Source organism: Carassius auratus, linkage group LG28B (genome assembly GCF_003368295.1).
Source record: "Carassius auratus strain Wakin linkage group LG28B, ASM336829v1, whole genome shotgun sequence".
NCBI lineage: Eukaryota > Metazoa > Chordata > Actinopteri > Cypriniformes > Cyprinidae > Carassius > Carassius auratus.
This window is the reverse complement of record NC_039293.1, coordinates 5,199,619-5,343,797: the sequence shown is the minus strand read 5'-3', so window position 1 is coordinate 5,343,797 and position 144,179 is coordinate 5,199,619. Positions and strand designations below refer to the sequence as shown.

The 144,179-nt window shown below is 37.0% G+C and overlaps 3 protein-coding genes across 12 annotated transcripts; all 3 read left to right on the top strand.

The window, feature by feature from the left end:
- Positions 1-55,803: 55,803 nt before the first annotated feature.
- Positions 55,804-91,557, top strand: LOC113067559 (uncharacterized). The gene is made up of 16 exons (XM_026239931.1): positions 55,804-56,134; positions 56,811-57,137; positions 57,409-57,426; positions 57,851-57,937; positions 58,849-58,941; positions 59,159-59,233; positions 60,378-60,491; positions 60,950-61,084; positions 61,245-61,325; positions 62,953-63,051; positions 71,799-71,897; positions 72,024-72,116; positions 72,536-72,634; positions 81,819-81,853; positions 88,766-88,825; positions 88,935-91,557. The coding sequence occupies exons 1-16, from the start codon at positions 55,804-55,806 to the stop codon at positions 88,995-88,997; spliced, it is 1,809 nt and encodes a 602-aa protein (XP_026095716.1). The 3' UTR covers positions 88,998-91,557.
- A 2,295-nt stretch (positions 91,558-93,852) lies between these two features.
- Positions 93,853-104,676, top strand: LOC113067838 (dual specificity mitogen-activated protein kinase kinase 4-like). 9 transcript variants are annotated; one of them, XM_026240319.1, is made up of 14 exons: positions 93,853-94,081; positions 95,553-95,588; positions 97,162-97,194; positions 98,932-98,949; positions 99,414-99,516; positions 99,598-99,772; positions 99,901-100,020; positions 100,109-100,228; positions 100,315-100,366; positions 100,456-100,583; positions 102,745-102,822; positions 102,897-103,045; positions 103,273-103,318; positions 104,068-104,676. In XM_026240319.1, the coding sequence occupies exons 1-14, from the start codon at positions 93,979-93,981 to the stop codon at positions 104,179-104,181; spliced, it is 1,275 nt and encodes a 424-aa protein (XP_026096104.1). In that variant the 5' UTR covers positions 93,853-93,978; the 3' UTR covers positions 104,182-104,676. The 9 variants fall into 9 exon arrangements, with proteins under 9 accessions (XP_026096104.1, XP_026096106.1, XP_026096105.1 ...); XM_026240321.1 differs by lacking the exon at positions 95,553-95,588; XM_026240320.1 differs by lacking the exon at positions 98,932-98,949.
- A 1,276-nt stretch (positions 104,677-105,952) lies between these two features.
- On the top strand, positions 105,953-123,008 carry LOC113067837 (zinc phosphodiesterase ELAC protein 2-like). 2 transcript variants are annotated; one of them, XM_026240318.1, is made up of 24 exons: positions 105,953-106,344; positions 110,302-110,352; positions 110,473-110,543; positions 110,748-110,812; positions 110,925-110,982; positions 111,988-112,056; positions 112,202-112,315; positions 113,303-113,358; positions 113,480-113,538; positions 113,631-113,703; positions 113,772-113,884; positions 113,958-114,056; positions 114,135-114,273; positions 115,116-115,201; positions 115,439-115,560; positions 115,896-115,986; positions 116,529-116,667; positions 117,223-117,261; positions 117,353-117,462; positions 117,593-117,692; positions 118,231-118,351; positions 119,743-119,821; positions 120,950-121,094; positions 122,155-123,008. In XM_026240318.1, exons 1-24 carry the CDS (start codon positions 106,091-106,093, stop codon positions 122,395-122,397), a joined length of 2,496 nt encoding a protein of 831 aa, XP_026096103.1. In that variant the 5' UTR covers positions 105,953-106,090; the 3' UTR covers positions 122,398-123,008. The 2 variants fall into 2 exon arrangements, with proteins under 2 accessions (XP_026096103.1, XP_026096102.1); XM_026240317.1 differs by having other exon boundaries at positions 112,199-112,315.
- The last annotated feature ends 21,171 nt before the right edge of the window (positions 123,009-144,179 follow it).

The following is a 144,179-nucleotide window of genomic DNA, read 5'->3' as shown; positions in this document are numbered from 1 at the left end:
AACGGGTGTTTTTTGCAAGATGCTAAAACGATTGATATCAAGTAACGTTTTCTGTCTGTGAACGTTTTGTCTGCCTGCCACCTGTTCTTTTTTATATGTTTTCTTTTTCTTCATTAGTTGCTTTGTTCTTTGTGTGTTTATTTGTTCTTCAAAGAATGTGATTCGTTCAGTTTTTTATTTTTATTTATTTTTTTATTTAGGTAAAGGTGATCGTTCAGTTGGAGATCTTAGAGTCTTGGTCTTTTCCTCCGAATTCCTATTTGTTTTGTCTCTGCTGATTTTACTAATATTTGAACCCTGTGAGTACAAACTGAACATTATTACGGCTGACGACAATGAGATTAATTGCATTTACAGTATTTCTAATCTTGTGTTTTTGGTGTCTATTGAAGTGACCCCTTTAAAAAAAAAAAAAAACACATACAGTACAGCATGTGATCAATTATCTGTCTGACCTGATATTTGAAGGTCAAATAATAATAAGGATGTTAAAAACTTAGTTAAATCCAGAAATCATTTTTTATTGAGTCTGATATTTTAATTTTGATCAGATCAGCTTCCTAAATAATTATCTTCTCTGTCTCTGAACACACAGGTATCAAATCATGTCTGCAGTCACCTCGGGTGAGTGAAATATGTGTACACCTCATTGATTTGAGATTCACAGCTGACTTGCAATACAAGTATTTATATAAGACATTTTTCTTTCAGTATAGAACTTTGTAATAAAGAAATATATTACTGACTGCACTTTTTAAGCCCTCTAGTGGTTAAGAAAACAAAACTGCACAAGTCTTGTGAAAGTGAATTGTTTGTGATTCGGCTCTGAACGGAGCAGATGTATGAATAAATAAATCTGCCTTTTAGGGATGTTTCGATTTTTATGTTACACCGATCCAAGTCATTGAGTATCTGACGATACCGAGTCTTGATCCGATAGTTACATATTCCAAGTGTTTGGTGCGCAATTCAAGTATAATGAAGTTAATAAAGCCACTCCAGTGTATACAGAGTTGTGTATAGAGTAAAAGTAATTTAATATTATGTAATACAATATTATAAGATACACTCTCTCTATGCACACACTATAGAAAGAATTTGGTAGATGTAAACACGCACATTTATTCTTTCTGGTTTTAATGGCAACTGAGCAAGCACATTTGAGTGTCGTCTTTTCCTTTTAATGGTGATTGACAAACCCACTTAAAGGTGCATACCGTGACACCTACTGCACAACACTGACGTGACCGCTGATGTAAAATAAGGATCCGGCTTAGGCCTTGTCCACACTAATAGGTTTTCATTTGAGAATGCTTTTTCTCTCCATTTTGGCATTCCGTCCACACTGAGATCGCGTTTTTGCACTTTCACACTATTGTTACAGATGTGTTACTTTGTACACTCATATCACAGTCCTACAAAGATTTTTTTTTTGAGACTTTGAACATGTGGAGAATGCGAATTTAAGGTTTTCTGATGTTCAGTGTTGGTGAGACAAAGTCTGCAAAATGCATGAAAACGCTAGTGTGAACGGAGAGCTTTTTAAAATGAAAATGCCATTTTCAAATGCATCCGGATTAATGTAGACATAGCCTTAGGTGAGCTGATACCAATGAGTTAAAAAAAAAATTTGCCCCAATCCTGTTCCTTGAGATTGGCTCAGAACATTCCTAGTTTTTTTTTTTTTTTTTATACGTAGGTTAACATGTTACAAGTAACTAGTAAAGTAACTAATTACTTTTAAATGTATAAATAAGTAATGCAAGTTACTTTGCTTTCCAATTCACTGACACCTTTCACCATGTTGAGAGAAATTGGGAGTGAGGGGCAGATCATATGTTTCTTCAGCATGAGGCTTATTAATTCACTTTTGGCCGGAAAGGGCCTTTACAGTTGCCAGAAAGATTTGATATTAAAAATAAAATAGATCTAAGCAAGCCCAGTCCAAGAGACAAAAAGAACTGTAAAACGAATGTAATGCATTACTTTCCATAAAAAGTAACTGAGTAACATACAGAAGAGGATTAGGGCCAAGCAATAATAAAAAAATAAAACCATCTCGAGATTAAAGTCATTATATTGTGAGATTAAACTCATTACATTTCGAGGAAAAAAAGTCGAAATAAAATCTTGAGAATAAACTCATTAAATATCGATAATAAAGTTGTTGTATTTTGTGATTAAACTCGTTAAATTTCAAGAAAAAAGTCTAAATAAATTATTTTAGAATAAACTCACCACATTACACGCCATTAATGGTAATGGCGTACGGTTTTAATTTATCATAGCTGTCCATATGCCAGAGTGCATTTGGGTGAAGCCAGCGATAACCTTGCATTTGTCCACTGGTTGTCATTTCATGTTGGACAAAAGCGAGTAGCCTAAATCACGCAAATTGGACTGATGTTTTCTTCTAAAAAGACCTAGCCGCTTGCAAATGCATTTTAAAGTTTGTATGCTATTTACTATTCTGTCATAATTAGCTAAAGCTTATAGTATTTCATTGTTACTGAAAGAAAGTCTATAATATAGCCTGACTAAGTGATCCAACTCTTCCATGTCCTCTATCAGTAGGCTATGCAATGAATACTGATCGAATGCGTTATTCTCTACATTTCATTTCAACTTTTTTTCTCGAACTCAATGACTTTATTCTTGAAATTAAATGAGTTTATTCTCACGATTATTTCAAGTTTAATTTTGTAATATAATGACTTTAATCTCGAGATGGTTACATTTTTTTTTTATTATTGCTTGGCCCTAATCCTCTTCTGTAGTAACACAATAATATGCATTCGTTTAAAAAATAACTTTCCCTGACACTACCCACAGCCTAAGCTACTTTTCTCTATTTTACAAAGAAATCATATGTGTATGCTCAAATATGTATATACAAGCATATAAAATATTTATTTTTTCCCAACAGAATGCTGTGGAATTTAATGAAGTGATTTAATCCAGATCCTTAACACAGCAGAATCACATGAAATGATAACTCTTCTTAAGAGTGAAGATGACGCTGGTAAGAGTGACATGACGTAAACTCAGCTGGATTTGGTAGAATCACAAATATCATCAACATCAACAATGAGAGAAAACGGTCTCAGGTTACGTATGTAACCATAGTTCCCTGAGTAGGGAACGAGACACTGCGTCCTCTAGGGGGCGCTTTGGGGAACACCTCGTCGTGACCCGTGTCTGAAGCATACAATGAAAAAACACCAACTTGTTGGCCGTCGACAGCCTCCGACGTCACTACCGGCGCGACTATAAATCAGCACCGGGAGAGCACGTCATTATCTTCTTCGTCTGAAGCTTGCGTCCGAAGCATGGCAGAGAGCTAGAGGACGCAGTGTCTCGTTCCCTACTCAGGGAACTATGGTTACATACGTAACCTGAGACCGTTCCCTTTCGAGGGAACTTCGAACTGCGTCCTCTAGGGGGCGCTTTGGGGAACAGTATACCCATGCCGCCATGCTGAGGGGAATGCAGGCCAGAATCATAGCGAGCAATAAGTACCAACTCTACCATTACTATGGGAGTTGCCCCTGGGACGTTTAGACGGCTGTCTGTGACAGTACCCCTTATGGCCAAAAGGCCTAAGCTACATACCCAACTTAATTGTTAGGGCCTCGGCCCTGGGTAGAGCTGAAGGCTTGGAATCAGGAAAGATTCCTTTAAAGGGATACGGCTAAGAACCTAGCATTTGTACCAAGTCCTGCCTGTCACACAGGGGCTACCGCTAGCTTACGCATAAGCTTGCTGAAAGAGCTGTCTCAACAGTTCTCTAGTAGCAACACCCTGTTTAGATAGGTATCCGAGGATACATAGGTGGAGTGGCGCCCAAGATGAACGGGGCTTTTACCAACTCAAGAAAGGGCACGAAGCAACCGCGCGAAGCCCTCACCATATAGGATTTTAGAAAGAACGCAGAATACTAGCGTGCAAACTTACCACAGTGTGGATTTCAGAAAATGTGCAAAGACTACACGTGCACACTTACCATAGCATGGATTTTCAAATACTGTTCTAAGGAGGGGCTCTCGTGGCACTCTGATAGAGCAGCTCATAGATGGAATGTTGCATCTTAAAACAGTATGATTGAGAGTCATCAATTCGATCTATGGAAACAATACTGGAGCGCTCTGGAAAAAAAAAAAAAAAAAAAAAAAAAAAACAGAGAACTCCGTCTCGTACGAGAGGAGAACTCCGAGCTCAGAGTAGCGCACTCATAGGTGACCCATTTTTTGGAAAAAGGGGAGCGCTGCTAAATTACCACGAGAATCAATAGCCCCTCATGTTGAGAAAAGCGATGCTTGAGGTGTATAAACAAATACACACTGGCTGAATGGAGCCCAAGGAACCAGGGTCTAATCATCTCAAGAAAGGGAACGAAGCGTTACCCCTCATCGTACAAGATTTCAGAAAGTTTGCAGAGTCTTGCATGCAAACTTACCACTTGTGGATTTTTAGAAAGTGTGTTCACATACACACTGACCACCATGTGGTTTTGAGAAAGTACACAAAGCTTAGCGTGTGTACTTAAAGGTTCCTAAGCATCGTAGAGGAGCTGAATCTCACGGGAGAGGCAAGCTCAATTTTACAAACCTCGGGTGAGGGGAGCATCACCTGAGGCAGCATATACAAGAAGACTTCTGTAACTGCCACCTCCACTTCCCGGTAGATACGACAGCACCCTAAGCGGCCAGGAGACCCCTCGGGGTGACCTGGCCAGACATCCATGAAATTCCCTGCAGTGCTGTGCCAGGCCTGATGATCAAGGAGGCTCCCTCAGAAACCTGTGATCTCAGCCGCCTAATACCGGAACATGAAGCCGGATGGCTGCTGCTGACGAATGTTTAGTAAACACTGTAACTGAGCACTGCAAAGGAAACTCAGACAGAGTTTATTAGTAGACACGTAACCACCAGCAATTAAATACACATAAGTATATACAGAGAGGGTTACATGTACTCACTCACCCTCCTACGCCGGAGCCCCGCTCAAGGGGTACCTCCTTTTAACCTGGACCATCAGTTTCAGGTTGGTTGCTATGGACATAGAACCATAAAAAAAATATTATAGGTCCAGCATAGGAGACTGTAATGCGAGAGGTTTCCACCTAACCTCGATCAGGTGGAGAGCTGGTGGTTACAGGGGAATTAGGAAGGGGAGTATAAAAGCAGAAGTTAACCTTTCGAAGTCGATTAACGCATATACGCGTTTGTCTTTTCTTTTAGTAGATACCTCGGTATCATTCTGATTTGGACGAGAGCGCTGCCTCGTCTAGATCATACCTCTTAGGTTCTGCTTACCTCCTCATGACCCACGATTCCTCTAACCCCTGCCCGCAGGTGGGGGAGGAGCGCGAGTTGCGACACTAGCCTTCTGTGCCCATCTTTGATCCTCAGATCGAGACAGGCCAGGACCCCTATGTTGTTTGGGCTCAGACCTGGACCTTCGTGGGACGAAGGATCTGAAAGCAGCAGAGCGCGCCTTCGTCTCCCTGAACTTTTCAAATCGCCGCCTCAACGGAAATACCGAAAAGTTCAGAAGGCGAAACCTGAGCATCGGGCAGAAAGCATTTTCTTTCCTCCCGATGTCTGTTCATCCACAGATGTCTCTCCGCTGCCACCATGGCCGCCATAGTCCTGCCCCATGGCGGAGGCGGCCTGCTTGGTAGCATGGAGAGAGATCCATGGTGTGGCGCAGCTCAGCTACCAGATCGGAAAAAGGCCCCAGCCTCTATCCAGGTCTCTTAGCAGATCAGTCTGATATGCTTGAAGCACCAGCATTGTGTGTAATAAAGCCTCAGCCTGACCTGCTACTGCGTATGCCTTGCCATTTAAGCGAGATGATTTTCTGAAGGGGCTTAGATGGCAAGGAGGGAGAATAAGAGAGGAGGTTTCCCCTGCAGAAAGAAAACATTTTTCACATATAAAAATTTATAAATTATTTATAAAATTTTTAGCTCTTTCTACAGGGGCATTCCCTCCTAGCCGCTTTCACGCATCACCTCGATGTCGGCAGATTACTTTAATGCCGAAACCGATGGACGCAAAAAGAAAAACGGCATCTTTCATTTCTTTTTAATCTCTGTATGGAGATCATGCACAAATGAAAGGCTCACCTGAGCTGGAGGGTTATGGTCAAAAGGTAATTTTCGCTCAATAACCTCCAACAGCTCTACATACGCAGGGCAGGAGAATTGAGAAGGCTCAGCCTCAGCTTCTTCACCATCCTCAAATATCTCCTGCTTTTCCTGGGTAAAAACCCAGCAGAGCACTAACCTCAGTATGAGAAAGTGTTAAAGATATAACATCATCCTCCCAAGGCTCTCTCTCGTCCGCCGCCCCTTATTTTTTTGTTACGATCTCGAAAGGGAAAGTCCCTCTTTAAACCATTCAGACAGATCCATATGTATTCTCACGAGCTCATTTTCTTTCCTGCCTCAGCGTGGACAGATCCTGAACCGCGGGAAGCAGATGGCTTGCCTTTTTTTTTTTCTTTTTAGAAGAGAGACGAACGAGAGCGGAGCTTTTTCCATTGAAAAAACGCTCATAGTGCACGCAGATTGCCTCCTCAAAGACATCGCGTGCGTGCTCTTTACCCAAACAAATGACGCAAAGATCGCGTGTGTCATCGGGTGTCAAATAACGCCGACACGGATGCACACATCGTCTAAACGCTTGCTAGTTGTCGCCATGATAAACAGAGAAAGATCGCCCTTACCGGTTCTTTCAGATGCACGCTTCAAACAAAACAGTCAGTTGAAGATGAAGAAGATAATGACGTGCTCTCCCGGTGCTGATTTATAGTCGCGCCGGTAGTGACGTCGGAGGCTGTCGACGGCCAACAAGTTGGTGTTTTTTCATTGTATGCTTCAGACACGGGTCACGACGAGGTGTTCCCCAAAGCGCCCCCTAGAGGACGCAGTTCGAAGTTCCTTCGAAAGGGAAAGATGATTTAATCTAGAACACTGAGTGTTCGATTAAACTCAAACAGACCTCAGTGTTGTTTTGATTATCATGCAGAATTCTTTTTTTATTATTCTTAATATTCTTATTATTATTATTATTATTATTATTATTGTTTTACTGTGAACTGGCCAGGATTTATAAATTGCCTTAATTGTTTGAGTTTTGTCTTTTTCCTATAGGTATGCTCATACATCATATGTACACATTGGTCAAACTACTTTTCAGTCATTACCTTTAGAATGCATGAAAACAAAACCAAAACCTGGACATTTCTGGAAACTTGGAAATCCCCGCCAGAACATGTCTGGAAAAAGAGCATATATGGACATCCTAAGGCCGTCAGGCTGCTTCATATCATTTACCTATTTATCAAATGATGGGTGAAATGTTCAGATTTATGGTGCAATATTTATTTATTTATTTATTGAATTATTGATTTATACATGGGTGATTCTATAATTGGAGGTACATTTGGGGTTTCTGCTTTTATTTTAATTATTTTAATCATTTGCTACTCGTGGTTATGAATTTCAAGATGTTACAGTCCATAACAATATAATAATTTATCTAAAAAGTGTCTTAAAGACCTAAAAATCATGATTTCTTGTCCAAATGAGTCAGTGCATTTTTCCCCCATAATGAATCGTGTAATCAAAATATTTTCTTTTGGTAATATTTCATTCATTTTGTTTATTTGTACAACATTAAATTCTTTAAAAAATATATACAGTACAGACCAAACGTTTGGACACACCTTCTCATTCAAAGAGTTTTCTTTATTTTCATGACTATGAAAATTGTAGATTCACACTGAAGACATCAAAACTATGAATTAAAACATGTGGAATTATATATGGAATTATATACCTAACAAAAGGTTCTTCAAAGTGGCCACCTTTTGCTTTGATTACTGCTTTGCACACACTCGGCATTCTCTTGATGAGCTTCAAGAGGTAGTCACCTGAAATGGTCTTCCAACAGTCTTGAAGGAGTTCCCCGAGAGATGCTTAGCACTTGTTGGCCCTTTTGCCTTCTGTCTGCGGTCCAGCTCACCCCTAAACCATCTGGATTGGGTTCAAGTCCGGTGACTGTGGAGGCCAGGTCATCTGGCGCAGCACCCCATCACTCTCCTTCTGGGTCAAATAGCCCTTGATGCCTTCAGTGTGACTCTACAATTTTCATAGTCATGAAAATAAAGAAAACTCTTTGAATGAGAAGGTGTGTCCAAACTTTTGGTCTGTACTGTATATATGTATCTTTTTTCTTATAAAAGTTTGTGTCCATAAACAGGGGCCAGGATTTCATATTTGTGGTGGCAAAGAGGGGGTAAGAGCACAATGAGGGGTGGCAAATAGAGATCAGTGTTTGTACTCCCCATATATTCGATTCCCTAACACCAGTGTTGGGGAGTAACAGTTACAGGTGACTGAATCACGTAATTTAACTACAAAATAAATGTAAGTGCAATCTATTACAGTTACTAAGAATTTACTAATTTTTTATTACAAACCCAATTCCAAAAAAGTTGTGACACTGTACAAATTGTTAATAAAACAGAATGCAATGATGTGGAAGTTGGAAGTATCAATATTTTATTCAGAATACAACATAGATGACATATAAAATGTTTAAACTGAGAAGATGTATCATTTTAAAAGGTAAAATAAGTTGATTTTAAATTTCATGGCATCAACACATCTCAAAACAGTTGGGACAAGGCCATGTTTACCACTGTGTGGCATCCCCTCTTCTTTTTATAACAGTCTGCAAACGTCTGGGACTGAGGAGACAAGTTGATCAAGTTCAGGAATAGGAATGCTGTCCCATTCTTGTCTAGTACAGGCTTCTAGTTGCTCAACTGTCTTGGGTCTTCTTTGTCGCATCTTCCTCTTTATGATGTGCCAAATGTTTTCTATGGGTGAAAGATCTGGACTGCAGGTTGGCCATTTCATTACCTGGATCCTTCTTCTACGCAGCCATGATGTTGTAATTGATGCAGTATGTGGTCTGGCATTGTCATGTTGGAAAATGCAAGGTCTTCCCTGAAAGAGACGATGTCTGGATGGGAGCATATGTTGTTCTAGAACTTGGAATTCCCTTTCAGCATTGATGGTGCCTTTCCAGATGTGTAAGCTTCCCATGCCACACGCACTCATGCAACCCCATACCATCAGAGAAGCAGGCTTCTGAACTGAGCACTAAAATTTTGATTCGTCTGAGCACAGAACAGTTTTCCACTTCGCCACAGTCCATTTTAAATGAGCCTTGGCCCTGAGAAAACGCCTGCGCTTCTGGATAATGTTAAGATTTAGCTTCTTTTTTGACCTATAGAGTTTTAGCCGGCAACGGCGAATGGCACGGTGGATTGTGTTCACCATTGACTGTTTTCTGGAAGTATTCCTGAGCCCATGTTGTGATTTCCATTAGAGTAGCATTCCTGTATGTGATTCAGTGCCGTCTAAGGGCCCGAATTGTTTTCCGGCCTTGACCCTTATGCACAGAGATTGTTCCAGATTCTCTGAATCTTTGGATGATATTATGCACTGTAGATGATGATAACTTCAAACTCTTTGAAATTTTTAACTGAGAAACTCCTTTCTGTTATTGATCCATTATTTTTTGCCGCAACATTGGGGGAATTGGTTATCCTCTTCCCATCTTGACTTCTGAGAGACACTGCCACTCCGAGAGTCTCTTTTTATACCCAATCATGTTGCCAATTGACCTAATAAGTTGCAAATTGGTCCTCCAGCTGTTCCTCATATGTACATTTAACTTTTCTGGCCTCTTATTGCTACCTGTCCCAACATTTTTGTAATGTGTAGCTCATGAAATCTAAACTGAGCCAATATATGACATGACATTTCAAAATGTCTCCCTTTCAACATTTGATATGTTATTTATATTCTATTGTGAATAAAATATAAGTTTATGAGATTTGTGTATTATTCCATTCCTTTTTTACTCACAATTTTTACAGTGTCCCAACTTTTTTGGAATCGGGTTTGTAAATTAAAGTTACTTGTGAAAATGTTAACAGTTATAAAGGGGGTTACATATTATCAGTGGTGTCAAAAGTACTGGCATTCATTACTCAAGTAGAAGTATAGATACTAGGGTTTAAAAAGACTTTTGTAGAAGTTGAAGTATCAACTCAAGCTTTTTACTCAAGTAAAAGTGTAAAAGTACTGGTTTAAAAAACTACTTAAAGTATAAAAGTAAAAGTAATGTAAGGGGAAAAAAATGCCATTAAGAACAAAAGCTTAGGCCGCACCACAGGGGCCTATTGTACACTACCCCACCTTCTCAAAAAAACATTTTTCTAAAGGCCATAGGCCATAATGACTATAATGTTATATTAAAATGTTCATGTTGAAAAATTTGGGATGCACTAGGCTTCCTGTTTCAGCCGCATATATGAAAATACAAAAATGGTGTGCACATCCCAAACATCCAATTAGGACGCAGGTAGGGGTGTGCCGGTTTCAGAATTGGTGATGACGCTAACGTACATACGTCTGCTATGTCCAGTGTTGGGGGGTAACGAGTTACGAAGTTGGTATAGCCTACTTATCACAACATTGTCAATCGCATCGTCAATCGAAAACACTAATTTATTCAAACGTCTCGCTACCAAACTACCTACAGTAGCTTAATTTGTGGAGGACTAAGAAAAAGCACTCATTTGGTAAATGAGCCAGTGAGAAATAAAATCTTTTAAGTAGGGTCCAGTGCCTTTTTGATACTTTTAAAATGGTACCGGCTCCTAAACAGTGCCTGAACCGTTACTTTAAAAAAAGAACCACAAAAAAAAAACTATGGATAACTTTAAAGGTGCCATCTGTAATTTTTGGCAAAAAAAATCAAGTCATACTCCACATTCCATACCAGATGGGGGCAGTATGCCTCAATAAAGTGAATTGGTCTACTCTAGAATAACAAACGAGAAACGGCATAGTCTCTGTGCTCCCCCCTACTTTCACAACAACACTACAGCCATAGCCAAAGCCTAACTGTGCGTTCACACCGCCGGCGTCTAGAGCGTCAAAAATCGCTCTTGCCGCTCTGTCACGACGCTGCAGAAAGATTTGTGAGCGCTCAGACGCTCTAATGTAGATTGAATGCTTATTTTGTATTTAAAGTGGCCGCAAAGCAAACAAGCTTGTTGATCTCGTGCAGACTAACCACAAGGAGTTATAACCTCATTAAATATTGTTGTGGACGAAATATTAGGATCCTTTACTTAAAATGAACAATCTCAGACACCTTGGTCCACGTATCACTTTTAATTTATTTTTTTATGTCCCTGTAGGCAAACAGGGACACATCATAGATTAATACAAACGCTAAACAGCAATAATCAACCTGTCCTTTATTCTGCTTGAGAACTAATGTGCCAACTCTCAAGCATTCATCGTGAGACACACGCAATTGACTCTTTTCACACGATTTCACGCCACACATCAATTTTTTCACGCACAGAAAAACCACGAAGCAAAGAGGACACGGAGACCAACAGACTAGACAGAGCAGGTTAGTTATGATACATAGGGCTGTGCAAAAAATCGAATGCGATTTTCATGCACCTCTCATCAGTAAAGACGCTCCTTTAATTAGAAGTATATCTCCAGCATGTGCTTTTAGATCAGGGTTGCCAGGTTTTCGCAATAAATCCTGCCCAGTTGCTTCTTAAAACTAGTCCAAAACTAGCCCAATCGCGTTTCCGGGAGGTTCCCCGATAAAACTTGCTTCCCGGGGTTAAAATATAAATTTTGGGGAAGGGTTTCCCTGGTAAAATTAGCATTTTAGGGGCTAAATATCACGTTATTGGTATTGGGATTGCTTCAAACCGCGGACATGAAAAATAACCGCAGACTTGGCAACACTGCTTCAGGTGGAGCGGCAGTAACTGCACAGAGCCGTAGTCTACCGACAACTAACACAAAATCGCTTTCAAAATCGACAAAGAATCGCCTGCGATTTTAACATCGATGTTGTGTAGATTGTCAGTGAATTACGGCTCTGTGTAGTAAATGCCAACCAGTGTTGCCAAGTCTGTGGTGGTTGTTTTTCATGTCCGCTGGTCACAGCGACCCCAATATAAATAACGTGATATTTAGGCCCTTAAATGCGAATTTTACCAAGGCAACCCTGCTAAAAAAACTATATTTTAACCACGGGAAGCAATGTTTTATCGGGGAACCTTCTGGAAGCGAGATTGGGCTAGTTTTGAGAAGCAACTGGGCAGGATTTGTTGTGAAAACCTGGCAATCCTTATCTGAACACACGTGCTGAGATATACTCCTAATTACAGGAGCGTCTTTACTGATGAGATGTACATGAGTAAAGACATGCACAGCCCTATATAATAAAATGGGTAACGTTAAGTTATAGCTAGCTAATTATCAAACGCAGCTACGGTTAGCCATCGCTAACATTAGCACGTTTATCGAACAGCCTTCGATACATTTCTATGTTATAACTTCCCGAAAACAAATACACAAACATATAAAACAAACTTCTAGTGAAATACTAACAGCATCTAACTTGCAAGTTCGGAGTCGAACCTCATTTCTTTCAGGTCCATCAGTTGTCTCCAGCGATTAAAAGCATTGCCGATGTTTACTCTGGTATTCTTATCGGATTTGATTTGTGATTCCGAGCGCGGTTGTTTCCCTGTAGCGGGTGTTGGTCTCTTGCCAAGGGCTTCAGCTATCCTTCCGCTCTTTTCCCTGAAATGAACTAGTGGGCTGTACTTTCCACACGATTGACATCAGGTTCAAGTACACGCCCACAAGCCCTGCGAGTTATTCGTGTATTGCAGGTTGGCTGGTGGATATGTTGCCCGCATACCGCCTCCCACGGCCGAAACTGGTATTACAACACCTGTCGGGCCGGGGCTAGTAATGCTAATGCTAATTAAGGTTGATATCTCTGCAGCACTATAACTTGACATTTTTTTTATGACATCATCGCCCTTATTTCTTCTCATTCTTTTGATGCGTGTAGGTCATGTTATGGATATTTTTACATCAATTTCTGCATATGGCACCTTTAAAGAACATTAAAACTATTTAAAATAAATCCATAGCTTTTCAGCTTGGATGCTCTCATTTCCCAAGTTGTGCTTCCCTTAATCTAAGGCTAATAAATGTATTTCACAATCTGGGTCATTATTTAATACAAAACCACATATAATATTTCTACTGTATCTCTGTCAATCTCTCTGATATTTAGTTAAGATGAGTGCTTCATGTCACTGTCTTTCATCAGTTCTGTGAATTACTGTATGGTCATTCTTTATAAAGTAGCAACAATGTCGTTTTTAAAATACAGTACTGTGCAAAAGTCTTATGGAAAAATTTGTATTTTCACCCCAAAAAGGGTTTTAAGCCAGTTATTTATATCTTTTGCTGTAGTGTGTCAGTAGGAAATATCAGTTTGCCATTAATTTTAATAATAATCTAGTGCGGTTTTGAATGCACACGCAGTTTAACAACAGCAAAATTAATGTTTGGAAATGTAAACTGATATTTTATACTGACACTACAGCAAAATATATAAATAACTGGCCGAACACCATTCTTTTAAGTGAAAATACAAACGTGTCTAAGACTTTTGCACAGTAGTGTATGTATAAAGTATGTATGATTAAATTAAGTATATTTAAATAAGTGTAATTAAAGTATGTTTTCGTTCATATGTGTTAAGGGCTAGATTTTCGCTGGAGGAAACGGCTGTGGTGTGATGAGCGAAAACTTTACAGATGAGAAACCGACTGCTACCTCGTGACCTTTTGTAAACTGTATTTATGACAAAGAACTGCACAGATACGGATATTGAAAGATATTTTATACATATGGTAAAACAACGACTATTAAACCAGTATTCACACTAATACATTAAGCTGCAGGTAAATCTTACAAACCTTACATTAACCATGCTCTTGTCATCTAATAAGTTTAATTAATGTGCAGGCTAGATTCACTTATAATACTTCGTCATTAAAACACAACAGGGATTAACGAAATCATAACCACGAATTAACGTCGTAGTAATTAATAAAACTAGGTCACAAACTCTTAATTTGGCGGGAATTAATTACTAATTCATATGCAGTTCTCAATATGTAAACTTTGCACCGTTTAAACGTTATAAAATAAAACTTAATTAAATATCGGTACTCACCGTCTGATTGCTGTCCACGTCGTCCATCTTTAATTAGTGTTGATCCAGTACGGTAGGTGGTGCTGTCACAAAAATACTAGGGTCCTAAAGCTGCGGTCACAGAATTGCGTACCTGTAACTGCAGCCTCCGGTTGTGCAGGAATACCCTTCTCTGGGAACGAGGAGTGAGGCCAGGTGTAGTGATTGGAGATGAGCTACACCTGCGCCCCACCGCCAGTATCGAGTCCCACGTAGGAGATGGAAGGATATAAAACTGGAGCGACGACCGTGAAGGACGAGAGAGGACCAGGCCTGGGCCATTATTTTATGTTTTGGCTTTTATTTGTGCTCGTCAGTCGACGTGAGGGGCTGACGCGTTGTTTTGTTTATTTTTGAATATTAAAATTATGTTTTGATTGTGCGCTGGTTCCCGCCTCCTTCTTCCCTATGAATATGGAGATGTGTATATCCTTACACTATGCTTGAGCGCAGAATGCCTAGCCCATTATTACATTATATTAATCATTTAATATAACGTGTGTTGATTTAGAAAAAATCTTTAGTAGAGGGCAGGCCTATTTAGCATAAGGAAACAATTAAAAAAAAATTGTGATATAATGACATTACGAAAAGTTTGACCGCTGCAAATCACGTCGTTATTGGACTGCATTTTTTATGCATAAGGAGTCAAAGGGGTGTTGTATGTTTTTTTTTTCACCCTAATTGGACAAATTACGCCCAAAACTTTCCTGAAGTATTTACAGCTTGTGTTGCGAGTCTCGTGCAAGGAGTCTGACATGTCATTTTAGAACAAAGATGAAATGTTAAAAAAACGTGTGCATGGGTTATGTGTTTATTGGTGCTATATTGCACGTTAACCACCCCAAATAAACGCTGAAGAATCATTTTCTTTTAGAGTGTAACGACTCTGAAAAATAAAATTCTACCATAATCTAATGATGGTCTAAACGTGTAGGATTTTGTATATGAAAGATGCAATAGATTTGTGTAAAGAACGGACCAAAAATTAAGACTTAATTTACTGAATGTGGCTATTGTTTTTAATCATACATTTTACACAGATAGCAACAGACTCCGGGGCGAATCCGCCTTCAAGTCGCCTGCTCCGCTGTACGCTCGGATTCAATTCGACAACGCGCACAGAATATGCCAGTTTGCGGACCCGTCACAGACGCTGGGCGGATTCACTGACTGGACGCGCCTTTTTTTTTTTTTATTATCGTCGTCACTGAATCCTCCTCACCGTGGAAAAGACTTCTTTTACTGGAGAGACAAATTAAGATGGCGGAGTGAGCGGTTTAGTCTCAAGCAGGCTCCGGAGAAAAATTAGTTTTTCAAGTCCAAACTTTACCTAAATGAAAAATCAACCAAACCATATTGTAACAGTAGTGACTTTTATTTGTTTTTGACAAACGTTTGAACTTTTTGAGGAATAAATTGCACTGAAATTACTAACGAACAGAAAGATGGAAAAACATGGAGAAGCTGACATCGTCGACCATGCCTACTGCACCACTGTGCTGAGTGATGTGAGTGAAACGAGTGAAAACGAAATCCAAGAAATGGAACAGTCTTGTGCTAATCTCGAGGACGATCAAACTCCTGTAAACAGTCCTCAACCCAAAAAGTTGAGGAAGAGAGCCGCGAAGGCAAGGGAGGATAATGCAAATAGCTTTTTGCTAGCGATTGAGTCTGTGATGAAAAGATTCGACGGTCTAGATGGGAAGCTTGAAAACATTGAAGCGAGGATGAATAATGTTCAAGAAGCTCTGAAAAAGTTTGATGCCCTAGAAGTCAAACTGCAGAACATCGATGAACGCACCGACGCTATTAAACGAGCCACGGATGAAAATAAAGAAAACATCGAGAAGTTACAAAGACAAGTTGAGTTACTGGCGGCAGAAAACAAATCCCTGAAAGAAAAGGTGTTGGAAGCTGCGAGATACAAGAGGAGGTGGAACCTCAGGCTCTTGGGGTTACCTGAGAAGGAAGATGAGAAAACCAGGGACGAAGTCATAGGTATCCTTACGAGAGTGGTCCCCGTGTCTGTTGACGAGCTCCGCCGAAATGTTGACACCGTTCACCGTTTGGGGATAAAAGGTGCAATGAACAACAACATGCCAAGACCCATCATTATACAGTTTGTTTCGCGAACGGTGAAGGAAGAAGTGTGGAAGTTGTCGAGGGAGGCCAGAGTGTGCAAAGAGAAGAAGATCATCTTTAAAAAGGATTTCTCCAAAGAGGATCGGGAGGCGAGAGAGAAGCTGTGGCCACGGGTGGATGAAGCCAGGCGCCGCGGAAAGAAGGCTTTTTTGAAGGAAGGATACGCGATCATCGATGGGAAAAAGGTTTATCCTTGATGCATATATGCAGTTCCATAACTTCGATTGAAAAACTAATACGTTTTCAAGTGGTTGTTCCTCTGTTGTTATGGGCTGTTGAATAGACTGGGGGAAAAAGACTATGACTAAATAGGCCAATGGTGGTTATTTTTTTTTATTATTTTTTTTTTGACTGAAACATTTGGAGGTTTGGTTGAGTCCTAATATACTTTGGACAGAATTGCTCATTCCTGCTCTTTTGTTAATTCAAGAGCTTTTTCATTAGGCACTAACTTTATTTGTTTTTTAGTGTTCAATGTCGGTTTTGTTTACTTCTTTAAATGTTAGAGGTTTGAAAAATCTTACAAAGCGCAAGGCACTTTTTTTATTTTGTAAAGAACTTAAGGCAAATTTGATTTTTTTACAGGAAACACATTCGAGTACAGCAGATGAAAAATTTTGGAAACAGCAGTGGGGGGATAATGTTTTATATTCTCATGGAACCAATTATTCAGCAGGTGTTATGATACTTTGTAACAGGTTTACAGGAAAAGTAATTAGTCACGTAGGAGATAAAGATGGCCACTGGCTGATTGCAGCTATTGAAATATGCGACCAAAAAATTATTGTGCTTTCAATTTACGGATATAACAACAAGGTGAACAATAGAAGTATGTTAGAGGAATTGGGTAGGCTAGTGAATGAGTGGAAAGCTGTTCATATGACAGATAAAATTGTTATGGGAGGTGATTTTAACATTGCTCCAAATTCTTGGTTGGATAGGATACCTCCTAGAGGCCAACAACCTGAGAACAACGAAGTACTACACAATTTTTGTATTGAAACTAATACGTTTGACTATTGGAGATTGAATAACCCTACACTTTTGGAATATACATGGATTAGTGCTTCAAACGGGAACCAACGGTCAAGGTTAGATTACTGGCTTATCTCACATTCAATAAGTAATAATGTTCAGAAATGTGAGATAACTGCATCCCCGCTTACCGACCACTGTTTAATAAGCTTATCCTTGTTAGTAACCAAACAACCGTGCTCTTCTGGTAATATATGGAAACTAAATAATAGACTTTTATCAAATGATTCTTTTTGTAAACAAATAAAATCCCTCTGTCTAAAAGTAAAAGGATTGGATATGTCAAATAAAGGCAAGTGGGAATGGTTTAAATTTGAAACAAAGAGGTTGGCAATTGAAATGGGGAAAAGCATGTCAAAAACAAATAAACTAAAACAGAAAGAAATACTGATAAGGATTAACATACTCTGTGGTAAAACTAATGCTTCAGAGCAAGAACTAACTGAGTTGAACTCCCTCCAAAAACAGTTGGATGAAATTTATTTAGAAAAAGCAAGTGGAGCCTTTGTACGATCCAGGGCTAGATGGATCGAAGAAGGTGAGAAGAACACAACATATTTCTATGGCTTAGAAAAATCTAGACAATCTAAAAAAAGAATTTGTAAATTAAAAAGAAATGACATAGTCATAGAAGACCCTAGCCAAATAAATGAAGAAGTTCAACTCTTTTACTCTAACTTGTACAGCTCAGATTTCCTCAAAGAGGACTGTGATTCCTTTTTTACTCAGATTAAGAGTAACATTAAAAGGATTGTGGAGAATGACAAAATAAGGTTAGAAGAAAAAATAAACTTGCAAGAATTAGAAAATGCCTTGAAAAAAATGAAAAATGGGAAGTCACCTGGGATTGATGGCTTGACCTCTGAATTTTTTAAGTTTTTTTGGGAAGATATCAAAGAATTGTTATTGAATGTATTTATAGAATGTATGCAAGAAGGATGTCTTACTCCAACAATGAAAACTGGTATAATAACACTAATCCCCAAAACAAAAAAAGATATAACAAATTTAGACAATTGGAGACCCATTACGTTGCTCTGCAACGATTATAAATTATTAGCTTTAATATATGCAGAGAGATTGAAAATAGTAATTGATAAAATAGTAGATGAAACTCAGTCTGCGTTTATAAAAGGTAGAAGTATACATAATAATATGAGATTAATATTGGACATGCTGGACTATCAGTCTATTTTGGAATCGGAAAGCCTGATTTTATTTATAGACTATTTCAAAGCTTTCGATTCTATCGAACACGATTTTTTATTTTCTACGTTAGAAAATTTTGGATTCGGAAAACATTTTTGTTCAGTGATCAAAATGTTTTATAATGATATCTACAGCTATGTCTCCTTAAACCCAGGACTAACACCCAGAATAAATATAACTTGCGGAATAAGACAAGGATGTCCAATTAGTCCCAAGTTGTTCATTTTATGTACTCAGTTACTAGCATATCTGATATTAAATCATCCAAATTTTCAGGGTATAAATTTTTTTGATTACGAATTTCGACTCAGTCAGTTTGCAGACGACACTGTCTTCTTCCTTAGGGATAAATCTATGGTTAGCAATGCATTGCAAATAATTTCAATTTTTTCCAAAGCTTCAGGTCTTTGTTTAAATATGAAAAAGTGTGAACTACTTGCGTTATATGACTGTTTAGATACAGAATTAATGTCAATCCCTGTGAAAAAAGAAGTTAAATATCTTGGAGTTAAGATGGTTAAAGATGAAAAACAAAGAGAGGAAATTAATATGAAAGAAAAAATCGATCAAATACAAGTATCCTTAAACCACTGGCTTAGTAGAGATCTTTCTATTTTTGGACGTAACTTATTGTCCAAGGCTGAGGGTATATCCAAACTGATTTATCCATGTCAATCTCTTTACATTGCTCCAAAGAACGTGAGGAAAATTAACTCTATTATATATAAATTTATCTGGAGAAATAAGACCTACTATGTTAAAAAATCTCAGTTGGTTAAGGAGTATAATAGGGGGGGTATCAAAACAGTGGATTTTGAGGCAATGTTAGGAACATTTAAAATAAAGTGGTTGAAAGAGTTTCTATTGAAGCCGGATTCGATATGGTTTCACATTCCAAAAAGCATTTTCAAGAGGTTTGGTGGGTTAAACTTTCTTTTGAAATGTGACTTTGAAATTTCTAAAATACCTTTTAAATTATCTGAGTTTCATAAACAAGTTTTGCATCATTGGAAGATGGTATTTACCCATAACTTTACCCCTCATTGTGCCACCTTGTGGAATAATAGAGTAATTGTATCAAACAAAAAGTCTTTGTTCAACCAGCTTTGGTTTGACCAAGGCATTATCTTCGTTCATGACATTCTAGATATAAACGGTGAAATCTTACAGTTAAAAGAGTTTAGAAACAAATTTAATAATATTCAATGTTCTCTTAAAGAATATAAGAAAATCTGTAAATCTATCCCGGTGAATTTGATACAGCTGATAAAAAACACAATTAGTTTTTCTAATGTCCAAATCAAACTTCCAAACTTAATGATAGGAGAATTAAACATTACGGACAAAAAATGTGACAACAAATATTTAAATAAAGCTTTCAAAGGATATATATATCATGATTATGATAGGAAGACAAAACTTAAAATATTAGATAATCCAACGATTGCAGAAAAACATTGGAAATTTATAAAATGGCCAATTGCACCCAAAGTAAAAGAAATGCAATTTAAAATTCTTAATAACTACTATCCATCTGCGGAGACACTGAGGGGTAGATTTGGTTTTGAAGTTGACCCTTGTGATTTTTGTCATGAAAACCCAGAACGAACTGAGCATTTATTCTTCCTTTGCTCAGTTAGTAGGAAGTTTTGGCAGGATGTCCAAAGATGGTTACAAAATAAAATTAGTGAACTTGAACAATTTACAATAGAAGATATTCTTATTTATAATTCTAAACTGACCAGGGATCTTTCACTTTTGGTTAACCTTATCATCATTATGGGTAAATACCACATTCACATAAGTAAATGGAAAAAACAATTACCAAATGTAAACTGTTTTAAAAATGAATTTCGTATGTTATTATCCTCATTGAACCTTGTAAAAAATTCTAAACAAACTGTAGAAACTATTTGTTATACTGCTGAAATGTTTTTGATCCTGTAACACATTTTATTATGTGAATAATGCCTTATTTTATTTATTTATTTTGATTTATTATTTTTCATTGTCAAATCTGCATTTTGATGATGCCTTGCCCGGTTTTCTTATGCTGTTGTCTCCACGAGAGTTTGTAATAAACACTTTAATAAAAAAAAAAAAAAAAAAAGACTTCTTTTACTGTCTATGGGAAAAGCTGGAGTCGGCAGGCCGGTGAAGACTGAACACGGTAAGAATAGTTAAAATATGCTTTATTTGTACAGTTGTATCCTGTAAATTTACCGTTAATTGCTTTTTTTTTTTTTTTTTTTTTTTTATAATGTTTGTAATTTTTAAAAATGACTGTGGCCAAGTTAGCTCTTCAGTGTCATTAGCGTTAACTCAGATTTGAGTAAAAAAGTAATTTGGCAAATAATCTTTTGAGTAAAACGCTATTTGGACAGAATTTCTTTATCTTTCTGGGAGGTGGGGTGATTTAATGAGCTTTTTAAATAAGGTTTCAGTCCAATCCGACCTAAACGCAAATTTTCACTCCTTGTTAGGCCTAACATTACCTGTGTTTTCCACTGAACTTCTAGATGTTTGAGTCTATTTTTTTTTTTGTTTACATGACTTTTCTCCACCTCATGTAATGTTGTTTCAGATCATTATTTCATATCATATTAATTCATAATTAATAAGTTACCGTGTGTGTGTGTGTGTGTGTGTGTGTTTGTGTGTGTTCTGTTGCAGCTTACAACTCATTCAAGTGCCACCAGTGTGTTATTGGAGTATTTATTTTTTCTATTTCATCTTTCGTTTGAGGAAAGTAAGATTAAAAACTGTTTTAAAGTTGATTTTGTCAAATACTGATAATGGTCCACAACTACAGCTTTTACCATTTCAGAAGATTCATACCATTATTTCTTACCATATTAATTCATAATTAATAAGTTACCGTGTGTGTGTGTTCTGTTGCAGCTTACAGCTCATTCAAGTGCCACCAGTGTGTTTTTTGGAGTATTTCATCTTTCGATTTCATCTTAACTGAACATCTGAGTGAAGTAAGATTAAAAACTGTTTTAAACTTGATTTAGCCATCTATTTTGTCAAATACTGATAATTAGGGCTGGACGATTAATCGAAAAGTAATTGAAACCGAAATTCAGAACCTCTAACCGACGTAATTGACGTAAAACACAGAGACTGCGCACAAGCAGTGAGCCTTGTGTCTTCACTAAACTCTGTCAGTTGTATGTGTATTATGGTTTATGTGTATTAGCCTACGGTTTGCCAGTTTATACATTCAATCGATTATATGATCCGATGTGTATTATATCGAGCTACCGTGCTCGCACAGCTGCATTGTGGCACGAAAACAGAAACTAGTTGTAAGCGCTGTCCTGTGATTTATCACTAAAGTAGCTTAGAAACTCAAAAGTTATTATAGCATATATTTTTCTACTTTTGAAGGAACTATTTACAACCCACAACTTCACAATTAATAAAGAAATTATATAACTAATTCACACAAGCAATCGCTCTCATTATGTACTGGTACTTTGCTAATTTATTTTTATCTGATTTACAACAAGCAGAAAAATTTTATGAACCACAGATAAAATAACTGCTGAAAGTTAGCTATGTCATGTCAGATCACTCTTTCAAAAGGAAAAAATATCCCATCTTTAATAGTCAAGCAAATTTACAGTACAAACCTTGTAAGTGAACTATTAGGGCAAAACAAACAAACAAATAAAATAATCATTAATTAATAATTGAGGTAAAATGTTTAATTAAACAAGGTTTTGATTTTAGGTCATAATCGTCCAGCCCTACTGATAATGGTCCACACTACAACTTTTAACATGTACACGTGCCATTTGATTTCAAAATATTCCTACAAGGTTAAAAGTTTTAAAACCTATGTTTTAGGCTGTTTCTTAGGTTGTGTTTGTTATTGGAAACAATGTTTGCATTTTATATAACACTTTGGAAAGCAATGATGGAGTGTACATAGTATACAAAGAATTTTCAGATAAGTTTTTGTTTAAAAACCTACTTTTTAGGTTTACATCCTACTTTGTTGGTTTCACTTTCATGCATCGGCAGTCCTTATTGTTTGCAACCAGTGAGTTGCGAAAAAGAACAAACATTTTTGTTTTCAAAAAAAATTAAAAATACAGCAAGACTCGACAACAAAGACTGCCCGCTACAGCTTTTAACATGTAATAAATGTGGGCAGTCCTTATTGTCGAGTCTTGCTGTATTTATTTTTTTATTTTTTTGAAAACACAAATGTTTGTTCTTTTTTGCAACTCACTGGTTGCAATCTGTCTTTATGTTTCTGTAACATTTCTTTTAGATAAGATGAACAGAAAAACTGTTCCTGTCTCCAGCTCTACCTTAAGACGGAGGACCCATGTAGACGTAGATAAACGACTTAAACAAATTAGGGATATACATAAATGTGACTGACTTTCAAGTGACAACATAGAGGGACCTTGTAGATGTCAATAGAGAGCTTTTTGAAGAAAGTCCAGACAATCCAACTCATTCAGACACTGCAACTGGACTAGTCTTTAGTGAGGAGGAAGGTGTCATGGAGGTAGATGCAGACACACATAAGGGTTTCGTGATTGGCAGCTGTGATAGGCCGATTCAGACATCTGATTCAGAACATTCAGAAGATGAACGGCCTGAGACATTTTCACTCTCTGACAGTATTTCCAACTGGGCCATACACTTTGGCATTTCTTTGGTTGCTTTGACAGCACTATTGTGCCTACTTCGCATTTGCCATCCTGATCTTCCAGAGGATGCTAGAACCCTCCTTAAGACTAAAACAAAGTACACTATTCTAGAAAGGGCTGGGGGACAATAACACTATTTTGGTATTCTGTCATCACTTAAGAATACCCTGTCTAAATACATACTCACACTGGCAGACGGATTCAGTTTGAAGTTGCAAATAAACATAGATGGACTTCCTTTGTTCAAGAGCTCTAGTCTGCAACTGTGGCCCATCCTTGGTCTTCTACTGAGTGTTCCCATGAAAGAACCAGTAGTGATAGGTTTGTTCTGTGGACCAAAGAAACCAAGCTCAGCAAAAGAGTTTCTTGGAGATTTTGTTGCTGAGTTACAACAGCTTGAGAAAGGTTTTGAAATAGAGGGTAAGACATTGAAGCTCAAACTGGACACAGTGATTTGTGACACACCAGCCAGGTCCTTTGTTAAAAACACAAAGAACCACAATGGCTACCATGGTTGTGACAAATGTTCTCAGCCTGGAAAATACATTAACAGACGCATGACATACCCATATACAGACTATGCTCTAAGGACAGATGATTCTTTTGAAAACATGGTGGATGAGAGTCATCATCATGAGGGGCCACATCCATTTCATGGCAGTAGTGTTGGCATGGTTTCACAATTCCCTCTTGATTATATGCATTTGGTTTGTTTAGGTGTGGTTAGACGCTTGTAGAATATTTGGTTCAGGGGTCCTCTGAATTTCAGAGTACCTGCAAACATAGCAGAAAGAATGTCTGCTAAACTAGTAGAAATGCGTTCCTATATTCCTGTGGAGTTTGCCCGAAAGCCCAGATCGCTGAGGGAGTTAGATCGCTGGAAGGCAACTGAATTTAGGCAGTTTCTGCTGTACACTGGACCTGTAGTGTTAGGTACCTTTCTGGACCGAAATATGTACAGCAATTTCATGCTACTCTTCTCTGGTATTGCTATTTTAGTAAGTCCTAGACTATCCTGACACACACAGTATGCTCACACCTTGCTTAGATCTTTTGTTTCTCACTTTGGTTAAATATTTGGCAAAGATCATCTTGTTTATAATGTACATTTTTTGGTTCATCTGGCAGATGAAGTACAACGACATGGTTGTCTTGACACATTTTCTGCATTTCCCTATGAAAGTTACCTGAACAAGCTAAAATATCCATATCATTTCACAAACATCAGATATACTCAAGTGTGTTAAAGCTTCAGAGCTTGTCCAGAAATGTGTTGCTTTACCTCATAGGGATGGTTTTGTGGCTATACCCTTATTTCATATATTTTAGGAATGTCTCCCGCTGTGAGACAATGAGAAACAACAAAAAATCATTTTACTCACCCCCATGTTGTTTTCATTTTTGGGTGAACTAAACCTTTAAGGTTACAGAGGCTTATCAGCTTTTTCTGTTTTATTTTTATTTTTTATTTTTTAAATAATTGCCAGTTAAAAGGCAAAGGATGAAGCCATTTTTAGCTTGTCATTTTTTCCTGGGGAGAATGATGGTGTTTTAGTTGTAGCTCTTGTGTTCATAAATTAGCAGTAAGAATTGATGCGGTTGCACATTAGTTTTGACTGGACAGGTGTTTATGCAAAATTAGGATCAGGCACAGTGACAAAAGACATCACCATACATCACCACAAACACTGCAGTCTGAAACTGGATAACAATTGTAAGTACTTGTTCAAAGTCATTTTTATTTATACAGTATAGATTGTTTCAAAGTCACTTCGCAGTAAGTTGACAGATCATTGTCGATTCAGTTGAGCTTAATAAGGCCACATTTAAACTGTAATTCCGATTTGTTGACCATATCCATATATATATATATATATATATATATATATGTTTATTGGATGACCAGCTTACATCATCTTTTTAAAGTGACCCATATGCAATTACACTATGCACTTGGTGAAACAAGGTAGACGTACTGACCCAGAAAAGCTTATGCTGAAAAGAAAGTAAAAACTGCGTGATCAGCAAATCATTGGGTCTCATTCACTAACAATTCTTCTCAATAAAAAAACTTTCCAACTAATTCACAACACATTCATATGCCACAGCAATAATTGATTAATAATGACGGCTATAAAATGTATTTGATTAATAACAATTGTTTCAGAACTTCTTGAAACAAAAAAAGTTATATTTCTGTGTTGCTGTTTGTTTCTTTCCTTCTCGGTTAAGGATGTCTCACTTAATCGAGTTCGTGATCAACAAAACTGTAGCAGTGGTGCCACAAACGTGGTGCAGAGATGGAGTTGTCTATTGGCCAAAGTACACAAATGATGAAAGGGTAAACAGGGCAGTGAAAAAGGCGCCTGGACCTGACTGGAAAACATATGATGTCAGAGTTATTAAAAAATGTGGTATGCTATTTATTTATTTAAAGAAAAAAAATACTTTTAATCGGTCTCATACTGTTCTGTTGTGTATAATTGTTCTTTTTTGCTCTGATAATTTGAAACTATTGAAGTTTAGCACATATATTTAATTTTAAGATGACTACTTTGAGGCACAACGACTCTTAAAGAAATCTCTGATGTGTAACACGTCAGATCTACAGTCTGAAGAGGAAGAGGAGGAGATTAAACCTGTCACAGTGTCTGGGTGATGTTCCCTGGGGTTCCACTAGGTGTCCTCCTTCCCACAGTGTCTGCCACCTTATTAACTTCCTGTTCCCTTATTTGGTCACCTTCCTTCTTGTTTGAGTTAAGTGATTGTTCCCCACCTGTCTCCAGTTCCCTCATCACCTTCTGTCTATTTATACCCAGTCTGTCTTAGTCTGTGTTACGGAGTCCTTGTTTAATGTCTTAAGATTAATTCATGTCCGTCAATTCTTGCCTTGCCTTGCTTCGTATTCGTGTCTTGTTTTCATGTTTGGATTATGTTTGGTTTTGACCCCTGCCTGGACTGTTTACCCCTTTGGATTATCCCTAAATAAACGACTTACCTGCAATTGGTTCTCTCTCCTCGTTCCTTGCATCACGAGTCGTGACAAAACCAAAGAGAAGGCCAAAGCCAATGTTAGTATATACATATATTATCCTTTATATTCTACATTAACTTTTTGGCCTTTATATTTTCTCAAAAACATAATTTAGTATAAAAATCAGAATACTCTTAACACAACTACAACAGGATTGCCATGACATTCTCAATCAATTACACTAATTTACAACTTGTTGTAATTTTCAACCCATTTTATAGTCATTTCTTTGGAGACACAGATGATGACAGTGAGGAGGAAAGTCATCCTCATAAAAAGGTTGTCTCTCCACCAGCTCCTGTTATATCAGCACCACCTTTTATCCCAAATAGCGGCACAGCTGCTCCTCCTACACTCACTTCACCACCTCACTGTGCACAGACACCAGCAGAAGAGCAAACCCCTTCTACAAGAAAGGTCTACAGACCAACCTGGCGGGGGGGAAGATGTGGATCAGACAGTATCACCTGCTCTGGTGAGCAATACCTCATCCGATATAAGACTCAAATAGTGTTTATTTTGTCAACTATTTTTTAATTGTAGTCTTAGTCCTGTCAAATTTAATTTTTAGCTTTTATCATATTTAGTCAACCTTATCCTATTTTGGTTTAGTCATTTTTAGTTGACTAAACATCAGGGCATTTTAATCTAGTTTTAGTCAATGAAAACTTTTGAGCAAAAATAATAGTCACAATTATTTAGCTCAAAACTATAATTATCATTTGAGAATATATATATATTTTTTCATTTCATCAGAATTATTGCACTTTCACTTAAAAGCACAAATCAAGAGAATGTTGAATTGTACCCATGGTTTATTTTACCTAATCTAGTGTGCTGATTATTATAGGCTATTTATCATATAAATTAACAGGCTACATTAAAACAAGACACATACTGCCAAAATGTATACAGAAAATTAAATTAATACATTTAAATGATGTAAATGATAACAGCAATATATCAAATAACAGCAAAAAAATACTTTATATAAGCCCATTTATTCAGCAACCACAATCATAAACAATATAGTGGAAATCCATGTTTGGTTTGGATTTATTACAGTTCATTGCTGAGAAGATAAATTGTGAAGGAACACAGACTGGCTGAATTATACTTTTATTTGAGTAGAAAACCTCAATGGATTTCATTCTCGTGTTACGCAGCATGTTTGAGCTTCAGCAAGAACCAATGAGGTTCATTCTCATGTGTTACACAGCACATTTGAGCTTCCTCAAGACATTTGTTCTCGCGCATTAAGCAGGTTCGGTTGAGCTTAAATTTGTTCACTGATCAATGTTTATATGTGAATAAAAGCCTAAATTAAATTATTTGAGGCCTCTTTTAAAAAATAAATAAATTATAATAATAACTTTCTCTTTCTATCTGTTAAGTGGAATGTTTTCCTTAATTAGTTATTTATTTTTATTTTTTTACAGCTGCAGAAGTCCACATTATGAGTTTATTGGAATTAATAAAACACCAGCAGGAGCAAATAAATGCTAAAGTAAATTATTTGACGAGCAAGTTGAACCCGGCAGGCCAAGACATGGAAATGCCTGACAACCCAGTAGATTTTCCATTAACATCAATGGAGGAAGTGGACAATGTTGAGGAGTGGCTCAGAAATCCTGCGAACAATCAAAATAAAGAGTGTGGTGAGTGTTTTTTTTTTTTTCTTTCTCAATCTCATTACACTGAAAATGTACATTACATTCTAGCATTTATTATTATTATTTTTTTACAGCGCATTCTAATCTTAGGGAGTGAAAAATGCATGCTGTGTTAATTATTTTTAATTTGATAAACACATTTTTATCAGCCGTTTTATAAATGTTTAATAATCTTTCAGCCAATTAGAAAGTCATATGTCTATTAAATAACTTGTGCTGTATTAGGTTTGCTCTTAAATGAACCTGGATAGCTATCACCTCTCTCTTAGCATTACACAGTAGTGTAGTGCAAATGTTCCCCTACTTATGGGTCTGATTTAAAGGTGTAGTGACGAAGGGAGCAAACCCTAATTTGGCTCAAAGCATAAAGCCTCGTGCACACCAGGATGGTTATCGCGCAAGCTTATCGCAAACATTTTTCATGATGTTTTTGGCGATGTGCCAAGTGAACATGCAAATTCACTCCCTGACAGTAGAAGGGCTTTTTGAAAAATTGAGATACCATGATACACAAGGTGGCAATGCGCATCTTTACACTTTACAGCCTGCACTATATACCTGTCTGCTGACAAGGAGCTCCAGCGATGAAGAATTTATTATTCTGTTGAATGAGGAAAGATGACAGAAAAGACACAGATATTGGATACATCCCATAGTTAAGAGAAGAGGAGAACATGGGGAAATCTATCGACTGATTCCTCTTCGTTGTCGTCTTAATAGGTATCAATGTGTTCTCGGCAAGACCGTTTTGTGCTTGAGCGTCACCAAGTCATGTTTTACTGTAACTTCAGCAGAAACTTAAGCCTGCCATTTTTGCACGTTGTGTGCACACTCACATTAGCGCCCTTTGTTTAGTCACGAGGCATTAAACATTGGCGATAAATGTGCGCAATAAACGCCCTGGTGTGCACAAGCCTTAAGGTTACACTACCAGTTGGTCCCATTAAGCAATTTGGGCAAACTGTACCAGATGTATTTTTGAGTACAGTTTTCCCAAAACTGTCAATATATGCTGTTATATACACTAAACATCAAATATATGGCACAGGGGACATTTACTTCCCTCTGTTAAAGTGTTAGTTCACCCAAAAATGAAAATGTCATTCATTTATCCCCCTTATGCCGTTCTACACCCATAAGACCTTGGTTAATTTTTGAACACAAATTAAGATATTTTGATTAAAATCCGATGGCTTAGTGAAGCCTGAATTCAAAGAAATTACATTTTCTCTTTCAAGATCTATAAAGGTACTAAAAACATATTTAAAACAGTACCTGTGAGTTCAGTGGTTCAATCGTAATATTATAAAGCGACAAGAACACTTTATGTGCGCCAAAAAAAACAGAATAACGACTTTCTTACAATATAGTGATGGGCCGATTTCAAAACACTGCTTCGGAACTTTATGAATCGAATCAGTAACTCGGAGCGCCAATGTCACGTGATTTCAGCAGTTTAGCCGTTTGATAGGAGATCCGAGTTACTGATTCAATTTGTAAAGATCCAAAGCAGTGTTTTGAAATCAGCCCATCACTATATTGTTGAAAAGTCGTTTTGTTTTTTTGGTGCACAATAATTCTCGTTGCTTTTATAATATTTAGGTAGAACCACTGAATTCACATTAAATATGTTTTTAGTACCTTTGTGGATCTTGAGAAAGGCCTCACTATGCCATCGGATTTGATCAAAATATCTTAATTTGTGTTCCGAAGATGAACGCCTTACGGGTGTAGATCAACATGAGGGTGAGTAATTAATGACAGAATTTTAATTTTTGGGTGAACTAACCTTTTATTATATAAGAAATTGACAAGTTTTTTTTTTTACATTTTAGATTTCTTCCCTTGCAACTGTTGGGGGCCATGACACAAAACGTGTCACATGGAACATCCTTTCCCACATGTTCCATGATGACGTTGGGAGGAGGATCAACTGGAAGGGCGTGAATGGGAAAAAAGCATTCAACCAGATGGAGTCCAAGAAGTTCCTCCTGTGTAAGTAAATGTGGGAATGTCAGCGGGAGTAAACAGTTCTGACGCACACATAACGAGCAGGTACGAAACACGTATGGCGAGGGGAAATTTTTTACTAGTTAATCAATCGCAGATGGTTTTATTATCTTGGCCGGATACAAAAGTCTGAGAGGATAAAAGTAATAAAAACATAAATGTGTCTCCAAATATACCTGGGCGACCCACCCAAGTAAAGTCTATGGTTGCGTCTCAATCAGCTCCCTAGTTCAGTAGTCAGGGCACTGATCAGGGAGTCAGCCACATTCATTTACATGATATACTGATTCATCGACTAAGGAAGCTTTTTGGATTTACTTTGTTCTTTGACGAGAACGTTTAAAGCTGCATGCTGATTGGCTATTGTTGCATTTTTCTGCTGTATGATTGGCTCTTATATTAGTCCATATTGAGTAAAAATGCCTAGGGCTTCTCATCATTATCGACATATATTTTATCGCAATTCAATATAATATCGTTTATCTGCACAGCCCTACGCTAAAGCGGCAAAAGTTACATAGTGTACCTAATAAATGTCAGGTTGTACACTTGTTTTAAAAGCAGTGGTTATGTGTATCCTTAAAAAAAACTGGTAGCTACTTGTTTTTATTTTTCTATTCAAAGAAAATTAAAAGAAATCCAGTTTCTACAAAAAAAAAGAAAAAGAAAAATAAGCAGTACAACTGTCAACAAAAAAATGTTGCTCAAATATTTACTCTTCTTAATATTGTAAAGTCTTATTTTTCATTAAATAATTTTTTTTTGGTACAATTTATGGTTGCATTTCATTTTCTGTAATAATTCTATTCAATACCTATTAATGTACATAATCTATAAAAATAATAACAGTAATTACAGATTGTAAATACATTTACAGACTAATTTTATAGTTTTATTGTAACTGGCTAAAGTTCTGAATGATTTAATCATGTTTTATTAATATTAATAAAGTCAGACATGAAATATTCAAGCTTTTATAGAGCAATCCAGTCTATCTGATGTTGGTACATTTAGATTTTAAATATTTCTGTGTAACGAGTTGTGGCCAGAATACTAGTTCGAGAGTGATCTGAAAGGTATCCAGACCAAATGACCCACTTAATAAGCGGGTCCAGATCGGATCCGCGGCGGATCAGGTGCTTCATAAACGGGTCCAGATCGGATCCGCGGCGGGTTAACTACCTTATCGGCTATGGCAAGCCAAATTAACTTTTATTCATTCGCAGGATATGTATTCTTGATATCAACAATTCAATTTTTACTAGTAACAATGTTAATTCTTGATATCAACAATTACATTTCCACTAGTAACAATGTTAATTTTTGATATCAGGAATTAGATTTCTACTAGTAACAATTGCTATTTTTGATATCAACAATTCAATTTCCACTAGTAACAATGTTAATTTTTGATATCAGGAATTAGATTTCTACTAGTAACAATTGCTATTTTTGATATCAACAATTCAATTTCCACTAGTAACAATGTTAATTTTTGATATCAGGAATTAGATTTCTACTAGTAACAATTGCTATTTTTGATATCAACAATTCAATTTCCACTAGTAACAATGTTAATTCTTGATATCAGGAATTGTATTTTCACTAGTTAAATGTCACCATAGGCTTCCATTCAAATTTAACTGTTGATATCAAGAATTGCTTTCTTACTAGTTGAAATTCTGATTTCACATATCAGAAATACAATTCTTACTAGTAAAGACCTTTATTTTTGATATCAGTAATCACATAGTTACTAGTAAAGACGTCTATTCTTGATATCAACAATTTAATTCTTGATATCAACAATTTAATTCTTGATATCAACAATTTAATTGTCACTAGTGACAATGTTCATTTCTGATATCATGAATGTAATTGTTACTAGTAAGAATGCCATTTTAGATATCAGAAATTACCCTCCCAATTGTTGATATCAGAAATACATTTTCAGATATCAGAAATGAACAGTGTCACTAGTAACAATTACATTTTTGATATCAAGAATTAACATTTCAACTAGTAACAACTAAATTGTTGATATCAAGAATTCACATTTTTACTAGTAAAAATGTCATTGTTGATATCAAAAATTATATTTTTACTAGTAAGAAATACAAAGCTGATATGTGAATTTAGAATTGTAACTAGTAACAAATGCATTTTGATATCTTTAATAGTTTTGGCGCCGTTTTAACATTTAAACATGTGAATTGTTGATATCAACAATTTATTTCTTGATAACAACAATTTAATTGTTGATATCAATAATTGAATTCTTGATATCAACAATTACATTTCCACTAGTAACAACACCTATTCTTGATATCAACAATGACGTCATCACTCGCAGAAATAAGTTCATCATATCAACAATGAAATTACAACTAGTAATACACTTAATTCTTGATATCAGTAACTTAATTCTTACATGTTAAAATTGCATTTTCACTAGTAAAAATTGTAATTTAAGATATCATTAATTCCTTTTTGGATATGTGCATATCAATGAACCCCTTTTTGGATATGTGCATAATTTAATGACGAGTCCAACCCTTTATGAATGTTTATGGAGGATAGACGACAAGGTAAAGAGTCCAACAGAGAATGGGCACATTCGATTGCCCTCTCCTGAAAATAAAATGCTCCTGTAGGCTATTTTTAATAATTATTTTTATTTTATTTTGACAGAGGATATTCAACTCCGCCTACCAACGCGTGTTAATGTTTCTCAAAAGTGCAAAAAGACATCATTAGCCTATCAATTACTGTGGTGCAGATGGTAGAGCACAAAGCAATTGCTTTTGGAGGCGACAGACCCGGGTTCGATCCCACCTTCTGCTGAGCTTTTTACTTCACCCTTTTCACGTCCCCTATCACATCGAAAGGCATATATTTTCAATAAAACTCAACGAAATTATCGAAAAGTGGAAAATAACGTGGATATTGTGTAAGGCTAGGGCTAGTTGTAGGGACAGTTTCCATTTAATCATTTGTAAATAACAATTATAATTTACTCTCAATATGTTATTATTGTAGCCTATACTGTTTTATAATGTAGCCTAATACAATAATGAGGTGCACATATTGGTCACTACTTGCAATAAGCAACACAAACAGCATCAAACTACTATTACTGTAAGAAAATACTCATATTATCAAATAGGGTAAATACAATCTATTGCTAATAAAATATGCTATTTTCACTTAGTGTAAATATAATTCATTGTATTCAAATAGCCCCTGCCAAAATCAAATTCTAAACTATCAGCCAATCTCAAGTGGAAGATGAAGGCTGTGATATTTCGTTTATCCACTTCAGGGAGCAAGATTATAAGGATTTATTTATTGAAAATAAATGCAATAAATGTGTATAACCGTAGTGTAGCAACAGTAGTTTAATATTATTAGTGTGCATAGAAATATGTTAAATGCTTGTAGATCATTTACCCCAATAAAACAAACTTGATTAAATATACAGTATCTACAGAAGAAATGACACTTTGCTACAAGTGTACAGCTTGTATAACAGTGTAAATTTATTTACCAGTCCTCTTGTCCACCAATGCTTCAAGAACTGGACAACATGTTATATAAAAATAATTCCTATTAGGACACGACTCATTCATGTCAACGATATTCCAAATAATAATAATAATAAAGTCCAGTAAATTATTTGTATTATGCATTATTACCTGTTTTTATTTTTGGATGTATTTTTTTTATTTGATATAGGCTATTAGAAGAAAGTGTAATAAAACCAAAAATAAAACCCTGAACAAACGACATGAAGTTATTTTTAAAACTAAATGAATGCCTTGTTCATTTTTCCTTTTAATTATCCAAAGGACTTGGTGGCCAAAAAAAAAGAAACAGCCTCGATTTACAAAAATGAATCCAGCCTCAATATAATTTTCAAGTTTCAAAACAACAAATCAAATAAATAAAGGAGCAGCCGTTTCTGCACGTGGACGTTCTTCTGCCATCTTTGGCCAATGGGTGTCGGAAAATCTCATTAATATTCATGATCTCCTTTATTTTTGATATCAGTAATCACGTGGTTACTAGTACAGACGTCGATTCTTGATATCAAAAATTAAATTCTTGATATCAACAATTTAATTGTCACTAGTAACAATGTTAATTCTTGATATCAACAATTAGATTTTCACTAGTTAAAATGTTGATTCTTGATATCAGGAATTGTATTTTCACTAGTTAAATGTCACCATAGGCTTCCATTCAAATTTAATTGTTGATATCAAGAATTGCTTTCTTACTAGTTTACTAATTCCGATCTCACATATCAGAAATACAATTCTTACTAGTAAAGACCTTTATTTTTGATATCAGTAATCACACGTTACTAGTACCGACGTCAATTCTTGATATCAACAATTTAATTGTTGATATCAACAATTACATTTCCACTAGTAACGACACGTATTCTTGATATCACAAATGACGTCATCAGAAATGCAAAAATGCGTTTATCATATCAAAAATGAAATTACAACTAGTAATACACATAATTCTTGATATCTTTAACTTAATTGTTACATGTTAAAATTACATTTTCACTAGTAAAAATTTTTATTTTAGTTATCATGAATTCCTTTTTGGATATGTGCATAGCAATGAACTCCTTTTTGGATATGTGCATAATTTAATGACGAGTGCAACCTTTTATGAATGTTTATGGCGGATAAACTTCAAGATACAGAGCACAAAAGAGAATGGGCACATTCGATTGCCCTCTTTTGAAAATAAAACGCTCCTGTAGGCTATTTTTAATAATTATTTTGTTTTTATTTCGACAGGGACGATTTAACTCCACCTACAAACGTAGGGTAGTGTTTGTCAAAGATGTTAAAAGACATCAGTATACTACCGTTTTCTGTGGCACAGATGGCTAAGCGCCAAGCATGCACGTTTTGACGCGACGGACCTGGGTTCGATTTCGCCTTTTGCCGAGCTCTTTCTTTATCCTTTTCACGTCCCGTATCACATCGGAAAGGCATGTATTTTCAATAAAACTCAGCGAAATTATCGAAAAGTGAAAAATAACATGGATATTGTGTAAGGTTAGGGCTAGTTGTAGGAGCTCCGGAAAGTTACCGTTTCGATGGCATTTAATTTCAAATTAAATAGCATTAGTGTGCATTGCATACATTAGAAATACATCGATTAAAATTTGCAACCAGACTTATGACGTTAAATTACTTAACATTTATTTAAGACACTTTTTCGATTATATATCGAAAGCAATTTAGAGAGAAATGGCTATGTGGAATATGTGGAATCTGTGTACTAGGAATACGTTACTACATTCCAGTTCACCCAGTAGCCTATTGCAGGCGGGGTTATGCTAAATAAAGTGTGGTGCTGATGTGCATGTTTCTAATCTTTTTCCGCTTTTATTTATACAGTTGTGTTTGTATTTATTATCGTTTTCAGCTGTTTGTCATGTATGAATTATTCAGAATGATTGTTTTAATAAAACATGTTTTTTTTTTCTCACCGTCATTGTGAATTGTACCTTGTTTAATCGGTTCTGTACATTAAGTTTAAGGTATTACTGGAATACCTGTATAGATCGTGGATGTGATAAAAATAAGTGCTTTTCTTTTTCTAGAGTCTTGCATTACAGATTGTAGGGACAGTTGGACTGGTTGGCTTTGAGTACACCTCTCACGTTTCGTATTTTTATTATAGCTTCTCACATGACAGTACCTGAAGAAATGACACTTTGCTACAATGTAAAGTAGTGAATATACAGCTTGTATAACAGTGTACATATATTTACCATTCCTCTTGTCCACCGATGCTTCAAGAACCGGATAACATGTTATATAAAAAAATATTCCTTTTAGGACACGACTCATTCATGTAGCCAACGATATTCAAAAAAAAAAAAAAAAAAGTCCAGTAAACCGTTTGTATGATGCATTGTTGTCTGTTATATTTTTCCTTTAGATGTATTTTTTATTTGATGTATTAGAAGAAAGTGTAATAAAAACAAAAATAAACACCTGAAAAAGCGACATGAAGTTATTTTTAAAACTAAATTAATGCCTTGTTCACTTTTCCTTTAATTATCCGAAGGACTTGGTGGCCAATAAAAGGAAACAGCATAAATTGATTTTTTTTTTTTTTTTACAATAACAAATGTTTTTACAAATGAATAATATAATTTTTCAAGTTTCACTGACAAAAATAAATAAAGGAGGAGCCGTTTCTGCACGTGGACGTTCTTCTGCCATCTTTGGCAAATGCTGAAAAAGGAGGAGTGTCGAAAATCTCATTAATATTCATGATCTCATTACCATAGCTATTCTTACATGTAAAAATGGCATTTCTACATATCTGTAAAAGTATTTTTACTAGTTAAAATGTTATTTAAGATATCAGTAATTCTATTTTCACTAGTTGCAAGGACGAATTCAGCTATCAACATGCCTTTGTTGATATCAATAATTACTTTGTTACTAGTAACAATGTGAATTCTTGATATCAACAATTTAGTTGTTACTAGTTGAAATGTTAATTCTTGATATCAGTAAATGTATTTCAACATGTTACAAATGTTATTTTTGATATCTGAAAAATAATTTCTGATATCAATATAATTTCTGATATCTAAAATGGTTTTCTTACTAGTAACAATCACATTCATGATATCAGAAATGAACATTGTCACTAGTGACAATTAAATTGTTGATATCAAGAATTAAATTGTTGATATCAAGAATAGACGTCTTTACTAGTAACCATGTGATTACTGATATCAAAAATAAAGGTCTTTACTAGTAAGAATTGTATTTCTGACATGTGAAATCAGAATTTCAACTAGTAAGAAAGCAATTCTTGATATCAACAGTTAAATTTGAATGGAAGTCTATGGTGACATTTAACTAGTGAAAATACAATTCCTGATATCAAGAATTAACATTGTTACTAGTGGAAATTGAATTGTTGATATCAAAAATAGCAATTGTCACTAGTAGAAATCTAATTCCTGATATCAAAAATTAACATTGTTACTAGTGGAAATTGAATTGTTGATATCAAAAATAGCAATTGTTACTAGTAGAAATCTAATTCCTGATATCAAGAATTAACATTTTGACTAGTGAAAATTGAATTGTTGATATCAAAAATACATATCCTGCGAATGAATAAAAGTTAATTTGGCTTGCCTATTGGCATTCCCAGGTTAAAAATAATTGATATCAAGAATTAACATTGTTACTAGTTGAAATATAATTCCTGATATCAAGAATTAGCATTGTTACTAGTGGAAATGTAATTGTGGATATCAAGAATTAACATTGTTACTAGTAAAAATTGAATTGTTGATAGCAAGAATACATATCCTGCGAATGAATAAAAGTTAATTTGGCTTGCCATACTGGTCTGCCCCGGATCTGATCTGGGTCCACAATCCTTATCTGTTCCGGATCCGCAGCGCTGTGCAAGTAGACTCCGTTCCGGACCCGTTTTGCGGATCCGTTCTGGAGCTTGTGATACCTCTGGGGCGGATCCGTTGCGGAGTCAGTTTGCTATCTCATAAATTGATTCATTTGACTGATGTGCTCCTTCACGTGACTTGAGTGTTTTCTCTACTTCCTGTTGGCCTTCTGTAGCTAATCATAGCTCCATGTAGCTGTTTTTATTTTATATTTTTTCTCTATAATCTTTCTTACTATCACTGTCTGTTTGTTTGTTTGTTTTTTTAATTGTAAAATATAACTTAATTCACACCATATTTCTGATATTACCGATCAATCTTATCAGATTAACTTTGATCGTTCACTCTTCCGTGACTGCAGCACACCTGCAAAGCGTTAGCACTCGTTAGCTTGTCATTAGCGTTTTCTTTTCTCCTCTCCTCTCCTCTCTCACGCTGCAGTTTTCCACAAGTTCATCAAACAACCGCAGTAAAAATATTTCATCAAGCACGGTAATGGCTTCTCCTACAATTGTTATTTGCACCTCTTGCCACATGTACAGTTTATCTATCTCTGTCGCTGATGAGGGATTCACATGTGATAAATGCAGGGAAACAGTTAGGCTGACAGAGAAGATTTCAGAATTAGAGACACGCATCCAAACTTTAATTGAGGACAGTAAGAATGTTAGGGCTCTAGATATGGCTTTGGATGCGTCTAGCTCAGGGATTCCTGTACATTGTCCGGTTCCAGCAGAGCCCCTGCAGCAGGGCAACTGGGTGACGGTGAGGCAGCGTAGTCGTGGGTCAAAACACCGCTCTTCTGTTCCGATCAAAACATTAAACAGGTTCTCCCCACTCAGTGATGCACCCACTGAGAAACCTGATGAAAGTGCTCTAGTTATTGGTGATTCTATTGTACGGAACGTGAATATAGAGACACCAGCCACCATAGTCAAATGTTTACCGGGAGCCAGAGCGCCTGACATCTTGGCAAATTTAAAAGTGCTGGCTATTGCTAAACGTAAATACAGTAAGATTGTTATTCATGCCGGCGCTAATGATGTTCGACTTCGCCAGTCGGAGATCACTAAAAATAACTTTAAAGAGGTGTGTGAACTTGCAAGCACGATGTCAGACACTGTAATATGCTCTGGTCCCCTCCCTGCTTACCGTGGTGACGAGATGCATAGCAGATTGTCATCACTCAATGGCTGGATGTCTAAGTGGTGCCCACAGAATAACATAGGTTATATAGACAATTGGACGAGCTTTTGGGGCAGACCTGACCTGTTTAAAAGAGATGGTCTTCATCCCTCCTAGGGTGGCGCCACTCTTCTGTCTAGAAATATGGCAAATAGTCTTAGTGTTTATACTTGACTAACTGGGGCCCAGGTCAGGAAGCAGACAGACTGGCTAAACCGACCGTCTGCTAGCTGCCTCCCGTCACAGAGGTCAGTTAATTCTCAGCACATAGAGACTCTTTCACCTAGATATCACACTATAGAGACTGTGTCTGTTCCACGAACTAGAAAATACAAAAAACGTCCAAACCAAGTTAAGGTTAACAATTTAATTGAGGTTCAACAAATAAAAAACAAATGCAATATGGATAAACAAATGATAAAGATTGGCTTATTGAATATCAGATCCATTTCTACGAAAACACTTTTTGTAAATAATATGATAACTGATCATAATATAGATGTGCTCTGCTTGACAGAAACCTGGCTAAAACCTGATGATTACATTATTTTAAATGAGTCCACCCCCCAAGATTATTGTTATAAACACGAGCCGCGTCTAAAAGGCAAAGGGGGAGGTGTTGCTTCAATTTATAATAACGTTTTCAGGATTTCTCAGAGGGCAGGCTTCAAGTATAACTCGTTTGAAGTAATGGTGCTTCATATAACATTATCCAGAGAAACCAATGTTAATGATAAATCCCCTGTTATGTTTGTACTGGCTACTGTATACAGGCCACCAGGGCACCATACAGACTTTATTAAAGAGTTTGGTGATTTTACATCCGAGATAGTTCTGGCTGCAGATAAAGTCTTAATAGTTGGTGATTTTAATATCCATGTCGATAATGAAAAAGATATATTGGGATCAGCATTTATAGACATTCTGAACTCTATTGGTGTTAGACAACACGTTTCAGGACCTACTCATTGTCGAAATCATACTCTAGATTTAATACTGTCACATGGAATTGATGTTGATAGTGTTGAAATTATTCAGCCAAGTGATGATATCTCAGATCATTATTTAGTTCTGTGTAAACTTCATATAGCCAAAATTGTAAATTCTACTTCTTGTTACAAGTATCGAAGAACAATCACTTCTACCACAAAAGACTGCTTTTTAAGTTATCTTCCTGATGTATCCAAATTCCTTAGCATATCCAAAACCTCAGAACAACTTGATGATGTAACAGAAACTATGGACTCTCTCTTTTCTAGCACTTTAAATACAGTTGCTCCTTTACGCTTAAGAAAGGTTAAGGAAAACAGTTTGACACCATGGTATAATGAGCATACTCGCACCCTAAAGAGAGCAGCCCGAAAAATGGAGCGCAGCTGGAGGAAAACAAAACTAGAGGTATTTCGTATTGCTTGGCGGGAAAGTAGCATATCCTACCGAAAAGCATTAAAAACTGCTAGATCTGATTACTTTTCTTCTCTTTTAGAAGAAAACAAACATAACCCCAGGTATTTATTCAATACAGTGGCTAAATTAACGAAAAATAAAGCCTCAACAAGTGTTGACATTTCCCAACACCACAGCAGTAATGACTTTATGAACTACTTTACTTCTAAAATCGATACTATTAGAGATAAAATTGCAACCATTCAGCCGTCAGCTACAGTTTCGCATCAGACAGTGCACTATAGACCCCCTGAGGAACAGTTCCACTCATTCTCTACTATAGGAGAGGAAGAATTGTATAAACTTGTTAAATCATCTAAACTTACAACATGTATGTTAGACCCTATACCATCTAAGCTCTTAAAAGAGGTGCTTCCAGAAGTCATAGGTCCTCTTCTGACTATTATTAATTCCTCATTGTTATTAGGACATGTCCCCAAAACCTTCAAACTGGCTGTTATTAAGCCTCTCATAAAAAAGCCACAACTTGACCCCAGAGAACTAGTTAATTATAGACCAATCTCGAATCTCCCTTTTCTGTCCAAGATACTAGAAAAGGTGGTATCCTCACAATTATATTCCTTCTTAGAGAAAAATGGTATATGTGAGGATTTCCAGTCAGGATTTAGACCGTATCATAGTACTGAAACTGCTCTCCTTAGAGTTACAAATGATCTGCTCTTATCATCTGATCGTGGGTGTATCTCTCTATTAGTTTTATTGGATCTTAGTGCTGCGTTTGACACAATTGACCACAACATTCTTTTGCATAGACTTGAACACTTTGTTGGCATCAGTGGAAGTGCATTAGCATGGTTTAAATCGTACTTATATGACCGCCATCAGTTCGTAGCAGTGAATGAAGATGTATCATATCGATCACAAGTGCAGTATGGGGTACCTCAAGGCTCAGTTCTAGGGCCGCTACTCTTCACGCTTTATATGTTACCCTTGGGAGATATCATCAGGAAACATGGTGTTAGCTTTCACTGTTATGCTGATGATACGCAGCTCTATATTTCCTCGCAGCCCGGTGAAACACACCAATTTGAAAAACTAATGGAATGCATAGTCGATATAAAAAATTGGATGACGAGTAATTTCTTACTGCTAAATTCAGCAAAAACAGAGGTGTTAATCATAGGGCCTAAAAACTCTACTTGTAATAACCTAGAACACTGTCTAAGACTTGATGGTTGCTCTGTCAATTCTTCGTCATCAGTTAGGAACCTAGGTGTGCTACTTGATCGCAATCTTTCCTTAGAAAGCCACGTTTCTAGCATTTGTAAAACTGCATTTTTCCATCTCAAAAATATATCTAAATTACGGCCTATGCTCTCAATGTCAAATGCAGAAATGTTAATCCATGCATTTATGACTTCAAGGTTAGACTACTGTAATGCTTTATTGGGTGGTTGTTCTGCACGCTTGGTAAACAAACTACAGCTAATCCAAAATGCAGCAGCAAGAGTTCTTACTAGAACCAGGAAGTATGACCATATTAGCCCGGTCCTGTCCACACTGCACTGGCTCCCTATCAAACATCGTATAGATTTTAAAATATTGCTTATTACTTATAAAGCCCTGAATGGTTTAGCACCTCAGTATTTGAATGAGCTCCTTTTACATTATACTCCTCTACGTCCGCTACGTTCTCAAAACTCAGGCAATTTGATAATACCTAGAATATCAAAATCAACTGCGGGCGGCAGATCCTTTTCCTATTTGGCGCCTAAACTCTGGAATAACCTACCAAACATTGTTCGGGAGGCAGACACACTCTTGCAGTTTAAATCTAGATTAAAGACCCATCTCTTTAACCTGGCATACACATAACATACTAATATGCTTTTAATATCCAAATCCGTTAAAGGATTTTTAGGCTGCATTAATTAGGTAAACTGGAACCGGAACACCTCACATAACACTTTCTACATCATTAGAAGAATGGCATCTACGCTAATATTTGTCTGTTTCTCTCTTGTTCCGAGGTCACCGTGGCCACCAGATCCAGTCTGTGTCCAGATCAGAGGGTCACTGCAGTCACCCGGATCCAGTACGTATCCAGACCAGATGGTGGATCAGCACCTAGAAAGGACCTCTACTGCCCTGAAAGACAGCGGAGACCAGGACAACTAGAGCCCCAGATACAGATCCCCTGTAAAGACCTTGTCTCAGAGGAGCACCAGGACAAGACCACAGGAAACAGATGATTCTTCTGCACAATCTGACTTTGCTGCAGCCTGGAATTGAACTACTGGTTTCGTCTGGTCAGAGGAGAACTGGCCCCCCAACTGAGCCTGGTTTCTCCCAAGGTTTTTTTCTCCATTCTGTCACCGATGGAGTTTTGGTTCCTTGCCGCTGTCGCCTCTGGCTTGCTTAGTTGGGGTCACTTCATCTACAGCGATATCGTTGACTTGATTGCAAATTAAAACAGACACTATTTCAACTGAACAGAGATGACATTAATGAATTCAATGATAAACTGCCTTTAACTATCATTTTGCATTATTGAGACACTGTTTTCCAAATGAATGTTGTTCAGTGCTTTGGCGCAATGTATTTTGTTTAAAGCACTATATAAATAAAGGTGATTGATTGATTAAAAACAAACTTTTATTAATATTATTATTATTATTTTCTCCCCGTGTTCATTTACACCTTTTGCTTTTTTTGTGAAGCGTTTTTTTTTTTACTTTGCTTCAGCTGAAGACATCCACTCTCTCATGTCGTGTTTTTTCCATGTTGGGGACGGAGCAGTGAAGGAAGGGGTGTGTTTGTTTGGATTGATTTCAAATATCAGTTTCTCAGAGACTGGTTTATAGCCTATGTATCAACTACAGTTCCACTGAAACTGTTTTCAGTACATCTGGATCCACCACACTGCTCTCTCATAAAACTTCAGGTTTGATGAGCCACAGAGCTGATAATAACTGAAAATGGACAACCTGCTTATATTCATATTTGTATCTGTCATTCTGCTTAACGGTATGTACATTGATTTTTTTCTCTCTCTCTTTTCTAGTTATTACATGAAACAAGACTAAATTAATGGTTAATTAGGGGCGTTAAATGGGGGGGGGGGGGGTTGGCACCAGGGACGTGTCCCTACCAATATCCAGGGACTGCCAAACTGTCCCGAGCAATAATTTTGATCAAACATGTACATATTTGGATGTGTTTTTGTAACTTCGGACGCATCTTAAATGACATACTATTAATTTACTGAGAAGTCTTATGTAGAAAACTGCGCTTTCAAGTATGCGCATTTAAAACATGTATAGCTCACCGGAGGAGAAGCACAGCGCCACGATTAGAACAACTCACGGGTATTTTACCCAGTTCAAGACAGCAGTCCAAAACAGTTAATATAGAAGTTCACTTCAGGATTTAACAAAGTTGCATCGATGAGTTTGAAGTGTTTTGTGTGTGTGTGTGTTTTGGTGTTTGACAAAACAGAGCAAACGGAAAGAGAAAGCGCACTCTATTGCTATTATTAGCTCCCTATATAAAGCATAAGGACAGAAAAAGTTTGTGAGTTTAAGATACTCAATCTTCCAGTCTAGGATAAAGTCATTATGAACAACACTCTATGGCGCAGCAAGATTTGGAACAGCATCCTGACCCGCGGCAGACAAACGTTTAACTTTAAATTGATGTTGTTAAACAAGTCAAATTTTAGTTGAAATATCCACAAAATAGAAAAAACAACACTGCAATAAGAGTGTGTGGTTCAGTCAGATGCGCATGAAATGTTCGTTATTATAGCAGAGTATTCTTTCAGAATTATCCTGGGACCAATTTGATATTCAAATAAAGTGATGTGTGATAAAGACAACCAATAGCTACAGCTGATGTTAATAATAATACAGCTGTCCTAATTATATAATAAAGTACAGCGTTTTCTTTACTCAAAAAGCAAGGAAAAAATAGAGATCTAATGTAGGCCAATAACCCACTGCGCTTAATCACACAGCCAATAGTCTTTTCTAGATTTTGGCCAAATGTTAGCTACTAAAAAAAATCGATCAACACTTTAAAGACAAAGTATTTTTAGATATTTAAAAATTTTTGCTTCATTGTTTATAAAAAAAACAAAAAAAAAACACATAAGATGTAAAAAAAAAAAAATCGCATTTGATTAGCCCTATTACGAAATCATGAAGGCTAAAACAAAATGTTTACAAACATTAAAAACGGTTTTTAGTTAAGCTCCAAAACAAATCATCTAAAGTTTAGGCTACAAAAACATCAATCCAAAAACAAATTAATTTAAGGTGATTAAGGTGAAAAAATTTTTCCATGTTCCCGACGAATCTGGATGTTAAAATATCATTTATCATTGGTGTGGTACTTTCATCTACATAAAACATCATGATTCACATGGCTTTATCAGCACAGTGAGGCGACGTCACGCTGAACACAACATTTTGTATGGCAAGCCAAATTAACTTTTATTCATTCGCAGGATATGTATTCTTGATATCAACAATTCAATTTTCACTAGTAATAACAATGTTAATTTTTGATATCAGGAATTAGATTTCTACTAGTAACAATTGCTATTTTTGATATCAACAATTAAATTTTCACTTGTAACAATGTTAATTCTTGATATCAGGAATTGTATTTTCACTAGTTAAATGTCACCATAGGCTGACATTCAAATTTAATTGTTGATATCAAGAATTGCTTTCTTACTAGTTGAAATTCCGATTTCACATGTCAGAAATACAATTCTTACTAGTAAAGACCTTTATTTTTTTATATCAGTAATCACATGGTTACTAGTACTGACGTACTTGAAATCTTGAAATCAACAATTTAATTGTCACTAGTGACAATGTTCATTTCTGATATCATGAATGTAATTGTTACTAGTAAGAAAGCCATTTTAGATATCAGAAATTACCCTCCCAATTGTTGATATCAGAAATACATTTTCAGATATCAGAAATGAATAGTGTCACTAGTAACAATTACATTTTTGATATCAAGAATTAACATTTGAACTAGTAACAACTAAATTGTTGATATAAGGAATTCACGTTTTTACTAGTAAAAATGTCATTGTTGATATCAAAAATTATATTTCTACTAGTAAGAAATACAAAGCTGATATGTGAATTTAGAATTGTAACTAGAAACAAATGCATTTTGATATCTGTAATAGTTTTGGCGCCGTTTTAACATTTAAACATGTGAATTGATATCAACAATTTAATTCTTGATAACAACAATTTAATTGTTGATATCAACAATTACATTTCCACTAGTAACGACACGTATTCTTGATATCAACAATGACGTCATCACTCGCAGAAATAAGTATATCATATCCACAATGAAATGACAACTAGTAATACACTTAATTCTTGATATCAGTAACTTAATTCTTACATGTTAAAATTGCATTTTCACTAGTAAAAATTGTAATTTAAGATATCATTAATTCCTTTTTGGATATGTGCATATCAATGAACCCCTTTTTGGATATGTGCATAATTTCATGACGAGTCCAACCCTTTATGAATGTTTATGGAGGATAGACGACAAGGTAAAGAGTCCAACTCAACGAAATTATCGAAAAGTGGAAAATAACGTGGATATTGGGTAGGGCTAGTTGTAGGGGCGGTGTCCATTTAATCATTTGTAAATAACAATTATAATTTACTCTCAATATGTTATTATTGTAGCCTATACTGTTTTATAATGTAGCCTAATACAATAATGAGGTGCACATATTGGTCACTACTTGCAATAAGTAGCACAAACAGCATCAAACTACTATTACTGTAAGAAAATACTCATATTATTAAATAGGGTAAATACAATCTATTGCTAATAAAATATGTTATTTTCACATAGTGTAAATATAATTCATTGTATTCAAATAGCCCCTGCCAAAATCAAATTCCAAACTATCAGCCAATCTCAAGTGGAAGATGAAGGCTGTGATATTACGTTTATCCACTAGAGGGAGCAAGATTATAAGGATTTATTTATTGAAAATAAATGCAATAAATGTGTATAACCGTAGTGTAGCAACAGTAGTTTAATATTATTAGTGTGCATAGAAATATGTTAAATGCTTATAGATCATTTACCCCAATAAAACAAACTTGATTAAATATACAGTATCTACAGAAGAAATTACACTTTGCTACAAGTGTACAGCTTGTATAATAGTGTAAATTTATTTACCAGTCCTCTTGTCCACCGATGTTTCAAGAACCGGACAACATGTTATATAAAAATAATTCCTATTAGGACACGACTCATTCATGTAGCCAACGATATTCCAAATAATAATAATAATAATAAAGTCCAGTAAAATGTTTGTACGATGCATTATTACCTGTTATATTTTTCCTTTTGGTTGTATTTTTTTATTTGATGTAGGCTATTAGAAGAAAGTGTAATAAAACCAAAAATAAAACCATGAACAAGCGACATGAAGTTATTTTTTAAACTAAATTAATGCCTTCTTCACTTTTCCTTTAATTATCCGAAGGACTTGGTGGCCAATAAAAAGAAACAACATACATTTTTTTTTTTTTTACAATTAACAAAATTTTTAAAAATGAATCCAGCCATAATATAATTTTTCAAGTTTCACTGACAAAACAAATAAATAAAGGAGGAGCCGTTTCTGCACGTGGACGTTCTTCTGCCATCTTTGGCAAATGCTGAAAAAGCAGGAGTGTAGAAAATCTCATTAATATTCATGATCTCATTACCATAGCTATTCTTACATGTAAAAATGGCATTTATACATATCTGTAAAAGTATTTTTACTAATTAAAATGTTATTTAAAGATATCAGTAATTCTATTTTCACTAGTTGCAAGGACAATTTCAGATATCAACTGCCTTTGTTGATATCAATAATTACTTTGTTACTAGTAAAATTGTGAATTCTTTATATCAACAATTTAGTTGTTACTAGTTGAAATGTTAATTCTTGATATCAGTAAATGTATTTCAACATGTTACAATTGTTATTTTTGTTATCTGAAAATTAATTTCTGATATCAATATAATTTCTGATATCTAAAATGGCTTTCTTACTAGTAACAATCACATTCATGATATCAGAAATGAACATTGTCACTAGTGACAATTAAATTGTTGATATCAAGAAATCAATTCTTGATATCAAGAATAGACGTCTTTACTAGTAACCATGTGATTACTGATATAAAAAATAAAGATCTTTACTAGTAAGAATTGTATTTCTGACATGTGAAATCGGAATTTCAACTAGTAAGAAAGCAATTCTTGATATCAACAATTAAATTTGAATGGAAGCCTATGGTGACATTTAACTAGTGAAAATACAATTCCTGATATCAGGAATTAACATTGTTACTAGTGGAAATTGAATTGTTGATATAAAAAATAGCAATTGTTACTTGTAGAAATCTAATTCCTGATATCAAGAATTAACATTGTTACTAGTGGAAATTGAATTGTTGATATCAAAAATTATAATTGTTACTAGTGGAAATTAAATTGTTGATATCAAGAATTAACATTGTTACTAGTAAAAATTGAATTGTTGATATCAAGAATACATATCCTGCGAATGAATAAAAGTCAATTTGGCTTGTCATACATTTTGTACTATGGAGCAGTCTATCTTTTTATTTGTTTCTTTAACTGTATTTTATGCAGGCTTCAATATAGCAAAATTATATTGTGTGTGCAGGTCATACCAACGCTGGTTGGTTATTCAGAAGCAAGACTTTATTCAAAGCTGTCTAGCTTTTGCTAAATAATTGAAGCTGTAAAGCGTTTGCAAAACAAAGAAAATTACTCTCTGCTGTTTCGTTTTCATTTCTGAAAACTTTGGAACGTGTCACATTGAACCGAAATTTAGCACATTTTTTTCATTTTCTTAATCTGTCAATATGATTTAAGTGAAATATATTTAGTGTATGCCTATATTCCTTTTTATATAAGCCTATAGTTTTTCTGTTTTCTCCATTCACACAAGCGCTGCAGGTGCGTGTGATCTGTTGAATTCATCTCACATATCTTCAGATAAACTCTAAGGGCGGTGCATTGCCATTGTGACTTAGCTGAGTTCACAGCTGAGTGGACATTTCACTCGCTGGCTTCAGCGTCACATTTGGATAGGACACGGCTGGAATTCATGATTTGTTAATAACATCAAATTTCAAATATTAAATGGAACGATAAAATAATGCAATTAACCGGTTAATGGTCATTTAAAATTTCATTCTGTTCGGAATTATACAATTTAATTTCGTTTCTGGTTCTGTTCCTGTCAAGATTTCGTTCGTTTTCATTCCTTGAACCGGTTCAGAGCCCTGCTCTGACTCATTTGCTGCTAAATTCCTCATAAATGTCTGCATGTATAATTCAGAACGATTAGCGTCCTATGCTGCAAAGTGAACGAGTCTTTGGAGAGTTGTGAGGGAGAGAGCAAGACGCAGCTTGTTGTCAGGTCCAGCTATTATAAGCTTAATCAAAAAAGTCAGCTCCTATTTACACTAAGTGCAGATAGCAGCATTTTTTTAGTGAAATCTTTTTATACTATAAGTGCAAATAGCTATATTCTATTTATACTATTTTAAAATAGCAGGATTTTCTGCTATTTATACTACTTATTGCAAATAATGGTAATTATCGGCACCTCAGCATTGTAGTACATTATAAATAAAACAGTATGCAATAATAACTTGAGTGTAATTGAGTGTAATTAAATGGATGCCACCTTATTGGGACAATAAAGCCCTCCCTACACCTACCCTTACCCTACCCAATACCTGACCTTCAACTTATCATGTAAAAATAAATGCTTTTCTGATGTGATTTGAAAGTTGAAAAGGGAAAAAAAACAAGTTGGCCAAAAGGTGGATTCCAACCAGAATTGATCATATCAAAACATGTTTGATACTGGTTCGACCTTCTGCGCCACCGGGGGCTTATTGCACAAAACTAGGATAAGGGATTAAGCCAGGATATCTTGGTGATCCTGGCTCAATTTATCCATGATCCGGTTGCACTAAAGCTGGATAGGGGGCAGGCTAGGATGTTATGGTATAATTTACCATGGAGATTTATTCTGTGGAGCTAGCCTGCTCCAGACCAGGCTAAATTCCAGGATCTATTTAATATCATCCCTTATGTCCATCAGCAGTTACTACAAACAGAAAACCAATATTCCACTGCCCACTATACATTGCTATCACATAACTAGACCCACTGTCATTATTTAAACATTTGTGATCATTATTTCAATCATTATGGATAAATGATGATTTTTAGATGATGGTGCTGTCATTAGATAATTTACAGTTTCCCATAGACCAGTGGTTCCCAACCCTTTTCAGCTCGTGGCCCACACAACCAAACACATGTTTGCCCAGCCCACTGCAAAAAAATTAACTGACCCCGCTATTGTTGGATTAATAACTTACTCAGAAGCTAGATTGTTAACTGTCTTCATTGAATGAACTAGGGCTGTGCGATATGGACAAAAAAAAAAAAAAAAAAACTATCGCGATTTCTTTGATCAATTTTGAGATTTCGATTTTAATCACGATTTTGACACATACAGATATGCTTTATAGTCATAAATGCATTCAGGATTAATTTGAAACATATTTCCAAAAGAAAACCAAGTAGATCTTTATCAAAAAGTTGTAATGTCTCTACAACAGACATGAATCAAAATAATCACTATATTAGTGGTTCCCAACCATTTTCAACTGGAGGCCCACACAACCAAACACATATGCTTGCGCGGCCCACTGCAAAAAAATTAACTAACCCGCTATTGTTGGGTTAATAACTTATTACTCAGAAGCTAGATTGTTAACTGTATTTATTGAACGAACTAGAGCTGTGCAGTATGAAAAAAAAAAAAAAAAACTATTGCGATTTCTTTGATCAATTAAAAGATTTCGATTTTAATCACAATTTTGACACACACAGATATGCTTTACAATCATTAATGCATTCAGGATGATTTTGAAACATATTTCCAAAAGAAAACCAATTAGAGCTTTATCAAAAAGTTGTGAGGTCTCTAGAACAGACATAAGTCAAAATAATCACTATAGTAAAGGTGTAACAAAATAGACTTACAGCAAAATATAAATAAAATATAAATAAATAAATCCAGTGTCCAGTGACTTTTTTTTCCTTTTTGCCATGCATTGTTCATAGAGCTCATTAATTGTAGCAGTGCCTTACGGAGACTGTAACGTTAGCTTATATGGCGCTCGTTTACAAAGCTAACTTTTCAAAGGTAAGGAATGAAGTGATGACAACACAATCATCTAATGAAATTATGTTTCTTGAATAAATTGAATCTAAAAATCAGTAATGCAGGTTTAAATAGTACTTACCTGTCGAGAACTGATGGAGATCATGGGGAAGCCTTCGATCTTCGCGGGATTTTGCTTAATATTCAGAGTTTTTAATTTTACTAATATATTTTTAGTAAAGATGCATGATTTTTCCTGTTTTATTTACTGAGCCATAAAATCTTTTTTTTTTTTTTACAGTGTATGGCAGGGATAGGCAACTTCGATCCCGGAGGGCCACTGTCCTGCAGAGTTTAGCTCCAACCCTAATTAAAAACACCTGAAAAAGGCAATCAGTGTTTTCGGGATTACTAGATAGATACAGGCAGGTGAGTTATTATGAGGGCTGAAGCTAAACTCTGCAGGATAGTGGCCCTCCAGGATCGGAGATGCCTATCCCTGGTGTAGGGGTTATAATAGCACAGTTCTATAAAAAGGGGGTTATTATAGAAACCCCAGGACCTCACTAATTTTCAAAGCCTGTCTACGGCCATGCACGCAGGCACTCCAAATGTGTCACCCACTGCAGCACCACCACCACAAGGCAAGAGAAGATCCATCCGCCTGGCCACCTCAGTTCCTAGGAGAGAACAGACCATCCATTACACAGTCGAATTTAAATTACTGACACATTCCTGCGCAAGTGGTGCAGCTAAGAAAATAGTAGCCTACTACTTAGTAAGCTATTAAGAAATATACATATTTTTCATGTTAATTACAGGGATAGATGTTCGTGGTTTATCATTTTGCGTTATTGTTATTATTTGTTGCAGTTCAAGTTGTTCTAACTTGATGATGCATCTGTTAAATGGGTCACTTTTAATGGATGTAGCAGTCAGGGAATCGGTCGCAATGAGCTTGTTTCATTGTAAAGCAGACACAATTAAGTATTTCTGATGGTTGTGGTGGTGTCACTTGTCTATATTTGTGGTAAAACTGCCTAAAACTGCTCATATTTGTATCTTCTGGATGTCAGATTTGTTTAAATTTGGTGGCTATGCGATAAAAAAAAAGAAAAATACATATATATATATATATATATATATATATATATATATATATACTATATATATACTGTATATTAGGGCTGTGAATCTTTGGCAAGGCAGCGATTCGATTACGATTCATAGGTTTTCGATTCGATTCAAGAACGATTTTTGCAAATTTAGAACGATTCGATTCGATTCACAATTAAATTCGATTCGATTCGATTATATCGATTCGATTCTGCATTCTTTAAGTGCATTCACGGGATTATTTAAATGCTTCTACTAAATTCTTTAAATGCTTAGTCAGGGGGCAAATTACAGTAGCATTTATGGTTAGAGGACCATAGGTTAGAAAAAAAAAATAAAAACCTTTTGTCCATTGTTAAATGCTAGTTTAATGATGCGACATGGCATACGTAAAAATGTATGTAAGCCAAGTTTTTTAAAAAAGAGCTTAAAGAGTATTATGTATAAGATAACATTTTGTCACACCAGGGGCGTAGCCATAATTTCAGAAGTGACAGAAATGTCAAATACAATCATTTTATTTAAGTAGCCTATATAATAATAATAATTATTATTATTATTATTATTATTTTATTTTTATTTTTTTTACAAGGAATTATCTTCTTTTTTAATTACTTTTAATTAGCTGTAATAAATCAAATACACTGCTGGACAATAATCAATCATTTGTAATCAATATTTTTTTCCTAATGGCAATTTTATGATTGTTTTATATACTAGGCTACATTTAATTTGCAATTATTTAAATTTTCTGCACAGAATAAGGTAGAAAATATACTTTATAGTTTCTGTACTGTGTAATAAATGTCAATTAGCACTGCATCATTCATAAATTGTTTTTTTTTTTTTTAGTTTCATCAGTTCATTCTGCTTTTATTCAGTTTAGCTGCAGATATAGCCTGGCACGTCCATGAGAGCGAGAAAACGCGCCAGATATCTGTTTGCTAATGAAACAAACGCTACTTTCATGCATCTGATTATCATATAAATCCCGCTCTCTTACTTCAAGTTCGTTGTTAATGCTGTGGTTAATTTTAAAAGTTTCCTTCGTATATTCGGTTCATCCGCATTGTTTAAAAACATTTATCATTTAATGGATCTGTGCGTATGATTTAGACACTTACATTTCTGCTCCGTCCATGCAATAAATACAGCTGTCTACGGCTCCTGTAACTCCGTCGGTAAGATGCAGAGAGCCATTGACAAACTACTTCATGTTAGCATTACTGGCCACGAGTCCTATAGATCACACGTCAGCTGCGTCAGAGACGAACGGAGCGCGAGCGCAATCCTGTGACAGTCTTCAGGCGGTAAACAGTGGAGCGCGTGAAGGACAGATAAGAGGCACGATTCACGAACACTCTTCAAGGTCTCCATTAATTTGTGCGTGTTGTAATTTAATGTGTATACATTAGTATGTGTATAAAATGGATAAGGCGGGCCTGAATCCTGAGAGTTTTATGGACCTCAGAAGCGCTACGGACTTAGCTCTACAAGCCACCAAGTCCGCCGCTCAGGCTATCGGCAGGAGTATCCGAAACACAGTGCCACCACCGCCTCCGCCGCCAGCGTCACAGCGCAGGGATTTTCAGCAGTGCTCGCACTCTTCTAGCCATCACAGACCGCCTCCCCCTCGGGGACCCAGTCAGAAGATAGCACTGAAACCTGAGCCCTCAAAGTCTTCCTCACCATGCTAGGAAAACGAAGATGGTCGAGCCTCGCTTCGGCTGGACCGCCATCAAAGATGTGTACCGCTCTCTCAGTTCCAACAGCAGAGGTGACTTGAGAAGTGTATTCTACAGCCAACGAGACCGTTTCACAACCTGCTCGCCTGTACCCACAGGTCATTTTTCACGACCGCCCAGTTAAATCTCAAAAAGAGCATTATGTCTGTCTTTCAGGCTCATGCCAAAGTTGTTGCAAATGCCCCAGTGCTCACCCCTACACATAAGCATGGCCCGTTCAGTGCCATACACTCATTCACGGCCAATATCAATGAAACCAGGTCACACCACGTGTGTGTTAAATGTAGAGAAAGTGCCCGCTGTACAGTGTTCACCCCTACTCACAAACACGGGTCGCTCTGTGACACCCACTCACTTGGAGCCCCCATCAATAAACACGAAATGCGTTCTGTGTGCAAAAAACCCATCTCTAGACACGAAATGTGGTCTATGTGCAGAGAGTGTGCGAGTCTCCTTGCTATGCATAAAAGCATGGGAAATGATTCCGGGCGTGTCAGATTGGGTAATGAACACTATAAAATGCTTTCGAGCGAGGGTTGAAACCACGGTGAAAGAAGTAGCAGCTCATCTACTTCTTGCCGAGATTGTGAAACTGCTGAGAAAGGGTGCTATAGAATCCGTTCCTCCGATCCAGAGCGATGCAGGTTTCTACAGCAGATATTTCCTCGTCCCAAAGAAGGATGGCAGTCTCAGACCCATGCTAGATCTCAGGCGTTTGAACAAGGCCCTCATGCAGAGATCGTTCAAAATGCTCACGACCAGACAGATTCTCGCGCAAATACGTCCGAGAGACTGGTTTATCTCAGTGGATCTGAAAGATGCCTATTTTCAAATTCAAATAACGCCCCATCACAGGCCTTTCCTGTGATTCACCTTCGAGGGTCAGAGCTATCAGTACACTGTCCTGCCGTTAGGTCTATCTTTGGCGCCTATTACATTCACAAAGTGCATGGACGCAGCGCTCGCTCCTCAGAAGCAGAGCTGATAGCGCACAAAGCTTTATTACTCAGCCACTTAAAGGATTTGGGTCTCCAAATCAACTGAACAAGGAGCTCGCTGTCTCCCAGCCAGAAAATGTATTTTCTGGGGACAGATCTGGACTCTGTATCAATGACAGCGCGACTCACGTCAGAGCGTGAGAGCGTGCGCTGCAAATACAATGCTCAGCATCGGTTTTCAGGGCAACATTTTTCCTCAAGAATTTTCAGAGGATGCTGGGCCTTATGGCTTCGGCCTCGACAGTGCTCCAACTAGGGTTGCTTTACATGCGCCCTCTGCAGCACTGGCTGAAAACACGGGTCCTGCATCGAGCTTGGACATCGCTGAGAGCAGCGAATGTGCCGGGATGTCAAAATGTGGGCCCAGACAAGCTGTCCATAGACAATGTTCCCCCATGGGAATGGTCCCTACACTCCTAGGTAGTCCAGTTACTATGGGGCACCTTTGGCAGAGCGGAAGTCGATCTCTTTGCGTTACCAGAGAACGCCCACTGCCCAGTATTTTTCACAAAAGAGAAGGACGCACTGGCCCATGTATCTCTCAGGCCAGGGGCGCGATTTGGCACCCGCGCCCTGACCTATGGGCCCTGCACGTCTGGGCCGTCAACGAGTACCTGCGGACCTCCTAGAGGGAGTGTTGAAGCCTATTACACAGGCGAGAGCGCATTCTACTAGAAGGCTTTACACTTCAAAGTGGTCAGTGTTTTCCGGCTGGTGCTCGGGTCAAAACATAGATCTTCTACTTCATTTAGGAGCTGTTGGAGAAGGGCAGGTACCCTTCCATGCTCAAAGTGTACGTGGCTGCCATAGCAGCATTTGTCATACCTATGCTTGGCCAGCCACTGGGATGGAACAATCTCATCATTTGTTTCCTGAGAGGTCCTATGAGATTAAACCCTCCCCGGCCCCCTCTGGTTACGGTCTGGGACCTCTCCACGGTCCTGGATGCTATGAAAGGCGCCCCCTCGAATTGTTGCAGTCCGTGGATTTGCGGTATCTTTCATTTAAGAGCGTTTTCCTTGTGGCTCCTGCCTCGTTCAGGTGAGTGGGTGACCTGCACGCGCTCTCTGTGAGTGCTACGTGTATGGAGTTTGGACCTAACGACGACTCTAAAGTCATTCTCAAACCGAGACACGGTTATGTCCCCAAAGTGCCTTCCACTCCGTTCAGAGCACAAGTCATTTCACTGTCAGCTCTTCCAAGATCTGACAGTGAGGGCGATGCGAACATCCTTTGCCTGGTCAGGGCGCTGAGGATTTATGTGGGACGGTCTGCTGTTTTCAGACTTAGAAAACCTGTGATAATATGATAATGATAACATATCTTCGTGAGATCACGATGAGCTAAGATGAGTGACAGCTTTTTTAACATTGGTTATTATGAATGAAGCGCTCTTTGCTTCATAACAACAGCACACACACACACACACACAAACACAGTTAGAACACCCTCAGTGATTTGGTGATTTTATTCAAGAGCAGGGCCTGATCAGAACTAATTAAATTACAGAAAACGAATAGCAAGGGTAAACCATTAATTTACTTTTTCAAAGGAAAAATAATTTAATTGCAGTTATGATCTAGTTCTTTATTAATGAAGTGTAAAATCTTCCAGAGCATTTGCTAGTATCAGGATCCATGTCCATATCTGCGTCTGTTGGTGAGGACGTCACTCTGAACTGCTCTGTGGACTCTCACATCACACCTGAACACATTGAAGAGGTTTCATGGAAGAAAACAGATGAAGATGAAGATATTCTAGTTCTTCTGTACCAAAACAATCAGACTTTATTAGATTCATCACATGAGAGATACAGAGACAGAGCTGAGTTATTCACTGCAGAAATCCCCAAAGGAAACTTCTCTCTCAGACTGAAGAGTGTCAGAACGGAGGATAAAGGAGTTTACATGTGTAAAGTGTTTTCTGGTGGACTTTCAGCCAGTGCAACAGTAGTACTGGAGAGACTGGGTGAGTAAGAGATTAAAGATGAAGCTGTCATATTTTGTACACAATAATCGGGGCCTAAATTTGAAAAAAATAACAATATTTACTTTTTAATGGCAACATCAAACATAATTTACCCCATGACTGTTGTATTTAGTAACTGATGTTTGTGTTTCACAGGTTTCTCAGTTTCGCAGATAATGGTGTTGAGTCTCTGTATTTCTGCATCTGGATCTGCCCTCCTGCTCTTCTGTCTTATCTACTACAGATCATCTAATGAAGGTAGAAATATTAGTATTTGCTGCAGTCTGTTTGGGTCTTGAATGAGTGAAGTTAGAGAAGTCAAAGGATAAACAGCATGTGTTATTTATTGTCAAATGCACAAAAAGACTAGTGCAGTTATGATTCTGTGGAATGTTTGTTTTTGCCAGCAAATGGCACTAAAATGTATTAAAATGCTAAGCAGTATACCGTGTGCTAGTATAAAAATACCCATGATGCATCTGGATCACATTTCTCATCTACTGGTTTTCTAATAACCAAAAATAAAAAACAAACAAAAAGGAAGACCAATGGAAAATAATTGGACCTGATAATAAAAAAAGTGCATTATGCAGAAATAGAGAATAGTAAGTGAATACATTCACTTATTTTGCAGAATATCACATTATTACATTACATTATTTATTTTTATTTTTAGGGTTGACTGTGCGCAGTCCTTCTGGTCCTCTGGTTGCTCCTCTGGGATCTTCAGTGGTTTTGCCCTGTTATGTTGATGAACTCTTATCAATGGAGAGTCTGGAGGTAGAATGGAGAAGAACAGACTCGGAGACTCATGTGATTCATGTGTATAAAGACGGTCAAGCAGAGTCCCAGCATCAGGATTATCATGATCGAGCTCATTTCTTTACTGATCAGATTCAACATGGAAAGTTCTCCCTCCGTCTGGACAATCTGACAGCTGAGGATGAGGGACCATACACCTGTACAGTTTCAGCTAAAAGTAATTTGAAACTGAGTGTACTTGGTAAGTGAACAAACACATAAGTGAGAAGATAAACATATGTGGCAATGCTGCTGTTGTGAAAGCTATTCTCACTTTATTCTCAAACATTATGGACAAATAACTAACCACAAAAGAAGAACAATATAAAATGTATTCTATATTATTTATCTGTTGACTTGATAATTACATACTGTGCAGAAATACAGTAATTTTAACTTATCTAAACATTGGTGCACCCTAATGTGCAAGATATCATATGTGCTTTTTTTCTCTCTCTTGTTGATTATTCAAGATCCCTGTAGGATACCTGGTAAGTGAATAAATAAGAAACATGATGAATATGCATGAATGTGTCAGCTTGGAGACATCTAGAGAGAGGTCTCTCGTGTCCCGTGGCAGTCTATCTTTGTGTTTGTTCTTGTCTGTGCCAACACATGCAATTATAATGATTATAGAAACTAGACTGCTGTAAACAGTTGTATAACATAAGCTCTATTAGTGTAAAAATTACTGCAATGTTCATATATCTGCTCTTCTGTATGTCTACTGATGAGTTATAGAAATATGAGATATAGAGAAAGATGCCTGAAAGCTAGAGCTTTTCATAATTAGCTATTGAATCAGTTACAATTAAGCTGGTTAAAATATTGTAATTAATTGGACCTACTATTGTTACATATTTAAAGTTATTACTATGTTTATTTAAACATAATTATTTTCTATTTTCTCTATAGATTCATTACTCCGTCTTCATCTCTTTCTAGTCTTCTGTCCAAATATAATCATGTTCTTTGCTTTTGTTTTCTGGGGTGTTTCTGAAGGTGAGTGCATGTTTTATTTCACTGATGAGTGATGTGTGTCCTCTGATGATGACAAGCATCTTCCAGCTCGAGATATATATTAGGGATGGGCGTTTTTGTCAATTTTTAATTTTAAGTACTGATAGGTTTCAAAAATTAGTACTTTAGTACTAGGGGTAAGGCGTGTCTGTCGTAGCGATAATGAAAATATTTGAATAAAAATTATCAAAATGACTAGAAAGATACTGCTGTTTGATTACCAATTAATCAATGTTTCAAAAAAAAAAAAAAATATATATATATATATATATATATATATAAAGGAATTGCTGCATGAGGTCAATCTGAAGAATAAATAATCACCAGTAAACCTGTTCTACATGACACATCCTATATGAGATTAATCAAGATCCTCCAAAACTCTTCCACGCTCCAAGGACATTCTTTTAAAACGGCACACAGAACATTATTCATTTAAAGTTAGTTGTGACTCTAAATGTTTAAAGGAGGTGTAAGGAATGTTTTTAAGAACATTTTCTTCCAACGTTATGAGGACGTTTAAAAATGGAAGGAGCATCATGGTTTAATGCTGCATTTCAATCACTGAAGGAACAATACATTTAGAAACATATCAAGATTTTTTGTCACAACATCAGATCATGACTTCAGGTTTTAGAGAGGTTGGGTGAGGCAACAAGACGATGAACTACAGTACAACACAGAAGTAAATCATCTAAAGAATGGAAGATATGAAGATAGGAAAACATGAAACAATCCAGAATAGAACTGAACTGAAAAAGATTTGTTGGGAGGATGGTCCATAATTATAACTCTTATAAGCAACAGGAAACTGTTTCGCTGCTAAAGGAGGATACACAGATTACTAAATTCAAGAGTTCACTTCTTATGATTAATATTGGTTTGTGTTTCAGGGTCTCTGAATGAGTCGGTCTCTTGTTGTGCTCTTTATTTTCTGAGGCCTATCGTGTTGCTTTGGGCGGCTCCATATGTTAAAGAGTTCACATGTAAGACTCATTTATCAGTTTATTAGAGAAGATCAGAAAATTAATTATAATGCCCAGATATTTAATACTTAATACTCACTCTACAAATAATTTAATAACTTAAATTTATATTTAAATAACTTAAACTTGAATAAAACTTTCATTAAACAGTGTTTTAGGTATTTGCATTTGTGTTATATGAAATTTGGTTGTAATTTTGATCTTTTCTGTTTTACAGACAACAGTAAAAGACGGATTCTGAAATATGGTTATTTTGCTGAATATGTCCCCTTCTCAATTGTTGTTTATTCAGGTAAACAAAAACAAATGCCAATCGACCAGAATTATCATAAGAATAAAAAAATGTAAGCTAACAAAATAAAACCAAACTAAGGTTTACACAAACAATCTAATATTATGAATATTCTGCAGCAAATGAAACATATTCACAATAATATATTCAGAAACATTTAAACCCCTACTAAATTCTCAGCATGTTTTGAAGTCATGCATCATAAGCATTACTGGGTCAGAACAGAAACAGACAAAACACTGAACAGTAGTGTCATGGTGTATGTTGAAGAAGACTTGATGAAGAGGAGTATTAATAAATTCCAGCGCAAAGTTAATCACAATAATAGTGATGGGACGATTGATACCAATAATAAAAAAAATTTGTTGATTCACAATCCCACCTAATGCCTAAAAGGGTAATTCAGTCACTTTGAGGGTTCTCAGTAGGACCTTCAGTCATGTTTATGACTGGGGTATCAGAGACCCCAAACAGGTAAAAAAAAAATTGGTAAAAGGTTGCCTAAAATATTTTGGTACTTCTTTTGGAATATTATTTTCCAGCTACCCATGTCAATTATTAATCATGATCACATACCTGTGTATTTTATATTATGTGTATCCGTTGTGGTCTCATTGGCTCAAATAAATTGAGATGAGATTATATCAGATTAGATATTGTATTGATCCCACATTGATTCCACTCTTTTTCAGCACAATTTCATTAAAGTCTCAAATGTTTCAGAAATTCTCGGTTTCTTATCACTATAAAATAATCCACAAAATATAATCCTAACGGCAGAGAAACACAAAACCAAGTAAACGTTGACCAGACAAAGCACGTCTGTGAAGAAGCAACTTTAATACATAGACAAATGAGAATTATTAACAAAACACAGGTGATGGAGGTTAATTAATGAAGACTAAATGAGACCAGGAACATAACCAAATATGGGCACACAGGAACTAAACCAGAACACAAGACAGGAAAACAGAGAATCAAGGTCCATAAGACATGGCGTGACACTTAGATTAAGGAGACTGTCAGTGTAAATTATAAGAAGACTGTAACTGTAACTGATGGTTTTGGTGTCATTCTTCTGACCTGCATTTATATATTGGGTGTGCTTCTATTTTATAGTTTTCCTATCTCTTCTTTCTTCTAGCTCTATTTAAAAGTACTTTACAAAAAGTTCAGTACTACCCTGAATTTGACAAAATTGTGATAAAAGTCCTGTTTTCAGTAGTGATTCTTACCTGCTTCTGCAAAATAATTTACGGTAAGCCTTTCTGTGTGAATAAGATGAAACTGTGCAACTTTCTGCTATTTTACAAATCATTATTTTGTGTATGTTGACATGCTTTAATCTATGTTTTTTTATGTTCAAAAAACACATTTTTCAAATACTATATATTATTGTAGTTCCTCTATGCTCCAACTCTGTCAAATGTGTTGTTTTCTACAAAAAAAAAAAAAAAATGGATCTGATATTGTAGTATATTAGTAAAAATAGTACATGCTGATATTTTCAAATCATATTTTTATTAGCAACATGAAGATTTAAGTTTTTTTTTTTAACCAAATGATTTCCTTATTATTATTATTGTTATTATTATTATTATTATATTTCGTGGTTGATTTGTATTTTGAATTCTGTCATGATAACTGCAAATATAATGACTCAAACCTGAATCAAATATTACAATTTTAGTTGTAGAATTTTTTTTTCTCCTGTAGTTTTCATTATAGAGATTGGAATAAAGCGTGGAAGGAAAATTGAATTGTTTGACCTTGTGGCCGATATGACCTTTGATATTGTGCCTACATTACAATTCATCCTCCTGTTCTACACTTTTGCATCAATCAGAGGAGGTGAGTTCATATGTATAATGATTTGAATTAATCTGTGTTCATTTAATCTCTGGTGGCATTTTAAAATGCTCATTATGACTGATTTCTTGCAATATGCTGTTAATTTGTTGATATATTCCACTAATATCCACCATTAATATAATATCTCTCCTGTTTTTAGCATTCATCGTAATTGTCATTTTACCAGTGTTACTGATGATGACGAACGACAGATGGACTTTTAGATGTGGAAGGCTCAAATGTAAGTATTTGCTGAATTCTGAACTTATTTAGATTTTAACTGGATCATTATCTCTGTTATACAGATGCTTCTCAATAAATTAGAATGATGAGTAAAAGTTCATTCATTTCAGTAATTCAACTCAAATTGTGAAACCCATATATTTATTAAATTAATTCAGTGCATTGCAGACTGAAGTAGTTTAAGTCTTTGGTACATTTAATTGTGATCATTTGGGCTCAAATTTAACAAAAATCCACCAATTCATCATTTCATCTCAACAAATTAGAATACTTCATGAAACCAATAAAAAAAAAGGAAAAAAAAAGTGAATTGTTGACCTTCTGGAAAGTATGTTCATTTTGAGTACATGTACTTGCTAGAGGCCCCTTTTGATTTAATTACTGCCTCAATTCGGCGTAGCATGGAGGTGATCAGTTTGTGGCACTGTTGAGGTAGTCTGGAAGCCCAAGTATCTTTGACAGTGGCCTTCAGCTCATCTGCATTGTTTGGTTTCTTGTTTCACATTTTCCTCTTGACAATAGACCATAGATTCTCTCTGGGGTTCAGGTCTGGTGAGTTTTCTGACCAGTCAAGCACACCAACACCATGGTCATTTAACCAACTTTTGGTGCTTTTGGCAGTGTGGACAGGTGTCAAATCCTTCTGGAAATTAGATCAGCAGTGCTGGGAGAATTACAGTAATATGACTTACTACAGGGCCATTGAATGCTTGAATCTGATTATTGTTCTGAAGTTGACGCAGATGAACGTTGTGAGGTTTGCAATTATTTTCTGCACGGAATTACATTTCTATAACACTGTATTGACGGAAATTACAGAACTAAACAAACAACATTATCATCATGACACGATTTTCTGAAAGTAAATACACATGACATTTCTCACTAATAACAGCGCTGTTTAGAGACCCTGCTGCAGAACACTGTTGAGGGACGCAAAGAGGAAGCCTAATTCACACAAGCTCTCTCTCTGTGTGTGTGTGTGTGTGTGTGTGTGTGTGTGTCTCGGTCTCTCTCACCCTCTAATACCGTCATTAATAACTGCATTAGAATGATATCAACGGCTCAAGCCTCCATTACCAGCCTTTAAAATTACGTTTTGAAACCAGCTAAGGAGGCATTGGATAAGATGCGGAAGAAATAATCCTACTCACAATAGCGATTTAAGTACGAGAAAAATCCTTTTAAATATGTCATCTGATCAATGTGTTGAAGTGTGGTAGCGGAATAATTGACTCATGTGTGTCATGGCCGCATCACCACCTCGGGTGTGCATTATTTTTCTAATAATTCAACGGACCGTCGTCAATTATTCCTTACTTTTTACAGGAATATAATTTGCTTGTGGTGAATCCGTAGCTCTAGGTAGTAACTTGTACATGTAATATATTCCAAAATGTAAGTTCTTGTAATTAGATACTCCATTTTAAAATACTCAGACTACTACTTTTTATTGATTACTTATTCACAATATGGCAGTAAATTGTTCATAATTTAAATCATGATGATAGATTCAGATGTTTTCCTATTTTCAGATCACCTTTAAATTGATTGCCATTTTCCATTTTATTTCAGTGTGAAAGTGTTTTTCATTAAAACATATTCAAACTCTTGTCTTTTTCCAGGTCCACCTTTGGTCATACGAACATTGATGTTAATCTTTATATTTGTGATCAATTCAGTGATGCTCATTCTTTACTGTTTGACAGTGGAAAAAAAAACAGGTAAGATAATATTTTAAATAGGGCTGTTAAGTTCAAATTTTATCTAATTAATTGCATGATGTGGTGATTAATCGCACAGCAGATTAGTGCTTTTGAATTAGTGATGGGAAGTTCAGTTCTTTTCTGCGAACCGGTTCTTTCGGACAGTCCTATTCAATAAACCGGTTGAAAAAAAAAAAAAAAACGATTCACCGCATAGACAGTAAAAGAAATGGACACAGCGACCCTGTTTGATTCAACGGAGACAAGTGAAGTCAATTAGAAGCACGCACTTCTCGGGGGTCGAGTGTACTGTGCAGACTCAAACTGAGCTTGATGATGTAGATGTCACGTGAGCAACCTTTCTGACAATTGTGAGTCTTCTAATCACTGTGCCAAGAGAAGTCTGAATCACCCACCAAATCTTGCAGAGGTTGTTGAACAATTTTGTCCCATTGCTTTTATGGACTCTCTATAGGCTTCTCCCTTGACTTTATGCTTCCACGTCCCCGATAGCCTCATAGATAGTAAAAGATCGCCTGCGAGCTTCTCCTCTTGTCCATACGGTAATTTCTGTACTGTGCGACAGAGCGTCGCAGGTTATGACGCAATTGTTTGCCTAATTTTAAAAAAACTGCTTCTACGGGGCAATAACGTTAGATACAAGGTAATGGATCCTTTTATACATTCTCATGTTTCTTTAGAAATAATTAATGGACAAGTGGAGTCTTTAAACACCTCAGATGTAAAGCTATTCACTGTCAAAGTAACACCAAAATTAATGGGAGTCAATGGAATGATAACAGCAGCTGTAGGTCCACTAGCCAATGGCGGCGCCCAGGGATGCTTCAAAAAAAATTGAAAACCCTGCCCCCCTGGTTCACTGGTTATTTTACGCTCTGCGTAATTACATAATTGGCGATGACGTAATGGCATCAAGTCTATCAAACATTCAAATATATAAAGTCAGTAGCCTAATCATAACTTTAGTCAGTTAAAAACCTCAAATCATGAAAAGTTTACAATTAAGTTTTGCAACAATGCACCCAAATACTGTGTAAAATACAATAATGTGCATGCAAGGATTTAAGTCTTGAAGATATAAAGTAAATAAATTAACTCAAGTGTCATCAGCGTAGAAAGCAGGTGATTGCCAGATTGCCCCTCATTCAAGCCTCTTCTCAAAAAGCCAAATTTTAGATCACAAGATTTTATCTAGATTCAGTCCAATTTCTAAGTTGTCATTCTTAGAAATTCTCTGTGGGGAAGTCGTGGCCTAATGGTTGTGGGTGGCGGTAGTGCATGAACAGTTCTCTCTCCACCTTCAATACCATGACTTAGGTGCCCTTGAGCAAGGCATCGAACCCCCAACTGCTCCCCGGGCGCCGCAGCATAAATGGCTGCCCACTGCTCCGGGTGTGTGTTCACAGTGTGTGTGTGTGTGTGTTCACTGCTCTGTGTGTGTGCATTTCGGATGGGTTAAATGCAGAGCACAAATTCTGAGTATGGGTCACCATACTTGGCTGAATGTCACTTTCACTTAGCCAAGGTTCTTGGGAAATCAGTTTTTTAACCAAATTCTGATTTTTTTGGACCAAAATGTAGCTCTTGAAGTGTTTCAGATCATTCTGTTCTTTTTTTATTGGATCTCACTGCAGCCTTTGACACTATAGATCATGAGGTTTTAATTTCACGCCTTGAGAATGTTGTAGCATCTATGGCACTGTTCTAAACTGTTTTAGATCATTTTTGGCAAACATAAGTTTTTCTGTTAACCTAGGCAAGGCCTGTGGAGTTCCACAGGGATCTATACTTGCTCCAATGTTAGTTTCCATATATATATATATATATATATATATATATATATATATATATATATATATATATACATGCACACACACACACACACACACATACAAATACCAATTCGGGTCTATCTTTTGCAAGTATGGGATTTTCTTTTCATTTCTTTGCAGATGACACAAAAATCTATCTTCCTGTGAAAAAAAATACTGACACAACGTTGAATTCCATTACAGTCTGCTTATGGGAGGTTAAAGCTTGGTTATCAAATAATTTTTTGAACTTAAAGAAAGCAAAACCAAACTGTAGTTTGGAGGGCCTTATACGAGTGATTACTCTAGTCTCGGAGAGTTGTCCTCCCACTGTAAAATGGTGGTTAGAGATCTTGGGTAATGTTGTATTCTTCCTTATAGTTTGATAAACAGAAACAGTGGTGAAATCTGCATTTTTTCCATTTAAGACTTCTGACCAAGGTGAAACCATTTGTATATTGTAAAGACCTGGAGATGCTGATCCATGCTTTTGTGTTCTCAAGAATCGACCACTGTAACTTACTCTACATTGGTGTCTCCCTAACATCGTTGAGTCGGCTGCAAGTAGTATAAAATGCTGCAACCTACCACTTCATATCAGATCTGCTCCGACATTAGGCTTTTTTTTTATATAAGTCGTTTAAAAATGCACTTGTTCTCTATAGCCTTTGCAAGTGAACAAGGTTGAGTTTTAATGTTTTTGTCGATGTTTCCCTTACTAAAATGTTTTATTAATGTCTGTATAGTACTCTGATGCAACTCCTTGTTGTTTTAAAAAGGGCTATAGAAATAAATGAACTGAACTTTGGTGATCCAATTCAACCATACTAACAAGCAGAAATAACTTAAAACATAGAGTTTGTTTCTTTTTATTAAGAGTGTTTAACCAACTTCTACTGTGCACTGTTCTTTATGCAATCCAGAAAGGCACCACAGCTAAAAGGCCCTCTATGGTATGGACATAAATTTACACATCCTTCAGCTTAATCATTTCACTTTTGGTGTGACAGGGCTTTTTGTATTTGCCAAAAATATGTTTTTTATATTAAAAAACAAACAAAACCAGCCCAGATGTGAAAAGGTAATGCAAAAGTAGTGTAACCCATTACTTACAATAAAGTTAGTTTATTTACTTATTTGTTTTATTTGAGGGAGCAACACATTACATAACATGTAATGGATTACTTTTAAAGTAACTTTCACCAACATTGACAGCATTTGAGATGCTTAGATCTAGGGATGCACCGAAATGAAAATTCTTGGCCGAAACCGAAAACCGATAAAGAGAAAACCAAGGCCGAAAACCGAAACCGAAACACCGAAATAAATTATGCCAATTATTAGTACCATTGCATTTATTGCTATGACCGTGTACTAACTTTACTAAAATTAAGACATTGCAATTGCATAAATTAATATTAAAGTTTCAAAGATAATTACAGTTACATAACTTATTAAAAAAAAAACAACATAAAAATACATAATTACAAATGATGTAAATATTTATTAAGCACATTGCAACAATGCACAGTATAAAATAAAATTCTAACTAAAAATTTATCCCACTCATGTGTATATTTAATAATAATGTACAGGCCTACTGGCCTGCAGAAAGGTTTTAAAATGAACAGTTCTCTCATAAAAACAAAGTGCATTTAGGTGAAGTGCATTTGAAATTGTTCTATGTAGGACTAGAAAGTGCATTACTTCTCCAGTTGGCAAGACTGTTATCACTTCTGGGGATGGGGACTTCAGACAGATAACCATCTAGCTGTTGAGCAGTTGAGCTTGTCATCTGCCTGACATTTGAGAAATATTTGAGAGAGTGTATTTAAATAGGGCCAGGGCATAAATAAACATTTTTATCAAATTAAAGCAGAAATCTAGCAGAAAATCTAGCATATGGCTACAATCTGATATTATGTATGTATATATGTTTGTGTGTGTGTATAAGAACAAAATAGCCAACGTATTATTATTATTTGAGGCACTTTCTTGCAGAATTCCACTGAACATATCAGACAACGATGGTGCATGCCACTCATCTGATGCAGAGACCAGTCTTTTTTTCTGCGCTCTGATCTGTCTCCTTTGCTTGGCGCTTCTCCGTCTCCACGCGGTTTCTCCGCATCCAGCGGCGCCTGGATCATTTCTCGTGCGCGCTGCCTTATTTCCGCATCCAAGTAATGGTCTTTATAACGCGGATCAAGCACATTCGCGATGAAGTGCAGAGGATCCGAAAAGATCTCAGTGAGACGTGTGCTAACAGACTCTATAAGACTGTACTTTTCTTTGTTTTTACTTCGTGGTCCGTCTTAATCTCTTTGTTAGGAGACGCTTTAGTGCTGCGAATAAAGGAGTAAGAAGAGAGAGAATGTTCTCACTGGTGTTAAGTGAATGTCGCGTGGAGCTCGTGGTCTTTGCTATGCAGGTGCACGTGCAGGTCGCGGTTTCTGTTTGCGTCATCACAACATTTCGGCCGTGTCGTGTTGTTTCGGTGATAAAAGTCTATCGGCCGAAAACCGAAAAGGCCATTTTCGGCCGAAAATTTTCGGTGGCCGAAATTTCGGTGCATCCCTACTTAGATCCTAACTGACAGACAAATCTAATGGGTGTCCAAGATTGTGGGGGGGGGGGGGGGGGGGGGGGTCTTTTTCATATGCTGGGTGAAATCTTAGGTGGTATTAGTATTAGGTTTGTTAATGTGCACGACTGTGTGTGCGTGCATATATATAAATGACTATATATATATATATATATATATATATATATATATATATATATATATATATATATATATATATATATATATATATATATATATGCTCATACTTTTGCAAAGTGTCAATGGTCATCTTTTGGACAACTGTCAAGTCAGCAGTCTTCCCCATGATTGTGTAGCCTACAGAACTAGACTGAGAGACCATTTAAAGGCTTTGCAGGTGTTTTAAGTTAATTCGCTGATTAGAGTGTGGCACCAGGTGTCTTCAATATTGAACCTTTTCACAATATTCTAATTCTCTGAGATACTGAATTTGGGATTTTCCTTAGTTTTCAGTTATAATCAAAATTAAAAGAAATAAACATTTGAAATATATCAGTCTTAAGAGTGCAAATTCTGTACAAACCTGACATTTTGGTCAAAAAAAATAAATAATCTGAATTTGGTTTAAAAAACAAAAACACAAAAAAAGAAAAGAAAATTACTATCCATGAACCTTGGCTAAGAATGGCTACTTGGAAATAGGACAGGAAATTAGATAAAACCTTGCTCTAAATTTGGCTTTTTGAGAAGAGGCTGAACTGCAGCATGTTTCTCATGTCTCCAACATAGGAGTTAATGGTGCTCTAATATACAAAGTTGCAAAACTGTCATGAGTTGTGGAATTTATATTCCTCACACTTCTAGAGGGAGTAACAAACTTTTTTTACGTCATGATTTAATGACAGTTCAAATGTAACAGATTTATGGTAAAACTTAAATATTACGACTGATTACAAGGTCTAAATGTATGACCATATACATGAGTAGACCCATGAACAAGTAAGTTAAGAATTATTTCACTAATGGGTTTGATGGACAACAAACTTACATTGAAATCACCCAGAATCAAGAAATTATCGTAGTTGCATAGAAGACCACTTACAAACTCAGCAAACTGCTGAATAAAGTTCTTAGTTAATTTTGGAGGTCAATAAATTAATGCACATACTAAGAAACCAGTCTGCACATTAATTTGGAACAACTGTACTTTGAAGGTTGAATAGGCATCAGCCTGAAGAGTCTTACAGTTTAGACTTTTTAAAAATGACTGCCAAACCTCCTCCACAACCCGTCAGACTAGGTTGGTTCAAAAAAGGTCAGCAGCAAAGACATTTGTTAATAAAATGGTATTAAAAACATGAGTTTGCATTGAACTTTTTATTCACTTTGAGGAATACTGTTTTTGTGCAAATGAGATGAGTAAATGAGTGTTCTTCACATTTAGTCTAGCACTACAGTATGTTCACAGTGCACACTTCATCCAGATTTCTCTCAACATTGAGACAGTAGAGCTGTCACCAGGGCCACTGCTGGCCAAATGGGTGCCGTAAGCAGATTGTATTGTGCCCCCCTTCCTCAAATATGATGAAAAAAAAAAAAACACCTAGGGGTGAAAATAAAACTTTAATAAAATAAAGTAAAATGAATAGATTGTATTATTTACTAATTACAATTGTAACTCTCAACATTTACCTGTGACTATAACTTTATTATGAATCTAATTTATTTTATAGTCCCAAGCATTCAGAAATCATAAAAGGAAATTAACCATGGTTTATTTTTGTAAGGGTTGTGATATCCACATGTTTTTGTTGAAGAAAGTATACATGCTGTGTCATCTATAGCAAAAAGGGTGGCAAAAAATGAAAGATTAAGTAAATATTTGAATTAAATGTTTGGTCAGTAGCCTAAACAAGGATTTGATTGTCCTGTAAGTGTAACAGCAGCAATTACATGGCATTTGGCTCCCTTTGCAGGCATTTGTAATAACATGTAAATAAATTGTTCACTTTGCATTTGCCTACATTATGTATCTTTAACAGTGTTATTATTAACCAATCATTATTGCCTCGTTGTTTTTTTATATATTGGATTTTAAGTCATTTAAAGGCTATTGATGGCTTAGGTCTGTTTTTATAGCAACAACAAACAAAAAAATATTACAGTATTTTAATACTTCTTTGTAAATTATTATTTTAAGAAACAAAACCATGGTTAATTTACAGTTACCATGGCTACAAGAATGATGATTTGTGGTGTTATTTCTAAAACCACGGGTAATTTTCGTAAGGGAACCTGAAAAAAAAAGAAAAAGAAAATCCTTTCACAGGAATGTGCCTGAAAGTGATAAACGGTCCTCATATTTACCTAAATGATTTATAATTTATTTTAATATATATTAAAAAAGTATAAGGTGTGCATTGTAGCTGACACCAAAATGAACACATTACAATTGGTTTATGACTGCAAGTCTTTCTCCTCAAATGCTATTGAGCTTCAAATTTGCGTTTGAGTCCATGTGAAAAAGTACCATAATTTACATATGATTTACAGTTTATTTTAACGTTCAATTCAATTGTGCATTATAGCTGACACCTAGATTACACCTATTAATGTGCTTGAACACAGAGTTCTGTGAACAGCCAGCCTTTTTTGCAATGACCTTTTGTGTCTTGTGCAAGGTGTCAATGGTCGTCTTTTGGACAACTGTCAAGTCAGCAGTCTTCCCCATGATTGTGTAGCCTACAGAACTAGACTGAGAGACCATTTAAAGGCTTTGCAGGTGTTTTAAGTTAATTCGCTGATTAGAGTGTGGCACCAGGTGTCTTCAATATCGAACCTTTTCACAATATTCTAATTCTCTGAGATACTGAATTTGGGATTTTCCTTAGTTGTCAGTTATAATCAAAATTAATAGAAATAAACATTTGAAATATATCAGTCTTAAGAGTGCAACTTCTGTACCATGATTGGCTTTAAAGCCTGACTGAACGCTTCAATAGATACATTTTGGTCAACAAAAAAACAAAAACAAACAAAAAACATCTGAATTCAGTTTTAAAAATAAATAAATAAATAAAATTCCAAGACTATCCAAGAGCCTTGGCTAAGAATAGCAACATAGAAATTGGATGGAAATTAGATAAAACCTTGCTCTAAATTTGGCGTTTAGTGAAACATAGGAGTTAATGGTGCTCTAATATACAGAGTTGCAAAACAGGCAACAGTTGTGGAATTTATATTCCTCACACTTCTAGAGGGAGTAACAAACTTTTTTACCTCATGATTTAATGACAGTTCAAATGTAACAGATTTATGGTAAAATTTTAATATTACATTAAAATTTGAGTGATTACATGAGATTACAACGTCTAAATGTATGACCATCTACACGAGTAGACCCATGAAAAAGTTAAGACTCGATAAAATTCTTTCACTAATGGGTTTGATGGACAACAAACATACATTGAAATTACCCAGAATCAAGAAATTATCGTAGTTGCATAGAAGACCACTTACAAACTCAGCAAACTGCTGAATAAAGTTCTTAGTTAATTTTGGAGGTCAATAAATTAATGCACATACTAAGAAACCAGTCTGCACATTAATTTGGAACAACTGTACTTTGAAGGTTGAATAGGCATCAGCCTGAAGAGTCTTACAGTTTAGAGTTTTTAAAAATGACTGCCAAACCTCCTCCACAACCCGTCAGACTAGGTTGGTTCAAAAAAGGTCAGCAGCAAAGACATTTGTTAATAAAATGGTATTAAAAACATGAGTTTGGCACTGGCAACTTTTTATTCACTTGAGGAATGCTTGAATTATTTATAATAATAATAATAAAAAGTTATTGCTTACTTCAAAAAAAGTAACCTTATTTGCAACACATGTGTTTTTTCGTATCACTCAGCCTAAAAATTCACACACAGGAACCTTGTACACGGAATCTGATGCATATTAATCCATTATGAAAAAAAAGGTTCTCAAAACAATATAAAGTGGAGTCTTCAAGCAGTTAGGATTATTATTTTGTCACCACACTTCTTTAAGAAATATATACACATACGCACACACACACAATTAATACATGTAGCTTCTGATGATACATTGAGGTCTTATGAAATTACCAGTCTGTGAAATAAACTGAATATTACCTTTTAAGCACATTTACATTGTTAAAAATATTGATTTCAATATTGATACTGAAATATCCGAAATGGTTTCAGTACTCTTGTTCCCCTCAAATCAATACACAGATACCAGATTTTTATTGTTAATAAAAAGGGTGTATATTTACAGTTTTACGGTGTAGGAATATATTGTAAATAAGGCAATTTGATGAAAATATGGAGAAGTTAGACTATTTTATTTTTCGTTTTGATCAACAGATCCTATTGGATGGGGCTGCGTGATGGTGTTTATGCAAATAATCTGGGTAGTTATGAAGTTTACAGATGAAGATTTTATTTATCTTCGTTTTGATCAGGGTACAGTAATGATCATCTACTTTGATTCTTCTTTTAAGTGTAAAAGAATGGTTTAATGCTCCTAAACATACACTGATGTCATAATTCTGTTAGAATTTATATTAAATGTTTAAACTTTAATTACAGCTTTTCATCGAAGTGGCCATGTGTATCTATTTGGATCAATTGGTTGCATTTTACTGACCTCCATTGCAATAATAACAGAAATTATGTTAAGAGGTAAGTGAATGCGGTGCTTTTGTATTTATTTATTTTTTAATGTTCACAATCCATATAATATACTTCACATGTCAGACATATGTATTATGTAATGTGTATATATTATTAAGGCGTAATTTTAGTCTTGAGTGACTGGATACGGAAATAGTTTGAAGTGTCTTAACTTCAGATTGTTTTAATCAGAATCATGAGCTGAATTCATCTGTATTTAGCTGGAGCTATTACAGTACAATACGACTGCATTCCTTTCTGGACACAGTGGTGAGAAAGGAATGCAGTCGTATTGTACTGTAACAGCTCCAGCTAAATACAGATGTATTCAGCTCATGATTCTGATTAAAACAAGTCTGAATTTGAGACATATATATATATATATATATATAAAATATTATAACAAACACATATCTCTTCTTTTTCAGCTAATGGTGATCGTACAGTTGGAGATTTGAGATTCATTGTCTTTCCTTTAGAATCTTTCTTCATCCTTTGTGTGCTGATTTCAGGACACATTCCACCTAGTGAGTATAACCCAAAATTGTCTCGCCTGGTCCATAGGTTTCTTGTCTCTCAAACATTTGCCTTTTATTTAATAATAATAATAATAATAAAAAATAGTTTCCTGCTGTAGTTAAACTAGAGTTTGAATCAAATTGAACCATTGTGGCCTATGGCTGTGTGAGCCTTTGCTACCACGCCGAGCAGCTTTACAATAGTGTGCCATGACTATATGAGCCTGGGCTACCCGGCCGATTGGCTAAACTCAAATTAGACGCACACTGCGTTATGTTTAATAAACAAAATGGATATGTTCCAATCCAATAGAGGAGACCCCAGCATCCACCTGAGCAAATATATATTTATTAACTGAGGTTACTTTCTCCACTTCAGTCCCAGCAGCAGCATAACAGCTTGTTAATTCATGTTTGTACAATAATCAAATGGATGAAGTTATCCGATGCATGCCATTTTACGCTTGTGCAGATAAAAGTGGTTAAAGTTACAGTGCACAAAAAAACCACTGGGTGGACTGACCTGAATGAACTGAAATTAAGAGCAGAATATAAAAAGGGTTCCTTTTTCTGCACCATTTTCTGAATAAAAGTGAGTTTTACGGTAATCCAGGACAGGAGACTGGAATAACAGGAGAACACGGTTTATTGAGGCACAAGCAGAGAAGCAGGTAGTGAATGGTGAGCAATTGGTGAGGATATGGTGCTGGAGGTTGGAGTGATGAGTAGATCCGGAGGGTAGTAACACAAGGCGATGGAGGCAGATGACACACACACACAAGATGGAGACAGGAAGATGCTGGAGATCGCTGGAGAGAGGTAAGCAGGGTAAATGGTTAGTCCTTTAGAGTAAGCAGGTAGGTATTGACGTAGTTGCGAACGAGACCGGACGGTGATTGAGTGTGTGTGTGTGACTTTTGTAGGAGGTGTTGATTGCAGGTGGATGAGGAGCAGGTGGGTGTGATAAGTATTCCGGTGAGGGTGTGCGCTGTGATTGGTTGGTGTTGGAGACTGGCATTTCTGTGACAGTACTCCCCTACCCACGGCCCGGGGAGTCCGACGACATGGTGGACGTCCTCTTCCCCGTGGAGCAGGTATGTCAGGGTGGTTGGAATGCAAGGTGTCTAGCAGGTTCGGATCCAGGATGTCGTTGCGTGGGACCCATGAGTGTTCCTCTGGACCGTATCCTTCCCAGTCCACTAGATACTCAAGTTGTCCAACATGGTGCCGGGAGTCCAGGATGTCGTGAACATTGTAGGCAGCTCCATAGTCAAGGATGAGTGGCAGGGGGGCTTTGGCTATGCCAGGCTCTGTGGAGAGGGAGACAGAAGGGTGGTGAGGTTAGAGCAGTGACACATGAAATGTGGGGTGGATCCGATACTTAGGGGGAAGGTGTAGCTTGAAGGTGACTGGGTTGATCTGCTCTGCAATGGTGAATGGGCCAATGAATCTGGGACTCAGTTTGTGGCACGGTAGACGCAGGTGGATGTCTCGGGTTGACAGTCAGACCTTCTGTCCTGGTGGCAATGGTTGGCTGTCCTCCTGCATCTATTGTAACTGATGGTGGGCCGTGTCCCAGACCCTCTCGCTCTCTCAGAACCAGTAGTCGACAGATGGTACATCCGAGGGTACACCTGACCATGGGTAGAGTGGTGGCTGGTAGCCGAGCACGCACTGGAATGGGGTGAGTCCGGTGGAAGGTTGACGTAGGGAGTTCCCTGTCAAGGGAACTTCGAACTGCGTCCTCTTAGGGGACACTATGGGGAACACCTCGTCGTGACCTGTGTCTGAAGCATACTTAGAAAAACGCCAACGTGTTGGCCGGCGACAGTCTCTGACGTCACTACCGGCGCAACTATAAATACGCGCCCGTAGGACCCGTCATTTATCTTCTTCGTCTTCATTGACTGTTTTGTTTGAAGCTTGCATCTGAGAAACGACCAAAACGGTAAGAGCGATCTATTATTGTTATCATGGCATCCACTAGCAAGGCGTTTAAACAGTGTGTGCACCCATGTCAGCGTTATTTGACACCTGATGACACACACAGTCTTTGCGTCTCTTGTTTGGGCGAAGAGCACGCGCGCGATGTCCTTGAGGGGGCAATCTGCGTGCACTGCGAGCGTTTCTCTGTGAAAAAGCTCTGCTCTCGTTTGTCTCTCTTTTCGAGGAACGAGGGACGGCCATCTGGTTCCCGCAGCTCAGGTCCCGCCGGTGCCGAGGCACGGAGGAGAATGAGCTTGTGGGGATCACAGGTGGATCTCACTGAGGAGTGTAGAGAAGGACTTTTCCTTTCACACTCTCTGGCGGCAAACAAGAATGAACTTCAGGAGGAAGATGCGTTGTCATTAACCCATTCTGATACTGAAGTTAGTGCTCTGCTGGGTTCTACCCAGAAAGAGCAGGAGATGTCTGAGAGTGGCGAAGAAGCTGAGGCTTAGCCTTCTCAATCCTCTTGCCCTGCGTATGGGGAGCTGTTAGAGGTTATGGATCGGGCCACAGCAAAATTAGACTTGCCATGGAAGCGTGCCAGAAATGTGACATCGCGAGGTCGCCTCGATGAGCATTATTTGTCTGACCATAGCCCACAGCCCAGGTGAGCCTTCCATTCTTGCCTGACTTACATGCAGAAGTCAAAAAGGAATGGAAGAGGCCTTTTTCCTCTCGCATCCATCGGTTTCAGCATACGAGTTATGCTGATTTTGAGGGCATGCACGAAAAGGGCTATGAGAGGATGCCCCCTGTAGAAGAGATGCTGGCTAGCTATCTCTCTGGGGGGAAATATCCTCTCTTAAATCTCCCTCTTTGCCATATAAGCTCCTCCAGGATACATCCCGGTAAAAGGTAGTAGGCCTCTCTAGGCCTCTCTGTAGGTGAACTCCCACATATTGTGGTTGTCAGGTAGTAGGCCTCACCAGGCCTCCCTGGAGGTTTAGCTCCCACATACTGTGCGTTTCCACTAAATAGCATGGTTTTTCAGGTAGTAGGCCCCTTCAGGCCTCTCTGTAAGCGAGCTCCCATGTTTTGTGGGTGTCAGGTAGTAGGCCTCCCTGGAGTTGAGTTCCAAATTACTTTCAGTTTCCACTTAAGGTGGTTATCTGCTAACAGGTAGTAGGCCTCTCTAGGCCTCTCTGTAGGTGAACTCCCACATATTGTGGTTATCAGGTAGTAGGCTTCACCAGGCCTCTCTGAAGGTGAGCTCCCACATACTGTGGTTGTCAGGTAGTCCAGCGCCTCTGCGATGTTTAGGAACCTTTCTGTACACAGGCTAAGCCTGTGTACTTTCTCAAAACCACATGGTGGTCAGTGTGCACGTGAACACTTTGCGCACTGTCTGAAATCCACGTAAGTGGTAAGTGTGCATGCAAGACTCTGCGCACTTTCTGAAATCCACATAAGTGGTAAGTGTGCACGCAAGTTATACACCTCAAGCATCGCTTCCCTCATCATGAGGGGCTGTGTGGAGAGGACAATTCTCGTGGTAGTTTGGCAGCGCTCCCCTTTTCCAAAGAAAAAGGGTCACCTATGAGCGTACTCAGAGTCCTCCTCTCATAGGAGACTGGATTCTTGTTTTTTTTTTCAACAGAGTGCTCCAGTACTACATACTGTTTTTGAGACACACTGTGAGAGCAGACATCCTGCTGAGGCAGGGTCTGAGGCTCGGGCAATAGCCCACCCTAGGAACTGGTTCCAAGAGTCCTGGTGGCCATGGCAGAAGGTACGGAGGAAGCGGCCAATCTCTTGGATCGTCCTCTGTTTCTGCCCATTGGACTGAGGACGACAGGCTGACGGCCACACCTAGGAGGGAATGGAAAGCCCTCCAAACTCGGGAGATTAATTAGTGGCCTCTGTTAGAGACGATGTCCTCAGGGATGCCAAAGTATCGGAAGACATGGTTAAATATCTGTTTGGCGGTCTCCATGGCCGTGGGCAGTCCTTTCAGGGGAATAAGATGACAAGATTTAGAGAATCTATCAACAATTACGAGAATGCATGTATGATTATTTGAGGATGGTAGGTCAGTTATGAAATCCACCACTAGGTGCGACCATGGACGGTTAGGAACGGGCAGAGGGAGGAGTTTGCCAGATGGTAGGTGACGGGGCTCTTTCTGGGGAGATTTTTACTTGTTTTAAATTATAGAGTTTCACACCAATGGATAAATACCAGGTGGGTCTGCCAAAAACCTACCGGAAGTGATCAACAAAGCTAGAATAGAACTGGATGACATAATTTTTTTGGGTCCAAATGGAATCGGCCCATTTAAGCGCTTTACCTTGCACCTGGGAGATTAAGAAGTCTACCTTTGATCGCTCGGTGGGGTACAAGTGCGGTTGTATCTCCGTGACCAGCGAGCATTGGAGTAGGAATGCGCAGCAATCCTCCGCTGAACCAGAGAAGGTCGCCAGCTTGGCCATGGGGCTGGCGTGCATGGCGGGTGAAAAAGCGTTGGTGTTGTTACCGGAAGTGCTCGCTGGTGATGGGGATGATGGAAGGTTGGTGAGGGTTCGACGCAAAGCGTCAACGAGGTCTTGGAAAGGGTCCGTGTTGCTCATGCTTGTGCCTATCAGTCTTAGTCCGGTCTTCTGTTACGGTAATCAGGGACAGGAGACTGGAATAACAGTTTATTGAGGCACAAAAAGAGCATTCACTTATCTTAGATGTTGATTTCGCTGTTCTGAAGCAAGCTGCAACTGTTACAGCATGCGCTAGTTATATATTTGAATGTTGAGACACAGGAGATGAGTTAAAAAAAAAAAAAGTCCTTTACATGTAAACAAGACCAGATGCTGTAGTGAGGTGCTGAGTATGCTTATGAAGCCAGTTTGATGAGAGTGCAGATTGGTGGCAGGTGCATGTGAACTGTCTACTAAATGTAAATGTGTGTGTGTGTGTGTGTGTGTGTGTGTGTGTGTGTGTGTGTGTGTGTGTGTGTGTGTGTGTGTATACATTTACATTTAGTATAGTTTGATAAAACTTTCTACAAAGCCTGTATTTATAATACATTATAAGGGTATTCTTAAGGCATTATAATGAATGTATAATACATTATAAAAAAAAAACTTATGATATGTTATATCAACTCATGAATATTCATAAGAACAGTTTTAATATATTATAATATTTACTTATTTGTGGATATAGCTTTTAAAAGTATGATGATTTATAACACAATGAACATGTTGCATTAACCTTTACAATGGATTATACTTCTCATAGTTTAAGTAGTCTGATCCTACTTTACTTAATGTGATCAAAGACAACTTATAAGTAGTAGTAGTAGTAATAATAATAATAATAATAATAATAATAATAATTTTAACTCAAACAGCCATAAGTTCAGATTTCAGATCAGATGAATGTGTAATATGACACATTTGCTTTTAACTATTTTTATTGTAATATCAGTTTGATTATTTTGATGGTACACTTTAGACAGCTGTTAAGTAACTCTGCAACTACATATCAACTAGCGGCCATTGGAGTATTAGTAGTCTGCTACTGTAAATATATGTTTTTTAATATCAACTTATTCTACCCTACTTGATTCAACCATTCTTGAGCATATGATACTCTAATGAGAGTTAGTTGGCATGCACTTGCAATGTTGCTTATAGTCGTTTGATTAAGGGGACCATCAAAATAAAATGTAACCATATAAACCATTAGATTTTTTTTTTTTTCAGTTGGAGTATTAAGCTCACATAAATAAATTAACATTAGCTCCACAGGAAAGACTCAAATAACACTCAACATCTAACCACTCACAAGCTGTAGTAATATACTGTGCAGATCTTAAACAATGTCAAGATATGATACAGTCTATTATACTGTAAATTAAGTAGATTTAATATAGTATTCATTGTTTGTTAAAAACAATCATACTCTTAAACTAATAACCACAAATACATAAGTGTTATGATGTATTATATTTGTTATGATTATTCATGAGTTGATATAACATATCATAAGGTTTTTTATAATGCATTATGCATTCATTATAATGTCTTAAGAATACCCTTGTAATGTATTATAAATATGGGCTTCATAGAAAGTGTTACCGACAGGTTTATCCAAAGCGACTTGCAATTGACTGTTCTCAGAGAGCTTGGATGACAGGCAGTCTGACTAATCAGAACACAAATATTATGTGCTGCTGTTGCTATCTGCCATCTTGCCCGACAGCTACGGCATGTCTCCATAGAAATCCCTGTTAAAACAGGTAAAAAAAGATTGACTGGATTGAAACATTTTCAATATTACTACTCTATGCTGTGGTTGGCTGCTACAGTAAACGTAATAAGCTTAGGAATTCCTTTAAAAGTAGGTGAGCGGGGTAAGTTGTCACATGGGTATGTTGTCACAATGTTCATAACTCAAACATTAGAGGCCCTATTTCAAAAATCAAATAGCCACGTTGTGTAACTTCTTATAGAGTAAATTTCCTCTTCACATGTGGTCAAGATCGCTCTAATTTGAAGTTAGCATAATTTCCTTTTTGGGGCTTAAAAAGTAAAAAATGTGCACTTAAAATGTTATGCAATACAACTTTGTTAGGTACGAATGTTAAAAAAATATTATTTTGCACAAAATAAAAGAGACAATAACGTGTCTTTTGATACTTTAGCTGATGTGCTATGTTTAGCTAACCTTGAGATTTGGACAACATTAACTAAAATGTCAGTCTGGGGCAAGTTGTCTCAATGACTTTGGGGCAAGTCTTCATATCTGAAAACTTGCCCCAGTACAAATAAACAAATAGAACATGCTCAAAAAACATTGAGATGAATTTCTGGAGTAGAATTCAGAGACAGTCTTATTGACCATAACAGACAGGGCTGAGAGTTCATGATTGGCTTCCATGGACAAGACTAATATGACAGGGGATTTACTGATGGTCTCCATGACCTCATCAGGACTGACAAAGCATTCTAAAATTGACTGAAGCGAACACTGGGGGGAGGATAGGAGCAGAGAATTCTGTAGGAAGTGCCATATCAAGTAGCCAAGTGGGGCATGATAGAGCTGACTCTGGAGGGCATGATGGAGTTGACACTGAATGCTTACTTATCTGCCTACTTTTCTTGGCAGTGGTTATAGAGAGCATTATCTCGGGAGGGGGTTTTGGGCTGAATGCTGGAGCATATTTGCACAGGGGTGCCAGTGGCTGAGTGGGGATGGTGGTTTCATCAACTTCACCAGCGCTGAGGGAGGAACCATCCAGCCACAATACATGGTCAATATACTGAGTAAGAGAACATGTGGTATCTGTTGCATGCACCTGATTCAAAAGATGGTCCAAGCAAGAGTCCATTGCTCCAGGACACAAGATGAGTGAGTCTGATGAACTCCTCTACATTCTCCTCTTCTGGGCAGCCATCTTGAGTATGTGTATAGAGTAATGCAGCAGGATCAAATAAAATGGAGCTCCTTCTGCTGTGTTGTCTGTTTTGTACATTGTGGTCTGCTGTTACAACAGGAAGGAGACGAACAAGGTTTGTATGGGTGAAATTACCTTCTTTACTCCACAACTAAAAAGGCAAACTCAAAATGATAAGTATCAGAAGGAACAGTCTCAGGAAGCTCACTGAAGTATCACTCTTTTCTTTTCTCTTGTGGGGATAGCCACAGAGACCCAAAAGTCATTCCAGTAAATCCAGCAGGTAGGCACACAGTTCCAAAGGTACAGAATCCAAAGAGCAACAGAGGTTCCCCCTCCACGCTCAAAGTCTAAGATTGAAGCGTGATTGAAATGTGTTCTAATCTGCATCTAATCTGCAGATGCAGTACGAGTGAAGTATTCGAAAGGGAACATCCTTGGTTACTAACTTAACCTCGGTTCCCTGAGATACGGGAATGAGTAGGCCTACTGCGTTCTGTGCCATGTTAAAAGGCTGCGCAACTCAGTCATCGCTTCAGCCGAAGTAACCTGAATCCTCTGGCGAAGCGGACGCTTATATAGCCAGAGGCCCCACCTATTCTGTCAGGTTTTGCCGTTCTTCTCGAGAAGCCCCTTGCTGCAGCCTGCAGATCAGGGTGAGGCTGCATCTGGGGTGTGGCTGCACGTGTTGCCCCGCCCACAAGTGTTTTCATTGGTAGGTGGCAAATTAAACGTGTCACACTCCTACTTGTCACTGTGTGTTGTCTTTTTTGTTTTAACTTTATAGCACAGCTATTAAGTTTTTTTTTTTAGCTTGTTAACATGATTGTTCCGTGCACAACAAATGGGCATCTATGCATTATACACTAATAGCACACATACAGTACATCACAGAAAAGTCTATTTGACTTCTTCATTTTATATCTGCAAGACATATTTTTTTAAGTGGATCTTCATCTGCAATATTGCTCTGAGATGTTTAGTATCAGATGCCAAATATACATTTAGAAAATGTCTTTAAGATTTCTATGATTTAGAATGTATGTAAAACTGGTGTATTAAAGATGTCTATAAGATGTTTGTACACAGCAGACGTTTTCCAGACGAAGCATTCATTAAAATACATCTTGCAGACATGTGTGTTAATATCAACACAATAATGTAAAAAATTCAATATGATATGAATTTAATTGACAAACTCGCTTTATTTATGATTATTATTATTTTTTTTTTTTGGAAAATCTGAGTTTATGAGGATTTTGTTTTTTTCTGCCATTGAGTCACGGTGGTTGTAAACAGACTGTGATTACAAGGAATATGAGACTACAGATATAAACTTATCCGTATTTTAGTATTATAATGAGCATGATATTTGCAACAAAAAGAAAAAAATAGTGTAGAATGCTACACAAAGTTAAAAATGCAGTATGTAGTACTGACAGTGTACTAGTTGAAATGTGAGTGAATGAAATGGGTACTGTACTGCAGTCAAAATTCAGAAATATTGGAGGGAGCTAATTCCGCCTCTTCCTCCTCAAACTCGAAGCTCATGTGGGTTTTTGATTGAGGAACAAGCACAATTTCCAATTTTCTAATTCTTATATACAAGGAATGCAACAACACAGTTAGGCTCAATACATATACAGTATACCTTTTTAAAAAAAAACAGATACACACACATATAACTAAAGTTTTCTGTTTGGTTATTATTATTATTATTATTAACGTTAAATGTTCAATCTAGGAATCAGCTTTAATGCATCTGTTTTTAAACTTCACCAAAAATCTATTTTCTCTCACTGCTTTTAACAGAGATTTCGGAGATGAAGTGTTCGCAGTGTTGTCAGGTTAGTGCCACTACACTGATTTGAGATTTAACCTGAATTGTACTTGACCCTTTGGTGCTGTTCGAGGTCTTTTTGACCCCAAATTATGTTTGCTGAAAGAAAAAAGAAAAACAAATGTTTAATTTATGTAAATGGAATATGACTTTGTACAGTAGTCAACACTTGGTAACGCAACAAAATACATGATAAAAAAGGGCAACCCTTCTACACATTCACAATACAGAAAGATTATGCTCATCTCTGGCACGTCAAACAGCCAGAGTGTTCACTCCAAACAAACAGTACATAAGGGATAATATAATTATCATACATATCTTTCTAAAAAAATCCTGGCACTGTATAGTATACTACTAATACTGTTCACTTTGTTTTTAATTGCTTATGTTGCTCTATTCTAAATCACCTGCAAAATACATAAGTGTAAATACATCAAATATAAATGTGCATACTGTAACGTGAGGGTTCGTTATGTGGTGGTAGATCACTCTTTATAATAATGAACAGCAGAATGGAGACAGAAGACTTCAGTCAAGCGGCACTTTTACTGAACACCGTCACAACAACAACACTTCCTTCCACACGGCCTTTCACGTGACATCACTAACCAATCAGAAGCAAGGACTTAAACTGAGATAAACGTGAGTGAATCAGATAGGCAGATTCAGCAGAATATCCTTACTGCATTAAATATGTAAACACATAAAGGTGTAAATAATTAACTGACTAAACATTGTAAATATACTTCTAGTATATTAACTCAAATATAAATCATATTAAATTCTAAACATTACAACTTTCCAACATGAAATATGACCTCCACTTCTAAACCTTACATTTCCTCCCCCACCCACAAAAGAAACGTCCCCGTTTCCCATCAAATAAACAAGTAACATTCACCACAGCAATAAACCAACTGTATCAGTTCAGAACATAGTCCTTAAGGAATCTTGGAGGTCTAACTGAACGTTTCCCAGGGCGTAGCAAAGAACCAGACGCCTGAGGAGTGGAGGGGGCAGTGTCAAACTGGCTTACTGGGCCAAAGGAGGGAGCTGAGCAAGACTGAGTCAGGGGAGAGCGGGATTGGGGCTGTGGTCGGGGTTGTGGATGGCCAGTGGGAGGGACTAATGAGGGAGTATTGCCCTGGCCAGATAAGGTGTAACTCCTCGTGGCTGCAAACTTTAAAGGCTTAAAGGGCAAAGCACCTGATAATGCAGTCAAATGAGGGAGTTGAGACTGCAAAAAGTCACGTGTAGGTGTCTCATGTCCACAATCTGGCACAGGAGCATAGTAGGGTCTGAGACGGTTGTAGTGGACAATCTGGGACTTATCAGACTGATCCAGGAGATAGTGAATCCTGTATGTCACTCCAGGAGAATCCACATCAGATCCTAGGCACTCTAATATTTCAAAGGGGCCTTTCCAGTGAGGAGCAAGTTTTTGTTTTGCTGTAGTGGGGTCATTTAACCAGACAAGGTCTCCCGGAACATAGGGAGTGTGCTTAACACTCTTGTCATACTGTCGTTTCTGCTGATTGTGGGCATAATCTCTGTTCCATGCAGCAGAACTGAAAGCGGACTGAAGTTTCTGTGTCAATTGTGCAACATAGTCAGCAGGAGAACCCGTAATAGACAAAGATGGTGTGTTGTTAGGTAACAGCATGTTGACAGGCATCCTGGCTTCATGACCATGTGTGAGGAAGAATGGTGTGAATCCTGTTGTAGAGTGTGGGTTGGTATTGTAAGCCAAAGCAACTTGGTTGAGGCAGTCATCCCATTCCCCAGACTGCTGAAGAAGTGTCTTGGCTAACTGATCAATAAGTGTCCTGTTGAACCTCTCAATCATGCCGTCACACTGAGGATGATATGGGCTGGTTCGTGTTTTCTGCACGCACAGCAGGTCACACAGATGTTTCATCAGGTCAGATTCAAACTGACGTCCCTGATCAGTGTGAAGCATTTCCGGAATACCATGCTCACAGATGAAGTTTTCAAACAGACATTTCGCTACTGTTATGGCGCGCTGGTCTGGAATGGCATAGAGGTTGACATACTTGGAGAAATAATCTTGGACAACAAGCACATACCTGTTGCCACGACTCGTGATGGGGAGCTCAAGTATGTCAGCTGCGACCTTTTGGAATGGCTCAGTAGCAACAATTGTTTTCATTGGAGCTCTCTGATAAGGTGTGGGACTCCGTCTGGCGTCACATGGAGTACATTGCTTGCACCACATCTTGATGTCACGTGACATAAAGGGCCAGTAGCACAGCTGTTGAGCACGTTTCAGGACCTTATCAGCAGATGAATGACCAGTTACAGGATTTCCATGCAGCATCTGAAGAACAGTGTCTTTCAAAGCATGAGGGACAATCAGTTGATGGAGCACTGATGTTGTGGATGGGTTGAAAACTTTACGGCAGAGCACACCATTATGAAAAGTAAGTCTGTGGAATTCTTGCCAAAATGCTTTCTCAACAAGTGTGCGTTTTTTCATGCGCCAGTATGGGGGTTTCTGTCCCTTAACTGTCCAGCTAATAACCTCTAACAGTACGGGGTCTCGCTGTTGTTCCCTTTTAAAATCCTCTTCAGGGAACTGCAGCACAAATGTGGAGGAGACAAACTGTTGAACACACTGTGAGGAGGTCGGAGGAGATTGTGGTCCAGTCAGGTTACAGCAAACTGGCTTTGTATCAGTACTGCAGAGGCTGTGATGTACAAAACTGAACGGACTAGACAGACTCACAGGACTCAGATCAGAATGTCTCTTGTCAGAGTGCGGATTACCAAAAGCACTGGAGGAGGTGCTCTGCTCAGTTGGTCTGATGTCAGCAGGGCGACGTGACATTGCATCTGCATTGAGATGACTGTGGCCATCCTTGTAAATTACAGTCCATTCAAAAGGATCAAGTTCAAGGGCCCAGCGTGCACGGCGACCAGTTCTGTCATTGTCAATCGGTATTTTCTTGAGACCCAGGAAAGGTTTGTGATCAGTTACAATAACAAAGGGCTGTTTGTAAAGGTAGTGGCGAAAATGTCGCACGGCCCAGACAATGGCCCAGAGTTCTCTGTCATATGTTGACCATTTTCTTTCTGCTTTTGTGAGAACATGACTAGCATAAGCAACCACTTTTTCTTGATCCCCTTGCCTCTGAGCAAGCACAGCACCAATTGCAGAGCCTGAAGCATCTGTGTAGAGGGAGAATGGCACAGTGAAGTCAGGGAAAGAAACCACTGGAGGGTTTGTGAGTGCATGTTTCAGATAAGTGAATGCATCCTGACATTGAGAAGTCCATTGGAAAGGTGCATTCTTCTCTGTGAGAGCATGTAGAGGAACACTGTGATGTGCAAAGCTTCGGATGAATTTGCGGTAATATGAACAAAGTCCCAGAAATGCTCTTACTTCTGTAGCTGACCGTGGAGTAGGCCAGTCTTGGACACTTTTCACATTCCGCGGGTCAGGCTGAATGCCGTCTTTGGATACAACATGACCCAGAAACTGTACTTGATCCCTGGCAAAACAGCATTTTGAGGGATTCAGCTTCAGGCCACTTGACTGGAATCTGGAGAGAATTTCTTCCAGGTGCTGGAGATGTTCACTGAAAGAGCGGCTGTAGATGAGGACATCATCCAAATACACTAGACATGTTCTCCATGGGAGGCCACGAAGTACCATTTCCATCAAACGCTGGCATGTGGCTGGAGCGTTGGTGAGACCCATTGGCATAACTTTAAAGTGATAAAGGCCACTACCTGTTGTGAATGCTGTTTTTTCACGGTCTTCTTCTTGCAGCTCGACTTGCCAATAGCCATGTTGTAGGTCCATTGTGGAGAACCAGGCAGAGCCCGACAAAGCATCCAGTGCGTCATCGACTCTCGGAAGAGGGTGGGAATCTTTGATTGTCACTGTATTAAGTTTTCTATAGTCCAGGCAGAAACGCCATGTGCCATTTTTCTTGCGCACCAAAACAACTGGAGCAGCCCAGGGACTGTAGCTTTCTTCAATGACATCTGCCTTTAACAGGTTGTCAACTTGAGTCTGTATTTCAGCTCTCTGTTCTGGTGTCACTCTGTAGGCTCTCTGTTTAATAGGTGTGGCCTCACCAGTGCGGATTTGATGCTTGATGATGCTCGTGCGACCTCTGTCCTCTGAGTGTTTACTAAATACTGCTGAGTATTTCTGAAGCAGTGATTTCAGAGACTGAACTTGGGAAGGGGACAGGTCGCTGTCATTTATCTGGACAGGTGGAGCTATATCATGCACAGGGGAGGTTGCACACCCTGTCCCTTCCCCTGATACGACGTCAACAGATGAAACTGAATGAAACTCACCCAGGTGTTGACCTGAATGCAGCTCAACGTCATCTCGGGAGGGATTTAAGATTCGAACCACAGTAGTACCATTCTGAACCTCACTGAGAGAATGTGCCACAATGATGTCACACAATGGGTTGGGCATGAGAACACCATAATAGTCAGTTGGCATGGGAGAAGCAGGTGTAGCTGCTGACACACAGGCTGTGATGAGAGTTTCACTCATAGCTGGAATCTTAGTGGGCGCTAGCACAGATACATTACAGCAGGCGGCCACTTCATGTCCTTTGGGCAGGAGAGGAATTTTCATGTCCCAAAGTTGCAGCATTTTGTTGTTTATGTCAAGGAGGGCATGGTGTTTCCGTAGAAAATCAAATCCAAGAATGACTGGCTGGCAAGCACCTCTGAGAATTTCAAAGTCCTGTTGCCATACCTGATGTCCAAGTCTGATACCAATCGTTAACTTGCCTAAAATGTCCAGGCACTGTCCATCGACTGAGCGAGCTGGCAGAGAGGAGGGTGTCATGGGGCGTTTTTTCAATGCTGGGTGAGAGTTACGAAAATCTTCGCTCACAATGGAAACAGTAGAACCAGAGTCAATTAAAGTGCACACTTCAATGCCCTCAACAATAGCCAAGATTGTAGAAGAGACAGAATCATCAGAGTGTGAGTCATTTTTGTCAGGCATTAACTTGGGAAAATCCTTTTGGGGCAGTGAGACAGTAGCTGATGTTTGCCCCTCAACAGCAGCTAATGGAAGTTTCCCTGACGGTTGGAATCAGAGTGCGAATATCGTTCAGGAGACTTGAAGCGAACACTACCTCTAGCATGTGGACTGGCATCCCTGTTTCCCTGTGGAGCAGGACTAGGGCTGCGTCTGTATCTGTTCGTATCATCCTTGTCATGGCGACCATACCTGGAGTACTGATAGGACTGGCGTGAGGGAGAGCGATGACGGTCACGTCTGTCATTGTCATGCCATTGACGGTCTCTCTGAGTAACAGGGGAAGGAGGACAACGGTCATAGCATGACCCTGGATCACGACCATGATACTGCTCAGGTGAGTAATTGTCTCTGCGGTGTTGTCTGTTATAATAGGGTTGTGGAGAGACACTGCGTGCACTGTATCGAGCATCATCAGAGGAAAACCTTTCAGTTTGGGAGTCCAGACGCTGAGCTAGGTGGCTGTGTTTCTCTCTTAATAGGTGTACTTCACTTTGTAAACTGTTGACAGTAAGAGTCAGCTGCTCAACTGCATGCAGAAGCTTATCATCAGTAGATTTAGGACGAACCATAGCTACCTGCTCTGAAGCGTGAGAGTGTGGAGACCCTACAGTTGTCAGTTGGAGTGCTGCACGCGCCCTCTCACACCGGCTGGCGATACGCAGGGCATCCTCAAGATCCTCTGCACCCATCTCATGGACTTTTGACTGAAGATTTGGGTCCAAGCCAGCAACAAAGCGGCGAAATTTTTCACCTTCCAGTGCATTGTGGTCATAGTTTGGAAAGGCTTCTAATACAAGACGAGTGATGTCAGCACTGTACACATCCAAACTTTCACCTGGTCGACGAGGTCGAGCATTCACATGTGTCTGGAAGAATGGCAGGGAGTATATTGGTCCAAAAACGTCCCTGAGTTTCTCCTTTACTGAATCATAGTCCTTCTGGATAGAAGAAGGAAGGCTGTCCCAATACAGAAATGCAGCATCTGCTAGGCGAGTAGGGAGGACAGAAGCCATCACCGTATACAGATCTGTATCAGTTGAACTCATAGCCTGCACTGCCACTTCAAAACGTCGAGACCAACTTGTGAATGATTCAGTCCCATCTCCTTTAAAAGCAGGTGGAAGATCAATTTTTAGGGCACTGGAGACAGCACATGTGGCTAGAGAAACAGCACCTGTTGATGTAACGTTAGCATCGCGCCGTCGTCGCGTGGGGGAAGACTGCAGCCCAGTTTCACTTTCATCAGCCGACATGGTGACAAAATATCCAGTCCCAAAACTCACAAAAAGCACGTAAAGTGGAAAAATAAATAAGTAAACAAATACCGCAATAGTCCCTTAATATCTCCACAGTAGTTGTTAGTAAATCCACTGTTCACAAAGAGTGTAAAATCCAGATAGCGCACAAAAAAAAAATGACCGCATCCACAGTTCGTAGGAATAAAACCACCAAAATAACACCACACTGCCACCAAATGTAACGTGAGGGTTCGTTATGTGGTGGTAGATCACTCTTTATAATAATGAACAGCAGAATGGAGACAGAAGACTTCAGTCAAGCGGCACTTTTACTGAACACCGTCACAACAACAACACTTCCTTCCACACGGCCTTTCACGTGACATCACTAACCAATCAGAAGCAAGGACTTAAACTGAGATAAACGTGAGTGAATCAGATAGGCAGATTCAGCAGAATATCCTTACTGCATTAAATATGTAAACACATAAAGGTGTAAATAATTAACTGACTAAACATTGTAAATATACTTCTAGTATATTAACTCAAATATAAATCATATTAAATTCTAAACATTACAACTTTCCAACATGAAATATGACCTCCACTTCTAAACCTTACAATACTTTTAATCCAGGAAGGAGGAAGGTGCAATGACCTTCCAGCTACCAGATCAAACCAGAACCAGGATTCTCAGGTGAATATCTTTTATAAGATCATATATATTTAAGGTGTTTTCTTGCAATGCTATCAAAGATTGCCAATTTTTCATAAATATTTATTTTGTACATATTTTTATAACCTAGAATGCAGAAGGGTTTGAAGAAACTTCTTTCAATGGATCAAACCCGGACCACAAAACCGAGTAATCACATGATAGCATCATTTACTCAACTTAGTGATACTGAGAAAATCCCCTTCATACTTGGAGAAAAAATGACAACCCAGCTGCACTAGCTGCAAAATTTGCATTACCCTTATGAATAAGAAGCACTGCATGAAAAGCTGCGTTTCCGGACTGTTCACGTCAGCGTCCAGAACCATGGTATAAACCCGTACGTGCTCCAGCGTTTCTGATTCCTGGAGACTATCGGAAACGGACTGTTCTGTGTGCAGCGGTTTTCCAGTCCGCTCACTAACGCGATAAACTCCCAGACACGGACAGAAATGTTTACTCACTCACAGGTAAATCCACGTACATCCCTGTGCATGACAATAGTCTCCGCAAAATCCAGGCAGTTAAATTTCCGTAAACAGACACTCATATCTCAGTTAATGTCTATAAATTACTGTAGCCTACACTTAATATGTTTTAAATGCTACAGGCCTTCCATAAAAAAATGCGTCATATGCGCTCAACTGTCAACAAAGCCACAAACAGCAAGGCATCAACACAACTCACAGCTGTTTTTGTTTTGGGATAATTTTTACTGAAATAAAACAGCCTGCTGTTGAACTGAGGTCACATATTTATATATAATAGACAGAATAAGCATATTTGGCCTGCTGTCGTCTGGGAATGGAGGTGAGAAAAGCGGTGATATATAGACTTCCTCTGATGCTAATTGGTTGGATTATCTGAAAATGTTTCTCCTAAACTTTGTTAAAATAAGCTTCATTAAAAATTGGAAGAAAAAATAAATAAACAAAGCTAGTCAAAGTGATTTAGTAACTGAATAAAAGATAACTTTAGTAATAGAATGGTATTCAAAAAATGTGTTCAAGTTACCAGATTGATGACTGTTCTTTAAATACCAGCAGTTTTCCTGAAGAACGGCAACCTTTGATATCTGACCTAAACACATTAAATATATATACACATTAAAACATATACATTAAATCACCTCAAAATACAACAAAATACATTATAGATTTCTAAAAATTAAAACTAAAACACTGACATATTATGATAGATTAACAAATGAAGACACACCATTTCTCCTCCAAGGCTGTCTCAGGTGAATCAGAAGTCAGCTGCAGTGTTTGGAGACTCTGAAATCAGAAGAGCAGAATGTGTCTATATGGGGAATATGTTACCAACTAGAGCACGATAGGTAAATTAACATTAATTAATAAACATGTATATTGTACTAAAAGCTTACTTTTAAAAATGTATCATTATGTTGCAGTTGCTAAGTTAGCAGTTAATCAACCATAGTTTTTCGTGGTAGTTTATTTGTAGTAAAACTGCCGTTAGTAGTCAAACTGCCAAAGCAAAGAAACATAGTATACACTTATACTATTATAAAAGCATGGTTAAGATACACGTCTAGTGTGTGCGATAAGAAATATTCTGTATCCAGAAATCTCTGTGCATCTCAAGTGTTTGGTCGTGTGAGGAACTCAGCACTCTTGCCTGGGAAATTTTCTACACGGGTCGTACACCTTAAGTGTCACTGAAATTTTCCATGTCAGATTTATCTTGGAAATTACTCTTTTCATGCAGTGAAGTTTTTTTTTAAGTGTGCTATTAGTATGCTTCTTTCAAACTAAATAATTTAGTCTGCTTGTTATGTATTTTTCAGAAATTAGCTTTATGTACTTTTAAGAAATATACTTCAAATGACATTTCAGTATACTTGACATATTATGAAAAAGTCTATATATATTTGAGCTATACTTGTGCTCCAAGAATCTGTTTTCTCATTGTTAAACAGTAGGGGGCGCTAGTACACATCTTCTGTAAAGAATTTCCAAAAACAATGTGAAGAATAAACCGAAACAAGAGATGTGCCTTGTCCCATACCCACACTTGCGGTCTTGGCCACTTGAGAGCACGTGTGCGAACAGGAAGTAAGTGCGCAAGACTGTACAGATCTTAAAAACACCAAAGCACAGTGCCCTTAATGCACACTGAAGCCACACTATCTCAAATACCGCTCCGGAGCGGTATTTAAGACTTGGTGTATCCCATTATGCGTCATGTTGTGGAAATAAATCGCAGGATTTTTTGCCAAGGTCAAGAGAGGTCAAGGAAACCTTTCCAATGTAAATGAAATATGAATAATAATTAAATATTACACATAATTTATTAGTTAAACAAAGTGCTACACATTTTAATGGTGCATCTAGTATTTGGATTTTTTTAGATCTGCTTTTTATAAAGTATTTTTCCAAAACTAAGTTTCATTAGTATTCATGTGCCATGGGGGTGAGGTCTAAGGGTTAGGTAACATTTGTGATGTAGCCATGTGCACTTACTAGACTGTCTCATTGTATCGTTTAATGCTGAAGAAGACTCTAGCCTAATCGCTTGTTAAGTCTGACGTCACGTAGCAGCGCTTCCGTGTCCAAACGCTCTATCAATTACCACAAGAAAACAACAAAAGGTGCTAATGTAAACTAACAATGTGATGGAATACTAGCGAAAAAGTTATAATCTTAACCTTTAACTCCATACCGAAGTCCCAGATAGCCAGACAATGAAAATATAAATATAAAAAAAAATATTAAAATTATTTGTATTTGTGACACTGTGAGCACGGAGACTGTAGTGTATACCTTAAGTTTGAAAGCGTTTAGCTTAAATTATTAATATGAATAAACAGCTGCTGAAGTCGTATTCTCAAATGAAGCGAGTTGAGGTTTGCACCCGGAAACAGCGCTTCTTACGTCATCACTTAACAACCGAATAGAGCATCACAGTCCCGCCCACAGCCCGAGGAAGCTTAGGAGCCGGAAGTAAATATCCCATTCATTTCTCCTATTGACTTTAGGAAAAATCCATATCTAAAGAGTTTTAGAGCATGTCTGAGGATAACCAGCTACAGCTGAACTCATAAGCATACAACACATTATTTTGAGTGAAAAAATTAAGAGAAAATCCAAAGAAAGTCAAAGGTACAAGACTGTGTACTGTGTACTACTCATCCCATAAACCACAGAGCCTTTTGAAATGACTTCCAAATTTGACGATGGCAGCACAAACTTTTTCCTCCAGTGAATTTTATTTTATATATGTGCAGTAATAGCAGTTCTTTCAGTATTAATCATTTAAATAAATAGTATTTTATATAGGTATTGTGTATTGATTTTTATATTTATCATCGTGTATTTTATAGATTGTGTTTGTGTGTGAAAGTGGTTAATGATAAAGTCAGCAATGGTGCAGTGCTTTGTACCTGACTGTAATCACCGCTCGTCAACACGTTGTTGCCATAACACAAATGTTCAGTAAATGGACAAAAAGGTCTGCCTAGGCTAAATATTGTTTTGACAGTGGCATCATAAAATGCTTGATATGACTCATAGCATATGAAGGCTACAGTAGCCTAGCTAAAGTGGACGATAATGCTAACCAACATTACCAACCTCTCTGCAAAACTCACCAAAACTTTCTAGGTCTTGTCCCTCATGCTGGCCTTTACAAAACCCACAAGCTGACCCTCGGACACGCTACACTCAACTAACATTACATGACCCGATCTGAAGTGGTTTTCACACCTTTGAACACTTTTGTTTTCCTCATTGAAAAAAGCCATCATGGCAGCCAAGGAGATCATGATTGCATGTATGGTTACGTTTTTATGGCTTATACCCCAACTATCAATGGAGAAATTGTATTGAATTTTTACTTCCGGCAACGGTTGTGGGCGGGACTGTGATGCTCTATACAAGACTCTCAAGGACTGAACAAGGAAAGACACAGGCTTGGTAGGTAGCCTTCCGTTTTAGATATAAAACAGTATCAAAACTGTGTAACGTTATAGAATTAATGTTGACCAATGAAGAGGTAATAATTACTGTCAAGCTTTGGGGTGTTGATCGAGTCCATCTACATTTTGATGATCATTCTAAATCCAATTCAATATCTTTTTTTTTCAGCTTTTTGTTCAAAATGTTTTCTTTCTTTCTTTTGTTAATGAAACTTTCCCACAATCAAGTGTTTAAAAAAAATTATGCATGATGTTATAATAAAATGTTTTTGTTTACAAGCAGAGACCATGTTCTTTCTTTTGATGTTTTGTATGTTCAGATATAAAGTAGTATATTTGTATGATGTAAATTTCACTTAAAGAATATTTGCCATATAAAACAACTAAACCAGTAGTTACACTTAAAAAAATGTCCTTGTAAATTAACGATAATATACTGGCAACAGGGTTTCAAGCATAGTATCGTAATTTTACAGTTTTATAACTGTATTCTGAATTACATATTTTTTGTAAATTAACGGTAATATACCGGCAGCAGGGTTTCCAGCAGTGCATGGTAATTTTTCAATACATAAAATGCTACTACAAGTATTTAATTAGTAAACTATCAGTGTACCTGTAAGTTCACTTTTAGTATGGTTGCAGTACAAACTACAACTATTGACTTAAACTGGTTGTGTACTGAAAGATTACTACAGTTATTCTTGAAGCAAACATAAAAGTATACTTTAATATGCTAGAAAGGGAACACTGATACAAGTAGAACACTGATATATGTATACTTACTACATAAAGTATACTTAAAAATATACTTGAAGTGTACTACTTTAAGGGGAGCCATTCAACTAGTTAAACATGATTAACTCTAAGCTGACTCACTTTATCTTTTCATGTATTTAAATCATATTATGTTTGATCTATATGTTTTCTTCTACTGTTTATTACTATAATTTATATATATATATATGCTTTGGCAACCTTGTGTTACACAGTCATCTGAATAAGGTTTTATTGAATTGAGAGAGAGAGAGAGAGAGAGAGAGAGAGAGAGAGAGAACGCGCACGCGCACGCGCACGCGCCCAGTGCAGTGCAGTGCAGTCCAGTTCAGTGCAGTACACTACAGTACTGTAGGTTGCTTTGCTGTCTGTCTATCTGCATTGCAGCCCAGCGCTGGCTGCTGGAAGTCAAACTCAAATGGCGACGTCCAGCCCCAGCAGTACCCCATCTGCATCAGCCTCCAGCGCACAGCACCACCAGACCCAGAGCCAGCACATCAGCACCATGAGCAGCATGCAAGGTCAGACACCGCCGAACCGCGCATCCATCCACCCTACAATGAGATCCAACGACCGTTTACTCGCATCACATGAGACTCAATCGCGCTGCATTACTAGCCCCGTAGCTTTAACTAAACCATCGATCTCAGTTAGGATTTACAAGCTGTGAATTGTATGTTTTAACGTAGAAACCGCTGTTAAATTGCTTTATACTAGTAGGTTTAATTCTAATGTAAGCGTCCTGTTAGCCGCACGGCTAACCGCTTCAGTCAAACACTGACAGGCCCGTGAATATTTAATTTTTTTAACGTGATATTACATTGTTTACTACGTAACCTATGTATAGCTGAATAATTTGCAAGCCCATGTCGTTTTTAGTATTACATCAATTCGTTTTATGTCATTGTTCGTTTACCGACTGTCATTGGAGTTTGTTGACATTTTTAGCTGGATGGCTAACGATAACAGGCTAACGATACGATGCTAAAATGAACTCAAGATAAATGCGAGTGTTTTTCGGGGGGAATTGAAAAGCCATTTCTTAATAAATGGTTATATTTAGATGTTATTTGATTTATCTGTGGACCAAAGAAATAAGAATGATTTCATAAAGAAAACGACACTGTTCAATGGTAAGATCACTGACAGCTTATCTGTCATAAACCAGCGCTTCTCAATATTTTAGATGCCACGGGCCCCAACATATGATCATCCTCGCCTTATATAGTTCATTGTGTATGTACCCATTCATACATATTTATTTTAATGTAATTTTTATTTACTCACTCATTTTATTTAGTTATTATTATTATTGTATGTTTTACACTATTTCTCTCTAAAACTTTCCACGGGCCTACTGGCATCTTATGGCCCCCAGTTTTTACACAAACTACTGCATAAATGTTTTTAGGATTGTAATTTGGGTAGTTTTAAGACTCCGATTGCAGCTTTATATATTCGTGATTGAATATGAATGATAGAATGTGTCATTTAAAATAGATTATTATATACCAACACTTTAAATTTTAGGTAGAATGTGGATTAGTTTAGGACACTAACCAGCTTGAAAATGTGATACTTTGCTGTATTTAACATCAAATGTGGAACTGTGTGGAAAACAGACAGCTCTAATGAGTTAGTACTAAAAATGTGACTCTTTAAATGAGTTATTTTGGACTTGGTGTGGTGAAGTGGTTAAAGATATGTTGCCGGTAACTGAAAGCTTGCAGGTTTGAACAAGTACAACGATGTGCATGAATTGTGTTTATCATAAAGTCATCACCAAGATCATTACAATTGCTGTTTTGTTTGTCTTGTTATTAAAGATGTTTCAGTTCCACTTTGAGATTTAACTGCATATCTTTACCGTGCCATTAACTGTAATCTCTTATGGGTCAGTTTTCCTCTCAAATTTGCTAGGCCAACCTCAGTTGCCTCTTTAATGAACCTGGGTATTCTCTCCAAACTGATGCACTTCATTTTGATTTTCAGACATCAGCTCATGCTGGAGGTTTCAGAGTGATTCAGGTAGTTACTGACTTTACATTGAACAGTTTGGACATGGACATTGTATGAAAATATAATTGTGTTTTGTCTTTAAGAAATGAAGCCATCTTATTACAATTTTACAAATGACAAATACTATCATGTAATTAATTAATAAATACAAAATAGTGCAATTTATGTACTACTAATTTATTAATATCTAAATTAATGTACAGTAATAAGAACTATAAGATTACTTTTTTATTACATTTTTTATCATTATTTGTGATTGTTCATTCTAGTTTTTATAATATGGTTATATTATACTACTATTAATTCATGCAGAATAAAAAACTAAATAATAATAATTGAAGTATGTTTATATTTTAAGGGGATTAAATAGAAATGACTGTAGAACAGAGAATTGCTATAGAATTACATCTACACAAACCTGATTTTGGGTTGAAATATGAATTTGCGTTTGTTTTTTAGATTCATTTTTGGGTGCATGTTTACTGATTTTTATTGTTATTTTTTGTCTATGTAATGCATTTTTACACTGTTCTGGGTTGATTTCAGCTTTACAGAATATGCCCATATTGAATTTTAACTCTTGATTGAATCTCAATAGAAACCTGTTTAGTTCGTCTGTTTCCTCATTTTCCTGTGCTTCTCCAAAATCTCCTGCATCTCACCGTAGTTCCTGTATTTCCTGAAACTGCTGTCTGATGTGATTCAGCTTTGCTTGGGAAGCTTTATGCATTGGCTTCACATTTACACGGGAAGAGGAAACTGATTTATCAACCCATGGTTAATGAAGTTCATCTCTGCGTTCTTGTATTCAGATAAACTTGTTGCCTAAGACGTGTATCATCTTCATTATGGCTTTGTGTTGCAAAACTTCCTTATTGTCATAAAAAAAAGATTATAAGAGTATGTTTTAAAAGAAAATACTATTTCTGTTCTGTCTCTCTACTGTCTCTCGAATGTGTAACTATGTAGCAATTTCCGAGTGAACATTTTCCAAGTGTATTTGTCCTGAAATAACCTAACATGAATCTTTCTCCAACATAGTCTGAAGTTCCCAAACTCCGAGCTGGACGGATTCTTTTAAACCTATGTATTTAAGCAATGAAACTCAATATTTCCCCTCATGATATTTCTCTCCCTTTATCTCTCGTCTCTTCTTACCCACAATCCTCCCTGATGGCGGACCACGGTGAGAGCCTGTGAAATTGTTTTCCCAAGAGCAACCGCTGTTTATATATTCCCTCTCTGAACCGTTTCATTTGGATTTTCCCTCCTTCATCTCTCTCGTAGTCTGGTGTTTTCCTTTGTTTTACGTTCTGCTGGTTTCCGGTTGCTGTTGTGTGTGAGCCTCCTCTGCATGTGCACACATTTCCCATGATTCCCGGTTCACTGATGCACATCCCGGCACAAAGGTTTGGTTTGAGCGAGCTCTAGAAGCTCAGTGTGAGATCCGTCAGCTGGTTTTCTTGGATTTTGAGGTTTCATTGAGACTCCATAGCTATGAAGAGCAGATTATGCAGATTATATTAGCGTTGGACTAGAACAGATGTTCAAACCATGTGTCCGTTGTTCTTCTCACCACCAGGGTTTCAGATAAACCTGTCTGGACTTCATCAAAGTAAGCCAACCCTTCTGAAACGTGTCTGTTCGCTGGTTTCGGGGAGACTAATGGGTTTCTGCTGGACTTGTGCCGGTCTAAAAAAATCAAAAATCATACTGACGTTTGTCATCAGGTTGTATTAAGTCTATATCAGCATTATTTCAGCCACCCTTCTCTCTAGATATTGTAATTTAAGCCATTAAATAACACATTGGTAGGCAGTATTTCCATTCGGTAGCTGAAATGTTCATATATCTGTTTTGAAACAACAACATAAAGAGGGTTTTATTGAGAAATCGGCACAAGTCTAAGACTTTGAGTTTCCATTGATAAAAAGATTCCCTCTTGGACAGTCGATTTGATCAAAATCAGCCTGCACTTGATCAAGATCTCTTTAATGATCGCGCATGCATTGATCAATGGTTCTCATACAGTAATGGAAGCTCTGGTTGTTGTTTTAGACGACTTTCTACTAACCGGTGCAGTCAGGATTGTCTTGGGTGTTGTAGCCGTCTTCCTGTTTTCTTGGGTTTGCATTTTGTTTAGTGTTGGAGCACTGCTGGGATGGTTTTGGCATGAGCATCTCGAACAAACACCAGCTTGTTGGGACATGGACGCACATGCCGTGAGATTTCAGAAATGCCGTTCCTCTGGTATTCGGATCCTCACATTCTTGTGGTGGAGGGAAAATAGTCCTCAAGTTCTCGGAGATGTGCTTACACTCATTTCCCAGTTATTTCATGAATCTGAAGGGCTTTTTGGTGCTTAAGTGTTGTTTGTTTTAATTTAACATTGTTTTTGTTTCTCTTGTGTCTTATTACTTCATTTGAATTTATTCACAAGTTAGCAATTATATGGAGACACAAGCATTAATTATAGTTTTAGAAAATACTGATAGCTCCATAAAGTCCCATATTTCCTTGAAATTGTGGATTGAGGTTAAATGTGTTTGTTACGAGAAGAGCAGAAAAAGTCACAGAAATGCCTTGTGAATTATTATTATTATTATTATAGCGAAAGAAAAGAAACTGAAAAAAGGCAAACTAATTACTTTTTCCCTTCTCAGAATTTTATTTTAATATCTATAGAAAGCTGCTTAGAGTTACAGACCAAAATACATTGATAAAATACTGAAATAAGAAAAAAATCAATTATTATTTAATGAAAATTAGCTGGATTGCCCACATTTATATTCATTTTTATTAATTCCGCAGTCTGATCGATATTTTTCCCTACAAACCAGTAATAATCTTATATTTTTCTTTATTTGTATGAATTTTTCTTTATAAAGAAACATAAAAAAGTAATATTATTTGTGGTTTCCGGGTTTTTTGTTTAGTTTTTTTTTGTTTCTGATTAAAGAGATTTGGTGGAAAAAAACAGTGACTGAAACAGTGACGTTTAATTTCTTTGATAATGTGTTTTGAAGCATTTTCACAGTAAAAAAATAACTTTTTTGATTCTACAGTAAAATTACTTAAAATGTATTAAGGTGAAATATCAAGCATACGGAGTTCAATTAACCAAAATGAATTGTGGAAACATTATTTTCAGTTTTTAACTAATAAAAGTCTAATTTTTCGTTTTGGTGTTTCTGTTGAACAAATCCGTCACTGTTTCTCTCATGTTGCATTGGCTTCATTTTGGTGCTGGATATTTTTAGTGCTTATAAAAGTGCACCTCTTGTAGTCAACATGAACCTTACAGTTTGCACGAATCAGATTCACGTATGATTTTGTGTTTGGGTTGTGTTAGGTTGTGTCTGTGATGAAGGTAAGTCCGTCTTTAGTTTTGGTTCCAGATCATCTGTTTTGTGTCCGGATGTGATCAGATCTTTTCACCGCTCTTTTGTCTGTCTGGCGTGGAGGTAGATGGGGAAAGATTTGCTGATTTGGTTAAACGCAGGGTTTGTGCATGTCAGATTGCAGTCGCTGTCCTCTGCTGCCAGATTTGCTGAAGCCATCATCACATCACTCTCAGTGAAGATGTTTCACAGCTTCAGCGTGCTCTGATGGCTTCAGGAAACCTGGCTCTTGGGTTCCTCTCCTGGTGCTCAGATGTGCATGTCTCTAGTGAACTTTGGTCTCTCACATCTTCCATGGCTTAGTTAGAGATCTCATCCTACAGCAACCTGAACAAACTTTATCTTCATGCTACATGAGTGTGTTGGTTTGGGTGTGAAAGTGTTGTTTCCTGACTCTGGTGTTTAACCCGAAGGTCTCTTCCTCCTCTGTCAGGTAAACGTAAAGCCCTCAAGTTAAATTTTGCCAATCCTCCGATCAAACCTACTTCCAGAATCACTCTGAACACCGCCGGACTTCCTTTCCAGAACCCACACATGTGAGTACAGAGCATCTGATGGCCAGAGACACTTACAGTTTAACTTTCGCTCTTCACGTGCATGTGTGTGTGTGTTTTCAGAGAGCGGCTGCGGACACACAGTATCGAGTCGTCTGGGAAGCTGAAGATCTCTCCCGAGCAGCACTGGGACTTCACAGCCGAAGACCTGAAGGATCTCGGCGAGATCGGCCGAGGAGCGTACGGCTCCGTCAACAAGATGGCGCACAAACCCAGCGGACAGATCATGGCCGTCAAAGTGAGACACGTGTCATGAGTTACTGACCGCACACTTTAGGTTGTCTTTGAAAGTGTGTGTGTGTGATCAATATAGCACACAGCCTTTTTGAAAATGCACACTTTTCCACGACTCTGTTTGTGTGGCAGAGGATCCGGTCGACGGTGGACGAGCGCGAACAGAAGCAGCTGCTGATGGATCTGGATGTGGTCATGAGGAGCAGCGACTGTCCCTACATCGTCCAGTTCTACGGGGCTCTTTTCAGAGAGGTTTGTCCGTCCGCTCTGCTGTCCGTCTCATGCTTTTCTGAGAGAGTCTTTCTTCTCAAGACGCTTGCTCTGTCTCTGTCTTCCTCAGGGGGATTGCTGGATATGCATGGAGCTCATGTCTACCTCCTTCGACAAATTCTACAAATACGTTTATTCCTCTTTAGACGAAGTGATTCCAGAGGAGATTTTAGGGAAAATAACATTAGTTGTGAGTTTTCGTTTCGTTTGCTCCACGTTGGCATCGATTAAGTGATGCGTTGATTAAAACGCTGTGTTGTCTTTCTGTCGTTTCAGACTGTGAAAGCACTTAACCACTTAAAAGAAAACTTGAAAATTATTCACAGAGGTAAGAGAAGCAGAAAGAGCGGTGTATTTTTGTCTGCATGTTTCGAGTGGGTTTAGATGGAGTCCTGTTTTGCTCCATTCTCTCCGCAGACATAAAGCCATCGAATATCCTCCTGGACAGGAAAGGCAACATTAAGCTGTGTGATTTTGGCATCAGCGGACAGCTGGTGGACTCCATCGCCAAAACCAGAGACGCAGGCTGCAGACCGTACATGGCAGTAAGATTTATTCAGTTATTTATTCATTACCACTACCATTCATACGTTTGAGGTTGGTTCGATTTCGAAATCTTTTAGCTCACTAAGGTTGCATTTATTTGACCAAAAATACAGTGAAAAGTGGTATGCAAGATGCCGTTTATTCCTGTAATGCAAAGCTGTATTTTCAGCATCATTGCTCTCAGTGTTGCATGATTCTTCAGAAATCTGTCTAATATGATGATGTGCTGCTCAAGAAACATTTCTGATTATCATCAACGTGGAAAACAATTGTGCTGCATCATATTTTTGATGAAACTTTGATACGAAATCGATTCGTATTAATATGGTATGAACTTTGATGTGACTTTAGTTTTTTCAGGATTCTTCGATGAACAGAAATTTCAAAAACAGAAATGTTTTGTAACATTATGCATGCCTTTTATGGTCAGTTTTGATTCATTCGATGTGCTGCAGATAAAAATAAAATAAAATAGAATAAAGTAAAATAAATGTTAATACAATTTTTTTTTAAAGATGCCATTGCTATTTTTTGTAAAAAAAAAAAAAAAAGATATAATAATAATAATAATAATAATAATAAAAATATAAATAATATAAATAATGTAAATAAATAAATACAGAAATACATAAAATAATACTCATTTTAACATCAAATTGCGTGTGTGTGTGTTTTCATAATGATTGGGGAAAAAGGTACTTGCAGAAAAATAAAAATAAAATTCAGTAAAATTCATTTCCTGCCATCCGTTCTGAAGCGGAGCGTGTGTGTGTGTGTGTGTGCTGTAGAGTGATGTAACTGCAGGAGTGTCCATGAATGAAGCTCCGCTCTGCAGTGGCTCTGCTGCTGATGATGATATCATGCTCTAATCTTAGCTGTGATCTCATCATCATCATCATCATCCCCAGAGTCTCCTCACTGCATTATGACATCATCAGTGTGTTGACTGGGCTGCACAGCTGTTAGTATGTGACACACACACTCTGCTGCCGTCTGATGGAAGTGTGTGCCGGGAGCACATCTGTTTTTGTGGTGTTTGGGTCTGTAAAGCAGCTGGACGCAGTCAGACACAGACAGTCTGATGTGCTGAAAGAGCACTCTCTCAGTTAAACGCTTACGTGTTCATCAGGAGTGTGTGTGTGTGTGTCCTGAGAAATGAACCCATGATCTCAGCTTTTCTACATGATGCTAGCACAATTAACCTCAGATATCATATGCGTTTATGAATGAATTTGAATATTCATAGGACGGGACTTTATATGTCACAAGAAGAAATTTTCTTTGCCAGAAAATTAGATAAAAAAACAAAAAAACAAATGATAATTATTATTTTTGCATTTACAAGAACATCATGTCATGTTGATCCATGCCAAAAAACGCATTAAAAATGTAAGAAATGAAATTGTTTCCTCAATGAAACATTTAATCTCAACAGTGTGAGGTATCTCTGATTGATACAGAAAAAAAAATCAGAAATGGAGGATTTTTCTTTTTAATAAAATAAGCATCTAATAATAATATTTAATAATTTTTTTAAATCACATGCACTAGGAAATTACTTTTTATTAGTAAAATAATTAATAATACTGTATTTCTATTTAGACATTCACATTAAAGCAGAATATTCCTGATTTCTTTATTTTTGAAAATGTTAATGTAATGTTATTTTTATCAATCCAAACAAAACAATATTATTACTTCAATTATTACTTATTACATAAATATAACTTCCAATCATGAAATATATTTATTGTTTTTATTAATAAAAAACAACGCTGCATAATAATAATAATAATAATAATGCTGTCAAACGATAAATTGCAATCAATTGCTCCTAATAGCTTTTGTTTACGTAATATGTGTGTGTAATGTATATATTTGTTATGTATATATATAAATACACTCACACACATATGCATATGTTAAAAAAATGTATATATTTCTATTCATGTATACATTTTATTTTATATAAATAGAATATTTTTTATATATAAATATAACGTGCATGTGTGTTTATAATATATATACATTTGTATAGACGCATTACATACATTTTAACTGAACAAAAACATATTTTGGGTGTGATTAATTGTTTGAAAGTATTAAATAGCAGTAGTAATAATAATAATAATGATGTTGATGTGTGTGTTTGTCCCTCAGCCGGAGAGGATAGACCCCAGCGCTTCCAGACAGGGTTACGATGTGCGCTCAGACGTCTGGAGTTTGGGGATCACCCTGGTGAGGATGATGATCTGTCATGGGATCTGAAAGTGATTTCTGTGCGTGTCTGATGTGTTGCAATGCTGTTTCAGTATGAACTGGCCACGGGACGCTTCCCCTACCCCAAGTGGAACAGCGTGTTCGATCAGCTGACGCAGGTGGTGAAGGGCGACCCGCCGCAGCTCAGCAGCTCAGAGGAGAGACAGTTCTCCCCCAAATTCATCAACTTTGTCAACCTGTGGTGAGACACACACACGCACACTGAGCTCTCCAGCGTTTCCTCTTTCTCAGAGCTTGCTGACTCAGCAGACAGGATGTAATAACTCTGATTTATTGTGCGATCACATGACGCACACGACGCCTCCTGCTGCTCATTCACAGCAACTGCAAGAGCTCAGGCTTGAGCTTATGATCAATCTCACTCCGAAGGGTTTTAATCAAATCTTTTCTTGTTTTAATTTCTAACAGCCTTACAAAGGACGAGTCAAAAAGGCCAAAGTACAAAGAGCTTCTGGTGAGTACCTGTTTTGAACATCTTGTTATTATATTATATCATGACAATTATATTGTATCATCATATTTTATATATCTTGTTATGATATTAAAAGTGTTACTTGCATGAAAGTTGAATGAGAGTTTCTACTGTTATGGAAAACCTAGACATATGAGAGAAATTTCAAATAGTTAGGACCTGAGGAAATATGATAATTATGCTATAAAAGATTTAATTAGCTAGAAATTTGCTTACAAAATTGTTTACCAAATCATTGTTCAAATAAAAAGCCATGGAAATGTATTTATCCAGAGGTGGAGGAACTTTTAGACAGCATTTTCTTCAAATAAAATAAAATAATAATTTATTATTAAAAAGCTTGATATATGTATGTGAATTTTCCAGTAGTTAGTTATTGGGAGATTTTGACTTATAATTATTATTATTATTATTACTAATACTATTAATATAATTATTATTTTACTCCCAGATAGCAATAACATATTTAAGAGCTTGACATAATTAGAAATGACTTCTTAATATCTTATTCACTTACATAACGTGGGAATCTTGACTCTTATATAAATATGATATTGATTATTGATATGTTATTGAGGCTACAGTAAGTCAGTGTAGGAGTTTTTAGCCTATTTTAAATGTGATAAAAGCACAGGTTATTGGAGATGTGCATTATAAAGGACACAAACTCTCAAGAGGGTGCTGTTGAGTGAAAGAAATGAAAGTAAAGTGAACTTCTCTCTGTGTCTCAGAAACATCCCTTCATTCAGATATACGAGGAGCGTTCGGTGGACGTGGCCAGCTATGTCTGCAAGATCCTGGACGAGATGCCCGCGTCTCCCAGCTCCCCCATGTACGTGGACTGACACGGGGCACAAGCGTTGGTGTAAACACAGAACGGCAGTATTAAACAGGAAACCGTACACGAGAGCACCGCGGCGTTCAGTTTGAGCTCGACTGTAAAATACCTCCTAGCCCACGTCCCTCCCTCTCTCTCTCTCTTACTGTCTCTCTCACACACACACACCTGTAAAGCGCAAACACACACATGTCTGACGGCGGTCTGATATCTCGCGGATGCGGAATAGTGATTTTAAACTGATATTAAATAATGAAATAATAAATAAGCCTGGAATTGTATTTATACTTCTGAAATCAGTTGTGGAATATTTGATTCGGAAAGCCTTCGACGTACTGGAAATCTGCTCGTGTCTCGTCCCTCCTCTTCGTGTATGTGATATTAAACGTGTTTTGTATGTAAAGGTGAATGATGATGCAGAGGTGGCCGGGGTTTCTGTAATCCTCACTGTACAACGACTATGTGCTGATAATATAAATAAAACTGAGGAATATGGAAACGACTCTGTGTTTGGTGCTTTGTAGAATGCAGCGAATCTTATCAAATAATTTTATATTTTGCATAATGACTCTATATGTTGTTTATTTACTGCACTGATGTTTTTAAATATTAATATGAGTGATTTACAATGTAAGTTTGATTCTTTGATTCTTCAGTATTATATTTTAAATCTCTTTTTTAGATTTGTAATGTAATATATATGATTATAATTTTTATTTAAATATGAACATTGTTTTAATTGTTTATTATATATATATATATATATATATATATATATATATATATATATATATATATATATATAATAAACAATTAAAACAATGTTCATATTTAAATAAATAAAAATTATATATAATTTCATTAATATTGTGAATACAAATGCTATTTAATGTATTTTTATTTGATGTTTTTAATGTAATATATTTTAAAATAATGCAGTGTTTTATAATTTAATTCTTAAATGTTATATCACTTTTTTTATAATACAGATCTTTATTTTTCATTATTTATAATTTACGTAATATAAATAATTATTAAAACATGGCATTGTTAAAAATAACAATGTTGATAATTTGATATGGATACTATTTACTATTTATATAATTTCGTTTACACTATTTTGGAACAAAAATACATTATTTTAATGATTTTAAAATACAAATTTTCTTTGATACAAATTTTTTCTCCTCCAGAGGGCGCCTGTCGGCTCCGAAAGCTGATTTCCCATTTCTCCATGTTCAAATTTCAAGATGTTTTTTCGTTTTACTTCAGAGATTTGCCAACTTTAAAGTATAGTCCTTCAAATATATTTAAAAAGACCGAACTGATAAGTAAAATAGAAATGAGAAAGCATTACAGCAGTGTCCATTAAACGATGGTTTATATATCCTTTCCCAGCAATCGCGAACGGCTGTGGTTGGTCCTTCTGACCAGCGCTGAGAAAAGTAACGGATGTAGATGACAGCGCTCTCAATTACTTGTTACTTTTCTCAGCGCTAATCAGAATGGACCAACCGCAGTCAAGTTTGCATCGAATTGAAATCATTTCGGATTGCTGGTTTCACATCTGAACAATCAAACTGGTGAACTTTAATAGACATTTAATTAAAAATACGCAGTGAAGAGTTAAAATAGAGGAATTATAATCCCTGACTAACTTTCAGGGATTCTACGCCTATTTAAGATATTTTAGACACATACAACCATTTTAACGCGTACGTTAGTTAGATTAGCTCTAAATATGTATGCGCCATTCTAGCGAGTTCTATTTCTACGTGCGTCAAGCGTCATCACCACGCGTCGGAAGCGCGTCCATCATCAACACACATTTGAGTCCTCCAAACTGCTGTCCTGTACACAAACGAGCAGCACACCGGCTGTGATATTTGTGTTTATCGCTCTGATGTGCGTGGATTATGCTCGCGCGTCTCTCTGCACTCAGAGCGCTGGGAGTGTGTGAAGAGCCTGCGCTGCAGGGATCCGTCAGACTGATGCAGACTCAATCCTCCAGGAAGAGCAGACCTGTCAGAGACCACCTGCGCCACGTGAAGCTGAAGGAGAGCCGCAGGCAGGGCGAGCTGCACGGGCCCTCCACCGTCTACGTGCAGGCGCTGGGCGCCGGGAGCCGAGACAACGGAGCATCGCTGTATGTCTTCTCCGAGTATAACAGGTGCGCGCTGATCCTCACTCACTCAGGATCACACTCATATCCGTCACTTTAGAACAGCCTTCACCAGGTTTAATGCATGCTTAGTTGACGTTGAGTAAAGTATGGAAATTTGTGAATAGTTCAATGACATGTCAACTTATTTAAACAAATTATAATTTTAATTACTTAATGATAATAAATATTATACAAATGTGGGTTTTCGTGATAAGACTAATAACATTAAGAAACTATCACTTTATGCAATGCTTACAAACCAGTTATATATATAAACAGAAGTCAGAGATGCTCACAAGTCTCTGAGCTAGAGTCCAAGTCAAGTCTCAAGTCTCTGAGCTAGAGTCCAAGTCAAGTCTCAAGTCTCTTTATTATATTAAGTCTCTGGTTATAATAAATGTTGCATCACGTACAGCGACCCATCCAAGCTGCTTAGAACACTGCATAGCTATATATAAGGAATTCAAAGCACGTAATATGTTATTATGACAACTCTATTTATTAGCATACAATATCAACTTTGATTTTGGTATATAATCAGTGTAAACAGGCTATTGCAACATGACAAAAACACCAAGAATGCTTTACTTTTAAGTTAATATCTGTATTTTGCATTTATGGATTCAGTAATGGCCTTCTGTCTGTCCTGGCTGTATAGCTGCACACCTCTTGTCTGGCTTAAGAATGAACAAAGCTACGCTGACTTATGTTATTCATACAATACCTACTCACAAATAAACATCAAAAACAAAGCCGGCTGCAATGAATTTCTGTGCAAAACAGCTTTTACTACAAACACTTCAACACAAGAACATTGTTATCACACAAGAACATTTTGATAGAGAACCAAAAATATTTAAAGTAGATAAAATTTGAATAAATAAAATGGAAATGTCTACATACTATTACTACTGTAAACTTTGCAAATAGGACATCAGCCCCTTCAAGTCAATGAACAATAACAAAGTGGGCTGCAATGAATATCTGTGCAAAACGTCAATGCTCCGCTCCTACCCAATGACAGAGGCACGCAGGTTTTTTTCCACTGGAGTACTCACGTGAAGGATGCGTGCACAACTAATAACTAATATCATCACGCTATAAAGGGTTGGCCTGCGCTGGGTGCGCCCCTCCCCCTATAACTGTTCTGTCTCGCGGAGGAGCTCATTTGTGTGCATCTGTGTGAAACACGCGCTCTGAAACACGCATAGGAAAAAAGAGCGACAGAAAGAACGGCTCCCCTCCAGCCGTGACTCGGCTCCCATCGTTCATGTTTATGAGCCGTTCAAAAGAATCGGTTCGTTCGCGATCGTCACAACTCTAGGCCGGGTTCACACCGCAAGCTGCAGCAGAGCAGAAGCAGCGCGTATTTTTTTCGGCGCCTATGTTAACAGATGAGAGCGTTCACACCGCACGCAGAAGCTGCGCGGCAGAGCGTAGCAGAAGCAGAGCAGAAGCAGCAGTGCCGCGATCGTTTCGGCGCTGGGTCTATTTTTGCTGCTCTGCTGAAGCTCAGTTAAAGTGAAAGTACACCTTTGATAGACAAAATAAATATGATTTCACACAAAAAGTGCTCTAACTGCACAAAAAAGCACATCTAGGGTGTTTTAACAAGAACTAGAGTATGTTACGAAAAGGAAATTATAATAAAAAAAATATGTATAGAAGATAAAGTGACCATGGCCAAAATGATCATGATCATGGCCAAAATACACATGTACTTAAACGAATTTTGCCCAAAATTTGCATTAATGATATCTTCTGTGTTCTTAGCAAATTACATTTAAAAATTATGATATTTTAAACCACATATTTTTCAATTTTTTATTATATATTTTTTTCATATATTGTTTTTTTTCTTTTTCTTTTTTTTACAAAATCTGTTAAAGTACTTACAGTTCTATCCAAAAATAGACATTTTGCCGAAATACAAAAACAACTTTAAATAATTTATATTGCTAGTTTAGCCTTGGAGATTTATTTATTATTAGTAGTTGTCGTATTCTTTTAACTAGGACTATATATTGGCAGAAGAACGGATGTCGTGCTGACAATCATAAACAACAGCACGTGGTGTCACAGGCGGTGGTCTTCAGAGTGCACCTGGAAAGACAATAATGGACGACACTCGTCTCATCGTGGAAGTTGAGAAATATCAAGTTCTTTATGATCCACACAATGTACTTTATAAAGACTTGCAGGAGAAGGAAAAAGCATGGGATGAAGTTGCAGCGGCTCTTATTGCAGATGGTAATACATTTTATAGTGTTTTTGACGCTTTCGCTGGCACACGAGCAAATAACTCAATATTTGATTCAAAATTGATTCAATTGGAACCATTCATTTACAATTTCTAAATTACACATAAGCACACAAATAACAAAAGCAGGTGATACATGCATTTATAATAAACAAGTAAATGCCGATTTCAAGATGAGCAGGAAGTCAAGGCTGTGAACCATCTACAATACACATAATTTAAAACCGTTTATTAAATTGGTTTTCAGGGTGTTTTTTGGTAAATTTGATTGCAAACAAACCCAGTGACAAGATGGTAATATGCACCATGTTCTCTCCTACGTCGGTTAATGGGATGAACCCAAAGTCTGCGTCTTTTTAGTCTCCTTAATAACAAATATGGCGCAATGGCCTTTCTTCTATCAACAACACGTATACTGCACGGAAAACAAAGACAGCAAAACAAAGATCCAACAAAAGTAACAATGAAATTATTAATTAAAAAAGCTTCTTGCCAAGTCTTTTTATTTAAATGTATTTTAAATGGGGAAATAAAGCAATGCGAACGTACCCATTATAGAGCACTCTGACCAAAATCTGCTGTTCAGTTGCGCGCTGCCTCCGCTGCCGGTGTGAAAGCAAAATAGGCGCGCGCTGCTTCTGCTCTGCCTACCTGCTGCTAACGCGCTGCTTCTGCTCTGCTGAAACTTGCGGTGTGAACCCGGCCTAACAGCGAGCTCAACTGACGTTTACTAAAAATTAACATTGTTCACGAGTCCCGGAGCTCGAGTCCGAGTCGAGTCTGAAGTCTTTCGAGGACGAGTCTCAAGTCGAGTCTGAAGTCACTGTTTGTGCGTCTTAAGTCGCACTCGAGTCCGAGTCTCAAACTCGAGTCCCCATCTCTGACAGAAGTATGCATTGCATGCATTAACAAATAGATGATTAATAATGCTGTCAAACGATTAATCACATCCAAGATAAAAGTTTTTGTTCACATAATACATGTGTGTTTACTGCGTATATATTATGTATTTATTATGTAATCACTGAACATCTAAGTAGTATGTATAATATTTGGTGTATAATTAATGAATACATAAATTAAGGAAATTGATAATCCAATGTTACTAATAAATAAAGAAATATAGAACATTAAATGCTTAATAATAATTAATAATAATAGTTATTATGCTGTATAAAATTAATAGAGCAAGCATGATCACATTATGTAATGCTTATTAGTAAATCAGTACTTTATAAACATACATTATTAACGTTATATGAAATATACAGTTTATATACTTTCATAAAAATAAATCAAACTCATGAACATGAAATGTACAATGATACTTCGAAAGAATTTACTGCTAAACTTATAAAAATGTGAGTATTTAAGTTAAGGAATGATTTTAAAGGTTTTTACAGAAGCTCAGTGCTAGCTAGTAGCTGTAAATGATATATCATAAAGTTATTTGATTACTATTTAACTTTATTAGAATTTATAAAATCACCTACTATTTATTTTATTTAAAAAAAAACATGAAACTATTGACTCATTTATCTGTCTTTGCTAAAAGCATCTGCTTGATGAGTATATACATTTATTTATTTGATTACAGTCCTATCTTAATATGCATGAACCACTCGCTGTCTAAGCAGTATTTAATGTTTGTTAATGTAAGTGATTCCACGGTGTTATTAATAAAGCATGTCTTTCATATGCAGGTATCTGTTTAACTGTGGTGAAGGAACACAGAGACTGATGCAGGAACACAAGTAAGAGATAAACGATCACTGTTTCACTCCTTGACCTCTTCTAAAGATCTGATCAGAGAGCAAAACAAGCGTTTGGTCAACTGTGTGTGCAGATTTTAAAGTGTTTCTGTTTGAGTGCAGATTAAAAATTGCACGCTTGGACAACATCTTCCTCACCAGGATGAGCTGGGAGACGGTCGGCGGTTTATCAGGTCAGACTGGGACTTTATTCTGCTGCATCTGAAGCTTTCTCTGTACAAGTAATGCCTCTTTCATTGCTGTTTATGAAGCCGATTGAAAACCTTTCTGTCTGATCTGCAGCCGTCTACAATCCATGTTTCCTCCCATGATTAGAGACTGTGTGTGTTTGCTCGGTTCACTGTGTGACGGCTTCGTTCTGTGTTTTGTGTGTGCAGGCATGATCCTGACCCTCAAAGACACTGGAGTCCCTCAGTGTGTCCTGTCAGGACCCCCGCAGCTGGTACTGTCTGTCAACACTACACTGCATTTAATGCAGATCTTTGTGTCTTTCTAACCACAAAAAAAACTCTCTGAAATCTTTGACTATTGTTAATTTTCTTTTGTTGTTTTAGGAGAAATATTTACAAGCCATACGAGTGTTTTCAGGACAGCTGGAAGACATTAAACTTGGTAAAGCCCACCATTATCCTCTCTATGGATTACAGCCAGTGCTATTACTGTTACTAAAACAACAACTAAATCTATTGTAAATCATTTTTGTTTATTGCCATAAATCTGAAATAAATAAGATGCCATATATCAGATGAAAAACGTAAACTAAGCAAACTTAAGGTAACATTAAACCTTAACTCAACTCAATGTAACTTAACTCGGCTCTGCTCGACTAAACTTAAATAAGCTAAATTAAACTTGCTTAAAATCAGCTCAACTCTTCATAGACATATCTCAACTCAATTTAAATCAAACTTAGTTTTAATGAAACTTAACTGATTTTTAAATTAAACAATTCAAATCAATTTAAATTAAACTTAATTTGGTTTAAATGAAATAAACTAAGCTAAACTGAACTTGACTAAAATGAACTCAATTTAAATTTATCTCAGCTCAACTTAACTAAACTTAAGCTAAATTAAACTTACTTAAAATCAGCTCAACTCATCATAAACATATCTCAACTTAATTTAAATTAAACTTAGTTTACATGAAACTTAACTGATCTTGACTAAAATGAACTCAATTTAAATTGATCTCAGCTCAACTGAAATTAAATAAGCTAAAGTAAACGTACTTAAATTCAGCTCAGCCCAACTCATCATAAACAACTCCATTTAAATGAAACTTAACTGAACTTGACTAAATTTAACTACTTTGAAACCTTGTTTAAATGAACTTTTCTCAGTTTAAAGGCAACTCCGCTTAACTTAATATAACGTACCGTAATTTAACTGAACTTAAATTTAACTCAAGTCATTTTAACATAAACTTAAATTGAAAACAGAAAGAGTACATAATAAAAAAGAGTACATAATAAAAAGGACAAACTTATTTAAATTAAACTAAAATGAAAAGTGAAACTATAAAAATAAAAGCTGTCATGGTTCATATATAAATGCTCTAATAGTGTATCACTAATACTAAAATAAGACGGATTAATTGTTTTGTTTCTGTCTGCAGCTGTCAGACCGTATACAGAAGCTCAATATAAAGACGACACGATGACCGTCAGTCAAGTTCCTCTCTTCTGTGAGTGTCACCTTGTTTTTTCCCTGGTTTCCAACATGAACGTTTAAAAACATTGACATAAAGGATGTAGAGTGTATTTGCTTTGAGAACGTGTGTGTGTGTGTGTGGTTTGTACACTGCTCTCGACTGTGAATGTTTAAAGCAGCTGAGCGTAAGGCGGAGGCCGGCGGCTGTTCTCCAGGCTCTGGACGCAGCAGCAGTCCTAACAGCCGTCAGAAGAGGGCGCTCACGACACGGGACGATCTGGAGGAGAGTCAGGGTCAGCCAGTCCAGGCCAGACAACACACGCACACACACACACACACACACACACACACACATACACACACATGTCTGGTCAGCTATCCTTGTGGGGACTCTCAATAGGTGTAATGGTTTTTATACTGTACAGACCGTATTTTCTATCGCCCTACACCAACCCTACACCTAACCCTAACCCTCACAGGAAACTTTCTGCATTTTTAGAGTTTCAAGAAACTTCATTCTCTGTAATTTATTAGCTTGTTTACCCGTGGGGACCTCAATTTAGGTCCCCAACGTGACACGAGTCCCCATGAGTCTGTGTGTATTCAGGTTTAAGTCCCCACCAGAATAGAAAAACAAGTACACACACGACACTGCTGGGTCTATATGACCAAAGACATGGACTGAAATCACTAACTGTGTCCTTTAAAGGGGAAATGTGAACAATTTTACACTTATTTAATGTATGTTTTATTCAAATATATTTATTACTTATTTTATTTGTTTTACTATTAAATAATGTTATAATGATAATAAATAAAATCATTTTGTTACAATTAATAAAAAAAAAATAATGTTAATTTAGTCCATTATATTGTTAGATTTTCTGAAAAGGGAAAATAATAATAATAAATGTTGCATTTGAATTACATAGTTTTTTTTCAGTATGATTTTTTTTGTGCATTATATTATTCTTTCATATTTTGTCTTGTTAAAATAATATATATTTTAAAAAATGTACTACAACATTTGAAATGCATGGTTTGTGTTGATCAATTTAATAATAATAAAATTAAAATAATTTGTATTGCATTTGAACTAGATATATTGATACAAATTGAGTTAAATAATAAAAAAATGCATTTTAACTTCATATTTCATTCATAAAAAAAAAAAGAAATTTGTCTACATTTCACAAAACATTAGTATTTACGTTTCATGTTTTTGCACTTTAAGAGAAGAAGAGGCAGAACTCATTTATTTCTTTTTTTCCTCTCCACAGAAGGCAGAGAAAAGATTACTAGAGATTCTTCTCTCGCGGTGGCTTACGTGTGTAAGGTGAGCAGAAACCATCTGAATGTGACACATTTCTCTGACCACATGAGTATAAATGTGTCTTTTCCCCTTTAAGATCATACACGGTGCTCAAAACCATCCTTTCTTTCTATTATTCCTTCAGTTGCACTCAAAGAAAGGGAACTTCATGGCACTGAAAGCTAAAGAGATGGGCCTGCCGGTGTAAGTGTCTGATATCTGATGGTTTCAGGACTGAACTATAACACACAAACACACACTTTAGAGCATCACTTCTGTTTCTGCGTCATCTGCAGAGGAACAGCAGCCATCGGGCCCATCATCGAAGCTCTGAAAGCTGGAAAAACTGTGACGCACGATGGAAAAGAGGTGATTTTATAGTTTGAAGAGTGTAAGATCTGCCGGTTTCCCAGCTCACCGTGCAGCGTGTGTTTCAGATCCGACCCGAGGAGCTGTGCACACCGGCTGGTCCCGGGCCTGTGTTCATAGTCGTTGACTGTCCGTCAGAGGACTTCATACGGCCGCTCTGCACCAATCACGTCTTCCGAAGGTGAGCAGGTGTGTCCCGTAGAGAGACGAGGCCTGTTTCTCTTTCTACACATCTCCTGTTGTGATGTGTGCAGGTATCAGACGGGCGGAGCGGAGGATTGTGCGGCTCTCGTGGTTCACATGACGCCGGAGTCAGTGCTGGACACGGACGAGTACCAGAGCTGGATGGAGAGGTACAGCTGGAGAACAGCGATCTCACACTCAGATCTGATCGTGAGCTGTGTGTGTGTGATGCATCTGTCGTGTCTCAGGTTTCCCAGCAGCACTGAGCATCTGGTGATGAACGAGCAGACGTTCACACCACACAACACCCGCAGTCACAAACTCCAGACGCAGCTCAACCTCATCCATCCTGAGATCTTCCCTCCGCTCAAACTCTACAAGACTAAAGTACAGCACCTCTCACTCACTCACTCCTGCCACTTTTATTCATTTAAAGTGTCTTTAACTATTACAGTCTCGCTCATTTAATTCCATACTGTAGGCTAATTTAATATGAAATAGTGTCTGTTACAGTTAAATTTAGACCGTTGCTATTTTTTTTTTTAGTGTGTGGTTTGATTTATTAATTTCATTTATTATTGTTATTATTATTTAGCACATTTTAATTTAACTTTTAAAATGTATCTTTTAGTTATTTACAGAAGAAACTTATATATTTGATTATTTGTCATTTTATTCTCATGTATTTGAATACATTTATTAATACTATTTTGTTTGTTTTTTCAATTTTTTTTCAAAATTTTAAATGTAATTTAATATTTTTTTTCCCATTTTGTTCATTTAATAATTTCTAATTTAATTCCATATTTAATGCATTTGTAAAACTGTATTTAATATGACAGTCTCTGTTACAGATAAGTTTGATTTAGATTTTTTTTTTTACATTATTTTCAAATTTTATTATTTTTATGTTTTGTATTTTATTTTATTGATTTAATAAATAAACTGAACTCTGCTAAATTAATATAATATTTATTTTTAATGTAATATTAAATGGTCTCTTATTTAATATATCATGTATTTTTTATGCTTATTCTTAATATACTTTTTTTAATTAAATTACATAAAAATAAATATATTTTCTTCTAGTTCTCTCTCTCTCTATATATATACATACATACATATGTATTATTTCTAGTTTAATTAATGGTTAAAGGTGTTTTAACACCCCCCCCCCCCCCAATCTGTAAGGAAAGATTTATTCCTCATGGTGTTTGTTGTTGTTGTAGGAGCCTCCGGCTTCTCTCCGTGTTCCTAACGTCAGAGCCGAGTGTCTGATGAAGTTTCAGCTTCGGCCCAGACTGGAGTGGCAAAGGTCAGTTCAGGTCAACAGACGCTATGTAGAAGTCCAGTATTAATTGACAGTTTTATTGTGGCCCTCTATAAACTGAAACACACAAGCTTGTTGTGTAAGCTAACAGCTTGAAACAAAAATTATGAGTTTGATTTTCTTTTTCAGCTTCAACAAACTGGTTCTTAGAAAGTTCTTAGAAATGCCAGACTTGATCTTATTTGAGGAACTTCTCTCGTATGTGTGTGTGTGTGTGTGTAGAGATGCCATCCCGTCCTGCGACTATGAGGAGTTTGTGAAGGAAGCAGCCGAAGTGCCAAAGTTTTTAGAGGAAGTGGAGGAATGCAGGAAGTTCCAGGCGGCTGCGTCCGTCTCCTCGTCTGGTGAGCTTTCTACCGAATCAGAGACAGAGAGAGAGAGAGAGGGATGGATGGGATGAAAGTATCGAATTAGAAGAGCAGAAAGACAAGAACACGTCCACAGCCTGACATTTAATTTCCTCAGAGTGAAACTTTCTTCACTTCTCACTTTCCCTCTGTACTGTATCTGTCTCAGATGCCTCCGATTGAAGGATATGTGTTTCTAAAGTCTGGAAAATGATCATAATATGATGAACTATAAAATATCTGAGCTCTCGCAGAGGGTGCGTGAGCTGATTTTCTTCTGTATTCTTAGATGTTTATGATGTTTTTAATTTGTTGTTCATTATTTGGTGAAGGTGAGAAGTTTCCTGAGATTGTGTTTTTGGGCACCGGCTCGTCTCTGCCGATGAAGATCAGAAACGTCAGTGGAACTTTAGTGAACATCAGGTAATAAAAAAATCAAAAATGGCAGTCAAAGTGATAATTGATTTAATAAATTGTGTATTTTATCTGCGCCATAAAGATATGTTATTTGAATTGTTAAAATGTGTAGAAAGCTTGTTTTTCATCAACCAGTCAAAATGTACACCAGGGCATGCAAATTTGGTCCATTTCATGCCCAGACAAAATACTGCACTCGGAATGCATGTAAACGTAACTCTCTGTAAAGCCACAAGGTGGCGCTTATGGAACAGCAGAATTGCATTCATTTGTATAATTCCTTTAGCGCTCTTTTAAAACCTCACAGCTTTTCCGCTGGTTTTTTACACAAAACGTATTACTCTTTGTAATGTGCGCACATCAGATTTATGCTGGACAGTATTTATTAATCCTCAGTTGTTCAAATCTCAGTAATACGGTTTAATGATAATTAAAATATGAAACTGTATCCTAACCGTGGAGAACTGTATCATGATTTATGGTCAAACCGTGATTTGTTACATCCCTATAATGAGTGAAGTATGTCTAAACATGTCTCTGCTCCTCAGCTCATCTCAGTCGCTGCTGCTGGATTGTGGCGAGGGAACGTTTGGTCAGTTGTGTCGTCATTACGGCGATGACGTGGACGAGATCCTCTCCAGACTCTCTACTGTCTTTGTGTCACACCTCCACGCAGATCATCACACGGTAGGAGCCTCACAAACACGCCTGACAAGATAATGTGCAATGAGGTGACTGTACATGCAGTAAACCAGATTATCTGACTATACATCATCCCAAATAAAGTTTAGTGTCATTATGCTTAAATACTTAATCACAGAATCAACCAGTCTGAATCATAGCGCTGTGTGATAAATACTTAATAATGCATTAAGCCGCAAAATGCTGTGGTTTACAGTGACTTTATAAAAGCTAAGGGGCGTTAGGCATGACGCGGTTAGGTTTCACAAAATAAAACCGAAAAAATAAAGCGTAATGATAATAAAACCATTATTCTTCCTCCAAACAATGTAGTTCCTCAGAAACGGTTGCGGTTGCAATAAATTACTTGCTGAGCAACACACAAGCGTAAACAAAGGTGTATGTTTGGAGAGTAATTTACAACCGCTTTGAACATCTCAGCGAATCAGAATCAAGGACCAGAGCTACTCGTTTTATAATAAGTACTGTTAAATAATAATCTAGAGTGTTATTTCGTGCTCTGCTGACTGTTGATTGCTGTGTGTTTTGTTGTTCACACAGGGTTTGATTCAGTTATTATTGGAGCGAGAGCGAGCTCTGGTATGCATACATCTATTTGCATATACGTTTCATTATTTGTTGATCATGCGTATGCATTATTTCACTGATCCTGGCGTCTTGTGTGATGCAGAACAGTCTTGGTAAAGGGTTCAGTCCCGTGTGCCTGATCGCTCCTGTGCAGATCATGACGTGGTTGAACCAGTATCACGATCACTGCCAGCAGATCCTCAGCCACATCAAGTACGAGAGAAAAATTGCCTTCTACCTTTATCTTTATTTTCTAGCATTCTGTGAGAACATAGAATTCTTACAACTGAAGTAAATGAAGTTGGTCCTAGACACTTACCACTTTTGTTTGTAATCGTTCCAGTATTATCCCATCAAAGTTTTTGTGTGATGGCGCAGAGATCCCCAAAGTCAAGACCAGATCTTTAATTCAGGCTGTTCTGAAGAAGAATGACCTGGTCAAGGTCTGTATGGACTGTGCCATTTTATACACACACACACACACACACACACACACACACACACACACACACACACACACATATATATATATATATATATATATATATATATATGTGTGTGTGTATGTATGTATTCTTTTGGCTATCATCCAGTGTGTATCATGATATCTATTGCTCTGAAAGTATTTATTTTATTTTATCAACCAGGCTTCCAGCCAAACATGTGAATTGCAAAATGTTTAATGCAAAAAGTAACATAAAAAGTAGCTGGATTCGATATGTTATCATTTATTTACATGCACCAATGTAATGATTAATCAAAAGTACTTTAATCAAATATCAATTGCCATATTCACTCAGAGAAGCAATACATTTTTTGTTTTTGTTCCTGTTATATTTAAAAACAAAGTATTATTAGTAAATCTTTAAATATCTGATAGCATGCCCTTCAGATTACCGTATGTCCGTACTGAAAGAAGAGTGCATGAGCGTGTTGTGATCTATAGCTTCTGAAACCTCTCGTTCTGTCGTGATTGTGTAGTTTCAGACGTGTTATGTTCGTCACTGTAAGAACGCGTTCGCCTGCAGCTTGACGCATCAGTCTGGATGGCAGCTCGTGTTCTCTGGAGACACCATGCCCTGCGATGCTGTCGTTAATATGGGTAAAACACACACACACACACACTATGATCACTTTGTACACATGTACTGTAAATAGTTGAAAAGGTAAAACTGGCTAAAAGTTGCCTTTCAAATGTTATAGTTGTTAGAACATATGCACTGATGCTTTAACGTTTGAGTTAATAAATGTTAATTTTATTTTCCTCATTGATGATTCATGACATTATAACCAAAATATATATTTTTAATAAAAGCTGTTACACTTTTTAAATTAGGAAATGGCTAACATTACGTAACTACATTAGTTATTAGTTGTGAATTGTAAATAAAAATACTTCTAAAGCATTTATCGATCTTTTTTTAATTGATTACTTTCAGCATTTACTAATATTCTATTAACATTCAGTAATATGCCGTTAAAATCAAAAGTTGTTTCTGTTAATTTTAATTAATCCTAAATTAACATGAATTAACAATTTGATCTGAAATAAAATATAAAAACGGACAAATGCAACAAAAAATAAAAATAAACACATATTCACAATATTAATAAAATCTGTAAGTGTGTCTTAGTGATACTAAAATAACACAAAAAAATACTCTAAATTCAATGTTTCGCTCATTGTTAGTCAAAACATTAATCAATGTTAACCAATAGGGCTTTACTTGAAAACGTTACCTAAATAATTTCTCATTATTTTGCAGTAAATTGAATGAGATTTTTGCCTTGTCCGAATAGCTACACTTGCGATCTTTGCACTTGACCTATCTAAATCTCTCTCATTATTGATTCTGAGGTGAAAAGGGAGCCAGCAAATTCTTTTGACAGGATGAGTCAACCCAAACACTCTCAAACTCTCACTCATTCGTTCATTTAAGATGCACAATTTTTTCCTTGCTGTAGGATTTATAGTTGCATATTTTCAGTCTGGACTTTCGGACAATCCAAACGTTGTCAATTTCCACAGAGTTTTGCCTCAAAATTTTCAGAACCTGGTCATTAAAGGCCCAGCAGGAAAGAGAGAGTCTGTAATTGCTCCTGAATCTCTAAAGTGACTCGCGGATCGATACGAACGAAGCCTACGTTTAAATGCTGCTTCCTGTCTTTATCAGCAACGTAATCGATCACTCCAGCGCTGTTCTCCTAGTCACAGAAACCTCTTTAATGGCTCCTGAGGGAGTCCGGCGGAGATGGAGGGCATTCAGCCTGAACCGAGCTCCCCTCCTGAATCCGGAGATGGTTCGGTCCGCTCGTCTCATTAGGAAAGGCCTTTGTTGTCTCAGTTCTGGTGATGGATTTCTAGAAACAGAGTGTGCACTGGTGTGTGTTTTACAATAGGGGGAAAGAGGGAACAGCATGTCAGCTGTAATTTATCTGTGTGTGTGTGTGTGTGGTGGGGAGAGTTTAATTCATCTCTTGGTTTGCTCTCAGGCAAGAATGCAACACTTTTGATTCATGAAGCCACACTGGAGGACGGGATGGAAGAAGAAGCATGTGAGAAGAGACACAGGTACATGAACACAGGGTCAATAAAGTGTTTTAATGAAGTTTTCTTGTAGTGTTTGTCAAGTGGCCTTTATTTATGCAGCGCTTTATACAATACAGGTTGTTTAAAAGCAGCTTCACTGTATTTAATAGTAAAATAACAGAACCAATAGTGCAAACTTTAAAAATGAGGCAAATTTAAATTGTTAAAAGGAATAAATTGCATTAAAATAAAATGAAATATATTCTAAAACAAATATAGCTTAAAATATATTCAAGTAGAAAGTAGTTCTTCTGAAAATTAATTTGTATTGTGTAAAAAAATAAAAAAAAAAAAAAAACTCTTACCACCTTTGAAATTTTGAGCTCTAATTCACATATAAAATAAGTAATTAATTGTGGCACAATTTCCATCAACTTCCAATGCAATGAATGCATTTCAGCATGAGTTCTCCTCCATAAATCATGCAATAGTTAATCAACAGCTCTTATCGGACAGCTCATGTCTTGAGTGAAGAGATTTGTATTGGCTATTTACGAACTAACAAAACAAACAAGAAGATGAAACCACCTTTTGATTTGGGAGCTAAAAAATCGCCCTCAATTGCAGGCAGAGGGAGAAAATCTGCATTGAAAGTGGTCAGCTTTCCCAGTGGATAATGTGCTTCCTCATTTCTAGCGGGTCTCTCTTGAAGTTGTGGGATTCTCCTCTCAGATGAGCATTGATTGGGTTTCTTGTCGTCTGCTGGAGTTCTCAGGCGCTGGGTCCATGAATGAACTGCTCTGTGTCTCACACTGCGGCTCTTTCCAATTTAAGAGCTTAATAACGCTGAGAGCTTCTGAGCCAAATCGATTGGAGATTTTGTGGGCGATTCATTTGGGTTTCAGCGAGGAATTGATTGCCTGAGAGTGTGGAGAGCGTCTTCCAGATTGCTGAAGGGTCGGTTTAGCTTTATCAGCTGAAATTCACAAATGTACAGGTCTGTGTTGTAGGCTTTGTAGAAAACAGATTCCTACTTCAGCCCTCGAACATGAGAAATGGTTGAGGAAAACAGATTAATACTGCAACACAGCATTCCCAGATGTTCAGCCTCAGGTTTAGGGTTTGGATTGTGATTGTCAGGGATTTGTTTGTATCTGAAACTCTTTCCAGCACCACGTCTCAGGCTATCGGCGTTGGGATGAAGATGAACGCGGAGTTCATCGTGTTGAACCACTTCAGTCAGAGGTACGCCAAGATCCCTCTCTTCAGTGACGACTTCAACGGCAAAGTGGGGATCTCCTTCGACCACATGAGGGTGAGGATGTTCTCACACAAAACTCACAACTAATTATTTCTATCTTGAATAAAAAAAGCATCCTTTCGTATGTACTTCTTCAGTTTCTTCATTACTTGAATCTTTCCACACTGCCTTAATTCATTCCTTAGGTATTTCTCTATTTACTTTCGGTTACACTTTATTTTAAGGTGTCCTTGTTACAGTAAAAAATAAATATCTAAGTGTACTCATTATATGGTTAGGATTAGGGTTTGGGTTATTTGCATGTAATTATGCATATTTTATTATTATTTTTATAATATTAAGTACGTCAAATGTGTAACAAGGACACCTTAAAAAAATGTATACATCCTTAAGGTTTTTCCTCAATTACTTCCTATATTACTTCCATCTATCCCTTTATTCCTTCCTATACTCCTCCATACATCCATCCTTAGTTTTTTTCCTTCCTTGCCTTTTCTCAATAACTCATTACTTGCATCCTCCTTTGCTTTATTCCTTAGTTATTTCCTTTTTTACTTGCATACTACTTACCTTCCTTATTTACTTCCTTCCTTGTGTCATTTTTTCTGTTACTTCCTCCATTACTTATATCCTTTCTTGCTTTCTTCCTCCTTTATTTACCTCCATCCATCCTATTTTAACTTCCTTAGTTACTTCCATCCTTTTTTCCTTCCTTTGAAATGTTCCTCCTTACTTCCATTCCTAGTTGTTTCCTTCCTTGCATCCTTCTTTTCTCAGTTGCTTCCTCTAATACTTATATCCTTCCATGCTTATCGTTCCACCCTTAGTTATTTTCCTCCTCTCTTCCTTCCTTAGTTATTTCCTTAATGACTTGCATGCTTTGCTCCTGCTGTCCTTCCTTTCATACTTCCTTATGTTTCTCATTTCCATCCGTTATTTAATTCCTTACTTCCTAAATTACATTCTCACAACATTTCTTACTTAAATAATGCCATCTCCTTTACTCCTTCCCTTGATTTCTTTTTCGTTCTCACCTCACTTTCATAGTTCAGAAGTTCTTTATGCATTCATAATCAAATGTGAAGTTTGATATGCTATTTTCTTGTGCTTACAGATCCGATTTGGAGATTTCCCGATGCTTCCACGGCTCATTCGGCCTCTGAAGGCATTGTTTGCAGAGGAGATTGAAGAGATGGAGGAGAGGAGAGAAAGGAGAGAGATGAAGAAGACCGCTGAGCCTCCATCTAATGGCGAGTCTGGAACGAGCCGACAACCTGATGAGACGAGCAAAGGTGCCAAGAGAGAGCAAGATGACCTCAACCAGGAAGCAGTCATCAAACGACTTAAGACGAACTGATGGGGAACCAATCAGGGTGAAGGTTAGACCAGCCCAACCAATCAGAAGGCAGGCTTGGGAAAAACTGAACCAATGGGTTATGATCTTAAAATGTACATCACAAGGTTCATGTTGGGTAGAAGTCTGCAGAGTCTAACTGGAAAGGATGAGATTAAAGCAGCTGGAGATAAATCTGAGATTCAAGCCAAATCTGAAATACAGCATATTGGTTCCTGGCTGGGATCAGATCTGGAGTCAGTCCCGCTGCGATCGATTTGATTAAAACTGCAGGTTTGACTGAAGTGATAGTGGGAAAGTACACTACCTTAAACCTTTGAACGTTTGCTATGTTAAGTTAAGCCCTCCAGGCTCTTTAAACCTGAAGCAGAAACATTTCAGAACTGAAGGAAGACCTTAGGTTGGGAATTTTTATTTGGGAGTGACGCAGCTTTTCAGTTTAGTTTGAATCAAGTAGTTTTTTGGGGTTATTTTTGTGAGTAAACTGAGTGCAGTGGTGTGTGAAAAGTGCTAGATTTCTGAAATAAATATTTAATTCTATTTTATTTTATGAAATGGCTGATCAAATTAGGCTTTTCTAATTATTTTAAGGAAATAAACATAAACATGGATAACTGTTTGTCATTATTGTAATTATTTTCACTGCCCATTGCCCAATTTTGTTAGCACTGCCTGTGCAAACACTACTTTGTTTATCTTCAGAAAAAAAAAAAAAAAAAAAAAAAAATTAGACTAAATATAGAATATACATGTTATTATAACTATACAATGTTTCTGCATTTGAAATATTGCATAAAAATATTGTTTTAATGCATTTATAATGCATATTGTTTGGTTTTACATAAAAGCGTATGGTATTTATGTTGGAAATGGACTTGCTTATGTACCAGGATATGTTAGTTGTAGAAATAACTGCGAATCAAGCTACAGACCACTTGTTTATAGAAGATTTTAAAATTGTGTATTAAACATGACACAACTGATGTTTCAAGTTTAAAACCGCTAAGAAAGGAAGGCTGAGAAAAAAAAAAAAAGTGCTGTCAGTTGTAGAACGTTCATACAAAATGGATGAACGTATCATCAGAGTAAAGATGTTCTCTTTCACTCATGCAATAGTTTTTGCAATGCATTTTTACTTAGATGATGTAACATAAGTTCAAAAATTAGGTCGGGATGATGCTTTTTACCATCCCCTCAATTCACAAAGTGCATAAAAACTATGTATTATGAATTGATAACATCAGCCAAAAGTAATTTCAAAGGCAGAGTAAGTTATAAAATTATGTTTTAAATAATGTTAATCGATAAATGAATAAGAGCAAAAACCTCTGAGACAGATGCTAGGCCTTATGCTTTTGTTTAATTGTAACTGAGACTAGACGAAGACGGCATCATTTTTTTCTTCAATGGGAACTGATGAAGCTGTCGCTGAAGTAGATTGTGCAGTCAGCTAACAAAGCCTTTGATTTAACGTCACGTCTCTGGGTCTGATGGTTACTCTGTCATTAAGTGTTTCCCAATGGGAAAAGATGTTTGCTTTGCCGTTTGTGTACATGTCGAACACCATCTTGCCATCTAATCAAATTTCGCCTCTGAAAAATAAACTGATGTGATATAGCTCAGAGACATGAAAAATTAAACTACGTCTGTGGCATCTGTCTGACACTGGTATCAATTTATTACACCGAACCGGAATGTTTCTGATCTTGTCGATGGCACTGCATCCTGCTGTTCGCTGCTACGCTCGCGGAGCAGTTTTGATCAAATATTCATCATAGCGTTCAAATAAAGTGTGGTTTGCTGTGAATATAATTACAGTGGGAATTATCTACATATATCAAGTATCTGATAGATTTGAATTAAACAAAAAAATTTATTTTATTGAAAAAGAAAATCGCTTATGAAAGACTAATGCTAGCACTCTCTGAGGCGATCTGGTGTTGTTAATTAAAAAAAATGTATTTTGGACTCCATGTACAAACTCATTCTTGTGAACAAATCTATCAAATATTCTCTTAGCTCTTTTAGTTTGAATTCTGACAGGAATGTTCTGGATTCAAAACAAGTTCTGTCTACATTAGGTTATCTAGACTTGTGGCGTCCATGTGGGGCAAGACTATTCGGCAAGTTAAAAGCATCAGAAACCATAATAATATTATTTTTGTACATAATAATTTTTATAATAATAATTTTGTACCATAATATTTTTGTACAGATTGGAGGTCCATTCAAACCCAAAAGGAAAACGTTCCATCAACTGATGAATTAAAAAAAAAATCATATGGTTTAAAAAAACGTTTTTTTTTCCCCACAGTCATTATTTTTGTATGAACGGGCCTTAATTCATTTAGATAAAAAAAATTGTGATGGGTCTTCTTTGTAGTAGACTGAGGAACTTATGATTACATATAGGCTACCCTTGGTGGATTTCTGTTTATGTATTTCATTATTATTGCAAATATTATGTGAAATTTACAGATTTTAATAGTTTTACATGTTTTTTTTTTAAGTTAAACTTTAAAATTAGTTAAATGAATAACGTATAATTAATGTTTACCTACGTCCCAATTAAACCCCTCGGTCTTCCGTTGGAAAGGCGCTGTCCTCGCCAACGGTTCGTTTACGTTAAGCGCGCGCAGCAGTTCTGTCAGTAACGGCAGCGCGCGCTTTTAAATAAGATGTTCGATTGGCGGCAAATGTTATGATCGTTTCAAAGCTGGGAAAGAAATGCTCTGGAAATGATTCCAATAATATCTTGTTTGAAATCACTCTTTAGAATAAGAGTGAAAACTTTATGGTAATTTCTTTCTACGTTTTATTATTAACCTCTGCGTTTATTCCTTATTCATTCTTCAGATACATATTCTTCACTCTGAGCTCACATCCTCATTTTGCAATTTTTTTTGTTCATAGTCAATTGTCTGGATGTATTTCTGTTGTCCGCCACTGGAGGCCGATCTTTCGTCAGGAATTACACTGACTGTTTCCCACTGAAAGAATGAAGAAGCAATTATTGACGAACTAAATACTTGATGAAGATGATGAGGTCAGGTCGTTGTTTATACATGATGCAGTCTAATAACTTATCAAAAGCCGACTGGAACAATAGTAGTACATCCTGACAAGGTTTAAAACATAGTTGGTGACTTGTTTAAGACAAGCACTCTTTCCCTGTGAACTGACTCTGCTAACAGGACAGATGTCACTGTGGTCCATAAGAACATTCATCTCTTCTGGTAAGTGTAACAGATGCTTTTATTTATAGAGACAGTCTCCCTGGAAAAAAAATCTCAGGTTTCATCCTGAAGAAAATCCAGTTCTGGGCCAGAAAAATAGGCTCCACAGTGTCCCTCTAAACCTGCTGATCTCATATCAGGAACCTCTCTGACTTCAGCACACCATTTTGTGTGAAAAGAGATATCCGTGTTTAGTTTCAACACAACATTGATGCATTGTTAAAAATGTCCGTGCTTTTGCTCTTTTTAGCTCCACAGACATTCAGGTTCAGTGTGTCCAGCTGCAGTTCCTCCACATTTTATGTTGTGTTCTTCTTTCATCCAGGAAGTGTTGTGTTGTGCTGTGATTTTTGTATTTTATGTATTTTACAGGGGGACACAACCCCATCATCTAAGTCCCTTGAGTGAGCTGTGTGTTGTTCATGTAAAAGCATATGCATGTATCCCCCGCTGTGATGCAGCTCTTTTTTTTTTTTTTTTTTTAAGCAGGTGTGTTTTTCTCAGCATCTCTCTTTACAGTAGATATTTGTGGAAATGGGTTTGGCCCCTGAAGGGATCCTTTATGAAGCTCCGCTATCCTCTGCTCAGATTTAGCTCTTTCATCACTCATTAGACTGAATGGAGTTCTGTTATGTTTCGTTTCAAAGCTATCAAGTATCAACTTTGTCTCAGATTTATTTTAAGCTTCCTTCAGAGAAACTGAGATCTTATTGAGTTAGTTGTTGTCATATACAGTAAAACACAGAAATGTAAAATTTATGTGGAGCAGTTACGATCTTTTGATCTTGGGAACAAAATCTGAGGTCATATTTTTGGACCTTTTGAGTTTTAATTGTAGACAGGCTAATCTGAGCACAGTTTGAGATCTTGTTAATGTTGTGGAAAAGTTCATTTATTTCTGTAATTCAACTCAAATTATGAAAATTATTAAATAAATTAAATGCACACAGACTGAAGTAGTTTAAGTCTTTGGTTCTTTTAATTGTGATGATTTTGGCTCACATTTAACAAAAACACACCAATTCACTTTCTCAACAAATTAGAATATGTTGACATGCCAATCAGCTAATAAACTCAAAACACCTGCAATGGTTTCCTGAGCCTTCAAAATGGTCTCTCAGTTTGGTTCACTAGGCTACACAATCATGAGGAAGACTGCTGATCTGACAGTTGTCCAGAAGACAATCATTGACATCCTTCACAAGGAAGGTAACCCACAAACATTAATTGCCAAAGAAGCTGACTGTTCACAGAGTGCTGTATCCAAGCATGTTAACAGAAAGTTGAGTGGAAGGAAAAAGTGTGGAAGAAAAAGATGCACAACCAACCGAAAAAACCGCAACCTTAAACCTAAAGGAGCCCCTACCAAGTATTGAGTACATGTACAGTAAAATTACATACTCTCCAGAGGGCCAACAATTCACTAAATATATTTTTTTAATGAAGTATTCTTATTTGTTGAGAGAGTGAATTGGTTGGGTTTTGTTAAATGCGAGACAAAATCATCACAGTTGAAAGAACCAAAGACTTAAACTACTTCAGTCTGTGTGCACTGAATTTATTTAATACACAAGTTTCACAATTTGAGTTGAATTACTGGAATTACATTTTCCACGACATTCTAATTTATTGAGATGCACCTGTATAGTGTTCTACAGCAGAGAATGCAATTCCTCAATGGCTGCTCAGCCATAGCTCAGCTGATCTCTTGGTCTTCTCAGTATAACTTTGATTATATTTTTGTCATCTTTGCGAAACTGAGCACAGTGTGAGACTTTGAGATCTCTTTTAAAACTTCAGTTTATGCAGTCACTTTTTTGACATCATGATGTTAAAACATGAGATCTTTGAGGACCAACAACATTTGATGTTACCGAAGTCATGTATTCGATTCATTTTTTTGATTTGAAAGTCAATAATAATTTAAGTTTCAGTCAGTTCCTTACACTAGACCATCTAATGGCTTCAGAAGATGTGGAATTAAACAGAGCTCTAGTCCTTTTTGATAGAAATTTGATCACATGGAAAAGAGATGCATAAATATTTTTCAAAATTGCATTAGATGGAAAAAAATAAAGTGCATCATACAGGTTTGGAACAATGTGAAGGTGAGTAAATGATGATTTTTCTCTCCATAAAACTTTTGACATAAATGGAAGATTTGAAATGGGCCTGTAATTTTCCAGTTCATTAGGATCTAGTTGTGGTTTCTTAATAAGAGGGTTAACAATAGATAATGGATCTTTATTGGCATTGATGGTTCCATGGAGAACATTTAACACTTTCCATTCTTTATAGAGGTATAATAGTTTTAGGGAACTAATGATGTTCTTTAAATTACTAAAATGTTCTGACCACGCTTTATTTTAAGGTCCAATTTTCTCTATCAAAAAAAAACATTACCTATGACTTTTGCCTCATTAAACTGCAAATTTGCTGGTTAGTTGTTAGGGTTAGGTATTGAGGAGGATTAGAGATGAATATGGTCATGCAGAATGTGTGCTTTATAAGTTCTAATAAAGAGTCAATATGTTAATAATAGGCATGCTAATAGTGAGAATTGGTCCCTTACTAAAGTTTTACCAATGTTCTTTAAGAAACCATTCCTCTCTAAATAATTATTTACTGAAAGATTTTTCTGGAAACCAAAAATGGTTCTTCTGTGGCATTGTTTTGAAAGCTCCACTTTTGGAATCTTTATTTTTAAAAGTAATAGGAGAAACAGCTGAGACGTTAAAGCAATTTCATGTGTGATTTGCTTTACTTTGAGTTACACGAGCATTCAGGCAGGCAGGTAAAAAAGAGTCTGGGGCTTACCCAATTGACTCCATTGTGTGAAATTTGTTTCATACTTCAGGTGATTATAGAGTTCTTCTAAGACCTGTCAGACGTTGTCTGCTCACCTCGGTTCTGTCTCTCCCCCTCAGCGTGCACTTGAGTGGGCACTGATGTGGACAGACTTGCGAGTGTGATTACACCGGAGATCATCGCCTAATTCCACAGCACTTCAGCTCACCTGGACAGGCCGGTAATTGCTGGTAGACTCCAAAACTACATGACCTGCCCGTCAGATACTGATCAGCGTCAAACTGGAGACACGTCACACCTCTGCTCGCTGGTATCTCATGTCTTGTTCCTTGAGAAAAGAGATTCATCACAGAAGAGAGAGAGAGAGAGTGATGCCAATGCAGGCAGGTCTTTGATAGCTCAGCAACTACGTGAAAATGGCCTTCTCAGAGGTTTAAAGCTGCAGGTGTCTTAAATCTGGCGTGCATTGCGTTACAGGCGGCATAGTGGTAGACATTAGTATTCAGGATGGTTGGTGGTTGGCTCCATTGTTCCCGCAGCGGGCAGGTTTGTATTAGCAGACTGTCGAGAAGCAAACCTCATCTCTGGGGAGTGAGTCGAGACCAGATGTCCTGTTGGTGCTGCATGTGAAATCAGCCCCGTTCTGCTCCGGATCACAGCGTTTGGATCTGCTCGAAGTCTCAGTGCAGAAATGACCTGCATCTCCAGACAGAAAAACTGACAGCTGAGAAAGAGCTTAGGATGTGCTTGATGTGTCTGCCCTGAACAGCCAGCAATGAGTCTCTGATCCAAAACACACTCTACACTATTATGTGAACGTAAAGGCTATCTATCTGTCTGCTTTTTTATCATTCATTATGTCTAGCTAACTAGTGCTGTCAAATGATTAACTGCATGCAAAATATGTTTTTGTTTCCATAATATGTGTGTATACAGTGTATATTTGTTATGCATATAAATATGCATACATTATATATTTTGAAAATATTTCCGTGTATATATTTATATTAATATAACTGATATTATATATAAATATTTAAAATGTATAAACTTAGCATATTTTTCTTAACATGCATGTGAATTTATATAAATAATACATTTACACAATGCACACGTTATGTTAACAAAAACCTTTATTTTGGATGAGATTAATCGTTTGACAGCACTAATTGTGTCTATTATAATCTCTAGCCATTCTTTCTGTCTCTATCTATCTATCGCAGCTGTTCTATCTTTAAGGACAACAAAAAATGCAAGGCTTTAAAAAAAGACTAAGTTTGCTTTTCTTTCTTTAAAATTAGTTACATTAATTTCTTTGAACTCTTTGACTTGTTTGTTCCTTGCTTTCAAATTGGAATTGCAATTCTGCATCCCTGTACAATGTTTGCAACCTCAGTACAAATTCAATTCAAATTCAGCAGTTGAGTTGGATTGTAAAAGGCATTCTCAGTTCGAAATTAAATGCCACAACGCTGCTGTTTATAAAAGCTACCTGAATAAAAACACTTTAGACACTTGAATGTACTCTGCTGCTCCCTTGAGTACTGAGGTTTGATACCAACCCAGCAACAGAAAAACATGTTAATATAGGTCCAGCAGGGCTACATGCTTGCAGTGCATTAGCCAAATATTTGTATTTCTACATTTGCATACTTTTGTAGAATGTATCTGTGAACTTAGACGTCAGCAGCAGAATCAATCCCTAATTTAAACCCCAGACGTCAGACAGGGACGCGTATTAAAATATCTAGTTAGAATCTTTTTCATGAAACTATTTTTAAAGTCCCAGACTGCCTAGAGAGAACAGTCAATACATGCAGTGCGTCCATGATTCCCTAAAGAGCACTGGCTCTGAACTGAACCGTGGATCCCTGCAGGTTTCAAGAGAAAATAACTCAAAGCAAAACATTTGCTCAACACCAGTGGACTCCTCTTTTGGAAAAGCTATGAAAAGGACTGCGAAGTAAAGAATTGGGAGTCTGCAGCACTATTTACATACGTTGACTCACTGAAAGTATGTACTTCACTGCCTTGTGATGGAGAAGTACATACTTTTTAGTATCCTGTTTTTTTTTTTATATTCATTATTATTATTCTTTACTATTCTGCTAAAAACTGAGACTAAATATGCCAGAATTGTCCAGTCTGATGAATTTAAGAGGGGTTTTAGGCACTTTGCTGACCAACTAAACCAACTAAAAATGAAAAAGCTTGGCCAAGTTAGGAGACCAGCTAAGACTGTCAAACCACCCTTTTTGCTGGTTTTATTTCACTTTGGTATAAGCATGCAAGTGCAAATATCTTTGCACTTTTGAAATCCTGTTCTCAATGCACTAATTTGAGATGCACTGATCTGAATCTCACAAACCGCTGTTTATAATACAGATACTTTACTCGTTGTGTTTTTTAACTACACAGGTCTGAAGTCAATGTTCTGCCGTGTTGATCATGGACTGCCATTAAACCATCTCAAGCTGTAGATCTCTAATTGAAACAATCTTTTCCAGGCTCAGAAACTTGGGCTAATCCTCCGCTCGTTACCGAGAGAGCCGTGTTTTATATTGGTTCTCTCTCACTGGTTTGCTTCATCAGCGTTTCAGGGCTCCACTGAGACACGTTCCTCTCGGTCTCTCTGAAATAATTGCTTTCAAGCCCACCGTTTTGTTAAACAGAGAGCGCAAGAAATCCAGACTTTTAAACCCTCAACCCTCATGATGGAAAACATACTATGTGCCGTGCTTTAATTAAGCATTGGCAATTACACTCTTTTCTTGCGTCCAATTGAAGTCATACTCTTGCAAGTCAGTTAATTTAGTTTAATTAGTGGAATTTGCCAAGTCAGTCGCTAGTACTATTGCACTAGATGTACTGTAAGAGTTTCATTCAACTACTAATACCAAAAAGCAAAGTTGTTTATGTGGTGTGAGTACCACTGATTTTCGTCATTTGTCGCAGTCTGATGACCCGTATGAATTGGAGGACGTGATCCGTGTTGCTTCAGTTTCTCACTTTGAAAATGAGTGATAACTAGCCTTTAGCAAACCACTTGTGTTACTTTAGCCGCGTTTCCACCGCAGGAACTTTACCCAGGAACTAGGGACTTGGTCCGGTACTTGGTGTGTTTCCACCGCAGGAACCAGGAACTAAATAAAAGTTCCGGGTAAAAAAATGCCCCCCAGAAAGTCCCTGCTGGCGAGGTGGTACTTTTTTAAAGTTCAGGAACTTTCGGGGGCGGGACTTTGGCGCTAAACATCCTGATTGGTTGAGTTGACGCAGCATTGGTTGAGTTCAACCACCATTTATTCGGATCAACATTTTCAAAATATTACTGTTATTGTGTCATGAAATGTAATTTTAAAAGTATTTCAGGCGAGAATGTAGTTGTTTAAAACTCAAATCTGTTGTTTATTTATAAAGACAGCGCCTATTTAAAAATGTGTTTCGCCGATCTCTGAGACGGTGAGCTCCACACGATCAGCGAGAGCTCAGTGATCATCTATCCGCCCAGAGGCAGCCTCACCTTGGATAGACTTTCTGATATGTGCCGCTGGCTCTGATGTGTCTTTAGTGGTTAAACATAACATATAATTCAGCTGCGGGGTAAATCTAACAGGTTTTCTTTGGTCTGTATTCAATTTATCTAAATGTTAAAATGAAAATAAAAAAGGCAAGTCTATATAATATTTCGTTTCATTGTAATGGCTGTATATAACGTTACACATATCCCTGAACTAAGTACATTTCTGCAGCTGTTATTATGTTTAAATGAAAACGAAAGGAGGCAGTGGTATTTTATATCCTATTTCGTTTTATTGTAAATGTACTGAGGGGAAAATTGCAGTAGCCAAAGCGATCTGAGTTCACGCAGCATTGGTTGAGTTCAACCACCATTTATTTGGATCATTTTCAAATATTACTGTTATTGTGTCATGAAATGTAATTTTAAAAGTATTTCAGGCGAGAATGTAGTTGTTTAAAACGCAAATCTATGGTTTATTTATAAAGACCGTGCCTATTTAAAAAATGTGTTTCGCCGATCTCTGCGATGGTGAGCTCCACTCGATCAGCGAGAGCTCAGTCCTCATGTATCCGCCGAGATGCAGCCTCAAATCGGCTAGACCTTCTGATATGTGCCGCTGGCTCTGATGTGTCTTTAGTGGTTAAACATAACATATAATTCAGCTGCGGGGTAAATCTAACAGGTTTTCTTTGGTCTGTATTCAATTTATCTATATGTTAAAATGAAAATAAAAAAGGCAAATTTATATAATATTTCGTTTCATTGTAATGGCTGCATATACACATATCCCTGAACTAAGTACATTTCTGCAGCTGTTATTATGCTTAAATGAAAACCAAAGGAGGCAGTGGTATTTTATATCCCATTTCGTTTTATTGTAAATAGGAAAATTGCAGTAGCCAAGACGAGCTGACTGAAGTTATCAAGTACGCTGCTGTTTATAGATTTACCGGACTTGCGTCGTCGCGGACATCACACTCCCGAGTCGAATGCACAAAGTCTGAACTAACTACCGAGGATGCACGTCCAAAATCAGCGTACTTAAAAAACAAAAAAACAAATCAGCAGTACTTTGTATTGAGAAACGCGCGCAGACCTACGTCACCAGTCTATTTGCCTAATCTACCCGGTACTTTACACCGCGGTGGAAACGCAGAAAGCAACAGGTCTGGGGGGAAAAAAGTTCCTGGGAAAAAAAGTTCCTGGTAAAAATGTTCCGGGTAATTTCGGTGGAAACGCGGCATTTCTCTCTCTGTCTTCACGTTTTTCCTCTGAACTCCAACAAGACAGGATTACATGCTTTATTCCCTTCGTTTTTTCCGTCATTGGAGAAATACAGTTGGTAAAAACATTAGAATTTAACTTAGAATAACGAAAATGTGTATATCTTAATAGCTGCAGAATTGTTGAATTGTAAAGTCTGATAACGTGGTTTCAAGAGGTGCAAGAAAAGATGGAGATAATGAAAGAAAAGCGAGTGGAAGGTTAATAAAAAGTGTCTCATAATGGCGCTCAAATGAGCTTGTGTGGGTGAGAAAGGTCAATGTTCAATTTTATTATGAAAATTATGACTTTCCGCGGCTCCATACCAATGATAAAGTGTGTGTGTATGTGTGGCAAAGGTTCGTTTTTATGAAACTGGCAATATTCTCGGAGCTGAGTGCTAACAGTAAAACAGCTTGAGTTTCAATGACATTGATTTGTCAGAATCGATGATATCCCGCTATTGTCGATCTCTCACTGCCCTTCACAGCAGCAGTGCTACTCAGAAACAGCAGTGTTGATTTTAAACTCTTCAATAATGCATCGCGTCGGTGTTTGACTAATCGTAGCACATTGGTTAGCTTCAGTACTAACAGCATCGTGACTCCCTCATCTCTCCCAGTTACAAAACTTTTTACTGTGGCTAATAATTGGCAGCATTTACGTCTCTTGTGTTTCTTCAGAGCGGCACCAGAGCATCTGGTCATGCATCACTGCATTAGTGAAAAGTTTGTACAAAATAAGGCCCAGTGTACCATTATTTTGTGCTTCACCAGTATTTTAAATCTGGCATTTTTGTAGGGATGAATAAAATGTTGAAAATGTTGCCTACTGGTAATTTTCTGCCATGTTGGACATCCTTTTTGCAAACTATTTTGTGTAAAAGAGTGAAACTCTCCAGTGCATCCACACACTAAAAAACCTTTTTAAAAAATACATAACACGGACGTTACATAACACATAATATACTAATTTAATACTAACCCAGATAACACACGTACGTAGATGTCTGTTAAAGATAATTTTGTCACAATTTTCAACAGGTGTTTGCATTTTTAATTTTATACTGCAGTTATTTACACCTATTCTGTTTTATTTATTTGTCATTATTACTAATTTCCGATCTCAACTTCTCAAAAGATCCTAAAGAAAGAAAGTGTTTTAGCATCAAGGTCATTCCTCACTGTTTTCCACAAACTAAAACAAACCTCTGGCTCTCAGACCGACCTGCATTTCAGTAAACACGGGGATGTGCACCGATCCCAGCAGAGAAGCGATCATTATTTGTGCCGTTTTCCTTCAGTTTAGTTTGAATAGTTTAGAGTCAGGCAGTGAACTTGTGGCCTTCAGCTGCAGAGCAATCTCCATCCTCAGACACCAGTGAAATAACAAATAAGGTTTCCTAACATTGACAAAACCCCTGCTGAATTTTCTGCATTTTGTTTTGTAATTTACATGAACCGATTGCGGTAGCAGCGGTCTTGTTTGCTGGTTCACTTTTGGGAAGTCTCTTACAAATCAGTGTCTTTTGTTTGCCTGTGTTCTCCGGTCCTCCGGGTCCTCATTTTATCCGGGGGAACATTTGTGGCGAAGGAAAGTGTTTTGTCTGTCAGAGTTAGCGGTTTGTTCGTCTATTGTTCAGACTGAATGAAACAGCTTTCTGCTCGTTCGGGCTGCGTGGTTTCTCAGTGAGGACGAAATGAGATTTTGCAAAGTCATCTTTCCTAGGCACATTCTTCCAGTGTGTTTCAGTAGCTAAAAAAAACCCTCTCCGTTCCTTCTACCGAGTAATTAAATCAGTCCAAATAAATGCGTGGCCATTTCAGAGATTAGATTGTTATCCTTACAAATCCATTCACATTGAGCAAGGTTTGCACTGGCGGTCAGTGTTTGCATTTGTACGCATTAGTATGACAAGACAGGAGGTCAGGACGCCCACCAAAATGGACAAACAGTCTCGGGCGGGAAATGGGAACTGCCGCACATAATCTAACAGAGAAACAAATTTAGTTAAACGATATGAATCCATAAAGCCGCGGTAGTGAGGTTTGCTGATGTCTCAGCTTTTATTTCAGCCAATGTGCACGATAGAGGTTATTATCCCCGGGGACAAATGAAGATTTTATCTCTCTCCATCACACCGTGCTCCGATGTCCTTAGGTGGTTTTTGTTTTAGGGGCGACTGCGAATATTTTTGGGCGATGAGGCGATTTAAGATCTTACCGACATAACACTGTGGCAAAATAATGGCTGGATTGATATACTACATTTACTGAAAACTGTGCTGTGTATGCCTGAATACACAGATTATTATTTTTTTTATTTTATTTTGCATTTTTATTTGTGATTTTGTGCACAATGACATGAATGTTGGTCTCTGTGATGATACACAATCCATCTATCCAAGTAAGGGACTTTATTAGTCAAAGTTTAAGTGCAAGGTGAGTGATTTTCAGTGTGGATGCAGTATTTCATGTTTGATCTGTCCTATAAGTTATTGCACTTTTAGTATTATCAGTGTTTTATGCATACTGAAAACTAGCACATATAGTGCAAAGGAGACGCTATTACCTGCAGAAATAATATAAGTATTATGTTAGGCTATAAATTATTCTGAACATAGCCATATAATTGTATCTCTGTTTCAAAACCTTATGAGTTTCCTTGCGCTGGGTAGATTGCATGGAAACTGTAGTCCATTACTGATCCTAAATTACATGACAAAAATTATAGTTAGTAAAGTAATGCATTTCACTCAGGTAATGTAATTAGATGAAGTTTGATCTAATAAATTTGTCACGTTATTAACAGCAACAATCAATCAGTTTTCTGTAGCCACCAGACTTGAGACTGGTTTTTGTGCGAATGTCCATAAAACTGGAAGACTTTCTGAAGCGGAGGCTGAAGCGGAAGGCTATTTCGGAAAGGAAATTTTAAAAGATGAAAAGGAAAAGAATTAAGGAAAATCAGTAAATTATGAATAATGGAAAAAAAAAAAAAAAAAACGAACTAGTCTGATTACAAGTATTTTATTAAACAGTATAATCAAGTTAAAGGTACTTGATTTTTGGTAATCGGATTATGTAATCCAGATTACACGTAATCAGTTACTACCCAGATCTGTCTATGATGCCTTACTGTTTATGTAGGCAGATCACTAGGATTTGAAGTTAGTGAACTGTCAGGAAAAAATAAATACATTGGGGCAGTACCCTGAAAAAGTACACGTTTGCATCGTATTTACTTCTACAAGCTGCATATTAGTTTCTTGAGGGTAAGATTTAGCATGCATAATATCGCATGCAACCTGTAGGGGTATAAGGTAGAAACTTTGAGGGTACTGCTTAGATAAAGATAAATTTATTCACACTTTTTTTTTTTTACTTCTACCTATTTTCATTACAGAAACACTGAATTTACATAGAAAAGCAGGTATGTAGGCTACCTGTATGTGTTTTATATAAAATGGTAATTAAATCCAACAGTTGTGTGATTGGAATGGGAGCCAAATCAATCGAGAGAAAAAAAAAATACAAGTAAATACTCAAGAATAGACTGCTTTTCAACAAAACCAGTGAAAATGTGTCCTTATCCGAGACGGACAGTCTCTGCTCAGGAACAGATAGAGGAAACTTTATCTTCACCTTCCGCTGGTGAAGAGAAGACGAGAATGACAGAAACACACGTCTGTCAAGCTGTCAGGAGAAGAACACATTCATTAAGATATCTGAGGAGGAATGCAGCGTTAATTCTCACCTTAATGATTGACGTGGGGAACAATAGACGGCGCTCGGACGCAGTAATTGTTTTCTTTTGAATGATAATGAGTGACATTCTGTGCGTTTGTGGGTTGTGGAAGTTGTTCGGGATTCTGCCGTGTGTGATTTCTGGCAGTGTTACACGGTGGGAGTTTAAATGAAACGAAAGCTTTCCAAACTTTTAATCAGTCCGGCTGCACATAAGTCTCTCTTTTCTTGTCTTTTTATTTTAAACAGATTCACTTTGCCTAGGTGTTGGATGTTTCTAATAGATTGCATTAGAACAAAACAAGCAGGACGCATCCTTTAAAGTGTGTTTGCTCACATTTCCTCAGAGCCATTTATTGGGAAGTTTTGACTAAAAGTGTTCTGACTCAAACTTTTCAGTTTTACATGCAATTTTGGCCAAATGCAATACTGATATGAAACAATGAGGAAACACAATTAGATTTTTTTTTATTATTATTCATAACTATTAAAATTGCCAATAAGTGATGTGAATAAAACCCTATGTTCAGCATGCAAATTTGATCCTGCACCTGAGGAATTGTGATTAAATGTGCACTAAAATCACACAGATTTACACTGAAGATGGGAGACAAGTCATAACACATAAACTCCACATAGCAATATTTATATTGGTTTTATTTTTATTAAATTATTTAGAATTTGCTTTTATTTTTAAATATATATTTTTGTTCATTTTGATCATTATATATTATATTATTGTCTATTCTAATTGTAACTTATTTTTATTTATTTTTTATGTTTATTTATTTTTTTTAAAAATTCTACCTAGCTTTAATTGCACATTTACATTTTTAGTATATATATATATATATATATATATATATATATATATATATATATATATATATATATATAAAAATGAAATGACTTTGACTTATTTCAGTTATTTGCCAAGTCAATATCTAATTTTAATTGGAGCCATAATCCCAGAATTAATATAATATGCACTGTGATATATAAAAGTAGTTGTAATTTTAGAAATGATCTAATATTGTGTAAAAGTAATTATATATTATTATTATTATACATTATTAAGAATTCTCTTCTGCTCACCAAGGCTGTTCAGAAATGGCATAAAACAGTGAAATGGTGTGTGAAATATCTTTATAATTTAAAATAAAATATATTTTAAAATGTAATTTATTTTTGTGATGTAATGTTGTATTTTCAGCATCTTTATACTTCAGTCTTCAGTGTCACATGATCTTCAGAAATCATTATAATATGCTGATTTGCTGCTCAAGAAACATGTTTGATTATTATCAATGTTAAAACATGTTGTGCTGCTTCATATTTTATATTTTTCAGTATTCTTTGATAAATAGAAAGTCTGAAATAGCAACGTTAATTTGAATTTTTTATTTTTTTTTAGTGCTGTCAATCGATTAAAAAAAATTAACTAATTAATCGCACAATTTTTTAAAATTAATCGCGATTAATCGCTATTAATCGCAATTAAAAGACTGAAACTTTTTGGATATGTAAATGTAAAATGTAAATAATTAATGTAAACTCAAGACAAAGAAACTATTTAAATTCAAAATATGATTGTTTATTGGAATTTTTGTTTAACTTGTAACAAAGATTTTCTCATGTAAACAACATACCTGCAATAAACCATCAATATCCTCCAAATTAACTGTTGGCTTGAAAGCCATATTTATTACAGAAATAAAAACACAGGCATGTAAGTACCATTTGAATTTCAAAACAATCAATGCCAATAAAAAACAAAAATGATTTCCATGTTGAATTCTAAGTGGACTGCAAAAAAATGCCAAAGTATAGTCATTGCCAGTGCTTTAAGTGGGCCGGTATGCACCAGTACTCAGTACCGCCACTTCCAAATATAGCTCTTGAGCGTACTGCCACCTCTCCATGCGCCCAGAACGTGCTTGTAGCGTACCGGTACGCTCATTTGGACATCTGTTTTAATAGAGGTTTTAATCTTTTACCTGCACTGCCGATTTTCAGAGCGCCCTTCACAATGCAAGCTTCCTAATTCATCCCACCCAGAGCAGAAACTACATTACCCATTCACCCTTAAATAATACAAGTGAATAGCGCATGTGTAGCTTTTCCCACTGTTAAGTGTCAACAACTCAACGTGGCCGGAGAAGGTGTGTGAAACTCGTTGTGAGTTAAACTAAAGCAAAATCTTGAGTATTTATTGTCTGATAAACATTAAAAACTGTCCGCGGAGGTTGAGTCGTCCTGCAGCCCCCGCTGGCTGCTCATTGGCTGCAGCATCTTTTTTCTAAGTTCTAAAAAAATACCGTAGACGGCAAGGCACAAATTGAGATATTCATTTATCTAATTAATCTATAGCCTATGCACAAAGAGAATATGATCTTTTTGTCCCCTTTTTGTTTTAAAGCTTGATGAAGAGAGAGAGCGCAAGTTGCTGCAGCTGAGGAGGACAGTGATGCACGCGCACAGGAGTGATTGACAGTTCGCGGCACTGTGTACAAAAAATACTCCGCTACACAATTATTTCGTTTTTTTCATTTAAGCTTATTAACGTTAGCGTTACAGAAAGGTCTGATTTACGCACTGTTACAGTCATTGTTTTTTTGTTTTTAAACAATGACATTTGAGTTCATGATTTTAATGTTGCTGTTTCTTGTGGCAGACTCAAGAGTAATCCGGCAGAGTTTTATACTGAAACTTTCCGTCTAAAAGTCCTTCCTTGTTCTTATCCATATTTCTTTGCACTTTGAACACACATAGGCCACAACTGGAAATAAAAAAAACTGCAACCGCGTTAATTGCGTTATTTTTTTTAACGCGTTAAATATTTAAAATTAATCGAATGCGTTAACGCGCTAATTTTGACAGCACTATTTTTTTTACATTATATATGCATTTACTGTCATCAATAATGCATCCTCACTGAATAAAAGAATCAGTTTCTTACAAACAAACAAAAAAATAATTCTGACCGCAAACTTTGGAGTTGCAGTGAATGTAGCCTATTAGTTCATATCAGAGTAGTATGTCAGCATCGGAGTGTCGGTTGCGTCATGTTTGCGTTTGCTTCCTATGTAGTGCCCCAAACACTGCCACTTATGTAGTCAACATTCAGCTCACTGGGTTCTAGACAGAACGAGAGAAAGTTGATGATGTTTTGTGTCTTCATGGGGTCTGGAGCAGCGAGTCTATGAACTCCCTGAGGGGAAATAAAACACCTAGCTTTAGTAAACAAGCCATATAGAGAAGGAATGAGGGAGCTGAGGTGTGTCGACTGAGAGCCAGGGACAGAAACCCAGGATGAAGAATACTATTGATAGAGACAGAGATGGCATGTAAATGCTGCTTCTCTCTCTCTCTCTCTCTCCTGTGGTGTGAACCTGGGAATAATGTATGATGTGACCCTTTAAGACAAGATGCTACCCTCATTTTCTACTCTATGCTAATAAAACAATGTCTGAATTATTTGTAGAAATTTTTATATTTTGAATTTCAGTATGCATTAGCAGGAACAGAAATCTCAGCTTCTACTAAAATATACATGACCCAAATAATGCATAGGTTCGTTTTTAAACATGGGTCAAAAAGTGAGAGTTTTTCATTTATATTGAGTGTATTTTAAATACAATAAATAAATGCATTACTTCTGTCATCATTTTTGGCTTGAGGAAGCATGCAACAAATTAATTGGTATTAGTTTGGCTCTAATTTGCAGAGCAGCAAGAGATTGTGAAAGTTTATAATATTTAAAAAGTTGTCCTGTCTCTTTAAAAACCTGCAAAGCTTCCTGAAAAACGGTGTGCAAGCATAAGGACAGTCACACCAAAAGTTGATTTAATTTAGTTCATAGAGGTTAATTAATAAAAAAAAAAGCTATTTATGATTTTTCTTTTTTCTTTTTGACAGAATCCTCATTTTACAGCATTTTTACACAAGTGCTAAAACTTTTAACAGTATACTGTAGCTTTGCAGGTGTGCTTCTTGAAGAGTTTTGGAGACATTGGCGCAGTTCTTCTGAGTGATTGAGTCTGTCTCAATTTGTTCTGTTTCTTCATCTTATTCCAGACAGACTGATGATGATGATGGGATTAATTATTACAATTAATGGCAAAATGTAATCTGATATTTTCTACTGACACACTACAACAAAAGATAGAAATAACTGACTTAAAACCATTTTGTAGCTGCTGAAATGTTGTAATAATGTTGGCCTCCACTGTATATCTCAATGTTATTTTGAGTTTCCTCCCAACTTTTATAAATAAATTGAAATATCCTGTCATGTGAAATGCAGTCATTCTCCCAATTAGTTCCAAATAGTCTAACATAAAAATATTTCCCCCCAAATTAAAATGAGATTTCTATTCTCCAGTGTCCAGTCAGGTCTTTGGGTAAATGCTCTTCTGTGTTGTAACGTCCACAGGTTTCTCTGGAGTGTAATGCATCCGCTCAGTTTGATGCAGTGAAGTATTGGATCTGACGCGGCCTTCATGAACTCTTCATTGATTCAGGAAAGAGGAAACGCTTGTGAGTGTTTTCGGTGATGCAGTGTGTTCCTGTCATCGTCTGTGTTAACAGGACACCAGTGACTGTACTTTAACACGAGATCATGTGATTTAACCCGTGATCTCATCCTGCAGGTGTAATCTGAAGATGTGATTCACACACACACACTCACACTGCAGGTGAATCCAGAATGAAAGTGTAATGTAAATGTGTGTAATAAGCAAGACAATCATAAGCAGGTTCATTTTTGACTTACTTGCACAATTGTCTTTCTAAAGTTGCCCGTACAGTGGTGATTTACCAGAAACTGCAAGATCTTAAAGCATCTCTGGTTGGCTCCACCAACAACTAGTTGAAATTTTCACACTCTCTTGGCCTGAAATCCCATTGCAAACTGTAATAATGATAAAAACAAATATATAAACTCGGTAGTCTATTAAACAAAGGTAGAAGTTAACTCTCTCTGTAATTCAGCCTCTCTCAGGTGGATGTTTGTACATTCATGTGGATGGATGGTTCTTGTTTTTCTCTCTATAATGGGACATGATGCTGTAATGGTCTGACTGCACCAGTGTTGGGGTGGAGGAGAGAGACGAGCGCCACAGTAATGGCTCCTCCGCTCGCCTCTGCTCATTATTTTACCACCGATGAGACCGCAGAGAGTCTAGCGTTTCTGCTCCGCTGCTGCCCAAATACACCCAGCATGCATCACCAGTGTGTGTGTGTGTGTGTGTGTGATTTAGGGAGTTGGAGTGCAGGACTACGTTTGGCTCACACATACAGTTGAGCACGTATTCAGCAGATATATTTACAGTACATCTCAGATCACACAACATAATAATTGTCCAGTGCATGGTCTGCGATTTTATATCGATAAATGTCAGTTTTACAAAGCATAAAAAGGGGGAAATTTAAAAATGCATAGCTTTTATATATATTTTGTTATACTTTTTTATGTCTGTACTGAACACGATGTGTCAAGTTTGTTTGTGTGTGTGCTGATCACAATGTATTTTATTTTATATATTATTTTAGAATTATTGTATTCAATTAATTTTTTTTAGTGCTTCACGTAATCTGTGTCTATTTTTTTCTTATTATTATTATTACTGTTATATTCTAATTTGTTTGATCTGTGATCTGTCTATTTTTATTTGACGTGTTTGACGTAATTTGTTCAACTTTTGTCTGTGTGCTTTTTTTGTAGTGCTGCACATTCTATTCAGTTTAATGTTTATATATGCTGCACGTGATATTTGTTAATTGTGCTTTATTTTGTTATTATTTTATTGTTATATTCGATTATTTTAGTTGACTTTTTGTGTGTTCTTGTGAATCCGTTTTGACGCCCAGCAGTTATGACGTCAAGTCAGTTGATAATTTTAATGCATTTAAACATGCATTTTCTCAGCAAAGTTTGGATCGTGAATCCATTGTTATGAACTTGGCCGAGTCAATTTATGTTTCTGCTCAACATCATCTGTTATATTTCATAGATGAATGACACAACGGTGAGTAGGCTAAATAAAACATTTTCTGTAAGAACTAAAACTTTAAGTTCAGTGCTTTTATAGATCAAGTTTAGAAAATGATCACTAATGTTGCTGCGATGGATTTTCTTAAAAGTAGTTTTAAAGTAGTATTGTAGCTTTACCTGAAGAAATCGTACACAAAACCTGAATCTGATGAAAGCCTGAGAGAGATGAAATCCAGCTAGCGAGGAGGTGTGTGTTTGTGGCTGAAGGTGAGAGATAATTGCGTGTTAATTGGTGTGAGTTTTCATTAATGTGTGATGTGACCTGTGTTAACGAGAACTACAGGCGTGACAGGATCTGGACACGGTGGATATTTCCTTCAGTGGATGAATGTTACGCTGTTTATGGACTCAGAACATCTTGACGTTGCAGTAATCTTCACTCAACAGCTATCGGTGACTCATCCGAGAAAGAAAAGGCAAGTTTAAAACTTACACAACCACATCACTCCTTTCATGTGCTCCAGATATAAATGATTCCTCAAATAGTGATCAGACACGCCATTTTCACCTGGTAGATGATAAAACTGGTGAAAAAAGGGACCCGAGCCGCATCTACAGACCCTAATTAAGACCTTTGATTTGGAATTGTAAATAGCCACATAAAAACACACTAGCAACCACACAGAATGTCTTAAACAAAACAAAAACAAACTTTTTAGAAATGTAAAATTGGCCTTGGGTGTCCCCAGAATATGTCTGTGAAGTTTCAGCCCAAAACACCCAACAGATCATTCATTATAACAGCTGGAAAATGTCATTTTTGGTTTGTGTCTAAAAAAAGAGCTGTTTAGGAGTGCATCGCTTTAAATGCAAATGAGCTGCATAATCCTGCCCTGTCTCCAGAAGAGGGCATGGCATATATCTACAGCAATAAACAATATAACAGCAATATATACAAGCAATATAACAGAGAGAGAACTGGTGTTCAGACGTACATATAGGAAGCCAAATGCACTTAAAGTGGGATGAAACAGCACAATGTTACTGAGACAATTGACTGAGCTGCGCGATCACACTACCGAACTAATCTCGCACGAACTGGCCCGAACTGATCTCACAAGCGCGGCACTGATTAGTTAAAAAATAATAAATGTATGCACAGAAATACTATTAAATGCTAAGCACTGTAACAACATGACATTCAAAAAGGAGTCTGG

Coding starts and splice junctions, on each gene's coding strand:
- LOC113067559 (XM_026239931.1), top strand. CDS start 55,804: ATGTCCATATCTGCGTCTGTTGGTGAGGACGTCACTCTGAACTGCTCT. Junction 63,052..71,798: donor GACAGTGGAAAAAAAAACAG/GTAAGATAATAT, acceptor TTTGATCAACAG/ATCCTATTGGATGGGGCTGC. Junction 72,117..72,535: donor AACAGAAATTATGTTAAGAG/GTAAGTGAATGC, acceptor CTTCTTTTTCAG/CTAATGGTGATCGTACAGTT.
- LOC113067838 (XM_026240319.1), top strand. CDS start 93,979: ATGGCGACGTCCAGCCCCAGCAGTACCCCATCTGCATCAGCCTCCAGC. Junction 100,229..100,314: donor TAGGGAAAATAACATTAGTT/GTGAGTTTTCGT, acceptor CTGTCGTTTCAG/ACTGTGAAAGCACTTAACCA. Junction 103,046..103,272: donor ATCAACTTTGTCAACCTGTG/GTGAGACACACA, acceptor AATTTCTAACAG/CCTTACAAAGGACGAGTCAA.
- LOC113067837 (XM_026240317.1), top strand. CDS start 106,091: ATGCTCGCGCGTCTCTCTGCACTCAGAGCGCTGGGAGTGTGTGAAGAG. Junction 110,813..110,924: donor TGTCAGGACCCCCGCAGCTG/GTACTGTCTGTC, acceptor TTGTTGTTTTAG/GAGAAATATTTACAAGCCAT. Junction 113,885..113,957: donor ACCAATCACGTCTTCCGAAG/GTGAGCAGGTGT, acceptor TGATGTGTGCAG/GTATCAGACGGGCGGAGCGG.